The sequence below is a fragment of the Puma concolor genome, chromosome B3, assembly GCF_028749965.1.
Source record: "Puma concolor isolate L17-30 chromosome B3, mPumCon1.1.hap2, whole genome shotgun sequence".
NCBI lineage: Eukaryota > Metazoa > Chordata > Mammalia > Carnivora > Felidae > Puma > Puma concolor.
In genome coordinates this window covers 110738481-110845018 of record NC_141672.1, presented here as the reverse complement: position 1 = coordinate 110845018, position 106538 = coordinate 110738481, and the positions used below count along the sequence as shown (strand labels likewise).

At 49.3% G+C, this 106538-nt stretch overlaps 3 long non-coding RNA genes across 3 annotated transcripts; 1 reads left to right on the top strand and 2 right to left on the bottom strand.

Annotated features, from left to right (window-relative positions):
• Window positions 1-2137: 2137 nt before the first annotated feature.
• Window positions 2138-48430, bottom strand: LOC147580284 (uncharacterized). Its single transcript, XR_015252734.1, has 3 exons — window positions 48192-48430; window positions 44662-44755; window positions 2138-2860 (listed from the first exon to the last, which is right to left on the bottom strand). It is a non-coding gene; the product is annotated as an uncharacterized LOC147580284 (long non-coding RNA).
• On the top strand, window positions 37729-38437 carry LOC147580285 (uncharacterized). The gene is made up of 2 exons (XR_015252733.1): window positions 37729-38038; window positions 38255-38437. It is a non-coding gene; the product is annotated as an uncharacterized LOC147580285 (long non-coding RNA).
• Window positions 48431-52262: 3832 nt separating the features above from the next.
• On the bottom strand, window positions 52263-94126 carry LOC147580283 (uncharacterized). The gene is made up of 4 exons (XR_015251914.1): window positions 93960-94126; window positions 54615-54719; window positions 54377-54457; window positions 52263-52546 (listed from the first exon to the last, which is right to left on the bottom strand). It is a non-coding gene; the product is annotated as an uncharacterized LOC147580283 (long non-coding RNA).
• Between the last annotated feature and the right edge of the window lie 12412 nt (window positions 94127-106538).

The window sequence follows — 106538 nt, the reverse complement described above, 5'->3', positions numbered from 1 at the left end:
TGTCCTCCAGGTGGGTCGGGGTATCATGCTAGTGGGAACTATCACCCTCACGAAGAGCCAGAACTGGCTGCGGGGACACGTGGCCCGCACCACCCATGTCACCAGTATTACCTCTGCCTCTGGGCACTCGATCTTAGTGCAACTGCCCCAGCCCTGTGGCCACAGAGAATATCCTTGTCCCCTCTCTCTTCATGTCACCAGCTTGAGTATAACCTGGGACGGGTATATCTAACGGGTCAAACCTTGTTCACATATCTCAAGGGCGGCTGGGATTACGGGTTACCGGCCTCTGTGGTGGGCAGCGGGTTCCCCTGCAAGCAACATTCCCCATGGCAGGAGTTCGCTGAGCAGAGGGAGGGGTCCACTGCTGGGGCCCACACGTTCCCTCGCGGCCTTACTACACTGGGCTGGGACAGCCGGGTGCTTCTCTGTCTGGTCCATCCTCGCATCCTCTGAGCTTAACACCAAGCCTGGTTCCTGAGAGGCATCCGTTCAAAAGTGAGTGAATGAGAAGACGTGGTTGTAGGAACGTTCTTGCCTCTTAGGGAGAAGGGGATAAGATCCCAGGGTCGTGAAGCCAGCATTCTAGCCCACCCTGCATCCTACTGGCCGTGTGCTTTGCAGGGAATCATTCCTCCTCTCCCATCCTCCTTGCCTTCCCTCTGCAATGAGGGAGGTGGACCAGATGGCCCTGTTGCTCGTCCATTTCTTCAGCCTACGTCAAGGACACTGTCTGGACAAAGAGTCCAGTCCAGCAGGTCCTACTGGCGGGAAGGCTGGCTCACAGCTGACCTGGTGACTCCCTGTGAGGACCAGCCCTCTTTACTGCTGAGAGGGGAGGCAGGCGTCTGCCACAGACTGGCCATGTGACCTTCAGAAGGGTCTTGAAGACACCGAGGACTCTTTCCACCTCTCAGTTTCCCCATCTGTAAGATGCGGGTGTGCTGGTAACCAATCCCCAAGGACTTTCGTTGCTCTGGGATTCTGTCGTGGCTAAGCCCACCTCCGAAGGCCTCAGTCACAGGTGTCCCGGCTCAGGGACACACATCTGGAAGAAAGCCCTGGAGGAAGAGCCAGGTCACGGGATTGTTTGCTCAGGACCTAGGGTCTGAGGCCGGCCCTTCCTGACGCAGAGACTGGCTCTGTGGGAACGCAGGAGAGCCAGAGCGGATGACACATGCTGTCTCTCCAGAGGGAGGGAGTCTCTGAGAGAGGAGCGAATCCGGGAACATAAATCAAATGAGGTGTAAAATTGTTCCGAGCCACGCTTCGTAAAGCTGCTGCAACATGTCGTTAATAGCAGCCCCAGAGCTGGGGACACACGGGCGGGCACCTGGCGGGCGGGTGGGGTGGCAATTAGTCCAGGAGTGATGATGGGGGCTCACCGCTCATGCGGGGGTGCTGTTGACCCACCTGGCCCTCATTCCTTCTCTGGCGGGACCTGAAGCACGGGGCTGAGGGCCAGACACCCACAGCCTGCCGGTCCTTACTGGCCCCTCCTTCTGGAATTCTCCTCTGAGGATCTCACTGTGGGCATCTTAAAGGCAGGAAGGGACCTGAGGTCACCCCACCTGCAGTTCAATTTTTGGAGGGGGCTGAGGCCCCAAGAAGGATGATCGGCAAGCCATTGGCCGTCCTGGACACAACCACGGCCAAGGTGCCCACCTTGTCTGCTAGGCCAAGGTCAGCAGGCTGCTGGTCCTTGCCTGCGGTCAGACCTCTCAGCCAGCAGGACAGGAAGCCCGCTCAGGTGATTTGGGACCCGTCAGTGGCCCTCAGACCTAGATTTCCGGGTGGAGCCGCTTTGGCCAAGTGAAGCGATCAAAAGAGATAACAAGCTACCCTCTATTCTCAGCATGGTGTAGTCATACTAACCGCAGACAATTATGACCAGCATAATCTCTCCCCTAAGATCCAGCACTCTGTCCAACTTTCCCCACTTCGCTGCGAGCTGTGAAGACTCTACTGGCAGCAGCAGAGGTGGGGGTTTGCCCAGGGACCGAGGACTGGCCATCGCCGTGGGACACACTCACTGCCCAGGCTCCCTGGGTAGGGCCTTCTGGAAAGAGGTGCGTATTAGGTTTGTAGCTCCACACACCTTCTATCCCGCATTGTAGCTTCACCTGCAACTCTAACAAAACTCAACTTGGACAGCCTCCCTCCCAGCTGAACTGTATTTCCGGATTTCTGGGAATCTGAGCCGCCGTTAAAGGGCCTGTTTTTCAGGGGTGGGTGGTTTGGGCCCCAGGGGCTGCCTTCTCTGTGTAATGAGGATAGTGGTGTTAGCAAGACAACCTTCTTACATAGTTTTTGCAGGCGGGGTTCCCCGAAAGCAGTTGGGGGTGAAGTTTGGGGTGCAAGGTGTTACGAGGGTTCAACACGTGTGAGAGGAAAGAGGGGGGGAGGAGGTAGGGGGCAGAGACAGACCTCGATGCAGGTCTGATGGTACAGGCCCAGCCAGTGCCCAATAGTGTCCCTCGTGGACCCAAATGGCTGGGTCTTTGTGCCCCCTGCTGTCTCATCCCCTGGCTGCAGGCTGCCCTGGGGAGGGCACGACCTCGGGCGAGGTGGCTATCTGCAGCCGAGCCCGGCTACAGGGGCTGAGAGCTGGAGGCCATGTGACCACTGACCACACTTCCGGCAGCATCCCGGACAGAGAAGTGGGCTGTCATCTCCGTGTTCCCCAGAATTGGCAATTTGCACAACACTTTCACATTCTGGATTCTTACAACCACCTTGGGGCGCAGGCAGAGCAGAGGTACTTACCCCACTTTATATCTGGGCAAACTGAAGCCACACATCAAGTAAGATGGTGCTGAACAGGTACTCTACCAGCGTCCTCAGTCATCTTCTAGGGCCTCTATGACAAAAAGCAAGGGCTCAGTGATAACAATAATCACTATTATAAATGTTAACAGTATTGTTGATTCACCAGTAAGTGAACAGCTAGACCCTGTAGCGTGAACTTTGCACATCAGTTCATTTAAACTCCCAACAATCCTACGAGCTGACTTCAAGTATTATCCCCATTTTGTGGACGAGTAAACTGAGGCTCAGAGAGGTGAAGACTCTTAGCCAAGGTTGCTCAGCTAGTAAGGCAGGGTCACAGACTCAGATCCAAGTCTGCCTGGCTCCACGGCCCGCAGGACCCCATGCTCTTAAACACCATGGCTGATGGGAGCCCCCAGACCCTCAGGGGGGCTTCGAGAGGGCTCAGGCTGGTGCTCCGGCTGTGGGCAGGATGGATGGAAAAGCCCTAAAGACAGGCCCCACTTCCTGAGGGAGGTAGCGCTCTGGTCTGGGGGCCGGAGGCTCTTTTTGTCCTGGCTGTGTGGCCCAGAGCCAGCCCCTTCCGCTCAAGGCCTCTGGGAAGAGGAGGGTCTGGCCTATGTGCATTCTGAAGGATCTTCCCAAGAACTTTTTTGTTTAATTTTTTTAATGTTTATTTATGTTTGAGAGAGAGAGAGAAAGTAGGGGAGGGTCAGAGAGAAAGGGAGACAAAGAACTCAAAACAGGCTCCAGGCTCCATGCTGTCGGCACAGAGCCCGATGCGGGGCTCGAGCTCACAAACTGTGAGATCATGACTTGAGCTGAAGTCGGACGCTCAACCGCCTGAGCCACCCCGGTGCCACTGCAGAGAATTTCTGACCAGCTGGGTTTCTACTTTGGACTCATATCTGGAGTCACCTGTGGCTTCGTCGACCTGCTTCTGTGGGAACCCCCCAGGGTACCCCAGCCCCTCTCTCCTCCCAGCTCCCTGTCTGTAGATGGGCCTGGACTGTGTAGATCACCTCTGGCCCCAAACAGTGGCAGGTCGTTCTCTGTCCTGTGCCGTCACACTTGTCCACAAGGCACAACTGGCCCTGGGTTTGGCCAACACCACCTCCTCCTGGGCCCTGGGTGAGCCCTTTGGCCTGGGAAGATACCACGGAGACTCCTGGAGAGACAAAGCTGGGGAGAGAGGGGGAAAGAGGAGACAGCAAGGGGGACGCAGGGAGCAGGATGTACGTTGCAGGGGGATGGGGGCACGGAGGGCCGCAGGGGCTCCACATTGCACAGGGAACCCTCTCCAAGAAACTTCACGCTCCAGCAAGAACTCATACAATCAAAGATGTGCTTCCATATGCAATCATTTACCCAGAACAAGCGATGAAAACTTCCCTCCCATTAATCATTGAGCAAGAGGCTAATTGATTTACAGCCCTGTGGCCTACGCAACACTCCGGAGGGTTATACGTGGTGTGAGCACGGCTATGACATCATAGGCTCCAGCGTGGCATGCAAGGCCCTCCCCAGGCAGGGCCAGGCCTGGCTCTCGCTACCCCCACCGGCCTACTCCACACTTCCTCATTGTATGCCGCTGCTCCCCGATCTCCGAGATGTTCTCGGAGCTGCTCCTGTGAAACCAGGGCCGGGGTTCATCGCCATTCCGGATAGGTTTCGGCTGTTTCACACCAGTCACAGCAGGCTCAGACCACTTCTAACCAGTCCAAGCTAGTTCTGGCTCATTCTGATTCTTTTCGACGTTTATTTATTTTTGGGACAGAGAGAGACAGAGCATGAACGGGCGAGGGGCAGAGAGAGAGGGAGACACAGAATCGGAAACAGGCTCCAGGCTCCGAGCCATCAGCCCAGAGCCCGACGCGGGGCTCGAACTCACGGACCGCGAGATCGTGACCTGGCTGAAGTCGGACGCTTAACCGACTGCGCCACCCAGGCGCCCCAAGGCTCATTCTGATTCTAACCAGGTCAGGATAAAACCTGGTTCTAACATGATCTGATTGGATCACACTCCTTCAGGACTCGTCAAACAGATTCCGACTAAATCTAACTGGATCAAACGAGTTCTACCCGGATCAAAGCAATGCTCACTGGTTTCAGGGAGTCCAGTCTGGTTCCAACGTGGCCTGTGTCTTCCACTCTGAGACAGTGGTCAGTGAACCCTTCCTTGGCCTCCTCTGGGCCCTAGTGATCGTTCTTGAAGAAAAAGAGGGATGGTTATGTTTGGTTCTGAGGAAATCTAAAGGAGTTTGTTATTTTAGTAATAACTCCATTTACAGTTTCCTGAGTGACTTTGCACGCGCTGGTTTGACCCCCACAAGAAGTGTCTGAGCCAGGGGCTCCTAGCCCGTGTCCAGCAGATTTTTAGAGGGGGTAAGAGGTGGGGCCCGCAATCCCAACCCTTCACTTGCCATCTTCGTGCCTTGGTTTCCCTGCTCTGAGCTCCATTTCCTCCCTTGGAAAATGGGGAGAGTAAAAGTGTCTACTTCACCTGCTGTGATGAAGATCGAGAAAAGAGAATCAATCTATGTGGAAGCACCCGGGGCAGTGTTATAACCCAGAGCAAGCACAAGAAATATTAGCTCTTTTTAAAAATTATGATTTGGGGACACCTGGATAGCTCAGTCGGTTGAGCACCTGACTTTGGCTCAGGTCATGATCTCGTGGTTTGTGAGTTCGAGTGCCATGTCCGGCTCTGTGCTGACAGCTGGGAGGCTGGAGCCTGCTTCAAATTCTGTGTCTCCCTCTCTCTCTCTGCCCCTCCCCTGCTCATGCTGTCTCTCTCTTTCTCTCTCAAAAATAAATAAACGTTAACATTTTTTTAAGTAAAGAAATAAAAATAATGATTTTGTTGTGACTATACATTCATCGCTGGCTGCCATCATGCAAATACGGGAAACGAGTGGGACTGGTCCAGGTTCTGTCTCACTTGAACCCTGACCATGCTGGGCCCTGACCTCCTGGCTTCCTCCCATAGAAGGTTCATAGGAAGTTAGAGACCTGATTACCACGGGTGCTCCCCACTCTCGCCTGCCAGGTGAGACCCAGGCTGTCCTGTGATGGGTTTTCCAACACTGTTCCTGGGAGCTGTCACTTCTAAATTGCTTTCTGACACCTGTCAGGGGGTTCTTTTTTACTGAGACTTCCAATGGTTGAGTGAACTCCCCTGGGACAGAGGAAATGGAGACAGCTTTCAAGCCACATTGGGCCAGAGCCCCCAAACCCTGTGTGGACAGTGGGCTCAGAGGGGGCTCTCCTTGGGCCGAGGACAGAGCCCTGAGCTGAAGATTTAGCTCCTGGGGTGTCCCTGCCCGCCCTCCAAGCCTCTGTCCACTGAGGGAGGACTAGATGAGGGGATGGGGTCTTTGGGGGACTCCCCAGGGGTATTTGGGCCTCTTGACCTGTTCTGACAGGGGTCTTGGTTGGCGTGTGGAAGGTCCCTCACCCCAGGAAGGATCCAGCTCCTGTGGTTGGGCCTGGAACCCCTCCTCCCCCCGGCCCCATCCTTCTCTCTCAGAAACAAATTATACACACACCACTAAACACTCAAAAACTAACAATTTATATAAATTACAGTTTGTCGAGAGTTCACTGGGTTCCAAGCACTTTCCTGCAATTCTGTCATTTACTACCACGAGGACCCCATGAAAGGGGTGTTGTTATCCAGCCCGCACGCAGAGAAGGGAGGGCAGGCTTGAGTCCACCTCTCTCTGACGCCCCCCCCCACGCTTTGCCCTTGACCCCGCTCTCCCCCACCAACTGCCCCTCTTGAGGCTCGCGGGGGCCTGAGTCGAGATGGAAACAGCCCACTGTGGCCCCTTGTGCCTTTGCTGGCTCCACCCCTGCAGGACAGGCTGTTGTCAGGGAGGCAGGTGCTGGGGACCTGGTATGGATGGGCGGTGGGTGCAGGGGCAGGACAGAGGCACAAGCAGATGGAGGTGGGGCAGGACAAGATGGGTGCAGCTCAGAACCACCCCCCCCCCCCGAAATCCAGGGCTGGAAGAGAATCCAAGGCCACCCCCACAGCAGCGCTCAGCCACCTGGCCTCCACTTGCACACCTCTTCTGCCGAGAAACTCACCACCCCCCCGTGGTAGCCCTTCCATGCAGCGACCTCCCTTCTTAGGAAAAGAGCCTGAAGGGACAGGATTCATCATGTGACCTTTCCACACCACACACATGCAGAGTGATGGGGGGGGGGTTCATCTCATTTAAGTCCTACAACCACCCCACGATATAAATGTTCTTTCTCACTCCATTTTTTAGATTAAAAAATAATTACTTGTGGTAAAATACGCATGAAGTATAAGTCACCGTCCTAGCCATTTTTAAGTGCACCGCTCAGCAGTGTTGATATAGTCACATGGTTGTGTGCCCAGAACCCTTTCATCTTGCAAAGCAAACCGCCAAAACCATCCTCCCCGCCTACTTTCTGTCCCCCTGGGTCCGACCACCCTAGGCACTCAGGTAAGTGGAATCCTACAGTTCTTGTCTTTTTGTGATTACTAGCTCCGTTTTAAGGCAAGGAAACAGGCTCAGAGAGACTAAGCCACTCACCTGCTGTCACCAGCTAGTCAGAGACCCAGCCAGGCTTTGAACTCACAGTCTCTTTCCCCATGGGCCCATGCAGTCCCTCTAACACAAGCCGTCCCTCCTCCAGCCATCCCAGCAGTCCCTACTCTGTTCCAGGTGGAACAGCTCAAGGCCTTTCAGTGTGAGGGCAGCCGTGGGGAAGCCCAGCCACCTGCCACTCCCTAGAATTCAGCATGAACCTAATCAGCCAGGATCGGGGGCGGGGAGAGGGGAGGGTGCCAAAATCTTTCTCAGCTGCTCCCTCAGGGGAGGCCACACACAGGGCCAAACATTCCCTTCGGCTGAGTAAAGGGGAGTCTGGGAGTTGCACTGGGTGATGAGCTGAAGGTCCTGGGCACTCTGCAGCCGGGGTCTCTTGGGAACGCTGTGAAGAGTCTTTGAGAGCATTTGAGCAGAGAACTCCAGGAAGGGTGTGCTGATGAGCTCCCCCAACTCACTGGAGGTGGAGAGGAGACCATCACGGGGTCCCTCAGCAGTCACAAGACAGAGCTACGGTGGGGTGGAAGGCAGCAGAGAAGCATGAGACAGGACTTGTCAACAGAGCATTCCACAGAGACACAGGACTTCTGGTCCATCTTCCTGTCTCAGATGGGAAACTGACAAGCCTTGGGCCACGTCAGCCAGCTGCTTAGGTAACTGACCTCCGTCCCCTGCCCCAGGGATGCCAGTCCTCAATCAACTGCTGCCCAAAGGGCTGTGTGGAGAAAGATTCTGGACCGGAAAGGGAGAGCGATGTGATCGATTAGTGATGTCTGCCACAGGCAAGGGACTGGCGAGGAGTGGCCTAGCGCAGCCCTTGGCGGTCCCTGCACTGGCACCCCAGAGTGGATAGCTCTGCCCACCCTAGCTTACCACATACAGCTGCAGAGCCCAACGAGATCAGTGTGGGAAAATGTTTTGGAGACTATTAAGACGGTGCAAGGAGGGGGGGTTGTTTTTATGGTTACGTGTGCCTCCCTTAGTCACCCTGAGCCTGGTGCCAGAAAAAACACACAGCCCCCCAATATCCTCGACAGCTTTCACCCACCAACTGTCCCCAGCATGTTGCCTTGCTTGTTGACCGAGGCGGGCTTAGTCACAGGTGGCTGCACAGGGGCTGTGTTTGAGGCACATATGGACGGATGGCATACTTCACAACCACAGACCAAGGGCGCCATGAGTCACCAGCTCCTGGGCACATGGAATTGAGGGCAAGGCCCCTTTCATGATCAGTAGGGCCTGAGTCTGCTAGAATGTGCAGCCACGTTAACCACATCGGCCACATCTTGTCAGATTCCAGCTCCACCTCTGTCCCCAAACTCCAGTGTGTCAGGATGCGTAGAGGCACAGCCTCCTGGTTATACCTCTGGGTGATGTCCCCTGACCTGCTCATTTGCTGCCAGGACGGTGGACCCCGAGGGCTGGAGAAGTATTTCCAGCTGCGTAGAATTCACAGAGATTCTTTCCGTGGGGATTTTGTGCGGAAGCGATCGGCAAAGCGGAGACTAGACCGGAGTCCCAGCATTGTGATCCTGCCTCTGTCGCTCACTCCCTGTGGGGCCTCGGGCAAGCCACTTAATATCTTTGTGCATCAGAGTCCTCATCTGTAAGATGGGGATAGTATTCTCTGTCCTGCCTAACCCTCTGGGAAGGGTGGAAATTATCCCTGAAATGAACTTTCATTCTTGTAGGACTTTGCAGGTTCGGAAAGGCCTTTAAATCCCCACTTCCATATTTGAGCCTCACAAGGCTCCCGTGGGGCAGTCAGGGCAAGTGTCTGAGTTATCCCCATTTCAGAGAGGAGCAAACAGAGGCCCAGAGTCACGTGGCAAGTTAGGGGCAGAGCCTGGGCCTAATTCCTGCTCACAACAATGCCAGGATGCCGTCGCAGGTGGGTAAAGGCCTTATCAGCCCACAGAAATGCAGAATGGGATCAAATGAGGGCACCTGGTCCAGGCCTTCGGGTGAGGGGGTGGTGGGGACGCCCTGCCAGAGAGCTCCAGGCCAGGTGCTGAGAAACACACGGTTCCTGAAAGGAGAATGTCACACAGCCAGGCCTCTCCGGCCGCTGCCCTCCTGCTGTGGGGACCCTGCCCAGCCTCCACCACCCCACAGCCCCCACAGCACACCCTGTGCCCTCACATGCCCTCTGTTGCCCACACTTGGCCCACTGGTCCTCCTGCCAGAAACACTTCCCTCCAGGGGCGCCTGGGGGGCTCAGCTGGCTAAGCATCTGACTTCAACTCAGGTCATGATCTCACAGTTTGTGAGTTCGAGCCCCATGTCAGGCTCTGTGCTGACAGCTCAGAGCCTGGAGCCTGCTTTGCATTCTGTGTCTCCCTCTCTCTCTCTCTCTCTCTCTCTCCCTCTCTCCTGCTCATGCTGTCTCTCTCTGTCTCAAAGATAAATAAAACATTAAAAAAAGAGAGAAAGAAACACTTCCCTTTGTCCATCTGTCTACTCTGTGATAGACTCCCTTCCTCCCAGAGGGACTAAACTGGTGAATATGGGGCCAAAACATGTCAACATTCCCCTCCCCCGCAAGAACACCATCACCCTCAGCTCCACAACTGTCCCTGTTGTTGATTTATCACTTACACGACTGGTCTCCAGTGGTGGACAGACACCCAGCACCTGCCACACCCAGCACCTGCCACGCACAGGAGCCACCAGGAAAGGTTTGTGCAATTGAGCTAAACTGAGGAAATCGCTCCCCTCTCTGAGCCTCAGTTTCTCCCCCTGTGGGATGGGGTTGATGGCAGCTGCTGTGCCCTCCCACCCAGCCTCACAGTGAGTACATGGAGGCTCAGGAGGCTTCTCAGACTGACAGGAGGGAGTGACTGTGAAGTTCAAGGTGATTTGTGCCCGTGCATACCCCTGCCCCCCCCCCCCCCCGCTTGGCTATCATCTCTGAATCCCCCCCAAACCCAAGCCAGGACCCCATTCCCAGAGGCCACTGCTCTTTACCTGGCTGGTGATTTTCTTCCCCATGCCTAGACTATATGCTCCTGGGAATAGAAACCCAGCCTTGGTGGCTCCTCCCACATTCCCCAGGGCCACATGTGGCCAGGTGCCTGTCAGCTACCCAGGCCTCTGGGCATCCCCGGCTCAGGCATTTTAACCTGGGACTGAACCCCCTGAAAGTGTATGCAGAAATGTGTGGGTGTGTGCACAGTTGCTTGTATGTGACTTCTCAGAAAGGAGGCCTGCTGCTCTCAACGAAGTCTCCAGGGGGACCCAGCACCCCACTGCTCCGTGCTCCTGTCACTTGTCGCATTACACGAGATGGTCCCTTGTGTCTGCGACCCCAAACAGACGGTGGCTCCCTATATCATGAACACCAGCCTGTCACACAGTAGGGGCTCGATGCACATCAATGAGCCCAGCACCGAGTTGGGAGCTGAAAAAATGTGGGTTTATTTGCCCCTAAGAGTGGCCAGGTCAGTCCCCTTGTTGATCTTTCACTCTTGTGTCTGATATAGAACGGGCTGCCTGAGTCACACCCTCTCTCTCCGGTCTCCTTGAACCCCCAAAGAGATCACATTTGGGGAGTACCTGCTGAAAGCCTAGTGCACACACTCACATGTTACCACTGAATCCTCACAACTCTGTGGGGTGCATCAGTCAGGAAAGCTAGGTTATGCTGCGGTGACAAAGAACCCTCACATTTCCATAGCCTACCCTGTGTTTGTCTCTCGTTTATGACCTTGCATGATGGCTGGGGTAAGACTCAGGATGAAAGAACAGGCACCACGTGAAACACTGCTGACCAAGAAGGCTCTGGGGTGGGGGGGTCCTGCATCAGTGATTACCTGATCAAACTCAAAAATACACATGTCACTTTCGCTCATAAGTCATCAGTCAGAACTAGCCACATGGCCCCAACCACACAGGTGCGGAGAAACACCTGAAAACAGAAGAGCATAAGCATCTCCATCTTACATTTGGGGACATAGCGGTTGGAAGCCTACCCAAGGGCACGCAAGGGAGCAGCTGGACTGTGCTGATACATTCATGACTGCTGCAAAGCCCAGCCCATTCTCTGGTACCATCTGGCCCCTGCAAGGGGCTGCCCAGGGCCCAGGAGCAGACTGGAGCTGATCGAAGTATGTCCAGGGCACAGGATGAGGTCAGTAGGCCCTCAGGGTCAAATTCCTGGTGGGGCCACTTTAATTTGTGCAGTGTTGAAGGAATGATGGATGGCAACATGTCACAGACCCACTCTTGGCCATGTTCTTTGCAGAGAAGACGTATCTGTCTGTCAAAGATGTGCTGAGTTTGTCCCAGATGCCCAGCTAGAGTCTCACAGTCCGGCTGGGGAGCTGGGATGACATAGATGATAACCAAAAAGTCCATCTGTCATGTGAGATAGACAAGAGGAATGAGTCAAGATGGCAGATTAGATACCCATATCCACTTTGGCTGCCTCCTCAGTCCTCACCACAAAAACCCAGAGAGAGCGACTTTTTAAAAAGTATAAAGATTGGGAGAACAAGAGAAGAAACAATGGCAACAAAATACGGGAAGACAGAACCCAAGGCAATGGAATACCAACACAAGTGGGGAAAGCCAAGAGCCAACCAGGCTTACATTGCAGAGTTTTTAGAAGGTTCAGGAACTGGAGGCTCCAGAACCTCAGGGGAGGCCACCCAGAGAGCGGGGTCGGAGCCTGTATGGTGCGAGGAGGGCAGCCCACGGGGGGCAGCCTGGTGAGCAGGGGAAGACAGCAACCCTGGGGAGGAAGGTGGTTGTAGTGACCCATGGAGGGGTGTCAGAGCCGGAGGCAGGGTTGGGGGTGGGGGGAATCTTGAGAGAGTGTTGTCAGATGTGAGAGCATGGCTACCTGTGGGGGATTGATTAGATATGTAAATTTGTTAAAGATAATGGGAGATAATTATTAAAGACAGTGGGTTCCGCACTGTCAGAAAGGTGAGTTACAAACATGGAAGAGAGAGAACCAAATGGTAGTGGTGGAGGCTGGAACTAAAAGTCTAGGTAAGACTCATGGTTTTCCAGATGGATAGATAGATGATGGATGGGTGGATAGAGAGAGAGATAGATACGAACATGTATGTATTAATAGGAACATGTAAACACGTGTATAAATAACAGAGATAGATAGATAGATAGATAGATAGATAGATAGATAGATAGATACAAACATGTATATATTGATAGGAACATGTAAACAGGTGTATAAATATACACGTATTCCCTAGCTCTAACCACTGTGAGCACCTGGGAGCAGCAACATCCCAACAGCAACAAGCACACCTAGCACCCAGATCTTGGCTTCTAAAACCCATTCCCTATTTGGAGAACCAGTGCTCCCTGGAGAGGTGACTAATTCCAAAATTGAAGTACAAGATGAGCCCAAGACATCTTGTGGTTCCAGAAAGCAAGGAAATGCTCAAAGAATGATGGGGATGTGTCCAAAGGACACAGGTGTCACCCTGAAAGGGCTCCCACTAGGCAAATCTGGGATAATTTGAGCACCAAATTATATAATGTTGGTAACAGATTATAATCTACCGAATAAAATAAGAAACCATGACTCCATACTCACGTAACTAACTAAATAGATTGAACAAGATAGTTACACACTATCAAAGTACTTCCCACAAAATGTTTATCAATTCCAGAGGACAAAATAATAATGTTTCAGTGAAGAAGTCTGGCAGATAGCACCCAAATCAAGTGATCAAAGTGAACATCACCAGGAATAAGACAAACTGAAATGAAGCCCCACCTGGTAGAAGTAACAAGAAGAGAGCATCATAGAATAGCACTGTGGAATCCCCGCTGACGGTGTAGGACCTGAATATAATCATGAACAACATCAGAAAACTCCAAATTACGGGACTTCCTCCAACAGCGTGGGGGTCATACAAGTCAAAGAAATACCAAGGAACTGTTCTAGAACAGTTCTAGCCAAAGGAGGCTAAAGGGACTTGACAAGTGCAGGAATGTTTCTTATCTGGACATTCTGCTACAAAGAACATCCTTGGGGAAACTGACACAACATGAATGGGGGCTAAACATTAGGTGGCAATGATGTTTTGACATTACTCTGCTGTTGCCTGGTTAGAGTACATCCTTGAGAGTAAGTTGCTGGAATGATACCCCAAGTTCACCAAATTCTTTAGCGTATATTTCCCACAAAAGTGCGTCCTTGTTTGTAGGAAACACACACTAAAGAATTAGGTGGATCTGGGAAGTCGTTTCAGCAACTTACTCCTAATGGTTCGGGGCAAAAATGACCTGTATTGCACTTGCAACTTTCATTTATGTATGACATTGTTTCAAAATGAAAAAAAAAATGAAAAAGAAGACTGATCAGACAAGTAACAAAAAGTGAAAAGGGCTTTTTTTTTTTTTTTTTTTGGCTCGGTGGCTTTGGGAGAACTTTTGAAGGCAGATAGCTGTCTTTTTTGGTGCAAGGGCGCCCTCTTGTGGTGTTCACAGCACAATGCAGCACTCGGCATCCAGGTGGAGTCCAGGAGTTCGCTTCTCTTCCCAGTGATGTCCTCAGAGGTTATCTCATCCAGGCCCCCACTTCAGGCCGGGGTTTCTCCTCAGCCACACCATAAAGATCCCTGTGCCTGTAGCCTCTGCCTTAAAAGTTCTAGATGTGTCCCTTTCTGGCCTGATGCTAGGAACAGCTCTGAGGACTGGATCCCTTGGAGGTTCTCTGGACAGACAGGGGACCCATGAGCCAGCCTGATGAAGGGCTGGGCCAGAGACAAGGGCTGCGGAGGACAGAACCCAGATAGAAGCCCAGAGGCTGCTTCTAACTGTCTGCCTGGTCTTGGGCACATCACCTGTCTACTCTCAACATCACTTCCTTTTTTTCTGTACGTTTGCAGTTTAGAGACCATGAAACCTGCCCAGCCGTCCACAGGAGCTAATGAGATACAAATAATAGATACCCTTTCTCAACAAATGGGTAACCACACACCCAAGGCTGCCTGGGAAAGGCCTGATTTACACTCGCTTCCCAGCATAATTACTAATGACCCCTCTTTCTCTCTGATAGATCATGTGGTCACTACTAAGGATAAACCATCTATCAAGTGGGTGATCAATCACATGGCCACTTGCCACCGGGGGGCTTGCATCTTAATGGATTTCCGAAAGCCTTCAAGATTCGAAGCCTTTGTGGTTTCTTCCGACCCCTTCCACTTTAGAGGGGACACTTGCAGGAGCAATGGCTACAAACTCATTTTAGCATCCCTCTTAGCAAATCCCAAAAAGCAAATCCCATTCTGAGTTGGCAGCTAAGCCCATCTTAGATGGATGGGCACTTGGCCAGCCCCACACAGCAGGGGACACAGGAAAGAGACCAGGCCCCACATAATCGTCTGCAGAGGAAGAGGCAGTGACATTGTCAACAGCCACAGCCAGGACTCAGGCCAGGCCCTGCCCTATGTCCCGGGATGCTATGTGGTCAGACTTCCTGTAAGATCTGGGAAGGGAGTGGGAAAAAATAGGATGCTGTAGAAACACACGAAATTGGCCCTTACGACCAACTGTAAGGGCATGTGGATTCAGGCTGAGCTTGATTTCGGACAGTAAAGAACAGTGACATTTCTTAGACCCAGGTATAGAGGAGCTCTCAGACCGGTCACAGAAACCGAGTGAGTTCCTCAAAGGACAAGGCTCATAGGAGGCTGGGGCTGGGGCACGGCAGACACTTGGTGTTAAAGTTCCATTTTTCTTTCCTGGTTTGTTTTTCTTAAGTACACTCATTGTGAAAGGGACATATGTCCTAGAAGTAATATGAATGTTCATATAATAAGAGGTGATTGTACCATTGACCCTTTGGGGGAACCTTCTGCGGCCAGGGGCTTGCGACGTGATCTGAAACCCTCGCGACCACCCTGGGGAGAAGTACCGTTATTCAAATTTTCCGGATGGGGAAACTGAACCTCCGTGGTGGGGCGGGGGGCAGTGACTCTGAGCTCTCACAGGTGGCAAGCATTGAGGCCTGGATTTTTCTGGCCACTACACCCCACGGCCTCTCCCACAGGGAAGAGCCATGTTCCAGTGTTGCGGCTCACTCCCCACGCGTGCACGGAATCCAGGCTGTGGCGTGGTAGGCAGGCCGCAGCCTGTGGGGAAAGTGGAGAAGGGGGCCGTGGAGACAGGTCCCACAGTGGCCCTGCTGGCCTGTGGAGGTGCATGGTGGTGGCCTGGGGGCCACTGATGCCTACGAAAGCCCACAGGCAGGAAGCCAAGCTGGGACAGGAGGGGACCGATGACAAGCTGGGCCCACCGGGCACCTCTGTGTGTTTGGCCCGACCCCGGGCTCTGGACTCCCTTTTTGCAAATCTTGCCAGCTTAAACCCTGCAGGGAAGGGAATTCTGGGAAAGGCAGTTCTGAGCTTTATGGGGAGACAGAGGTACCACATAGAGAGCCCAACCCAGTGCAGCAACCCCAGGGCCTTGCCTCACCTCTTAGGGGCACTGAAGTTGGGAAGGTAGCTGGCAGCTACGAGTCTTTGGCCAGACAGCTCTCCGTGTGCCACTGCCTGTCCCCTTCACGCAATGAATGCGGACACAGGGCAGCCTGGCGTTCCCTCCTGCCCGGGGCCTGGAGCCAAAGCAGATGCCCTGGAGGGGAGGTGGCAGTGAGGATGTGGCTCACCACAGAGGCTTCCTCAGGGAGCCCCTGGCTCCAACGTTCAGAAGGGAAAGGGGGTAGGGAGGCGGGGAACCAGTAGACTTGCTCTAGGACACTGGACAAGCATCCTTCCCCCACTGGTTTCCTGTATTCTTTCTCCCCCACCTTCCACCTGTCCCCCCTCCATGCTACACAGAGGATCACAGAGCCTCTTCTCCCCACAGCCCCTACTCTAGTGTGAGTGAGTGGGGCCAGGGGGACAGAGCTGGGGGAGCCCACTGGAGCTGGCCCTGCCTTGGGGTGTCTGCTCTCTCAGAGCTGGGTCTGCTCCTGTGGCCTAAGCTTTCTCTTCCTGGGAAGAAAGATGCCCAAGACCATCAGCCTCTCTGACACCAGTCCCCTCCCTGCCCCAAACACCTTCCCAACTTTCCCTCATGGAATTAGCCAGTTGGGAGAAGGGCCTTTCCCACAGTGGCCCTGCCCAGCAAGAGGCCCTGAGCGGGGTGGAAAGCGGTAGAAGCAAGAGGTAAGGACCCGAGCGGCGGTGAGCTTTGGGCGCATTTCTTTCTAAGCTTTGGACATCAGTTCGTGTCTGGGATGAGCAAGATGGCACCTGACTCCTGCCCTCTCTCCACCACACCCCAGCCCGTGGGCAGGACTGGAGCAGAGCATTACTGGGGCGCAGTGGCCCCACAACCACGTTCTGAGCAGTGGCGGGTCCCATCGGGACCGGGACCGGGACCAGACCGAGGAAAGGCATGGAGGGAGCCCCTGGCATGCGATGAGTGTTACATACAAAGTGAAGTTCTCAGCTCTGATGGGAGAGGGTACCTGAGGACACGAAAGGCCTCAGAGGGAAGCGGGGCAGACAAAAGATGACCAGTGGTGACCAGTGAATGTCGTGTTGTTGCTTGCACATTTTTTCTCACTTAATCTTCCTCACGTCCCTGGGAAGCAAGTCTTATTGTGTCCTCATCTCTGCTTTCAAGACCATTCACTGCCAACCCCTCCTCCCACAGAGGAGGAAACTGAGGCACGGAGGGAAGGTGATTCCCCAAGGCCCCACATGGCCGCGCCAGGACTCCACCACTCGCTGGGCCTCGTGATCCGGGGAACACCCGGGGAGAGGCTGGGTGCCGCGCTAGCTTGGTGGGCACGGGTGGTGAGGCGACAGAGTGGGCTGGAGAAGAGGGGCTGCCCGGGGTGGGGTGGGGGGGGTCCCCAGACGGGCCCAGTGGTCATCCCCGAGGAAGGCGGGATGCAGGTTGGGAGGCAGAGCGGACAGCTGACAAAATGAAAACTCAAAAGCAATCACGCCTGAACTCCTAAGCTAAAAGCTGGCTGTGTAGCCTTCCGGGGCATGGAGGTGACCGAGCTGGCCCGCAGGGGCTGGAGGCAGGGCTGGGCTCAGACACCGCCTCCGACATTGAGTGAGGCTCTCCCTTGTGCCAGAACCTTCACACACGGCCTCTCCACCACATGGACATCATCACCTCTGCCACACGGCTCAGGACACACAGCCTCTGAGAAGTGAGTCCCTTCTCCAGGGTCACAGAAGCAAGTGGTGGGGCCATTTCTCCAGCCCAGGACTTCCGTCTCCAATGCCATATTTTTTCCAAACACGATGCATGGTTAATGAGAAGTGCTGATGACAGACTAGGAACCAGGTACAGGACCGGGTGCTTTATCTGGATTATCCTTTATCTACATGACCCTCTCTCACTTTATGGAGTAGGAATCTCACGATCAGAGAGGTTAAACATCAGGCGCAAAGCCACACAGCATTCGACCCCAATCTTCCTTGACTCCAAAGCCCATACTCTTTCCTCCACAGCTTGTTTCCCAGAGTGTGTTCCATGGGTGTCCTGGAAGTGATGGGGGGGGGGGGGCGGCAGGGGCGGCTGTTGGTGGACAAAGATCTTGGGAAACATTGAGTTCAACCGTTATATTTACATTAGGATTTCTCAGAACTTGACTAACCTATTTTGTGACCCTCTGATGGTGGAAACTGGTATGACCCGACAGAATTTTTCCACAGCCCCCATTTATCACAAAACACTGCATTAGTTAGGAATGTGTTGAGCTGCAGGAGAACTACCCCCGCCCCCCCCCCCCCCCCCCCCCCCGCCTTAACTGGCCAGGACCCAGTACAGAAAGAGGCAGTCCAGGGCCAATGTGGTGGCTCTGACTCGGCACTGGGATCCCAAGCTCCTTCTAGCTTCCCGCCCTGCCATCCTTTCATCCCCGTGGCTGCAAACTGGCACAGCCCTTTCAGGTTCCGCACCTGCTTTCCAGGCAGGAAGAAGGAGAAAGGCGAAGAGCAAAGTGAGTCTGAACCTTCATACCTGGGAAGCACCCCTCCACCCAGCAGACTTCCGCTTACATCCCATTGGTCAGAAGTGTGTCACGTGACCACCGTTCCCGCAAGGGAGCCCGGAAGAGTGAGTAATTTTAAGCGGCACATTGTCACCTGGATGGAATAGGAGGTCTAGGGCTAAGGAAGAATGGATACCGTACGACCCCTCCCGGGACTGGTGTTCTGTGAACCTGACTTGGAGAATGCCGCTTCCCCTAATGTTTTCAGTGAAAAGTCAACTCACTCTCCAAGGCCCCTCCTGGGCAGGGGACCCACTCCCCTGCCAAAGCCTTCGGATTCCCCCACTTCCTCCTCCCCACCCCTTACCAGCACAGGGCAGGCTGTGCTGGACTGAGGAACAGGGATGTTCATCTCCACTACGCATGTGTTACCCACCAGCTGCTGGAGGGCAAGGACGTAGCCCCCTAGTGCCTGCACCTGCCACAGGGCGAGCCCGGGCACGAATGTCCCATAGTCTCACGAAAGGCGTGCAGAGGCAGAAAGTGGTGCGGGATGCATTACTTGAAGCAGGTGCCAACTTGAACAAACATAAACAGAAAAGCAGACTTCTTAATAAGGACCCAGGGGCTTTGGGGGAACACAGGGCCAGGAGGTAGTCAGGGCTTAGGAAGGGACGGGGCAGAGTCTGAGAGGGCACTGGGATTCCGGGCAGCCTCTCTCCTCAGGCGCTGCCCCTCTGCTTCTCTGTCCAGAGGGCAGGAGGAGGATGGCACACGCAGCTGCGGGGAGATCAGCCTTCAGCCCAGTTCCCAGGCGGGGGAAGGACTCCGAGTGGCCCAGCACGGGTCAGGTGTCACCGCTCAGTGGCTGGGAGGAAGGCAGGTAGGGCTCAGTGCTACACTGGGTGGGAGGGACAGTTACAGCAGATATTCCAAGACGTGACCACCCAACTCAGGGTGCTGGAACAGAGGAGCGCTCAGCAAATTCCGACCTGAGGGCGAAATCCAGCCTGGCAAGCACTTGCAGAAATACGATGGTATCAGAACACAGCTATGCTCATTCACGCACGTATCGTCCGTGGCTGCTTTGGTGCCACAGCTACCGAGTTGGGCAGCTGTGACGGAGACCGTGCGGCCTGCAGAGCCCCCTCCCTATCATCTGGCCCTTCAGAGACAAGTGGGCGGACCCCCGTGTTGCAAGGAGGACGCGTGTCGGTTAGGACCTTGTGGGTCACTAGAGGGCAAGAATGTGTCACCCAGATCTGCATCCCCAAAGGCGGCAACACAGGTAGCTGGGGGAGGGAAGGAAAGAAGGAAGCAAAGGGGGGTGAGAGGGAGAGAAGGAAGGAAGGAAGGAAGGAAGGAAGGAAGGAAGGAAGGAAGGAAGGGGAGAGAGGGAGGGAAGGCAAGAGGGAAGGGTGGAAGGAAGAAAGGAAGGAGGCAGGCAGGAGGGAGGCAGAGCGGGAAGGAGGCAGGGAGGGGGCGGGGAAGGGGCGAGGAGGAAGGGCAAAGGCAGAGGCTGGTGCCCTTGCTGTTTTCAGACCACCTCTCCGGAGCCGGAGCAGAGCAGAGGGACGTTGGGGAAGGGGGTTCTCTCTCCCCGCGCTCAGCCCCGCATCTGCTCTTAATTGAGGCGTACTGGTACAAGCCTGATTGGGAATAACAGGTGCTGGGACGCGGTGAACATTAGGGAATAGTCACTTGGCGGGCTCCAGAGCTGCCAAAAACGAAAGTGTGCCGCCGGGCCAGATGTTCGCTCATTACCATCCGCTCCTCCTCAGAACCGTTTAAAGGGAACATTTGTTTGTTGAGGAAACACAGCTGTTCCCAGGGAAATGGGTTTCCCTCCTTTGGGCAGAGGAGTGGGGGAAGGGACCGCTGGGGGAGGGACACTGGGGACGCCTCGGGTGGGTGGCAGTTAAGGGTCTCCATCGGGTCGAGGGCCGTGAGGACGGGTCCTCAGAGACCGGAAAGGCCTAGTACATCCATAGTGACTTCCTCCCGCACTCGTGTGAAAGATCATTCACTCCATTTCCCAGAGAGGGAAGCACAGGGTGAGAGAGGCCATGTGACTCAGCCAAGGCCACACAGCTGATCAGCGGCCAATCCCAGCCGGGGATCTGGCCTCTGTTCTCTAAGACCCTGGCTCTTGTACACACCCATGTCCGGTCCTCTGCCTGGGACGCATCTCTTTGCAGCTCAGTCTTAGACGCTTCATTCCCAGGCCTGTGTTTCCATCCCTGCATTTTGTTTTAAAAAAATTTTTTTAATGTTTATTATTTGAGAAAGAGACAGAGAGAAGGAGCGCGTGAGCAGGGGAGGGGTAGACAGAGGGAGACACAGGATCCAAGGCAGGCTGCAGGCTCTGAACTGTAAGCACAGAGCCCCATGTGGGGCTTGAACTCACAAACCGTGAGATCATGACCTGAGCCAAAGTCAGACGCTTAAGCAGCTGAGCCACACAGGCGCCCCAACCTGCATCTTGTTTTAAATGCCCCGTCTCTGCATCTCTGACTCGCTGTCCTGGGCCTCTGTGTTTTCCATTTGCTGACACCTGTCTCCTTCTCTGCCTTCCCAGGAGGTCACGTCAGCATCTGTGGGTGAGTGGCTGGCTCTGTGTTTCATTCTTCCCATCCATCTCTCTCCCTGCTTTTCCCTCTCCATCTGTCTTTTGTGCCCGAGCTACCTCGGTGACGTCTGTAATATCTCAGGGTCTGAGGCAGGGTCTGTGGGATCTTACCTCATTTCATTCTCTCTCTCTGACATCTATTTCTGTATATTTAGGCTAGTGTTTTTCAAGTTGTGTGTCAGGACCATAGGGGGGTCATAGTATCAGCTTACTGGATTGTGACCAGCAATTAAATAAGCACAACAGAAAATTTCAGAATGTGTTACACATCCAATTTTGTGAATTATTTCAGTTCTCTACACGACTGTGTGTACTGGGTTCACATGAAAAATGTTTCCGCTATGAGATCTGATTTTTAAAACATCTTAAAAAACCACTAAATGGACCTTCTTTGGCTGCAAGTGCAGAGATTCTGACCCAACAAGTTCCAGAAGGAATTTGGCGGCTGCCAGGCAGCATGCTCAGGCCCTTTCCTTTCTTCTTTTGCTCTCAGCTGTCCTCAGCTAGCCAGCTCACTGTCCTCATGGTCACAAGGCAGCTGCTAGGGCTCCATCTACCCCTCACAGGTCCAGCAGAGAATGAGCAACCTGTTTGGTCCCCTACATCCCTTTTTAGAAGTGGCAACCATTTCTCTCATGTCTCATTGGCCAGGACAGGGTCACATGCCCGCCTTCTAACCAATCACTGGCAAAAGAGACAAGACTTACTGTGACTGGCTTAGACCACCCAGGAGGGAGGTCTCTTTCCTCACCCATTGGCTGCACAGATGAGGCTCAGAGGCCCTGAGCCTTCTCCCACCAGGAAGAAGAGCAGAAGTCTGTGGGCTGAACTGCCACCCACATCTGCCATAGTCTCTCACTGTCCCTTTCACCTGGTTCCTGCCTCAGTTTCCCTCCTAGTCCCTCTTTAGAACTATCCTGAGGAGAGGCCATGGGTACAGTTTAGGGTCTCTGTATTTGCTTCTTACGGCGGCTGTAACAAATTACCACAAACTTGGCGGCTTAAAACAACAGAAATGTCGTCTCTCACGGTTCTGGAAGCCAGAAGCCCAAAGTCAAGGTGTAAGCCAAACCACACTCCCTCTGAAAACTCTAGAGGAGAGTCCATCCATGCTCTTCCACCTTCCCGGGGCCCCAGGCGTTCTTTGGCCTGTGGCTGCAACCTCTTAGGTCTACTTCCATCTGCACATGCCCTTCCCCCCTTCTCCCTGTGTCTCCCCCTGTGTGTCTCTTATAAGAACACTTGTGACTGGGTTCCAAGCCCAAGCGAATGATGCAGGATGACCTTATCCTGTAAAGACCTGCGAAGACCTTGAATTACACCTGCAAAGACCCTTCATCTCAAATAAGGTCATGTTCACAGGCTCCTGGGCATAGACACATCTTTGGGGGCCGCTATTCAGCCCACTACAGAGACTCTGTCCACCCCAAGCCGACCCAGTCTCTTAGAGAGGCAGGGCCTGGAGTCACAGCCTCTCACTTGTTACCGTGAGACCTTGACCCCAAGCTCCAGTGTCCTCATCTGCCAAATAGAGGCCTGAATAGGAGCTGATGCGTAAAGACCTAGAAAAACATCAAGAGGCAACGTGTTCTCTTATTGCTTCTTGTCCTGTGAGAGAAAAAGCACGTTGACTTTTGCTGTCTGGGGAACCAGGTTATTTTGGGAAACTGGCCTGGTGAGGTATTAGAAAAATACTCTCGGATCTTCCGTGAGAGTCAAAGGACTTGGCCAGCCTTCCTCTCCCAGTTGCTCCCTTGAGCCAAAGCATAAAGTCTCTAGAAAGTTCCTCAGAGAAAGCTGCACCTGTTACCAGGGAGGGGATAACCTGGCCACAACCACAGCTATGGTACGAGAGAGTCATTGGCCCTCAGCTCTGCCTGGCGCCTGAGCTCTGCCTGGGCTCCCACACATCAGACTCTCACAGCAACCCTCATGGTACAGGTAAAGTGACCGAAGTAGATTCCTTCAACCATTCAACAAATATTTGAGCATCTATTATGTGCCTGTTAGGCACTGTTCCAGCCCCTGGGGGTTCATCAATGAACAAGACCAACATCCCTGCCCTTCTGGAGCGGACATGTAGCAGGGAGGTTAAGTGATTCACTGAAGGCCACATACCGCTAACTGACCAGACCAGGCTCAGTCCCGAGTCGCCATGATGTCCGCCAGCGGATGGCTCACTGGTCTTCTAGGAAGCGCTATGAGAGTGACGGGTTAAGGGCAACAAAGTTCGGAGGGTGTGTAATAAAGAATCTGGCTGGCCTTTGTCCCCTTTCCCTAGCAGGTAACTTCTAATCCCTTGGTATCTCTTCATTTCTCATGACGGCCCCCTCAGAGCTTGCCTGATTGTTTATGCTAATGCCATCATTCATGGTGGGCCTCTCCATAGTTTATGCTAGATGACTCAGATTAGGAAAGATGATACAATCTTCCTAACTATATCAGAAAGACCAACCATGTGATTGAGGATTGGGGCTCTGAGTCATGTAATATCAGCATGACCTTGGAGGGGGGTGCTCGAGATTGAGTTCGTTCACATGACCAATGATCCAATCAATCACATCTGCATAATGAAGCCTCAAGAAAACCTGTGGGGGCGCCTGGGTGGCTCAGTCAGTTGAGCATCCAACTTCGGCTCAAGTCATGATCTCACGGTTTGTGACTTTGAGCCGTGCATTGGGCTCTGTGCTGATGGTGCGGAGTCTGCTTGGGATTCTCTCCCCTCTCTCTTTGTCTCCCCACTCATGCACACTCTCTCTCAAAATAAATAAATAAGCTTTAAAAAAAAAAAAAAAAAGAAAAAAAACTCTGGACACCAAGCTTGGGTGACCTTCTCCAGTTGGCAACATGCTTTGAGTCTGTCACCCTTTGATGCGGAGGGTGATACATCCCTGAGGGTGACAGCAGCTTTGCATTTAGAACCCTCCCAGACCTTGCCCTAGGCGTCTTTCCCTTGGGCCAACCCGGCTTTGTAAACTTTTGCTAAAATAAAACCGTAATCATCAAAAAGACAAATACTGTATAATTCTACTTATATGAGGTACCTAAGAATAGTCAAATTCATAGGGACAGAAAGTAGAGGGTGGCTGCCAGGAGCCGGGGGAAGAGAAAAATGGGGAGTTGTTTAATGGATATTGAGTTTAGGTTTGCAACAGGGGATTTCTGGAGACTGGCTGCAGAACAGTGTGAAAGTACGTAACACTACTGGACTGTAACCCAAAAACGGTTAAGATGGTCAATTTTACGTTATGCATATTTTCTCACAATTAAAAAAAAACTATCATCAAAATTATCATGCTTTCCTGAGTTCTGCGAGTCTTTCTAGCAAACTGTCAACCTGAGGGTGGTCATAGGAACTCCTGAACTTGTAGCCAGCTGGTCAGCGTGAGAGTGACCCCAGGGACCCTTGACCTCGCAGCAGGTGTCTGGAGTGAGAGCCTTGTTAAGGACTGTGCCCTTGACCTCCGAAGTCTGGCCCAATTCCAGGTAGACGGTGCAAGGGGAGGCTGAAAGTGAGAGCTGGCTGGTGGACCAACTGGCTTTTGGAATCCCAACCAGCCTTGAGTTTCTGTGATTCTTCCATGAAGACCGCCAGCTCCCAAAGCAGAACCCCACTTTCTACTACTGAATTGCTTCCACCACCAAAGAGTTTCTTTGACCAGCCTTTCCTCCTTCCCAGTCCAAGGGTGCCCTTGGTGGGCGCTCCCTGCCTTGGCTTCTTCAAGCTTATGCTGGAATGTTCTTTGGAGGTGCCTCTAGCTGTAGACCACAGGCTGGAAGTAAGCTGTTCAGCTGTAAGACAGCAGGCACTATGACTAACAAAACCAAAAATTGCCATGCTGCCCCCCTACCCCTGGTCCTGAGGCCACCAGAAGGGATCAGACCCTCCTTCGCAGGGATGACCTCACCACCCCAGGGATGTGGACTGTTTAATTAGAACACCTTCAATTGGAAACACTCATCCATTTATGGCAAAAACAGCGACAGGCTTTTAAGGACATGCCATAAGTTTTACAGTTATTGGATTTTTCAACTTGTTTACAAAAGCAATATTGTTAAATGGCCAACGGCCAGGCCCAGTTGTTTTTCCTCCTGTGCCTTCTGACAACAGGAAAGCATATTATCTCCCCCAGCCAGCTCCCAGGAGGTGTGTGAAGCTACATTCCATTTTGCTATCTGTTTAATTATCCATTCAGCCGGGCTTACGCTAAAGCTCTTTCTCGTTTGTTCACAGCCAGATCTGTTCTGGAATGAAGCAAAGAGCTCCTTCCCCATTCCTCTACCCCCTGCAGCAGCTCCTGCAAACAGTTTCACTCCAGGAAAATGCCAACCCCTTAAGAACCTGGCCTTTTGGAACAATGGATGCAAAAGGGGATGCAGGGCAGCCTTAGTGACCTTGACCCTTGACTTAGCACCTTTGTGTCATGGCCTCCTCCTTGTTCAGAGAAGGAGGACTGCTTTCGAAGAGGGGTTTCCAAAATAGGCTGCTGAGCACCAGAAGTGCCTGGGGAGATTTTAAAAATATAGCTTGCCACGGCTTGCCCTCTCAGATTCTGATTTAGAGGCTCTGGGTCCTCAAATCGGATTTTTAAACCCTCCCCAGGTGATTCTGATAACCTAGCAGCAGCACCCTCTGGACTTGATATTCTCGGCCTGCCTTTGACCCGGAGGCTCTGTGATGTGCTCTCCCAGTGGAGGGAGGAGGGAGAGGACCAAGCCTTCCTTCTGCTTTGCACACCCACACCAAGCAGGACCTCCACATCTGCTCACACCTGCTGAAAAATCATCTTGGAGAAACATCCAGGTGGGACGGGGCTCCAGGATCAAGTGGGTACAAACAAGCGGGGAAGTGCCTATGAGCTGATACAAGGGTTGTGTGAATGACCTTCTCATGGAACACCAGCGCTGGCTCCACAGTGTGTCTAAAGGGACTGGGAAAATGTATGCCTCCCCAGCTTTCAATGGGAAAGGGCCTCCAGATGAAGGCAGACTTGACATCTGCTGCTGGCTGGGCTGAGGGATGCAGAGGAAGGCAAGGGCAGATAGCCAGAGGCAGGAACTAGCCTTCCCAGCAGCACCCGTTGGTCCCCAGAGAAGGAGGCCAGGAGTAGGGCCAGGAGCTCCTGCATTCAAACTTCATCTACCCCACGCCCTCTAGAGCAGCGGAGTGAGGACAGTAACAACAGCTGTCACAACCCCACTGAAGCTTAACCCCTCTCTGGCACCTAAGAGTCTAATACACTCACACATCTGTTACCTCCCCTCCATCCTTACGACAGCTCAGTGAGGAAGGCAGGGCAAGCCCATCTGACAGCTGCAGGGACTGTGGGTCCCAGATAGGACTTTGTGATTTGAAAAAGGTCACGGGGCTACCAAGCGGTAGAGCCGGAATGCTCCCTCAGATCCAAGTCCAAGTCCACAGACCCACGGACCACCTTCATCATAATCCACTTACTTATAGCTGGGCTTTCGTCTTTCCCAAAGGGCTTCCATATAAGTGACTCGATTTGACTAACTGATGTAAGCAGGGAAGGTTTGAGATCCTCAACCCACAACTGAGGACACTGAAGCTCCCAGAAGCGAAAGTGGCCACAAGGCTATACCCCTCACAAACCAGGAGCTAGAAGAAGGAGTGTCAAGTTGGGCAGGGGGTGTGTACCAGAAAGAACACGATGTTTGGAATATAATGTTCGGTAGCTCTTACACGCTGTGACCCTGGGCAAGGTATTTAAGTGCTAAGTTCTGTCATATTAAAAAACAAAATTCGGGGCACCTGGGTGGCGTCCGACTTTGGCTCAGGTCATGATCTCGCGGTCCGTGAGTTCGAGCCCCGCGTCGGGCTCTGGGCTGACAGCTCAGAGCCTGGAGCCTGTTTCGGATTCTGTGTCTCCCTCTCTCTCTGACCCTCCCCTGCTCATCCTCTGTCTCTCTCTGTCTCAAAAATAAATAAATGTTAAAAAAATTTTTTTTTTTTAAAAAAAACCAAAATTCAACTGAGTAAATTTTGAAGATCTTACGGTCTTTATGAAAAGATTCGTGAATCACGCAGCATCCAATCTAGCAGATAGAGAGGAGCTCTGGGGAGCCAGGCAGAACAAAGGACTTTTACAGGCAGAAGGGGGTAGGAACAAGGAAGTTATACTAGCAAAAAATGGATTGGTTGTGGCAAGGTCACTTTCCTTTAGGAAATGGCAGGGGTCTATCTATCAGGCAGATGACCTCACTAGTGCCCATCAGGTAATTCCTGATTGGTTTAAGATTCCATTTCTGGGAGAGCTGAAACTTTAAAGTAAATCTCAGTTTGGTGATGAGGCGCTTAGCATAAGTGACTCCATATTGGGCCTGTTGTCTTGTTTTTAGCAATTCTATGTTAAAGGACACTTGTTTAAATTTTTTTTTTAACGTTTATTCATTTTTGAAACAGAGTGCAAGCAGGGGAGGGGCAGAGAGAGAGGGAGACAGAGAATCCAAAGCAGGCTCCAGGCTCTGAGCTGTCAGCACAGAGCCCAACACAAGGGCTCGAACTCACTAACCGCAAGGTCATGACCTGAGCCAAAGTCGGTCGCCTGACTGAGCCACCCAGGCACCCCTAGGACACTTTTTAAAATATAAAAGAAGTACTTTATTACAAATATAAAGATGAACAAAGATTTTATTTAACTCACTAATTAATGAGGGGACCAGTAGGTATTAAAAACTGGCTCAAAGGAGAATCTAGAGAGCACACATATTAGACAATCTGAAATGGATTTACAAATAGTTGCAAAGATGGTCAATATCCTCAGGGTCATAGTCATTTGCATCCCAACAGACAAAATTTATTTGCATCTCTATGGACAAGATCATTTGCATTATTATCAGTTCTCTGGAACTTAGCTGTAAAATCGCTCAGACAATATAAAATGAACAGATTGCCCAAAAAGGCATACTATTCGAGCCTACCACTAATCTCTTTTTGCTTATTCCAAAGACTTGCACAGTTCTTTCTACTTTGGAAAATGGGATGACCAAAGGGCTGTTGCAAGCATTAAATGAGATGGCAAAAGTTTACTGTCTAATGTGCAGTGGATGGCCCGTAAAACTTCCTTCCTCTCCCTACCCAGATACGGCTCTGCCCTTCTAGAATGGCTTCCTGACCACCCCAGCCCTGACCACTCACTCCTCCTGAGTCTGGCACAGAGGAAAGGGACACGGCCTTGATGTCACCCATGGTATGTTCCCGGCTCTGCCACATCCTTGAGCAAGTCATTGCTCCTTCGGCCTCAATTTACCGCCAGTAAAAACGAGTAGCTAGACCAAGTGACCTCAAACTGATCTTCAGCTCTCTGAATCTTGCCTTCCCATTGGTTGCTACAGCACAACAAGAACTGTGGGTCTTCTGAGACCGATTCATGGCGTCGTGAACAAACGTGGACTTCGGAGCCAGCAGACAGATATCTGAATCCCAGCTTAGCAACTCACTGTCTCTGCGCTGTTGAATAAGTGACTTAACACCTCTGAACCTACATCGCTTATCTGCAGACAAGGCTCCAAAAGAGGCCCGAAAGGTTACTCCGAGGATGGAGCTGGATACCATGCCGTGTCTATCACATAGTTAACACTCTGCAAGTGTCCGTTTCCATTCTCTGCTTTCCTACGCCTCCCTTTGGGTCTGATACCCCCTGCCTCTGTCCACGGTCAGCCAATCAGTCAGTCAGTGAAGAGACCCTCACAGAGCTCTCCTCTGGCACTGCGCTGAGTGCATGATTGCACTTGGCTCCTGCCCTCAGGCAGATTCAGTCTTGTCGTGGATCTAGGCTAAAGATACGGGTAAGGGCAGGGGAGAGAGAAGGGCCAGCAGTGGGTGGGGAGGGGTCACAGGAGATAGAGCTCACTTTGGCAGTACAAGAAAGACTTCTAGGAGGAGGCGACCCTTGCGTGAGCACTGCAAGATTTAGACTCAGGAGAGTGCTTTACAGCCATGGGGCCACTTGGACAACGCTGTGGAGTCTGGAAGGCAGGGCGTGTGCTAAGAAACTGCTCGTTGTTTAGCTTGGCAAGGGCCCAGGGTACCTGGAGGGGAATTCTGGAGGACGGGTCTGGAAAGGGACGTGTGGTTTTGATTGCCAAGAGCTTTCGGCAATAGGCAAAGGAGATTAGACTTCATCCTTCAGATAATGGGGTACGAGGGGAGGAGGCTGTGGGGCTCTTGTCTCCTGGCCAGCAGGAAATACCATGGGGAGAGGCGCCTGCCCACTCTGTTTCCTTTCCAATGTCTAGCACAGGGAGGGACGCATAAATGACACACGAGTCCTCTAGGATCTTATCAACATGCAGATTCTGATTAAATAGGTCCAGCATTGGGGCCACAACTCTGCATTTCTAACCAGTTCTCAGACGACACTGATGCCTCTGGTCCACAGGCCACACTTTGAATGACAATTGCATCAAGTGTGCCCTCTAAGTCTGTGAGTACCCTCAGGATCAGCAAAAGACAACACTGTCGTGAAGATGGGGCTTAGGCTAGATACCTTTCTCTCCTCTTTCCTCTTCATCAGACTCCAGGCTCTGGATCCCCACAGCCAGACTTCCATTGCCCGGCTGCCTCGAACTCAGCCCCCAACATACTGCCCTACCTGCCCTGCCCCTTCCAAGCACTAGGGATGCTGAAGGTCTCACTTCCCACTCTCTACTTCTAACTTACAAGTCACATTCCCTCTGGGCTCTAGGAGGTGAGAAGGAAGGGACTGCTTTTAGCTAAACCCTCCAGGGAAATTCATGGATGAGGCAGCCATTCAGCTAGGCCTGGAAGGATGCCAGCAAGTGGCAGGGGTCATTCCACCCAGGCCAAGATGTTAATGGCTGACAAACACCTATTGCCCATACCTCCCAGAACACACTCTTGTCTTCTAAGTGGGGTTTCGAGGGCCTCAAACCAAAGGAGCTGATCTCATGCTGGGCATCATGGTAGGCTTTAGCATGGGAGCCCATCATGCAGGTATCTCTCTCCAGGGCTCAGTTCGGATCATCCTCCTCTAGGCCACTGTCCTCAGCTCCTGGAGCTCCCCACGCTCTCCCACTATCAATGCTCCGATGGCCTTGTCTCCCCTGAGACTCCGTGAACTCCACAAAGAGAGGCAGCATCACATCCCCAAGACCTGGCACAAGAGAGGGGCTTCACAATGTCTGAGAAATGAATGAGTGGCTCTACCCAGATCCCACAGCTATGCACAGATCAGATGTTCTCTAGGTGGTGACTTTGCCCCCAGGAACATTGGGCCAGGTCTGGAGACATTTTTGGTTGTCACGTCTGTGGTGTTGGGGGGGATGGGGTAAGAGAGGGCTGCTGGCATCTGGAGGCCAAGGACAGCATCCACACAAAGGATTTCCTAGCCCCAAATACCAATAGTGTCAAGGTAGAGAACTTTTGGTGTGGGGGGAACAGTGACACGCAGGGACACGGTACTTTTGGGGGATGCTCTTGGGGGCACTGAGAGAGTCCTCTATAGAAACCGAGACCCAAAGGAGGTAAAGGGACTCACTCTGGGTCACATTGCAAGGCAGCAACAGCCTGAAAAGAGAGGCCAGTCTTTGGACTCATCAACTCTGCCCCCATACCCCTCATGGCCTCTTTCTTCACCCATGTTGCCACATCTTGGAATCATCCTAGCCCTGCCTCCCTGACACAGTTTACTAAGAACACTTCAGTAGCAGAGGTGAAGGTGTCTTGGAAAACACCAGATGGCTTAAATCTATGAGGCTTTGAGCCCTCCACTGCCAGAAAGACTCTGAGTCCTTTTCCCCAGACCTGCATTTATGGAAACATTTCCCGCCCAAGAAATTTAAGGAAAATTTAAATGGTAACAAGGCAGGCAACAGTGAGCTAGTAATAAGACACCTTGGGATGTTCATTATGCTAGATTTCCAGACAGTTAAAGTGGTTAATGCATTTCCCTTTGGCTTCTGGATCAGTGACTGTCAGCAATGCAGTGGCCACCTTGTTATACATTACAGCTTAAACGCCTTGGTGACACCAGTCAAGTTCTTCTCTCCAGATAAGAACTTGATTCATGAACAGCAGAGAGGAGGAGACAGATGACTCTGTGCCCACCATACGGGCTGCTGGGGGCCTCACTCTAGCTCTCCCACACCCTCATATACAAGCAGTCCCCCCCCCAAACAAGCAGTTTCATACATGCAAGCGAAAGTAATTTACTCAATTATTTCCTGCTGTTAATTAATTAATTCCTGTAATTATTTCCTGTAAGGCTTGGGCATGGGGAAAATCATGATGTCCTTCATCTCTGCATGGGGAGTTTCTTTTGAGGAGCTGGCATGGCCCATGGATGGAGTGGCAAAGGGGGGCAGTGGGGTGGTTTGGGGCAGTGAGCATCGTGAAAACTCAGCCACGGCTGCAATTCTATGGGTCGAGATCTAGCCTGTCTTTCAGTTTTCCTTATCTGTGGGCTAACAACCACCCTTCCATCCACCCCCTCTTCCTTCCTTTGACAAACACTCATTAAGGTTCTGGTGCGTGCAGACTCTGGACCAGGCACTGGAAATACAACTGCAAGAGAGAGAGAAAGAGGTGGGGTGGGGAGGGGCCAAGGATGGCAAGACATGTGGAGAGGGTACAAGTTGGGGGAATATTATCCAGCTGGGACAGGCCCCGCCCATGAATTCATGGCGTTCCCCCACTGGCCCACGACCCCCAACACCTGCCCCTGCTCGCCCAGCCCCCAGCCTCCCTCCCCCCAGGCAGTAACCAAAGCCAACTCCCCCACCCCCAAGGTCCCTGCCTCGAGATGTCACCTTCTCCCGGAATGTCACATCCTCCTGGGTCTGAGGCATCCTTCACACCTCACACAATCCTCTTATCCACTATCTGCATGGTCCCCCCTCCCCACTTCCTCATGGTTGTTGATGTTTCTACTGTGTTATTATTCTACTGATTACTTTTCACATGCGTTTGCCTTGGCTCAAAAGCTAAACTGTACCACCTCACCTCATCAGGATGGCTATTATCAAAAACCCAGAAAACAAATGAGGAGGTGGAGAGACGGGGACCCCTGGCACACGGCTGGTGGGACTATAAAATGGTGAAGACACTGTAGAAAACAGTATGGCAGTCCTTCCAACAAATTAAACATAGAATTGCCATTTGATCCAACAATTTCCCCTCTGGTATATACACAAAAGAAGTGAAAGCTGGGTCTCAAATGGATATTTGAGAACACCATGTTCGTAGCAGCATTCACAATACCCATAAGGTGGAAACAACCCAAATATCCCTCACTGGATGATGGATAAACGAAATATGGTATATCCATACAATGGAATATTGTTCAGCCTTAAAAAGGAATGACATTGTGACACATGCTAAACATGGATAGACCCTGAAGATTTATGCTAAGCAGAATAAGCCAGACACAAAAGGACAAATATTCTAAGATTCCACTTCTATCAAGTACCTAGAATAATCAAATACGTAGACACAGAAGGTATAATGTTGGTTATCAGGGGCTGGGAGAGGGGAGAATGGAGGCCTAGTGTTTAATGAGGACAGAGGTCCAGTTTGGGAAGATCAAAAGTTCTGAAAATAGATGGTGGTAATGGGGAAGATGAAAAAGTTCTGAAGACAGATGACGGTAATGGTTGCACAATGTGACCATGCCATTGATCCGTACAATTGAAAGTGGTTACAAGGATACATTTTATGTGAGTTGATAAAAATATCAACTATATTTCAATTTCCAAAAGAGAAAACTAAATCTAAGCTGTGAGCTCCTTGGGGCTGGGCCTGTAATTTTTACTCCTTTGGTTTCTGTTCAGTGATATTAACAAAAGCAATGGCTGTGTGGTGAGAGGCGGGAAGGAGGAAGGGAGGGCGTCTCTGGATCAGCGGCCCATTAGGACCAGAGAAGGCAGCTGCAGCTCTCTGCCCCCATGGCAGACATCTCCTGCAGGCCGATCTTCCAGAAGCAGGCACTGTAGCCGCAAACCCCAGGCTACCATACACCCTACCAGGCCTTCCCTGCTCGATCCCTGCAGGCCTGGAAGGCCATGTCACTTGCCACTCCCCCGTGCCTCCTGTGCGCAAATAACACTCAACCACCTTGTCTCTAGTTGAGCCATATTCACCCTACCTCTCTGTACCTTTGCTCAGGCCATCTTTTGTCCGGGAAGTCCAGCCTTACCTGCTACCTAGTAAAGTCACCTCGTCCTTCACACTCAGTTCACACCCAATGGCCTCCCCTGATCTTCTCCAGAGCTCCTGCTTGCCTCTCGGGGCCCCACAGTGCCCTGCTGTGCCTTTCCAGAGTCAGCACCTAACACGGGGATCTGTAAAGCCCGGGCATCTCCAGCTGGAGGGCCGGATGGATGATGGGGCACTGACCTCAGTTCAGGACCTTTCCCCTTCTTCCCACCTTGCTTGCAGAGCCCGGCTTTTGTTCAGCTGGTCCACTTCTGCCTGGCCCTGGGAGTGAGGGCAGCCTCAGCCCCAGGGAGATGGGGCCTGTTCAGTCTACACTAATTACTACATCCCATTCCCCTTGCCAGGTGTTGCTTCTGGGAAGGGATCCTGTGACCTAATTCTGGCCAAAGGAATGTGAAGGAAAATTGGGGGCGGGGCTGCAGGAATGTTTCTTTTCCTAAAACGGCTCCGGTTGGGAACGAGAAGAGAGAAGTACTTCTCCACCTCTGGGCCTGCTCATTGACATTTGTCAACTGGCATTGCTGCAGCCACCCTGTGCCTAGAGGAGCGACATCACCAACACACTGGGCACATCAGGGCAGAAAGAAGGGGTATCAGGCAGGGTCCAGGCAAGAGTCGGACACCATACAGGCTGTGTTAACAGCAGACATTACTAATTGTTAACTAGGTATAAAGAATGTTAACTTGGGGCGCCTGGGGCTCAGTTGGCTGAGCGTCTGACTTCGGCTCAGGTCATGACCTCACAGTTTGTGAGTTGGAGCCCCGCGTTGGGCTCTGTGCTGCTGCTCAGAGCCTGGAGCCTGCTTTGGGTTCTGTGTCTCCCTCTCTCTCTGCCCCGTCCCCACTTATGCTCTGTCTCTGTCTTAAAAATAAATAAAACATTAAAGATTTTTTTTTTAAAGAATGTTAACTAGGTCACTTGAAAGGTAAAAAGGGAGGTAGCAACTGCAGGAAGCAGAAATCATTCGCGCTGATCTAGAGGAGAGCGCCGCGGAGCTGACCTGGGGGCCGAAAGCTGCGGAAGCTGCTGGCAGGTGCTGACGTCTCCGAGCTCGGAGGACGCGCGCTGGGGGCCTGGTCCAGGTTCTGAGGGAGTGTGCGGTGAGGCTGTATCTGCGCGTGTTGGAGAAACAGCAAGCTCACTGGGCCTGGCTGCTGGAGGCTTGGCCTCTGCCGGGAGGAAAGGCCCGAGGCAGGAGCTGGAAGCCTCCGGGAGGAAGTGGGAAGCCCCTGCTCCGCCGCGCGGTTGCCCTCCAGCGCCCCCTCTTGGCCGACTTTGACGGAGAGGCGGGCCACGCAGAAAGGTCTGGTTGCAGCGACCCAGGCCCAAGGCCCAGTGCAGGAGGGCGGCTTTGCCCCTGATCACTGGTACAGATGGAGGGCGCCTAAATTCTGGAAGACATGCTAAGCCACTGAAGTAAAAAACCATGGAGCTGCCCCCACTTCAGCTCTCCTGGAATCAGAGGAAGTAAATGTCCCCACCCATAACCCGTTCCTGTGGGCTTTCCTGTCACTGACCCAGCGTCGGTACTGCCACGCCTGGTCATATTCGGCTCTGTCCCCCACAGGTCTCGTGCAGGGCTGCGCGTCTGGAAACATAAATGAAGTCAAATGGAAGCCTCTCTTGCAGCTAGTGGGGGGGGGGGACTCCTGGGGTGAAGCCCTGTTCCTCACTCATTATGCCATTTCAGGCCAGTTTTCAGCTCTCCCAGCCTCCATTTTCTCATCTATGAAATGGGGTGTTAAGAACAGCTATCTCATTGGATCCCGCTGAAGGCAAGGTGAGAGGCTGATGTCTATCCGCCTTACACACCATAAACACCATTACCTGTCCTTCCTGGTCATCAGCTCTTAGGCTGCTGTTCTGACAAACAGGCTTTGGACTGGCTCCCCCAGCACCCAGCACCTCATAGGTAGAGCGCCAGGCTCCATGCCTTACCTCCCTGGACTTGGGTCACAGGCTCAACGACCTGCCTAGTAGCCACCACCAAGGCCCAGGACTCCTCCCTGTGTCTCTGGGCCAGTCCATCCTGCTGCCTTCCTGTTGCCGCTGCTCTGTCACATATGCTACATTGGCTACAGGGCTGTGTCCTAGCAGCCTGGACTTCCCTTCCTTCTGCTCCTGCTTCCACGTTCCACTCCCTTCTGGGCAGCTTGTGCCATTCCCCCCATTCCCGAACCTTCCGTGGCCTTCATGAGACAGGTCAGGGATGCTCATTTCCATGCTGTCACTCTCCAGCACGGCACTGGTATCCTAGGGCTGTTGTAACCAATAACCACACACTTGGTGGCTTAAAACAACAGACATTTATTCTAGAGGCCAGAGGTCTGAAATCCAGGTGTCAGCATGGCCACACTCCCTCTGAAGGCTACAGGAAAGAGTCCTTCCTTGTCTCTTCCAGCGTTGCTCACTCCAGTCATTTGTTGGTTTACGGCGACATCATTCCAGCCTCTACCTCTGACTCGTCCTGGCTTTCTCTCTGTGTCTCTGTCTTTTCTGTCTCTATAAGGACACTTCATTCAGTTTAGAGCCCACCCTGACCCAGTACAATCTCATCTCAATCCTTACCTTAATTACATCTACCAAGCAAGACTCTATTTCCAGTGAGTTCGGGGGACATGCTGTTCAACCCACCATAAGTGGCAAGGCCCAGACCCAGAGAGGAAAGCTAAAGCTAGAGCAATGGCTGAACCCACTGGACACAGGGGGTTCTTCTTTGGGAGCCAGCTGTCACGCGTGAGTCAAACCTCAGCCACTGTAACCACGCGTGAGTCAAACCCAATATTTCAGCCACTGTAACCACTCAGGCTTTGGCAGTCAGTGGTCACACTAGAATCTCTCCATAGGTTACATCACACCACCCCTTCCGTCTCACCTACAGGCTGTTGGTAAAGTCCTTCTGTCCAAGCACACACTGTAAATAAAGCCATTTCCGTTTGGGGACTGGCGGTACAGTAAAGGGAAAGCATTAAACAAAGAAAGGCAAAATCTTCATCATCCACAAAACAATACGCAAAAACCAGGGCATTCCTCCGGACCGTCGATAAATAATCCAGACCACAAAAATAATAGATTAGACAGCTTGTGTAATGGTAGCATGTGAAAGACTGTGGAACTTTCTAAAATTAATTTTCTTCATTTTGGTTTATTAAAATTGCACTCATCTATCTCCCCTGTTAAATATTTTATTTTTTCATATTAATGGCTGCAATTTCAGCTTGTGCCTGTTTCTGTCATTAACACTGTACAAACTTAATATCATTAGTAGTTTTTCCCTTAATTATGTGACTAGAGAAGAAAAACATCAAAGTTTCCGTGAAATTGGAATAGTATATCTAAATTGCCTCATGTTTATTTTAACATTAACAGTAAATGAAGCTAATGGGCTTTTATATTATTAAAAGCACTCATTTGTGTCCTGCCTGTTCTAATATATAACAAAGCTTTAAAAGATGTTAAATAATTAGTTATTTAATAGGGATGGGTGGAATAGATCAAACAAAAGGAAAAGTTGAGGGTAACCCATGCACATGGTTGAGGGGTCTGTCCCTTTTAGGGCTTTCAAAAGGGATTCCCTCTCCTCAGGATCTCTGCCCCACTGTTAAGGGAGAGCTCTAATTTACAACTACCCTGGAGAGTTAAAGCAACAAAATCTATTGCCGCAGCCCTGCAGAGGACACACATGTGGGGGGGGGGGCAATAATGTTTGCAATTATTTCTGTACAATCTCCATTCATAATTCAATACCTGCACAAGGCCCATGTGAGGCTGGGGCTCAGAGGTCCTCTGTGGGAGGGAGGCCGCGGGGCTGCTGCCGGCCTGCCTTCTCCCTTACAGTTTCCTCGCCTCATAGCAGGATATCCCTGGCTTCAGGGGATGCTGGTGCATGTAGGTATTCATCTGCCTTCTGAGCCTAGTGAGACCTAGGGAGGGGCTCTAGCCTGTGGGTCTGGAAGAGGTACCAGGCTGTCACCACTCTCCTGCTCAAAAACCTGCAATGGCTCCCTTGGCCTGCTCTGTCAAGGCCAACCTCCTTCTTGGCACTTGAGGCCCTTACCTCTCTGACCCTAGCTCCCACTGTTCTCAGCGTTTGCACTCTGTTCCATCAGCTGGTTCCCTCACCGGACCCAGTACACGCCAAGCTGTCCTGTCTCCTTGCCCCTGCTCATGCTGTTGCCCTTACCTGAAACCACATTCACCCTTTCTTTTGCCTATTCATATTCTAGTCCTTCTTCATAGTTCCAATTCCAGATCCTCCATCAGGCCTCTCCGGGTCCCCCTGGCTCCCGAATTCCCATAGAGCAATGGTCCTCAGACTTGAGTGTGCTCAGAATCCTGGAGACGGCTCGTTACAGCACAGATCACTGGGCGCCACCCTTAGCATGCTGGGTTTCCTCGGTGGTCCCCTAGGTCTCAGTGTCTAATGAGTTCCCAGGTGATGCTGACAGATGCTGCCGGTCCGGGGACCACACTTGGAAAAGTACTAGAGCATATACTGCCCATCCAGTCCATGAGGCTGTACTTGTACTAGCTTGAAAGGTTCTCTGATAGTGGCGCATGGCCACTGTCTCCTCACATAGGCAGCAAGTTCCCGGAGGGAAGAGACACCGGCATATTTCACTATATCCCCCGAAACGCCCCGAGCTCAAGGATGGGTTCATGGTGGATGGAGACAAGGACTCCTGATGAACCGACTGACCAGTTGCCACGGACTTTCATTCCATCCTTAGAGAAATCTCCATCTTACAGGTGAGGAAGCTGAGGCTTTGAGAAATGAAGTGGATGAAGGTCACACAGATATTAAGTGACGAATTTGAACCCGGGTTCCTCGCCAGAGCTCTGGCCAATACGTCTTAGTTGAACGATTTCAGACACGCGGTCTTGGAGGACAAGGAGACCAGATGCTTTTGTCACTGCTGTGGTAAGGAGCTTGGGCTTCCAAAACAATTATACCTGGTAAGGGGGGAGTGGGTGGGTGTGGAATTGAGATAACCACCCCCTCCGTGGATTTAGTGATCCTTTAGTCTGGGGAAGGTATGCATGGTAAATAAGCAGCCCTCCAGTCACTTGCTGCATTGTCACCCTGATGTTAGGGGCAGTCTCAGAATCCTTAACTGATTGGCATTTCTTTGGCTAGGTGATACGTATTTGCCATTCACAATGCAGCCCAGCTTCTCTGCTGCACAGTCGAGAAAACAGAGGAAGATGTTTCCAGAGAGGAAATGCAGCCATGGTCAACAGCAAATTAGTGATGTGTAATTCGTTATCTCTCGTGTGTAACAAATCATCCCCAAACTCAGCAACTTAAAAAAAACCCAAACATTTATTGACTCATAGTCTCTGTGTGACACAAGTTTGGGCACAGCCTATCTGGGTGGTTGTGGCCCAGGGTCTCTTGTGAGGTCACAGTCAGGATGTTGGTGGGAGCAGCTTGTCATCCAAGCATTGACTAGGGCTGGAGGATCTGCTGCCCAGGAAGCTCTTTTACTGAGCTGTTGGCTAACAGTCTAAGTTCCTCATCACATGATGCTCTCACAACATGGCTTCCCCCAGAGCAAGCAATCGAAGAGAAAACAATGAAGAATTTACAGCACCTTTTATGGCCTGGTCTCTGAAATCACCCATCATCACTTCCACATTATTCTATTAGTAGGAAACAAGCTACTAAGTCCAGTCCACATTCAAGGGGAGGAGAATTAGTTTCCATCTCTTGAAAGGAGGAATATCAAAGAATTTATGGACACCACATGTTGGAAAAGGATCTAGAACTCAAGAGTGTCCAATTTTTTTCCAGTTGTTAAATAAACTGTGCAAAAATACATTAACTTTATATATATAGTGTAAAGCATAATTATGAAATGAGCCCCTGAGCAGTCACCACCCTGACCACTAGACTTAGAACTTCACTGGCACCCCAGAACTCCTGTGTGGCCCCCCCCTTGGGATCACAACTGCTTTCCTCCCAAGATGTAATCACTATTCTGACTTTGGTGATTTTTATTTTCTTGCCTTTCTTTATAATTTTACTACCAATTGTGGGGTCACTCAACAATGCAGTTTAGTTGTTTCTCCTGCTTTTGTTTTTTTGAACTTAGTGTCAATGGAATCGTACTGTAATGATGCTTTGGTGTCTTGCTTCTTTCACTCATCACTACGTGTGAGTTTCACCCATGTTTTTGCATGTAACTGCATTTTATCCTTTTTGTTGTACAAAAGCCTTCTTATCTTTAATGATTCTTTTTGCCTTAGACACTATGCTGTTTGATATTGATACAGCTCTATCAGCTTTTTTTCAATATTTGCATGAGAGGTTTTCTTCCATCCATTTGGATGGATCTTTGTACTTCAGATGTTTTCCTACATTATTTTGTGCTTTCTATTTGTTCCACCTTACTGTGTTCCTTGTACTCTCCTTTCTTGTATTTTTGTATTAATGGAATATTTTTGGACCATTCAGAATTGCCCCTCCAATTAGTTCAACGGGTGTGTTCTCTGTTTTTATTCTTTTAAAAGTTCACCCGGAAATTACAAGAACCTGTACTCAAAAACTATCACTTACCAGTGCATTACATTACCAGTGCATTACATTACCAGTGCACTACATTAACCAGTGCATCCTCCAGGACTGTACAAGGATGTTAAAATACTTTAAAATCCATTCAATCCCTGACCTAGATGTTGGTGTTTTCATATTTTAAATTTTATCTTTTTTAAAATCTCAAATAACACTATTGTTACAGCTTAAAGCAGTTAGTATTTATTTTGTCTACCGATATACTTCCCAGCTTCTATGCTCTTCATCTGTCTATACGCTTTGTTCCTCATTCTGGAATAACTTTCCTTCTCCCTTTCGTACAACCTTTGGCATTGCCTTTGGTGAAGGCTCTGCGAATGGCAAATTTTTTTCTTCTTATTTTTTATATGAATAGCCTTAATTTTATTTTATTCTTGAAAGACATTTTTACTCACTACAGAATTCTAAATTGGTGGTTACTTTTAATCGACAATATGCTAAAATATTCTACTATCTTCTGGCTCCCACAGCTGCTGCTGAAAGTCAGCTGCTAATCTACATTTTTCTTTTGAGTAGATTATAACCTGTTTTCCTCCTTCTCCGGAAGCTTTAAAAATCTTCCCTTTGTTCTTGGTGTTCCCAAGCTCCACTCTGAGGAATCTACATGTGAATTTTATTTATTTAACCTTCATGGGTTTCATTAAGTGTCTCAAAATGATGGATTAAAATCTTTTTTCAGGTCTGGAAATTCTTAGCCATTATTTCCTAAATGATTGCCTCCGTCTCATTCTCTTAAGCTTCTCCTTCTGGAACTCTGATTTGACGTATATTAGATCTTATCATTTTATCTCCCATATTTCTTAACTTCTCTTTGATAGTCTCCATCTCCTTTTTCTCTTTGCTGCATTCATCCAGTTCATGGATTCTCTCTTCAACTATGTCTAATCTACTATTATACAGATTCATAGAGTGTTCAATTATGTTTTTCATTTCTAAATGTGATACTTCCTTCTTTTTACAATCTGTTGAGTCTCTATATCTGTTTATCTGTTGTTTTTTTTTGTTTTAACATTTTCCTGTTCCCTGCAGATACTATCATCCTTATCTTTTTACCCTTCTAAATAGTTGTTTTATATTTTGTATCTGATAATTCCAATATCTGAAATCTTGCAGATCTGCTTCTGCTGTTTCTTCGGGTTCTCATTCCCGGTGCCTTGCTTCCTTCGGTACGTGGTTATTTTTTTGTCTGAGTTGTTCATTTTCCTTGGGAAATTGTCTTTGGTAATTCTTTGGAAACTGGGATGAAAAGATCTGGGTTTACTTCTTCCAGGTACCTTAAAGTCTTGCCAGTCCAAGACTACATAGGTTCATGGCTAGTTATTTTGACTATTCAGGTGATATAGATTTGGGCTACAAATCCATTTTTCATGGGTGATTCGTTTTACTCTCTATTCTGCTCAGAACCAAGGCAATTTTTCTCACAGTCCCTGGGTGTGGGAGAGATTGGGCAATTTTTCTTTTGGTTCACACATACACTGAGGGTTTCCCTTTGGAGTTCCACCTTTATGAGGGAGAACATCCTATTAGACTCCCCATCTTTGCTGATGGGTTTTATATTCTCTCCCCTGAACCCTTGGCAATGTCAAAACTGAAGCTCAAGTTTGCTGGTTGGGCAAATGCCCTAAGGCACAAGTAGCTGCAGCATTCTCAGAGCCCCTGCTGTCAATGAGGTTTTGGCCTTGTAGCTTTTTACTCTCTTGTCAGCTCTTTAATGCTTGTAAGAAGATATCTTTCATTGTATTCAGCATTTATAGTTGTTTCTACCCTGAGGGTTAGTCTAAATGACCCAAACTGTCATATTGCTAGAAACAGAGGGTGTTCTATGCTTTCTCCACAACACTAGATTAGCATGTTTTCTCAATTTGAGAAACGAAAGCAGGAAGCAGGATGGCCCCATCCAGTGGGTAGTGGCAGTGATGGATGGTGGCCGTTGGGCAAAAAGTCCTGCTGAGGACGGTGGGGGTTCCTAGCCCACTAACTGTGAGCCCTGCTCATGCGCCTGAGTAATTGGTATGTGTTCTCCAGGAAGGATGGTCCTGATTCTCCTAACCTCCCACTGTTTTGTCAGTCCTTGGAGGCTTTTAAGCAGGGATGACACAGTCAGATGTCACACCAGGATAAAGGTCGTGGCTGCTGTGTGGAGTTGGAGACAGTGCAAATTTAGATGGAACAGTCCAAAGGCTGTTGAAGTGGACAGGGTGAGAGATGATGGCAGCTGGGACTGGGGTCAGGGAGGGGGAAAGGAGTGGAAAATTGATTGATATCAGGAGGTGCCATCAACAAGAAACATGCTGTTGGCACGGTTGTTCCAGATCCATGGCCTTGACACCGTGAAGATTATGGGTTTTAAGACCTGTGGTTCTTCGTAAGTCTCAATTGACACGAATGGCCAGAAGGTAACTTGATTCCAAAGAACCAGTCCTGTGACCACACTGAGTTAACTGAGGGATATAATGCCCCTTCCTTAAATGGACATGTTAGATTGCCAACCACAAAAACAGTGGGAAGCTGACGCATCCACCCACCCCCAGGTATGCACAGGTCCCTTCTTCATTATGATTCCCTTGCACCCATTCATCTTGCTGTCTGTCATAAATGGCCACTCCCAGGTAAAAAGGGTTACAAAGAGGACGAGAAAATAAAGAATGGAGAAATAATAAAAAGTAGGATAAGAGGGGCGCCTGGGTGGGTCAGTCAATTGTGCATCTGACTTCGGCTTGGGTCATGATCTCACAGTTCATGAGTTCGAGCCCTGCAACGGGCTCTGCACTATCAGCACAGATGGCTCTGTTCCTCTGTTCAGATCCTCTGTTCCCCTCTCTCTCTGCCCCTCCCCCATTCTCTCTCTCAAAAATGAATAAATGGTTTTTAAAAATAAAGGTAAGATAAGAGAATTATAAAAGGTCAAAATTAAAATGAGAGTAAGATGATAGAAATTTTTAAAAACAAATGTTAAAAGGAACTCAAGAGTTGAAAATAGGGAGTTTATGAATAACAAAACCAATGGGATTTAAAAAATAAGATACTAGAATCTGGGAGATACAAAGCTGTATAAGTGAGAGGGACTCGCTTGGAGCAACCAGAAGAGTGGCTCCAGTTCTAAACGTCAAAGTGACAGTAAATTAATTATTTAAGTGCAAAAAATGGGAGAATTGGTAAAGGGAGTCCAAATAGTAATGTGGGATTAGAAAAAATGAGGTAGATGGTAAGACCCTAAAATGAGAGGAAGAGAAAAGATGATTTAAAGGTAAAATGAAGTTCAGGGGCGCCTGGGTGGCGCAGTCGGTTAAGCGTCCGACTTCAGCCAGGTCACGATCTCGCCGTCCGTGAGTTCGAGCCCCGCGTCGGGTTCTGGGCTGATGGCTCGGAGCCTGGAGCCTGTTTCCGATTCTGTGTCTCCCTCTCTCTCTGCCCCTCCCCCGTTCATGCTCTGTCTCTCCCTGTCCCAAAAATAAATAAAAAACGTTGAAAAAAAAAAGTATTTAAAAAAAAAAAAGGTAAAATGAAGTTCAAAAGGCACATGCACACCGTCTTTGAAGCAGCATTATCCACAGTAGCCAGGATATGGAAGCAACCCAAGTGTCCACTGACTGATGAATGGATAAAGAAGATGTGGTGAATATACACACTGGAATACTACTCAGCCATCAAAAAAGAATGAAATGTTGCCATTTGCCACGACATGGATGGAGCTAGGGTGTATTATGCTAAGTGAAATAAGCCAGACAAAGATGAACAGCAGAGGATCTCAGTCAAATGTAGAACTTAAGAAACAAAACAAACAAAACAAGAGACCAAAAATACAACAGACCCAAATACGGAGAACAGACAGAAGGCTACCAGAGGGGAGGAGGGGGCAGTGGGTGAAGTAGGTGAAGGGGATTAAGAGGACACTTATCAGGATGAGCACTGGGTGATGTATGGAAGTGTTAAGTCACTATATTGTACACCTGAAACGAACATAACACTGTATGTTAATTACACTTTGTTTTTAAAAAAAGATGAAATGAGGGAACAAAAAGGAAAAATCCAGTGAATGCCAGGTCTAAGAGCTCCTGGTGAGAATGAGTGGGCCTCGTCCAGAAGGCTTCTATTCTCTCTGCCTCTCAACCCCTCCTGCGACAAAAAGAGGGGGCATGTAGTTGGGTTCCTATGAGAAGTAGGGGGAGCCCCAGTCTGAGAGCAGAGAGAGCTGGGTCCCAGTGGGGTCTGACTTCATCCCTGCAAGGCTTGAGCCAGCCCCTTCCCGGCCAGACCTCAGTTTCCCCAGCTATAAAGAGAGAAAAGCCCAGTTGACATGTGTGGGGTTCCTTCTGTTCCGGTGTTCTGGGAGGGGAATGGGTGCCAGCAGCAAGCAGGAGACAGGATCTTTGTTTTGTGGCTTCTTAGGGGAAGCACTAAATTTGGAGTCTGAAGTCATGGTCCCAGAGCAGCATTTCTTCAGCTTTTCCCCATCTGTCTCCCTGGGCACTCAGCTCCTTAAACGCAGGCCCTTGTCTTATGCAGCTCTTTATCCCAGGCTCCCACCCCCACCCCCAGTACAGACCTTGCTAAGACCCTGCTCAGTGCATGTACGAGGAAGAAGATAATAAAAATGATAATTCTACCTCCTGCCAGTGCTTACTAGATGCCCTCACTTCATCTGAATGGGTTCATTTAATCTTCATAACAGCCCTATAAGATAAGTAGAATTTGTATCCCATTTTACAGATGGGTAGACTAAGGCTGAGAGCACTGAAATAACTTGCCCAAGATCACCCAGCTAGGAAGAAGCCAACCTGGGGTTTAGATGCAGGGATGGTGGCTCCAAAGTGGTGAGATTCATCGTTCTGCTATGTGGTGAGTAGGAGGGAGCAACTGTGGGCCACACAGCCCAAATGGTACAGGTATGATTTAGAGAGGAGGTTTTCTTGTGTCCTGCAGAAGGAGGCAGCCATAGTTTGGCCAGGGCATGGATGAGGTGACCTTACCTTATTGTTGGCATCGGGACCCAGCTCTTCAAAGTGCTGGCTCATCCATCCGCTAGGGTCTCCTCTTTGTTGCTGCTGGAGCACATGGAATCTTCTACAACAGAACAGAGCAGCCACTTCAGTATAAAACCCAAGGAAGAAATAGCCAGGGGACTGGTGTCCCTGGCAAGGGGAGATGGACATTTCCCTATGGGGAAGGAGCTTTGGGCCTGGAGACTGGAGAGCCTCCTAAGGGGCCTTGCCCCCTTCCAGTCCATTCTTCTCACCTTCTTCCTTCCCAGGGTCTCCCCACAGCTCCTAGCCCTTCACTAGGTACTCAGGATGCCTAGGAGCTTGCGTCTGCACCCCTCTCCCACTCCAGCCTCTTCCTGGGCCTCCCACCAGACCCGAGCGCTATCAGGATCCTTAGGACCCCCTCATTGGGATGGTTAAGATCCCACAGCTCGGTCTCAAGTCCTGGGCCAGCAGAGTTGACAGGCAGACCAAGTTCCGTCTGTGTTTAAGGCAAACTTCCGGAGAAGGCTGCTGGTTCTGCCTTGTAAATGTCTCCTCATTAACCAATGAGGACACTTCGGCCTCCCTACCAGGATGTGGACCTGATTCCACCTCCGCACAGACTCCTACTGATGAGAATCAGTTCAGTTCCACGGCTCCCGTGAACTCTCCCCTCTGCCTCCTCTGAATGGTTCCAACTTCCTCCTTCTGGGCTCCCCTGGCGGTCACCTGCAGGGTGTCCCTACTGGAGTCCCCGAGAGAGCCCTTCCCCTCCCACTGAAAGTCTTTCTAGTCCTGTCAGCTATAACCTGTGACCTGGTAGAGGCCTGCCAGACCAAGCTGGCCCTGCCTTTGGGAGACACAAGGAGGGCCTGTCCCCAAGGAGGGAGGATGGGTACGGAGAGAAGCCAGAGAGAATTCTGGCATGGAGCCTGGTGGACTATGGAAGCCCAGCATGGGAACTGGTGCTTGGCCGCACCACTCATTCATTCACTCAACAGTGCCCAGGGTGGGGGGCTGCTCCATGCCAGGCACTGGACAGACACTGGGAAAGAACCAGGCAGATGTGGTAATTCCCCAAAGGAGCATATTGGTGTAGCAATGGTCGAGACATAACGATCACAAGGTGCAAGGTCAGAGCTGCGGCCAAGCCACTCCTCCCTCCTGAGCCTCAGCTCCTCGTTTCTAGAATGGACACACCACTACCCACCTCCTGGGCAGGTGGGCTGGTCGAATGAGTACACACAGAAAGCCTCCCACATAGTGACAAGTGCATGTGGCATTTTCCAAACCAAAGGTTGAGTCTCAAGTACAGGTTGCAAAAGCATTAAGCGAGTCATGAACAGTTTCTTTTACGAAAGAAATGGAATAATAAAAACATTATATGCATCATCCGTAATGTAAAAACATTACATTTGTGAAACTTCTACTTTAGTTATAAGGGTGTGTGTTTGTATACACTGGGTCATATGGGAAAATGCATTATTTTTCAAAGAAGTTTGAAGGCCACTGGTGGTTCAGAGCAGGGTGCTGGGGTGACTCGGGCCTAGTTCAAATCCCAGCTTCACCACTGATGACACTGTGTGATACAGACACCTCCCTTCACCTCTGAGCCTCACGGGGGACAGCACATGCGAACAAGTTGCTCAGAACAGCACCCAGGACATCACAGGGCCTCAAAACATCACTGCCTGGTCTTTGTGTGTCGTTTGTGTACAGCCGGACCTTGGGTAAGGGCTAACCATCTCGGATTTAAAACAAGTAAAAAGGAAACTAGCATTTATGTTGCTGGGGTTTCCTCGGTCAACAAGTTACCTTTTCAGGCATCGGTGCACCAGGCACCAGCCTCACAGCAGCTCTGTGAGGTGAATTCTAGCATTATTCCCATTTCACAGCTAACGGAACGGAGGAGTAGAAGTTGAGACTGAATGTGGCTCTGGCCGGCTGACCAACCAAACACACACTCCTGTCCAGCACCAGAGGCACTGCGGGCCCTGATTCCTGCCTCCTCCAACCCCGAGGCCCCTAGTGGCTCCAGTTTTGAGGCTCCTGGACCAGCCCTCTCTGCTGGTCCCCTGGAGCCCCGACTCAGGAGATGACCCCTCCCCCGGAAGTCATGAGCCAGCGCAGAGGCCCGAGGGCGGGCCCAAAGTGCCAGTGTCGCCGAAGCAGGGAACACAGGCAGCATCCCAGCATGATGTCAGCCGCTGGCTCTCACCACATCGATCATCCAGTCCTTAAGACATATTAAAATGGATTTAAAAAGACATTTTGCATTTTCTCTCCTTAACACCCACATTATTGCCACACATCGGCTTTTGTTTTAATTAAAATCGGTTTTGAAATCCTCCATGAAACTTCAGTGGGATTGTTAAAGGCGGCAATTTCCTTATCGGCAGTGCGTCCCCACAACATACTGTAATAGTTATTTTGCAACAAAGCACAAGTCTTATTAATTTAGCTCAATCAAATCAGCACCACGTTAATTTATGGGGCTGTAAAAATCTGGCAGTGCTGCTCTAGATCAAGGAACTTAGGGCAGGCAAGACACCAAGTGGGATGTTTATTTTGTACAATGGTCCCTAACTGCATTTCTGTGATTTAAAAGCTTTCCGAGGCGTGCGATGATAATATTACATGCATATAGAATTGTGTGTTTGCTATGCCTCATTACTCCCCACAGAGACCCAAAATCATTTGGTATTCAACTCCTACCTAAAATATTTCCTTTTACATACAAATATTTTTTCTGCTTTAAATGGCTTCTCTATGTTAAATTTTTTTTTTTTTTTTTTTTTTCCCAGGGCTGTGAAGCAAGATCATTTCCTACGTGGGATTCTATTTTGGTCCAGTATTGATCTTTAGTGGTGGTTACTAAGTGGGTATTAGGCTTTCCCCCCTTCTTTTCCTCCAGCCAATCCCTCCAAGGCGGTTTCGGAGGGGTTAACTTTGCATTTTCTGCCCTTTTCTCCCCCTTCCCTTCCATATTCCCGCTTTGGGGGTTACTTTTACTAATGTCTTCTTTGGTGACTAGGAATGCTTCTCTCTCTCACTCATGTCTTAACAACAAAGCTTCACAATGATAATTACAATGATTTACCGGGAGATGCAGCTTAGCAGCCAGCAGAGAATTTGAAAGGCATGGCGGGGAGGGAGACTGCAGCAGATGTGAGGTGGAAATCAGGAGATGGAGGTTCAGAGAGAGCAAGTGACTTGCCCGATGTTACACAGCAAGTTAGGAAGTGCACTGGGCTCTGGGACTCAACGTAATTTTTCCATCAGTTGAATGAGGACCACAAGAATTGGAGGGAGGGGGCGCCCGGGTGGCTCAGTCACTTAGGTCCGACTTGGGCTCAGGTCATGATCTCACGGTTCATGGGCTCGAGCTCTGAGTCAGGCTGTGTGCTGACAGCTCGGAGTCTGGAGCCTGCCTCAGATCTGCGTCTCCCTCCCTCTCTGCCCCTCCCCAACTCATTCTCTCTCTCTCAAAAATAAACTGGGAAAAAAAAAAAAAGAATCGGAGGGAGGTTACTCACGTGACACAGGGCTTGGCGCAGAGTGGGTGCTCTGGGCGTAAACACGCGGCCCGTCCTCAGCAAGGCCCGGCCCGGTTTTTCAAGCACCTGGCTCTGAATTGCAGCGATGGACTCTGCAGGTGTCAGGAAGAGCAACCGACAGCCTCAAACACTTGCACCTGCCGCACTCGGTGTACGAGATGCTTCCTTCTTGCATCTACTCCAGGACAGCACAGTCTTGCTCTGGGGATATGGACCGGGCACTGAAATATGATGCAAGCATTAACTAGTGTCTCAAGACGGGCATGCACGAAACCCCATTTAGGGGATGAGAAAACTGAGACTAGCAGAGAGTTTTGAGGGTTGCCCTGGGGTCAGACAATCAGTGGCAGAGGGAGATTCCAACCCACGGCTATGGCCAAGGTCAGGGCCCTTTCCAGCACACTGGCTGTGTCTGGCACGCTGGCCAGTCTGCAGGGGCCCAGGGAGATGGGGGCTAAGGTTTGGGCAGGCAGTTCCTGCTGGTGGTATAAGCATCCGCTGATGTGACAGCATTTGAGAGGCCCCAGAAGGCACTCCTTGCTCCCTTCCTGACTGTGGCCGAGCCTTAGAAAGAATGGTCCCTGGGTTAAAGCTTGCCTTTTCCCCCACACATGTGTGTATTTGCTTTAATTACATAACCTGCACCGTCCAGTCCCATTCCTTCTGTGTCCTATTAGCGAGAATGAGTTTCTAGTTAGCCTAGAAACAGGAGAGCTCCCAGTGCCTGGGAGGGGCCTCTGAGTTGGGGGTGGAGATTCTGATGTGTGACTCCCAGATGCCATCACACCTTTAGGGACAATGATGTGGGACTCACCACCTCCAAGGCCATTAACATCCACACCATTGTTGGACAAAGCCCTTGTTTGAAATTCACCCTTCCTGGGTGCACCTGCAACCAACATCTTCAGGAAAGCATTATGACTTCATTTTGAATGTTCAGGCATCCTCTCTGACCTACCAGTGCCAGGAGGCTCCAGAGCCACCTGGAGATGGAGGTGTCACAGCCACATAAGTTAGCGGAGGCGGAGACAGCGGTCTCTGGGGCTGGGAGTGTAGAGAGGCAGAGGTGAGGTTCCCGGCGATGAGAAGATGGAAGGGGTGTTCGGTCCTAGGCCAGATGTGGAGTTCATGGCCTCGATGCCTCTAGTGAGGAAGGGGGCCGGAAGAGTCACAGCCAGGAAGCTCAGTTCTAGGCAAGTGCGAACCCTTTGGCTAAATTCCAGAAAAGGACCACTGAGATGGGAAGGTGAGGTGTGAGTCTTAAGTCTGCTGGGTGAAGTCTCAGAAGAGGCTTCACCCCAGGGTAGTGACGTCAGAACCAAAAGCTTCACCCTGGACTTCATTCAACAAGTACTCTGGAAACGTGCTGTGTGCCCAGCACTGGGGCGCGCTCGGGAAAGGAGAGGAAAGCACTCCCCACGCAGTCCCTGTCCTCCCGGAGCAGGCTCTGGGCCGCCAGGTGTCCTGGTGAGAATCCGTCCTCATATCCCGAGGCATTTGCTTTCTCCCTGCTTAGGGAGCTGGGCCCAGGAGGAAATGAAAATGCTTGTGGAGGAGGCTGCTCTTTGGACATCCCAGCTCCGCCTCTGCAAACAAATGTCAAGCCTGTGCAAGGCCAGGCCCCATGGTTGAACCAATCTGAGGGTGGCAGTTGCCACAGAAAAGAGGCAGCGACTTGGTTGCTTTCAAAATGGCTTCTCTCAGACAAGGCCACAGCTAGGTCACAGAGCGCCTTTGTGTGAACTTGAAGAAGGAGCCGTCTTAGGGCAGACACAGCCCCACAGGACCTCAGATTGGTGCAGGGATCCCAGGACGGACCTCAGCTTTTATAGCGCCCTGGGCTGGGCACACTTGTGCAGTGAACAACCTGGACAACTGTAGTTGGTGGCTTTGCCCCAGAGCCCAACTGCATGGTCAAAGCCGCCAGGCCCTGACGATGCAGGCCAAGGCTTCCCCTACACCTATGGATCACCCCAGATCTAAACCAAGACTCTCCCCCAAAGATGAAGGAAGCTGTACCCTAACACCTCCTCCACTTCTGACACAACCCGCTCGCTCAGGCACCGGTATCACACCCATGACCTCCTCCATCACTGCGTCTTTCCTTTCACGGAGGGACAGGTGGACGTGGCAGGGGGAGGGGGGAAGACCGCTGGAACCACTTTCCACAGCCAGTGCCAAGCCTTCCCCTCTCTCCTCGGTTCTTTAAGAAGGCTTTCTAAAGAAGAGGAACCTTCCGTGGTAGCAGATGGCGGATAAGTAGGAATGGTAAATAGTTTTAATTACTGCATAATGTAAGTGAGACAATAAAGGGGAGACAGTGGAAGCAAGCTGCTGCCGCCGAGGCCCTGAAACTGTTGTGGGGCCCAATTTGTCTGGCATGTGCTGTTCTCAGTCTTGGGAGGGCTTTAAAGAGAACGCCGAAAATATTAATTGCCCGCCTCACTGGCCCATCCATCTTCACAACCGAGTAACACGCTTTTTTAATTTCAGGGGAATCGTTTTCAAATGGGAATCATGCAAATGAGTATTTTAGCTATTCATTTGTTTTACTGCGAGCGCTTTGTGAGCAAATGGCCTACAGCTTGCAATGAATTAAAAGACACGGGCACTGGAGACCGATTTTTAATACAAAGTCTTGACTCGGAGACGACCCCGACCAGCAGCACAGAAAATGTTGGCATAGCAACTTTGGGCATTTTCATGCAAATTGGCTTCTATATAGATGATACGAATGCAATGTTTTCCTTCAACTAATCATCATAAAATTAGTTTCACTATATTTAAATGCCTCCACTTAATGCATTATATCCATATGCATGAAATTGCCTCCGCTAATGCAGTACATAAAATGCCAAAGATACAATGAATAGCCAAATTGCAAGCAGTTATGTTATCTCCCATAAAACGGCTCCCCTCCCCCCTTCTTTTTTGTGAGTGTGGGTGTTATTGAATGTGTGGGCGCCAAAGGCATCTATCACAAATTGCTATTAACACACACACACACACACATGCAAACACGCGCACACACACACACACACACACATGCACACACACCCCAAAGTCCTCTTCAGTTAAGTAACGTTAAGCTTGTAACCCAATCTAACAAAAGCCAAATGAAACTGGGCCTGGGCAGGCTGTGTTCACCTGGGCCGGCCGCCCTCTCCTCGCACAATCTACAGCCGCAGGAGACGGCAGAGCAGAGAGCACCGCCTGGCTTTGGGGTTAGCTCCAGTGGGGGTGGTTTCACGCCCCGCCCCTGTCACCCAGTGGATGGGGAGGCCCCAGAGAGATGTGTCCGAGCTAATCGGGGACCAAGAGGCCATCCGGGAATAATAAAAAATGGAGCCACTGTTGGTGAGAAACGGCCTCTGAAGACTGGCCACGGAAGCCTGGAGAGAGGAGGACTCTGGCAGAACATGATCAAAGTCAACAACTGAGGAAGGACAGGAGAGGAAGGAAGGCAGGGATATCCATGGAATCCCTAGGTTCTGGGTGCTGGGCTTGGAACTGTACGCCTTCCATGTCATGTCATCTTTATAGCAGGGGAAAGGTCAACATGATCATCGTTGGTCTTAAGGACTCTGAGATGAGTCTCAAAGAAATTGAGGAACATGTCCAAAGTCACATGAACAGTAGGCAGTGGAGGAAGGATTTAAACCCAGGTCTCTGGGAGTCCAAAGCCTCACTTTCCCCTGTGCCAGGCTGCCCCCTGCAGATGGCATCACGTAACGGCAGGAATCGGTTAAACTACTCTTTGCTCCAAGAGGAGCTGTCCTCTCTCCAAGCAAAGTAGGGGCGGCGAGGGTGGAAGGAGATAATGGTTGAAGGGGACTTTTCTTCAATGTGTAAACCTGATTCTCCTTGGGTATCTGATGAGTCCTCAATACAGCTGCCAAATGCCCCCAGGGTCACACGATGTGTTTACTACGTGGACAGAGGGCTGTGCACCCCAACTTACTATCTGGGCCTCTGCCCTCCTCCAATCCCACCAAGGGAGTCCGGGCTCTTCTCTGCCCCAGCCTTGGTGGGTTTGAAATTTGGCTTCAATATACGGATGCCATTCATGTTCAGGGTGGGAGTTAGGAGACAGAGAAGCAAGAGGTGAAACTCGAAAAACACAAGCCCTTCTTTTCCACCCGGAGATGGTGTTCCATCTCCAGAAGGCTGCAGTTCTCATTCCCTGGGGGACTTTGTGTCTGGCTTAAGTAGGGGTGGCATTTCCTCACAAGAATGCGTGAGGTTGCTATGGAAACAGTATGGGTGGTCCCCCCCCCCCCAAGTTAAAGATACAATTACCATATGATCCAGCACTTTCACTTCTGGGCGCCTCCCTAAAAGAAGCGAAAGTGGGGACTCAGATGTTTGCTCAGCCGTGTTCACGGTAGCATCGCTCACAACAGACACAGTGTGGAAACAACCCAAAGGCCCACGAGGGGATGAAGGGGTAAGCAAAACGGCATATATACATACGAGGGAGTATTATTCAGTCTTACAAAGGGAGGACACAGGCGACAATAAGGATGAACCTTGAAGACATTATGCTACGTGAAGTCAATCGGTCACAAAAAGGCACACCCTGCACGATTCCACTTATGTGAGGTCCCTGACACAGCCACATTCATAGGGGAATCACACTGGTAGTTTCCAGGGGATGGAAGAAGGGAGGACAGGGGTGTTGGTATTTAACAGCTACTGAGTTTGAGTTTGGGACGATGAGGAGAGTTTTGGGGATGGATGGTGGTATATTTGCACCACAACGTGAATGTACCTCATGCTGCTGAGCTGTACATGTAAAAATGGTGAAGGTAGTAAACTTATGTGTATTTTACCACAACTAATAATTAAAAAAAAAAAAAAAAAAGAATGCATGAGGTAGGAAAACATCTCTTCAAGACCCCATGCAGGCCACCGAATTCAGGAGCCAAACCGTCCGGGCAGCTTCATGAAGAGGTGAGAACAGTTCCTCCCGATTGCTCGGGACTGCTCACCTCTAGCGAAGCACTTACGTCTGCGTTCAATACGAGCCAGTTGAGTTAAATTAAGGGGTAAAGTGAGGGAGACACCTATGAGTGATACAATTAGCCAGGGTCTAAGCCACAGATCAGGAATCCCTCCAATCTCATTGAGTTGGTCCATTTTCATTTCCTTCTTGTCCTTCTCCCTTTTGTCTTCTATCTTGTGTGGACGACCCCCTCCACCCATCCCCAGCATACAACTACTCCTCTTACATTTCTGTCCACTGACCTATTCTGTTGTTGTCCCCCCCCCCCCAAAGTGTTTTTCTCACCACCTGGAATTGTTAATAGCTACTGTGGCTTTACAAACGCTAAGTCAAATTGGCGTGCTTTCTTGCAAATTGAGTGATTTATGTGATGCACCCCCTTACCAATGCATATGCGGACCACCGGTCCTGTGATTCTCCTAATGACCACCAGGTGGCATGATTTGGAAAACCCAACCTATATCACTAATGGCAAATACCACCTCAGGTGGCTGTCCTCCTGTGAGATTTGGAGGCATGGTGTCTAGGTGGCGATTAACCAGGACTTGAAGGGGGGCACATCTGTATTAAAAAGCCAGACCTTTCAATGACTGCAAGTATAAGGGCTCTGATGATGCCCCATAGTTCCAGCTGCTTTTCATGTTCCCTCTCCTATCTTAGCTCCCAGAAGAACCATTATTGGGTTATATGTCTTGGGTATGACCTGCCTCTAGGACAGGACTGCATGCTTCAGCCCTCGTAGTACTGGATGGACCACTCTCTCCCGGGGCCTAGCTCCTAAGGTCAGATGAAATGTCCCATGTCATTCTGTTTTGGCTATGTTTTCCAGTTTCAGCTTTTAAAGAGTTTTCTCCTGGAAAACGTCCTGTGGTGAGAACAGCTCCTTCCGATTGCTCGGGAAGGAACCACCTTCCCGAATGCAGCTTCCTGTGCTAGTTCCTTCCTGCACCTCCTCCTGCTGCCCGTGGGGGAAGCTGGGGCTCCTGCTACAGTGGAATCCTGCCATCCCTGACCTGTGTAAACCTGTTGTCCCCCTTCCTAGAACTTTCTTTTGTGACTAATCGTATTCTCCTGGTTTATAAGCAGTCAGGGAACAAAGAAATGATGACTATTAAGAATTAGTGGGAATTCAGCAAGAAAAGGCATATGCTCAACTCACCTGGTTTCCCACTGATGGGACGCTTTTAGACATAATGCATTTTGATTGCTAGGAAGCATTTCTTAAGTCTCTGTTGTTAACCTTGTAGACAAAATGGAGGGAGGGGACAAGATGAGAGTTTAGATACGCAGATTCACGGCTGGTTAGTCAACCCCACACAAACAGTAGGGGCAACTGATTGGAAGGCAGTCACTGGTGAAGTGTCGTAAGGCCTACCCTTATCTCTGTTCATTCCTACCTGTTACTGCCTTAAAGGGAGACTCTCAAAGCACACGTTCCTTGTTTCCAGACATTGCAGAAACCGTTGCGTGGCAAAATTGGGGCTGGAAAAGTCCTTAATGGGCTACAAAAGAAAAAAATATATAATAGGCTGGATGCAAGCAGGTGAAGTTTAACAGACAAAGAAAAACGTGGTTTCCCATTTAAGTTCAAACCATCAATTGGCTGAGCATAGGATGGGGGACACTTAACAGCACGTTCTTGTTTAAAATCCCTGGAGTTTCAGCAATCCAAAAACTGATTCCTAACTAAAGATGGGGCCCAGCTGCTCAAAAGAACCAGTGCCAGCTGAGATGGTATGAACACAAGCGTGTGGCAAAAGGGGGTCGTGGTGCCCGAGCCGCTAAGCATGCCGGGCTGAGTGACCGAGTTGGTCAGGATAACGTAGTCATTTGATGATGCTTGAGCCGCAGAAACAGGGACAGATCTGGTCTCTGCTCAACGACTCTTGGAGGGGAGGGACCACATCCCGTTGCGTACATTCCCAGTATCTCTTATGGCACCTGACAGAAGAGAAGGTGATGGTCCTGTTGGTCAAAAGAATGGATACATGAATGATTGGAGGGGACGGGAGGCTTTCTTGGAAGACTGGAAAGGTTTTCCCAGTAGAGGGAACCAGGGCCCAACTGTGATATCTGCAGTACTCTGAGCCTACCCACAACCCTACGTGTGGCAGCCCCACTCCTGGGATTCCAATTATAAGTGATTTGCATATCCTGTAGTGGAAGGAGACATCCACTGCTGGGTTCAAATTCACATTGGGCTCCACACGGGGTGTGGAACCTACTTTAAAAAGGGGTGGGGGGAGGATGCTCCAACAAACCGTGTAGAATGGATTTTCCCTGAACACATCTCATCACCCACTGGTTTCCCACTGATAATAAACACCCGTCTGTCCCCTAAACCCTGCTCTTCAGGTGCAGAGTCTCTCCTAGGGGAAACCTCCCTGACATCCCCCAACCATGATTTTCCTTGTCTCTTCTGCTTCCAGCCCTGGCTGTTACAGAACTGGGCAATTCCAGGACTCAAGGAAGGTTCTCCAGACTGTCCCTCACGTGTGGCGATTCTCTGTAATATTTTGGCTCCGTGGCATTCTCCGTAACTACCAGATAAAGACAGCTCCTTGGCAGAAGCGGGTATTTATGGGGGCAGCCATGTTTACCTTCCAAAGAAGATTCAGGAGACAATGACACGCTGCCCCTTCCCATCACATTTGTCCAAGTATTTCCTTAAATGGTGAGGGGATTTGGTTCTTTAACTCTTTTAGGATGCATTAATGGCCATGTGAGAAAGATTCCTTTTGAGGCCACTGGAACCTCTTGCTGGTTTTCTCAGAAGTAGAAGTCCCTTAGCTGGGAGTCTCCAATCCCTGGGAGACCTTGGGGGAAGTTGCTTTCCCTCTCTGTGCCTCATTTTCTCTAACTATAAAATGAAAGGATGTGGGTAGAGAAGCTCTGAGGTCCCTACCAGCAACAATGGCACAATGATATATTTTAGTGTGGGCATACCCCCAATAACTGAGGCTGAAATATCAAAACAAGATCTGGGGTTAGTAAACAAAGCTTATTAAATGGAACCCTCTAACAATTATTCTTCCGATCTCAATCAAGAGACCCAAATAATCTGGCTTCTCAATTTGCAATTTCCTTGAATTCCTGCTGTTGATTAGTTCGGGTAGCCAGTTAATGGATTCTGGCACACCAAACCCATTCGTTTTGTTTTCTTAGAGGCAGGCTCCCATCTTGGAAATCAGAACCAGGAGGTAATGGCTTTTGATGTATTGTCAACAGGAGAGTCGAGAGTTCTCGCACAGCGTCGTCACCGCCTGGGATCCCACAAGAACAATGACATTGAGGCTGGGGATGAAGAAAGATGGGGAGGATGTCGCAGGCAGAGGGTGCCACAGGGCATCATGGGGCATGGGCAGGGTAGACGTCTGGTGAGACAAGGCTGGAAGAGGCAGAGCCCATAGGCAAGCTGGTTAAGATCTGGGGTGTCCAGTGGTATCCATCGCAGGAGAGCAGAGGGGTCAATAATAAGAATTCACAATTGGGTACTGAGGACCCGAACCAGAGAGGAAGTGGAAATTCTAATTTCAAGGACCATGTTAACTTGCTGTCTTGGAGAGCTGGCAGATGCCTGAGGCAGGAGCAAAGGCTCAGGACCCAGTTGGCCCAGAGTATGTCCATTCATTCAACAATATTTATTGAGGACCTACTATGTGCTAACTGCTGTTCTAGGCACTGTGGATACAGTCATAAAAGGCCAACAGAAGAGCCTTGCCCCTGTGGAACTAACTCCCATGGAGGAGGCAAATAACAAATAATCACATCACATATTGTCAGGTAGAGATGGACAAGAACCATTACAAAGTAACATAGAGAAAAGGCACGGAGAGTGATGGGAGCTGCTATTTAGTTAGGGTGGTCAGGGAAGGCTTCACGGAGGAGGTGACAGGGAGCAAAGACCTGCATGAAGCAGGGAGTGAGCCATGTGAATACCAAATACATTTCACCAAAAGCTGATCTTAGTACCAGGGGTGATGGAGCTGCTAAGATAGCATTCAAGCTGTGAGTGCTGTAGAAAATGCAGCTAATCATGGCTTGAGCAGAGAACATTAATTTAACTTACTGAATAAGAGATGCAGTAGGCAGCCCAGGGCTGGGACAGAGGGTTCAAGGGGCCTTGCGACCCAGGTTCCTCTCCTCTTTCTGGCCTGTGGCTTTTGTCCTCAAGGCCATGAAGCAGCTGCTCACTCCCAGGCACAGAGTATAAGTTAAGATGTGAAGGGGGAAGAGAATGGGCAAAAAGATCTAAAAGGATATCAGCTGATTCTGTCCCCATTAGCTCCAGCCAATGACTTCTGCTGTGTCCTCGTGGCCAGGACTGGGTCACATGGCCACCTCTGCACCAGTCACTGGGAGGGAGAGAGGGGCTGTGTGTGGGAGCCAGGCCCACCCATCAGCACCATCGACCCTGGGCCATCCTCTCAGGGCCTCCCTTCATGGAGGGCAACTCTCTGACAGGTTTTGCCTTGAGTCATCAGAAAATCCCAGCTCTCCTCTGATGAGTAACAGCCCTGTAGGGAATCAGGAAAACCCAGCTCCAGTTCAAGCTCTGCCACAAACTTGCTGTGTGACCTTGGGCCAGTTGCTTCTAGTCTCTGGGCCTTGCTGGAGCAATCACGAGACTGTTCTCTGCATTAACGGTCTAAGGTTCCAAGTGCCACCCTTGTCTCTGCCACCATAAATTCTACCACACAGAGCCCCTGAGAACTCAGCTGGGTCCTAGAGGGGCCCACAGAATGGCCATTTGACCAAAAGAGACACCAGCTCTTAGAGGCAACCCAGCTGGCAGGGCCAGGACAAGGATTAGGTAAGTGAGGCACTTGCCCATAGGAATACGAGTGGGTGCCAAAAAGGTAGTAATTAAGATACATAATATTGTAATGCAATATTTTAAAAAAAATTTAATGCTTATTAATTTTTGAGAGAGAGAGACAGAACGTGAGCAGGGGAGGGGAAGAGAGAGAGGGAGACGCAGAATCCGAAGCTGGCTCAGGCTCTGAGCTGTCAGCACAGAACCCGACACGAGGCTTGAACTCACAAACTGTGAGATCGTGACCTGAGCCGAAGTCGGACGCTCAACCGACAGCCACCTAGGCACCCCTGTAATGCAATATTTTTTAAATCAAAGCTAATATAAAAAAAAAATCCATGTTGAACAAAATATCAAAATTTTTAATAAAGAAAATCAATATTACTGATTTTTCCTTTTACTTCCGACTCCCAGATGGTTCAGCATGGCATGACCCTCTTTAATTTAAAATTTTGAAATTTTGCTTATCATCAACATTTTGCATTAAGTTTGGTTTTTAAAATATATTCTGTTAAAATACTACTATTTGACCGCTGAGTATTTGGGGCCTTTATTTTGCGCCCAGTGCAAATCCCTGACCGGCCTCACCCTGCCCTGCCAGCTTTAAGGAGCCTTTGAGAGCTTGTTGCTGGACAGTGGCCAATCTGTGCAGTCAGGCATTTGCCCTGTCTGGGGACTTCAGGGTCACACAGTGGACATGGGCAATTTTTAGCACTTTGCCACGAGGTGTTTGGATTAAAGGCCCTGGTATTTCTTTAATAAGAAAAACAGGCTGCAGCCATTAAAAATTTAGTCCTACAAATAGCTCCTAGTAGCTCCTCTCTGAGGTGCTGTATTTATTTAATCATAGTAAATTTGGGCCAAATCCTCTCCTGGGGTTTCCAGCACCTGCCTCTATACCCCTGAGGAGTCTGTCACTAGGACCATGCCATTCGCACAAAATCCCTCTGCCTTTGGCTCCCCTGGCCCGCTGGCTCACAGGGAGATAAAACACCTTAGCCTCATTACTCAGATGGCTAATTGCGAACTGATTTAATTAAAGTATACAGATATTTCCCCAAGTTAGTTACATTTCATATCACTCCATTAGGAGTAATTGGCTGCAATGAGAAGCGGCAAAAAGGGAGGCTGGCCAGGTAGGTGGGGAGCAGGGAGCCCCCTTGGTCTGTGGAACGTGTGCTGCCTGACTGTGGGGGCGGTCTGAAGGCGTTCCCGAGGGTACAAGTTCACTGAGAGACGCGCCTCCGCTCAGAAGCCCACTGGGGACGTCCCTGGGTCATTTTAACCCCAAGCACTAGATTGCACACAGCCTGGGTCAGGAGCCGGGGTTTCAAGCCCATTCCGTACTTAGGAGTTCTGTGACCTGGAGCAGTCACCTCACTCACTTGACTCTTGGCTTCTTCCCCTATAAAATGAGAATAATAGTACTGCCTGCCTCAGACGGTTGGTACCAGATTCACTGGAACAAGCTTGGAAAGCCTTTATTTTAGCATAGTACCTGGCACATGGTTAATGCCTAATAAATAATAATACTGTTGTTTGGGGCTGGGAGTGTGGTTACGGAGTGAAGCAGTATGGACAGGAGAAGCATCTGCCTTGGAGTCAGAAACCTTGCGGTCTGGTCTCAGGTACGCCCCTAACTGTGCAATATTGGGCAAGTTGCTTCCTTTCCAGGGCCTCAGTTTACTTTTCTGGCCAATTAAGGGAAGGAGGCAGAGACTGAGGTTTGCCCACGCTATATCCATTCTCCCCTTCTTCCTTACTAGCACAGCCCTGACTGGGGCAGCAATGCCCAGCTACGACATCCATAGTTCCCAACCTCCCTTACAGATAGGGCCGGCCCCATGAATTCTGGTCAATGAAGTGAAAGTCAAAGCTGTTCCCTTCTAGGGTGGGGTTCCCAAGAAGTCTCCTTTAAAAGGGGCTAACTCAGCTGTCAAGCACCCCTCCCACCCTCTCCTCCTTCCTTCTTTCTTCCACCTGGAATGTGATCCTGATGGTTGGAGCTCCAGTAGCTATCTTATGACCAAGAGGTAACCTTGAGGGTGGAAGCTACCTGCAGAGCCACTTGGCCAAGCAGAAAGATAGAAGATGCCAGAGACTCTGATGACATCTTGGAGTTGTTGCCCCAGCCATGACCACCCTGGATTTCACAGCACCTGAGAGAGAAAAACTGACCTGCCCTTTTGTGTTTTGTTTTTGTTTCTGTTAAGCCTGAGCCTTTTTGGGTCTCGATTACTTGCTGCTGAATGCTATCCCTTACGGATACAGGGTGTCCTGCTCTATCAGAAGAGTAAAGCTTGATCTCTGAGCTGGTCAGAACTTTCCGTCCTCTTTCTGCACCAGGGGGATCCCTCAGCCTGCAGCAATGTTACCTCACCCCCACCCCGGCTCCAGCCCCAATCTGCTCACCCACTTTAGGATCTTCACTACACAGCCGAGATCCCCATATTCCTAGGCTGTAAGTCTCAACACTTGAGGAGGTAAGAAGCAACCTCTTCCCACCGAGAGATCATGTACCCAATCTACCTATTTTCCAAGCACCTATACGGCCAGCCCATTTGCTCACTGCCATGGCAGGGGTAAACAGCTTGGGACAGCTTGCAGCTCTGGTGTCCTGGAAAATGCAAGGATTCACTGCTGAAGTAACTGATTTTCATCCCTGTTCTGTCCCTTACTGGTTGTGTGACCGCTAGAGACTGAATGTGCCCCCCAAAATTCATATCTTGAAACCTAATGCCCAGTCTGTTGGGATTAGGAGGTGGAGACTTTAGGAGATGAGAGGTCATGAGGGTGGGGCCCTCATGAATGGGATTAGTGCCCTCATCAAAGAGGCCCAAGGGAGCTCCCTGCAGACTCTGCCCCATGAGGTTATGGTGAAAGGACGGCCGTGTACAGAGAAGCAGGTCTCACTAGACACTGAATCTACCAGTGCCTTGAGCTTGAACTTCCCAGCCTCTAACACTGTAAGAAACGAATTTCTGTTGTTTCCAAGCTACACAGCCCAGGCTATTTTGCTATAGCAGCCCAAATGCACTAAGATAAGTGACCTGTGGAAAGTCTCTTAAATCTTGCTGGACCTTGGTTTTCTCATTTATAAAGTGGGCAGAATAGGGCCGTCTGGGCAGCTCAGTCAGTTAAGTGTCCAACTCTTGATTTCGGCTCAGGTCATGATCTCATGGTTCATGGGATCAAGCCCACACTGGGCCCTGTGCTGACAGAGCAGAACCTGTTTGGGATTCTCTCTCCTTCTCTGTGACCCTCCCCCTGCTCACGCTCTCTCTGTCTCTCAAAAACAAATACATAAACGTTTAAAAAAAAGAAAACCACCAAATAAAGCGGGCAGAATAATACCATACCATTCTGTAGGGGACAGGATGTAGAAACGAAATGTGGGAGAGATGCACTGTAAATCAAAAAAATGTAGTACTCATCAGAACCTGACATTATCATCAGAGACATTTTTTAAGCCACTCCACAAGATTTCCTGAGCTCCTTCTCTGAGCCCAACCCTGTAGGCATGGTGAGAGGAATACCAAAAAAGTACAAGCCGCTATCCTCCATTTTGCAGAGAGAAAAGGGGAGTTCAGAGAGGTTAAGTAACTTGTCTAAGGCCACACAGCTAAAGAGTGGACGTGCTGGGATTTAAGCCCAGCTGTCTGAGTCTAAAACATTCCACAGCCTCACCACATAGAGGTGAAAGGCTATGGCCAAATCCAGCCACACCTGATTTTAAAAATAAAGTCTTCTTGGACCACAGACACACTCATATGTTTACATCTTGTCTCTAGCTGCTTTTGCACTACGGTGGCAGAGTTGAGTAGTTGCAGTAGAGGTTGTGTGGCTCACAAAACTCAAAATATTTTCCACCTGGGCCTTTTCAAAGTTCTCCGAACGCTAATCTCTAGCGTCCTATTTGTCCACCGTCTGGCCACCAGTGAATACCCTTTTCCATGCCTGACACCGCGGCCACCGGTGATGAAGAGACACGTCCGACGTGAGTCTGGTTATTTCTCAGGTTACGAGTGAGGCTGGCCCCATTTCACAGATGAGATTTCCTCCATGAGAGGAGCCTGCAGATCCGCACCAGGACACGGAGTGGAGGAATGGAAGGAGAATGTGGTGGAGAGCCATGGGCTCTCCTCGTGTCTCTCTCCATCCCCTCTACCGACTCCCACTTGTCAGAAAGTCAGGGAAAGTTGATAGGCTGGGTGCTGGCCGCTTGCTCTGCACGGACACCTCATCCACCGCCCTCTGCCCTTCCTCTGCCTCCCAACCTGCTGCCCCTTCCAGACGGGCTCAGAGTACCAGGGCGTCCACCTCGCCTACCACGCAACCCCCCAGAGCCCTTCCCGGCCCCTCTGCCCCCACCCACCTCACTGGTGTATTTACTTAAGGCTGGATTCTATATCTGGAAGTTCATTAATTTTTCGTGGGTGCCAAAACGCGGATCATTTGTGCTTATCCTCAACTAAATAAGTCAGGTCATAAGAGGTAATGCCATGGGTAGTGGAATGTAAACAAACACATTCTACCTCAATAAACATGCTAATTTCCAGCTATAATATTCACAAGTAAAAGATCCATCACGCCGACCCTATTTGGCAAAGGCAGCGGGCCTCATCCGTCAACGGGGGAGGCTCCCGCCAGTTCTCCGCGGGAGGGAAATAGTACAACTTAACTTGCTTGATGACGCCCTCGGGGGGAAACATGAGCCTCATAAATGAGTCTGGAAATGTGATAAAAGGATAATCTTGCATAAATGAGCCTATATCATCATTACCTGCACCGACCAAGGCCAGGCACAGGCTTTGAGTGATGGAGTCACATTTCATATAAATTAAGGCCGAGGAGCTAGTGCACCAGGCCAGCGGGGGCTCTCTGTCCTTGCTGTGTCCCGCTGCCCACCCTCGCCCGAGGCTGCCACACAGGATGCGCGGAGGGCCGAGCAGGAGGTTCAGGGCTGGCTGGGGCTGGGGCGCCGGGATGGGAAGACTGCCCAGGCCCAACCTGAACACGAGTACACCCTTGGCAATTGGTGACATCACAGCGGGTATTGGTCCTTCCTCCCACCTCTCAGAAAAAATTAAGGAATCCATTATTTTATTTGCTCAATTTAGTGGACACCTATTAAAGGGCAAGGCACTGAGAGGCACTTGGAAAATCAAAATAAGATGAAGCCCTTGTTTATAAGAACTCGCCGTGGGCTCAGCGAGGCAAAGCAAGTCCTCCCAGCCCGCTTGGTCTGTCTGTGGTCAAGTGTGGAGGGTGCTCAGAGGACAGAAGGGCTCCCCGGCCTGGCTAAGGCAGAGAAGGTCAGGCCTTCCGGGCATAAAGGAAGGCAGGCTACTACTCAGTGAGTGGTGAGGAGCTGGGTCTCCCTCTCCTTGCTGCCCCTCCCCAAGGCCCTCAGGGACACTGCCCCGCGTGCAGCTTCTGCTGAACTCCTCTGTTCGGCCTGTGAGGACTTTTAGCAAAAGAAAGAGAGATGAAGGGCACCTGGATGGCTCACTCGATTGAACATCTGACTTTGGCTCAGGTCATGATCTCACAGTTTGTGGGTTCAAGCCCCACACGGGGCTCTGTGCTGACAGCTCAGAGCCTTGGGCCTGCTTCAGATTCTGTGTCCCCCACTGTCTCTGCCCCACCCCTGCTTGTGCTTTGTCTCTGCCTTTCAAAAATGAATAAACATTAAAAAAAATTTTTTTTGAAAGAAAAAAAAACAGGAGGCACAAATACACAGAACCCGTACGCTGTCTTGGAAAAGATCTGGCACAGATCTTGACGCTCTTTCCTGATCCTCCCTTGCCCCTCCCCACCCCCCCCCCCCCGTGATGTTGTGGGTGTCCTACCCAGCTCCTTTATTCACACGGCTGAGGCACCCGTCCTGGCAGTGTTGACAGCCACCGCTCACAGCTACCCTCTTCCTCAGAGAACTGTCTTTGGCCAAAGAGGAGCCACCTCACCTGGGAGGTTATCCCTGCCTGCTCCTCTGATGTCAGACTAGGTGACTCTGGGGGTACAGAGGCCGGCCCCCTTGACTGACCCCTTTGTCAGGGCTCACGCTCTGAGGTGCGGCTCCCACCAGGACGGGTCAGGCTGAGGCCAGACTCCAGCCGAGACCACATCCTTACTGCCCCATCCTGCTTCCCTTACCCACTTCTCCCGAGAACATGCCCCTTGCCCCTGATAAACTGCATGCATCAAAATCTCCACCTCAGGCTCTGCTTTTAGGTAGCCTGACCTAGGCTCTCCATTTTCCTCAAAGACAGACTTGGAAACAACCCACCACAAGGCAGCACAGCAGGGGCAGACTGGGTAATGACGAACGTGCTGGGGGGCTCAGAGAAGGAGAATCTAGCTATGCCTCAGGGGGTCAGGGAGGGCACCTTGGAGAAGGGGTGCCCACCTTCCCCGGGCTGGGTCCTGCATTCTCCAGGTGGGTGAGGTGGGAAGGGGGTTCCAGGCAGAAGGAACAGCATGCCCTTTCGTTTCCCAGGCACTTTCCAGCATCACTTCATGGCAAATAGCAGCATCCATGTGACATGGAAAGGGCTCGCTCTAGAAGCCTCCAGAACCACCAGGGCTGAGGGGTGGCCAGCCCGTAAATGCTTATTATGGGAATGAGGGAATGCGTACAAGCAAGTGAGTAAAATCATTCTGAACATTCCCCCAGCGGACAGTATTTCATCCATCCTGTCACTTACCCTGTGCCACCTGCTCCCCCACTAGACCAGAAAATCCTTTCCAATAGGGGCTGGGGCCAGGCATCAAGAGTGTCTCCCTGAGGCCTAGCTCTGCTTTTTGCAGCGGATGCTCAGGAAATAACTTATCCCATGGCTTTGAACCGCTGACCCGAGAGGAGAAGGGATCACCAAGACCAAATGTTTAGATGTATCAAGGCCTTCATTCATTCATTCACCAAACAACTTTGTGATGTGATACAAAATCGGTGAATCAGAAATAGAGACGAGGGTGCCTGGGTGGCTCAGTGGGTTAAGCGTCTGACTTTAGCTCAGGATCTCACGGTTTGCAAATTCCAGCCCCGCATCCAGCTCTCTTCTGTCAGCACAGAGCCTGCTTTGGATCCTCTGTCTCTCTCTCTCTCTGCCCCTCCTCTGCTCTTTCTCTCTCTCTCTCAAAAATAAACATTAAAAAATTTAAAAAAAGAAGAAGAAATAAGGAAGAGAGGAAATTATTATGTGCTAACAGTGCACAGAAATTGTCCTAGGTGCTTTCACATGCTGCACTCAAACTTCACGATAACCTGGAAGGGGGCATTGTTACTGCCAGGAGCAGATGTGCAACTGACATCTACGTGTACCTAGGTCCAGAGTCCAGGGTCTTTCCATCCTCTCTCCCTCCCTTCCTCTCCACGGGAAGATGTTGTAAAATCAAAGTTGTCAAGGTCTGGAATCAGTTAACCAGATCTTCCTGGAGGCAGAAGATCAGGAAGACCTCTGAGTCTCTCTCTCAGCAGAGAATCCTCTGATTTAGGCCACCCGGGCCCAAGGAGCTCTGATGGGCAGATCCCCTCCCTCCACCTCCCAGACCCAGGCCAGCTCTCCTCAGGAGCATCCAAACCTGTAACAGACAGAAAGCCATGCTTCCAGGGATTGTATGATTCAGAACCGACTTGAGGGGTTAATTTTTTGAAGGAAAAAAGAAAGGTATAAACACCGCTGAAAAACTGAGCCGACAAGCTCAGGGGAAACCCGAGCCACAGAAGTCTTAGTCAAAAGTGCTGGCTGAGAAATCGCTGGCCCCTGCCAAGCCCAGGGAAGGGAAGCTTGCACATTCCCGGGCTGCGTGTTTCAAATACTTTCCGCGGTTTCGCCAGTGGAGGGCCAGGAGAGAGGAATCTGTCATTACCAACTTGGGTCTGCAAAACAGCTTGGCTGGCAGGGAGCAGTGAACTCGCAGGAGGCAGGAAGCGGAAAACCTGAGTCATGAGCTTCAGGGGACGGGGGAATGTGCAGGAGGGAGGAGGTGAGAGGCAACCGACCACAGACCAAAGAGTCTGCGCGGATCCTTTGACTCCCAACGCATTCTTGCCGGCTAACCACCGTGACTGCCCCTGCCCTGTGGGGTAGAGACTCGTGCAGTTTCCCAAACGTTTTTCATCAGTGTAAACATTTGTGGAGGACCTACTAGGTGCCAGGAATCCTGCTGAACATCCAACACAACGACCCAAGGAAGCAGAGCGGGTACCGTATGCCTGCTTTTCAAACAAGGAAACTGAGAGCCAGAGAGGCAGTGGAATTGCCCCACGCCACACAGCACATGGCCAAAACATCAGTTCGTCCTTTGTGTATTGAGGACCTACTAAGTGCTGGGCACTGGGCCAAGGACTGGGCTGCAAAGATGGAGATGACAAGGCCTCTTCAGTGAAGGGCTCAAAATCTTATAGATTAGGACCATTTTGTGTGTGTGTGTGTGTGTGTGTGTGTGTGTGTGTGTGTTTTCAAGATACATTTATATCTGCTACCCAAGTTTTCTTATTACACCATGTGTGGGAGGAGGGGTGAGGATGCTTCGGAGATGTGACAACATGGAGGTGAGGGACAGGAGGGATGTGATGGCGGAGTGCTGGGTGACAAGCCATGAGGCCCGGCCTCACAGTTCAGGCTGTTGCTAACGTGCTGTGTGACGCAGGGAGCCACTTCAGTCCCTTTGGCTCTTGATTTCTGAAGAGGACACCACCCGTGCGTGTCCAGCCTCCCTTTGGAGCTACTGTTTGCGACACACCGTTGCCTTCATGCCGGTGGCTTCTTACTGCAAGCCGCCATCCTCTGCCTGAAGACCTTCTCTGGCTGCAGGACGATGCTGCGTCCAAGGTGGGGCAGGCTAAAAATGGGGGGGGGTTCATGTCCCCAGGAGCAGCCGTCAACAAAAGACTGATGGGAGTTGGGGGATGAAGACAGGCCTTCCTGTCTCCTTGAACAGGACAACTCTGAAGGGTATGTTCACAGCAGCCTCCCTCCCGGGGCTTCCTAGCGGCAGGGGCCCCAGCTGCCCGCAGGGGTACTCCGCCCATCAAGCACCCTGTGTTCTCTCCTGTCCTTCCACCTCCCACATCCCTTCTGGCTCTGTCGGTTAAGTGTCTGACTCTTGGTTTCGGCTCGGGTCATGATCTCACCGTTTGTGGGTTCCAGCCCTGCATCAGGCTCTGTGCTGAGCCCCCACCTTGGAGCCTGGAGCCTGCTGTGGATTCTATGTCTCCATTTCTCTCTCTGCTCCTCCCCCGCTTGCGCTCTCTCTCTCTCTCTGTCTCCTAAAAATAAATAAATGTTAAAAAAAAAAAAAAAAAAAAAAGAAGCAAGCAGCCTCCAGCCAGGAGTAAGGCCTGAAAGGTAAGGCCCAGGGTCGGGGAGAGCACAGGGGTGAGGGCACCAATGCAGGGCTTCTCCCAGGCCATAAATCCCCTGTTGACCCCTACCCACAGCTTAAGCAGCCCCTCAGGGTGCCCTGAGGGGAGGGGTCCTGTGGAGAGAACTGCAGAAGAGGGGGCAGCAGCAGGGCCTGAGGGCCACGGCCCCCTCCCTGGGCTCCTCATCTTAGCTGCCCTCGCCTCCCCAGCCCCGCCTCCCCCCTGCCTCCACTTTGTACCCCACACCTAGATGAAATCACACACAATGCCCTCTGCTCTCCTGCCTTCAGCCCTCGCACCTGCCATTCCCTTCAGCCAGAACGCGCTTCCCTCCCTCCGCACCAGCCAACCCCTCCTTCAAAGCAGTTCGGGCATCTCCAAGTCTATGCAGCCTTCTCCAACATCTGCCCTGTTCTGGTCATCAGGCGTCCCCTGCTCCTCCTGCCCTGCCATGGGGTCTGGGACACCCTCCGGCACCGTACCCAGTGTCCTCTCTGGGGAACCAATGTTGTGAGTCTGTGTTACGTCTTCCCAAAGGTCTCTGAGGGCAGGACTCATGCTCGTTTTCTTTTTATCCTCAGGTGCTGGCTCTTACAGCTCTATAAATGTTAGCTGAGTGAATAAGAGTAGGAAAATTACTCAGAGCTTGTTGAGACCCTATTTCCTCACTACAGGGAGCCCGATGGGGAGACCAAAGGCCAGGGATTTCGCACCGCAGACTGGAGCCTCAGAGGATCAATTCTGCCTCCACTGCATAGATCCAGAGGCTTCCCTTCATAGCTAGAGACCTGCAAAGAGGTGGCCCTGTGACAGGTCCCCTCTAGGGACAGTTTTGTAGAAGTGCAGTGGTTTTAAAAGCTTTTCTAGCTATGGAGTTCACACAAAATCCTCCCCAGAAGTCCAGTAACTGCTCTGGTTAAAAGGGAAGGGCAGGTGGGGGTAGAGTCCTCTTGACAACCCCTTATCCTGGAGACAAACCACTCGAGAATCCCCTGGGACTCCACAGAGCTGTTTCAAAGCCACTGGCCAAGTAAGAAGAGCTGGGTTGTGTCCAAGGACCTAGGTTCTAGTCCCACTCTGCAACTTGCAGGCTGTGTGACCCTGGGCCAGTCACTTCACCTCTCTAGGCCTCAATTTCCTCATCCCCATGATGGAGAAGTTAATGTCTCCCTCACAGGGATGCTGAGAGGCTCAACGCTGATAACCAGGGTAGCTTTGTACCTTACGGTCAGCATAAAATTTGTTGTCAGGGGGCCCAGAAGGACATGAGAAATCTTGTGTCATTTTGAAACAGGCACTCTTGGAGGCACTAGGCCCTGGGCTACAGAACAGACACATGGCTGCAAGACTCACGGTTGCCTTTTTTTCTTGGGGCTTCAGGCCCCTGCATGCTCGCCAGGCGCCTCTTTGCCCCAGACCTCATTACCCAGCCAGCTGGGGCCCTCACGCAGGCATTGTTTCTCGTCCCTGGGTGTGGAGCTGGAACACGTGGGCACGGAAAATTCCTCCCCTCGCTGCTCCACCAGCCAAGCCCCAGTCCCAGCCCGGGATGCGGACCCCTAAAGGGAAATGGAGGCAGAGTGTTCTGGCCCCAGGAATCAGCTAATGGAACCTTGTTAATTACTATGTAAATTACTTTAATAGCCTGATCCCCGCCAGACAGTTGTTCAGGGGCTTAAGACTCTAGGCTGGGGAGATGGGATCTCAGGTGAGGGGAAGGAGCAGCCTTTCCTTGGCCCAAAGAGCTCCCATGTATGGTTTCCCGTGGGGTGGGAGGAGAGGCACAGATCGGTAACCAGAGGGGAGGATGACCTTGCATCTGAGCATGGCCCATGAGGATCCTGAAAATGACACTGACATGTAGGAATCAAGTCCATCTTGAAGACTGGCACTAAAAAGCACCTCAGATGTCTCTGGTCCTCACGCCTTCTCTGCGTCCAGGGAGAACAGAAGCCCAGAGCAGGTGAGTGACCTGTCCAAAGTCACACGGCAAGATGATGGCCAGGCAGGGGCCGGTCTCCCATCTCCGGCCCAGGGCTTCTCAAACTGGCTCCTGGGGACGCGCTAGATCTGGGCGCCCTGCCTGAAACATCCAGTAGTAAGACTTTGCCAACTTTCAGAGGAAAAAAGAAATGCAACCAGAGGCATTTTCTTGATTTTAAGGTCTACCTACAGTTTTTATAAAAAGATACACTACCCTACGGGCACGATCCGTAGCTATATTTTCTTCCAGAAACATGCTCTTGTACTGTGGAATTAAGCATGCCACATTAAGCTATACAATGTCATAGCATTCTATAAGGAGGCCGTGACTTTAAGATTCTCTGACCTGAAGGGAACCCTCAGTCCTGAAGCACTTCTTTTCATCTCAGTTTTCCAGATAAGGGAAGAGACACAGAGATGCTAATGACCTTCTGAAGGACCAGTGCTCTTCCCTCCCTGCCATTTGTCAGAAGTATGTGTAAACCAAGAGTGACTAAGTGCTGAGAGGGCTAGGAAGGAAGGCAGGCGAGAGCGAGGACACCCCTACTATGGGGCTGTTGCCAGGAGGTTGAGCTGTATTTGACAGGCTCCCCGACCTCTCCGCGGGCTGCCTGCAGGCACACGGCTCCCTGCTGCAGCACAGGCTGAGTTTCAGACAGTAGGTCTGCTGGCAAGACGAAGGCTGGGCTGGAGTGGTTCTATCATGACATGGTGGCTCTGTGGCCACTTGCTACCTGTGTGACCTTGGGCATGTGGCGTCGTCTATCTGAGTTTTGACTCCTTCATCTGAGAAATGAGAATAAGAACACTTGCCTCACAGGATGGTTGAAAGAATGAAATGAGATGGGCCTGTGCACCTGGTACGGTGCCCGGCACTCACTTTCTCCCTCCTGGTCTCCCCTCTCTCTGTAAGATGTAGAAGTGAATATGTTTTTTCATGTTTATTTAATTTTTTTTAGAGAGAGAGAGAGAGAGAGAGAGAGAGAGAGAGACAGAATCTGAAGCAGGCTCCAGGCTCTGAGCTGTCAGTACAGAGCCTTGACACGGGGCCTGAACCCACAAACCATGAGATTGTGACCTGAGCTGGAGTCAGACGCTCACCCAGGCGCCCCAAGATGTAAATATTTTTAAATTCGGGTCAGGTGCAGGGGCCTGGAGTGTGTCACTAGGTAAATGCAGTGGGCTATCAAAGCCCCCACCCCCTCTGCCCCCCTCCCTGGGTACCCAGTTGCCTTCCTTGCACCTCCAGGGAGTGTAGTGGATCAGAGGCTCTCAGCGCCCCCATGAGGCTCTGCCCAAGCCTCTCCCTCACGTGCCCTGCAGTCCCAGCTCTGCCCTATGCCCGGCACTGGCTGGCGGTTCCCTTCTGCCAACCCCCAACCCTCCTGTCAGCACCCCCAAGTCAAGAAGCCTTCCCACTGCCTCCAGAACCTGGTTTCCTTGGTCCTCAATGCCGCACACAGGGGCTTCCTCCTTCTCTTCCCTCGAGGGCTATTCTACCACCACCCCATCTTGGGCTCTAGGTTCTGAGTATTTCCTGGGTCTGCTGGCCACAAAAGGTAGGGCCATCTGAGACTTGGTCTCTGTCCTTGGGAACGGGGAAGCAATACAGTAGTCCCCACCACAACCACGAGAGGGGAAATGCTGTGAAGCTCCGCCAGCAGCAGGGATTGCTAACATTTGTGATAGGTATAAAGGTACAAACACGGATGCCGACAGATCAAATAGGCCAGGCTCTCTTTGAGGTGTCTGATGATCCCCCGCTGGGGCTGTCAGCTTCTCCTCCACGCCTCACCTCGGAGGTCATTTCCTTGGAGAAACACCTTTCCCTCCACCCGAGCTTGGCTCTGTGTCCCTCTCCCACCTGGGCACTTCCCAGAGGGGACCATCATGGCCTGTTTGCCTGCCTGTCCCTGCACTGGGCTGAGCTCTAGGAAGGGAGGGGCCGCAGCTCATTCACCTGGCTCTGGACTAGTTTTGACTGCAAGTAACAGAGTCCAGCCAAATTTATTTAATCAAAAAGGGGAAATTTCTGGAAGGCCATGAATGTGCTTTAGGAGGGGCCCAAGGAGATACAGCTGGCCTCAGGAAGGGCTGAAACCAGAAACAGGTCACCCTCCACACTTCCCCTTCCTCTCTCATCCCTGCTTCTTTCTCCTCTCCATTAGAATCGTCTCATGAAAGTTTCTGCTTAGCCCCTAAAATGTTAACTATAACATTACCGAGTGTGAGAAACAAACGGTCCGCTGTGCGCGATTTTAAAGTAAGTGGTCAGGGCGCCTGAATGGCTCAGCCCGTTCAGTGTCTGACTCTTGGTTTAGGCTCAGGTCATGCTCTCGTAGTTCATGGAATCGAGCCCCATGCCAGGCTCTGCGCTGGCAGCATGGAACCCGCTTGGGATTCTCTCTCTTCCGTCTCTGCCCCTCCCCTACTCATGCTGTCTTTGTCTGTCTCAAAATAAATAAATAAACTTTAAAAGATAAAGCGATCAAAAGCTGCTTGGATAAGCTTGAGGCTCTCACCTTAAGCCTTTCCCCACACAGAGGTTATGAAAGGGGAGGAGTCAGAAGTTAAGGAGTTTGAGAAGGAGGATGCCTTTGGAGCTGGTCTATATGGTGTGTGTCCTTTCCACCACTAACAAGACATGATAATGGCCTTTAGCCTTAAAAAATCAAACTGCCAGGGGCGCCTGGGTGGCGCAGTCGGTTAAGCGTCCGACTTCAGCCAGGTCACGATCTCGCGGTCCGTGAGTTCGAGCCCCGCGTCAGGCTCTGGGCTGATGGCTCAGAGCCTGGAGCCTGTTTCCCATTCTGTGTCTCCCTCTCTCTCTGCCCCTCCCCTGTTCATGCTCTGTCTCTCTCTATCCCAAAAATAAATAAAAGTTGAAAAAAAAAAATCAAACTGCCAGTTATTTTACCAGAAAAAGATGGGTTTGTTTGGGAACAGCAGAGAACTGCAATCTGGACAAGCTGGCTGCAGCAAAATCATAGGCAAGTCCACAGAACAAAGAGAAGGAGTGCTCTTATAGAGGAAAGGGGGGACATTGGAAATGCTGTTACAAACAAAATGTCCCTTGGAGTAAACTGGGAGTTGGAAGTATTGTGGCTTTTCATTGGCTGAGTTGTCACTGTGTCTCACTGGCTGGGCTATGGGGTGGGAGGAAAGCCTTTTTTTTTTTTTTTAATGTTTATTTATTTTTGAGAGACAGAGCATGAGCAGGGGAGAGGCAGAAAGAGAGGGGAGACACAGAAACAGGCTCCAGGCTCTGAGCTGTCAGCACAGAGCCCGACGTGGGGCTCGAACTCACGAATTGTGAGATCATGACCTGAGAGCTGAAGTCAGAGGCTTAACTGACCGCACCAGCCAGGCTCCCCAAGTGACCATTTTTCTTGATGAAAAATTTCGTTAGTGGAGGAATGGTTGGTGGGCACTGGGGAGCCCTGCATGCCTGACAGCTTTGGCAGATGGAGGCCCAGAGGGAGGAGCAGCGCCCATAGCGCTCACTGCTCCCGTGTCAGGGGTCTTGGGGTAAACCGAAGCCACCGCACAGGAAGGAGTAGGGGCCTCCAAAAGACCCGGGACATGGCGGCAGCTACCTCCCCTTGGCCTTTGCCACCCAGCCGGCAGGCTCCCCTCAGCCTTGTTGCTAGACGCCCCAACGCCAGAGCTGCCTTCTGAACACCCGCTCCATCCTGAACATGGCCCTGCTCCACAAACCTCTAGAGCTCCCTCCTACCCTAAACATGAAATCCCATGCTTGTGCCCAGCTTTCCTCCAGCACCAGGGCCCAAACGGCCTCTCCGGAGAATCCTTTGAGGTAGGTGCCAAGGCTGGCACAGGGTGAGGGGAGAGATGTCCTCACTCTCAGGGTCCAGCCTGCCCCACTTTCCCTGCATATACTCCACCACCCTCGGCACAGGAGCGGGGATATCCGCGGGCTCCTCAGAACTGAACTAAAGGTGCTACAGGAAATTCAACTCAGATTCAACAAAGGCTCTGAGCGCCAGCTTGGTGCTCTGCCCCTCCGCATATACCCTGTCACTCAGCCTCACAGCACCCCATTTTGAAAGTACCTCACTGTCCCAGAGTCTGTCACAGAGCCGGCACGTAGCCGAACGGCAGCAATGATGACCGCCACGGACTGAGGACCTACTATGGGGCAAGCCTCATAGTGGGGCTTCCCTCCCTTACTTTGTAAACCCCTGCGACAACCCAGAGCTTCGGTCCCCCCTTCAGGAGGTCGGTCCCAATTGTTCACTGACGCCACACTTATGAATTTGCCAACTCAATAAAATGTATTTAACTCCCATTCAACACTTCTTCTGCTTCCAGGGTCGTTTGCAAACATGTGCAGAGTGGCAAAATACTCGAGTGGCCCTATTCACACGTTCCCACACGACGTCCCACAAAGTGACGCTCTGCCTTTCTTGTCTCAGCTCGAGCTGCAAACAACTGGCCTGTGGTCTACTTAGTGCCCTGCTTTTCACATTTCTGCGCTTTTATTCTTTGGTGATTTCACTGTTTCGGGGGCCCCACAGGTAATACTACGGTTCTGTCTAGTGGTCCTACGTGCAAAAAGGCTGTGGTGTGCCTCACAGAGAAAACTGGTGTGTTAGACAAGCTCCCTTTTGTCAGTGAATCAATAATTTCTATTAAATAAGGCGTTTACACAGAAACATAAAACAAGGTTATGTATTGATCGGTTGACGAAAATGCAACCTGAAAACTGACCGGGTGGCAGGAAACCCTGTATTTTCCCTAGGAGAATGGCTCAGTCTTTGTTAATTCCATGCTCCCAGGTGCTTTACAGAACATGGCTATGGCAAATAACAAGTATTTTTGTCCTTTGCTGGTGAAGAAGTTGTCACCCACCTGGGCTTCCACAGCTAGCGAGTTGCAGGCCATTCCGAGAGGAGTCAGAAACAAGTGACCTCCCCACCTGGTTCTTTCACGAGGTGTGGGGTACATGCTGGTGGCCTGGGACATCAGTGGGGTGTCAGTGGGGGGCAAAGTGAGGCCAACTTGCTATTAAATAGCATTATCTAAAGTTCTTTTTCATTTATCTTTCAATCCTTACGATTGGATACAAGTGAAAGCCTGGGTCTGGTGCAAGTCAGTCCTTAATGAATCCCAAATCCTCCTGCTGATCCCCCTTTTTAATAAAGAAAAACCCTCAGGTGCACAGCCTCTAGGAGGTAGGAGGGTATAGCTGGAATTTAGTAACACTTATCTTTATACTTGCCTTCAAACAGAATACTTGCCATAAATAATGGCTCATGAAAATAGTTTTTAACTTTCAACAAAGGGACAGAAACTTTCTTTCCAAATAGATACAATTAAGTACAGGTATAAATATTTAAAGAAAAATGTTAAATAAATAAGTGTAAGGAAAATCCAAGGTGGCCTCTACTGGTTTCTGAAGGAAGCAAAAACCAAGAAAGTAATATGTGAATGACTGATGTTTTAGGGGTGCTGGCTGGCAACATTCTGTCTCTTGATCTCGATGCCGGATACACAAAGGTATATTAAAACTTTTAATGGTTTGGGGCTCCTGGGTGGCTGAGTCAGATACTCTTGATTTTGGCTCAGGTCATGATCTCACAGTTTTCTGAGATCGAGTCCCATGTTGGGCTCTGCACAGTGTGGAGCCTGCTTGGGATTCTCTCTCTCCTTCTCTCTCTGCCCCTCCCATCCCTCAAAATAAATAAAGAAACATTAAAAAAAAAACTGTTAATAGTTTAAGCCACTATGGCTTAAACCAACAACAAATTTATTATTTTATCATCCTGGAGGTCAGAAGTCCATAACAGGTCCATAGGACTGTGTCCTTCTGGACGTCAGAAGGAAAGAGGATTCTCTGTCTTTTCCAGCTCCTGCAGGCTGCCTGCACTCCTTAGCTTGTGGCTTCATCTCCTATCTCCGAAGCCAACATTGAATCTCTCTGTCCTGCCTCCCTCTTTCCTTTATAAGGACACTTATGGTTACACAGGCCCACCTGGATAAGGCAGGCTACTCTCCCTATGTCAGAATCCTTAATCATATCTGCAAAGTCCCTTTTGTCATGTAAGGTAACATATTCACAGATTCTGCAATTAGGATGTGGATATCTGTTCGGGCCTTTATTTTGCCTACCACATGTGTGAGTGTGAGTGTGTGGAAACATATACAGGGAGAATAAGGGTGTGTGAATGCATGTGCCCAGAAGCACATGTGTATGGGTGGCGGGGGGAGGGTGTACAGAACCTGCAGGGCTGGGCACTTGGGAACTAAGACTCCTCCGTGCTCACAGCCTTCCAGCACAGCCAAGCGTGCAGCTGAAATCTGCCACTGTCCCCTCAAAGCCTCTCTTTGCAGTGAGGTCACCTCTTCCCTCCCAGCTGGGACCAGGGTAGAGGGGAGGGCTGGGGATCCCATGATGGGGTGGGTGGTGCTGGCATGCCTAGGGCCCCTGCTGAAGACACGGAGGCCCGGGTGGGGAAGACGGCCCTGGTCCACTCTCAGCAATCACTCTGTTCAACTGCTCTTTGACGAGCTCCCCCAGCAAACGTAGGGCAGGTTCATCATCTGTATTCAGAGAGAGCCAGTTGATCACATTTCTGGGCACCACCCTGACCCCATCCTGGTTTGGCTGGGCTTGGAGGTTTTACAAACTGCAAATCCATCTGCCTTCATAACTGTGCCGTTTATTTTCAAAACTGAGGTGCCTCTTGGCACCTTATTAGTGATTACAAAACACAGTAACAGCAAGCTCTCATTTATGTGCTGCCTACCTTCCACGTCAGCATGCTAAACCCTTCACACACATTATACCCCTTAACCCTGTGCCGACCCCACAAGGGAAGCATTTCTGAGCGAAGGAATCCAAAGCTCAGAAAGGTTAAGTGACTTGCCCAAGGTCCTGAAGCAAGTGACCATGGGAGCTAGGGTCTGAGTGCAGCCCTAAAGGTAATCCACATTGCCTTGTTTCTGGGAAGAGCATGCCTGGGGCCCCATTCCTTCGCTTAGGCCTGCCTCTCCTGGAAATTCTCCTCCAAATGTCCCCATGTCCTGGGGACGGGGGCGGGAAAGTGGCCCAGGTCTGGGGCTGTGCCTCTTGTCAGGTTAGCCCCAGATCTCTTGCTGACAGGCTTCATCCCCTTCAGGCCATGGGCCCAAAGCCTTGGAGAGGGAACTAGCCTGAGAGAGTGGTCTCCAGCCATCTTTCAAGGATATGGACTAAATCTCAGGCTAGAGATTTTTATACCTACTTTCCCTTCCTTAAACACAAAGAAATGGGGTGCCTGGGTGGCTCAGTCAGTTAAGTGTCCAACTTTGGCTCAGGTCATGACCTCACAGCTCATGGGTTCGAGCCCCGCATCGGGCTCTATGCTGACAGCTCCGAGCCTGGAGCCTGCTACTTCAGATTCGTGTCTCCCTTTCTCTCTGTCCCTCCCCCGCTTACGTCCTGTCTCTCTCTCTCAAAAATAAATCAAACTTAAAAAAAAAACAAAGAAATCAATATATAAAATATAATTGCCAAACTGCCTAAAATGCACAGTCCAAATACTCCCACAAAAACCTCACAGTGAGGGTTATGTCAAAAAGACACAGGAGCCAACTGCAAGAGCTCCAAATTAGGCGGAGCTAGGACAATTTAAGCAACAAAATTAAAAGGTATTGGATTATAACCCAAAGTATAAAATACATATCCATGAGTCCATAGTGCTATAAATTTATGACCGAATAAATAAATGAGACAAGACAAAACCCTGGTGCAAAACAATCCGAAATAATATTATATATATAATATATAATATAATACACACACACACACACACACACACACTCCCCATTCAAGGAACAAGAACATAAGACCCCAAGCCTTAAGTGTGGGTTGTGCACAGTGACTTCCTTCCAGAGCACAGTATAGGAAGTGGAGAGAATAGCTTATTATGGAGACAGACACTACCTCCGCTATGCGATCAAGGCCAACCTCAAGAGTGTAAGTTATGTTGGTAAGTATGAGGAGAAGAGCACTTTATCTCTGTGTTCTTCCTCCCCAAAACTCATACCCCTGCTCTAGGCATGAGGAAAACAGCAGACAAAGTCCAGGAGAGCGGTGTACCTGACCAGTGCTACTCAAAACTGTCAAGGTCATCCAGAACAAGAAGAGTCTGAAGATGGTCACCCCCAAGAGGAGCCTAAGGAGACTTGACAACCAAATGCAGTGTGACATCCCGGATGAGATCCTGGACAAGAAAAAGGAGGTAGGTAAAAACAAAGGAAAACCGAATGAAGTAGAGACTTCAGTTAATAAGAGGCACCAGCATTGGTTCATTAATAATAACAAATGTACCATACTAAGGTAAGATGTCAGTAAGAGGGGAAGCTGGGTGGGGAGGTACATGGAAGTTCCCTGTACTATCTTTGCAATTTTTCTGTAAATAAAAAGCTATTCTAAAATTAACAGTTTATTTGAAAATAACACATTAAGGGTCACCTGGGTGGCTCAGTCAGTTAAGTGTCCAAATCTCGGTTTTGGCTCAGATCATGATCTCACAGTTCTTGAGATCAAGCCCTGCATGGGCTCTGTGCTGGCAGTGTGGAGCCTGCTTGGGATTCTCTCTTTCCCCCTCTCTCTCTCTCTGCCCCTCCCCTGCTCATACTCTTGCTCTCTCTCAAAATAAATAAATAAACACTAAAAAAATAAAAAATAAAATAGCATATTTAAAATTTTAATATATACAGTAAATTTTTTAAAACATAGTATTTATTATTTGAGCTTTAAAAGTAACATAAAAATAATAATTTTGGTATACTTTAATTCGTGTACTTTAATCAATTTCTTAGCCATATCTGTTTCTAATATCATGTCACTGGTACTTTTCTAAAGAATGTGTGTTTTTTTTCTTTAAATGTGGTCTCTTCCCCCCCCCCCAAAAAACTGCCTATAATCATCTTCAAAGTTATATGTTATTATTAATAAAATGGAAATTGTTGATACCCTTTGTTGACTCTCCTCTGTAGAGCACAATATTTTTAACATGAGTATCATTTCTCTGCAGATACCTGAGAAGCTCTGAGCAAATCCTAACAGATGGAAGATATTCTCAGTTCTAATTTCTTTAGATAGGAATGGTTAACTATTTCAGCCCAAGTATTTTCATGGGTAGTGTCTTTTTAAATTCCATTTAGAATATCTTTCTTTAACAAGCCATTATGAGAAGATAAAACTCACCACATAACTTGGCTTTGTAATTCTTTTCAATATTTTGCCAATTGTAGATGCCGTAAACCATCAGCCTTCTGTCTCTTCAATCCAATTTAAAATATAAATCTGCCCAATTAAACATAGGAACTCCACCAAAACATTCTTCCCACAAGTCAAAAAAAACAAAACAAACTATAGCATTTCTACATTACATCTTGACCATCATTTGACCTCCCCTAAGCTAATTTATTCAGCGACTTCCTTGCTTTTGAGGGACAATGTAAATGTTTTCCAGTGTAAAATCGCTGAAATTTGCTTACTGCATTGTCTATAATACCTAAAATTTGATACAGGGTTTTATTTTTTAATTTTTGTTTAAAATTTATTTATTTTTGAGAGACAGAGAGAGACAGAGCATGAGCAGGGGAGGGGGAGAGAGAGAGAGGGAGATACAGAATCTGAAGCAGCCTCCAGGCTCTGAGCTGTTTGTTAGCACAGAGCCCAAGGCAGGGCTCCAACTCACAAACTGCAAGACCATGACCCGAGCTGAAGTTGGACACCCAACCGAGCCACCCAGGCGCCCTGAAACAGGTTTTCGAAGTTAGTTTATCTTGGCACACTCGTGGAACACTGTGATTAAAGATTTTCAGTTTCTTTTGAACAAAATTGAGAGGACTCATTTACAAAATGTTCAATTCCGTTATAAACACTTAAAGTGATTTATAAAGTATTTCTCCAAAGGCTCAAACATTTAAAAAATTCGACTGATGGCAGACAGCAAAAATAAAAACAAAAGCAAAAACAAAATACATCTTGCTATGCAGTGCTGTGCCCAAATCATATTGGAAGACGGAGGCAAAAGGAAAAATCAGTAATACTGATCCTGTCTATTCAAAATTTTGATATTTTGTCCATGTGGATTTTCGAATTAATTTGTATTTTTAAAATATTATAGGGGCACCTGGGTGGCTCAGTTGGTTGAGTGTCCAACTTCAGCTCAGGTCATGATCTCACACTCTGTGAGTTCAAGCCCCACGTCGGGGTCTGTGCTGACAGCTTAGAGCCTGGAGCCTGCTTCAGATTCTTTGTCTCTCTTTCTCTCTGCCACTCCCCTGCTCATGCTCTGTCTCTCTCTGTCTCAAAAATAAATAATAAGAACACTAAAAAAATTTTTTTAAAGAATAAAAATAAATAAAATAAAATATTATATTAAAATACTATTTATATTGACTACTGTATTTTTTGGTCCTTGAATTTTTCATGAGAGGTGGATGCCTTCTCTCCACCCCTACTCCTGGCCCTGCTGCCATATTGAACTGTGTTTTAAATTAAATATCATCTTTGCCACAAAAATATTGTAGTGTAATTACCCTTCATGTGTGCATGTTCATACAAATAAGTGAAATTTCTATTTCAATTGATATACCATGGCAGCCTATTCTAACCCTATTTTCAAATATGCGCACCACCACGGATTCCAAGTTCATTTCTGCTCCATGAATTTCCTAATTGGATATGAATATTGTTTTTGCCATGCTGCTGTGTTCTGCTGAAATATACGCTCACATTTGCAAGCACAAGTAACTGTATCTTCAGTGCTGAACCCTGTAAATAAATGTGCGAGAGTATTTACAATAACGTCAGATGCTTCCCCCTCGCCAGAATGAACTTACCAAAACTTGCTTTGATTCCATTATTGAAATAAACTGAATTTCTATATGAAGCACTTGGTGACCTTGATTTAAAACTGCTGAAGGAGTATGTCTGGTTGCAAGGAGGAGAGACCCTCTCAAACTAGCTCAACTTGGGGACGCTGCGATGGGGATGGTCCCACCGGGAAAGATTCTGGGCCCCTGACGGCATCAAGGAGTGGCTGTACCAGCACTGGGTTGCCTGCCTCCATATTTCTTTGATTTAAAGGAAGGAAATGAAACTAATTTGTTTAAGTTGCTGTTTGGGGAATCTGCCAGAACATCACTCTCACTGAGCCAGCATCCAAATCTCTCCTTTCCCACTGAATCCAGTGCAGGCTAATTTGATGGAGCCACCAGGAAGCACATATACAGCTCAGAGTGAAGACCCCTCTCCTGCCCCCAGACATGTGTTCTCTCAGCCAATAGCAAGAAGAAACAGCCCTTAGATACAGGACACAGTTCTAGGAATTACAAGGCAGGAGGATTCACATCCCAACCCTGCTCTGAGAGGACAGGGAGGGAAGGGACATTATTAAGCATTTATCATGGGTAAGAGGCATCAGCTGTTATGCCTTATTTAATACCGTGTAAAGAACGTGTTTGTTCCTTTTTATCCATTAGGAAACAGGTTTCCTAATCCATTTAGAAACTAAATGAATTGCTGCCTTGGGCATTTGGGCAACTACAACAAAATATCACAGACTAAGTGGCTTATAAACAACAGAAATTTATTTCTCACAGTTCTGGAGGCTGGAAAGTCCCAGATCAAAGAACCGGCTGATTTGGGTTCTGGGGAGAGCCTGCTTCCTGGTTCAGATGGCCTTCTTGCCATGTCCTCCCATGGTGGAAGGGGTGAGGAAGTTCTCTGGGTCTCTTTTATAAGGCACCATCCCCATTCATGAAGATTCTGCCCTTATGACATCATCACCTCTCCAAAGCCCCACCTCCAAATACGATCACATTGGGGATTAGGCTTCAGCATACCTGGGGGGACATTAACATTCAGTCTGCAGCAATTGCCCAGGGTCACATGGCTAGGAGGAGATGCTGCAGAGCTGGGAATGGAATCCAGCACCTGACCCGCTGTCCCTGCACCACATGGCTCCCTTGCAGTCTGGGGACACCATGCCTATCTTTAGGGAGAACTGCTCTTCCCCTCCTCCACCCCTGTGGATCCAACGGGGGCTGCCAATTACAGGCCCCCAGGGGTTGATACAGAATCCAGCTCGGGCCAATCAGTGGGGCTGTGAAGTGTAAGGCCAGGGTGATACATGGAGGAAGTCAGTCTTGAGTCAGAGAGAAAGGTGTTGACAGGCCCAGAGACAGAGAGAGAGCCTGGCAGGGTCTCCTCTACCCTGAAGTAGTGGCACCCTCCCTCGACCCATGGTTTGGTTGTGGGAACCTGTACGCTTTTTGACTGAGCTAGCTTGAGGTGGATTTGTACCACTTGGCTCCCGGTGGGAATGCAGCATAGTTCAACCACTTAGGAAAACTGTTCAGTCGTGTCCACGAAAGCTGAATACATGCGTACTCTGTGACCCAGGGATTCTATTCTTGGGCATATGCCCAACAGAAATGAGTGCCTGTGGACACCTAAACACTTGTGCTAGGGGTGTGTCTGGGTGGCTCAGTCGATTAAGTATCTGACTTCAGCTCAGGTCATGATCTCACAGTTTGTGAGTTCGGGCCCCACGTCAGGCTCTGTGTTGACAGCTCAGAGCCTGGAGCCTGCTTTGGATTCTGTGTCTCCCTCTCTCTCTGCCCCTCCCCGGCTCATACTCTGCCTCTCTCTGTCTCTCAAAAATAAATAAATGTCAAAAAAAAAAATTTAAACACTTGTGCTAGGGAGTGTTCGTAGCAGGACTATTTGCAACAGCCCCAAACTGGAAAAACACAAATATCAACAGGATGTTAGACAAATTGTAGTATATCCATATTATGGATGCTATACAGCAATGAGAATACACAGTCTATACAGATGCATACAACAGTATGATTCAATATTGCAGACACTAGACTGAGTGAAAGACTAGATCCCCTTTCTGTGATATTTAAGAACAGGCAAAACTAACCAATGGTGATAGAAGTCAAAAGAATCGTGACCTCTGGGGGCAGGGGTGGTACTATCTGGGAAGAGGACACAGGAGACTTCCCAGGGTGTTGGAAATGTTCTAGGTATTGGATAGGGTAGTAGTTAAATTTGTAAAAATGTCACTGAGCTGTACATGTAAGATTGGAACGCATGGCACACTTCTTCATATGTATATTAACCCTCACTAAAAAAAAAAAAAACAACAACAAAAAAGAAAGAAGAAAGAAAAGAAAAAAGAAAACAAAAGAAAAGAAAAGAAAAGAAAAGAAAAGAAAAGAAAAAAGAGGTCAGCATGTAAAATTCTGAGGCCAGCCTTCACAGGGCCACATGTATGCAATGAATGGTTGCTCCAATGCCATTCTCCACAGTGTGAGCAGATGGGGGAGCTTTTGCAAAGCTTTTGCAAAGCTGGATGCTAAGTGTCTCGGGGCTCAATGAGTTGGAGATGCAAAGTAGTTTACATTTCTAAAGCAAACAGAGGGGCACCTGGGTGGCTCAGTCATTTAAGCACCCGGACTTCAGCTCAGGTCATCATCTCACAGTCCATAAGTTTGAGGTCATGATCTCAAGGTCCGTGAGTTCAGGCCTCGCGTCGGGCTCTGTACTGACAGCTCAGAGCCCGGAGTCTGCTTCAGATTCTGTGTCTCCCTCTCTCGCTGCCCCTCCCCACTCACACTCTGTCTCTCTGTCTCTCAAAAATGAATAAATGTTAAAAAAAAATTGTTAATAAAAAATAAAAATAAATAAAGCAAATAGAAAGTAGTAGTAGAGAGAGAGACAGAGACAGAGACAGAGACAGAGAGATAAAGCAGGAAGAGAAAGAAGATCCCTCTCAGTTTTGGTGCTTCCTTTGGAAATGACTGTCCTCCAAGGAAGGACCGTATTCTTGTTCTAAGAGATCTGGACAGTGCTGAGCTTCAAGAACATTGGCAGGGGGTGAGAGGGGGAAAACAGATCCCGAGGACCCTGCTCCTATCTGGTCAAGGGTCCTCACCCTCCCCATATGTATTTCTGATCCAGGGCGTGATTTGCCTACTAAAACTGAAGTTACATTCAATTCTTGTCCTAGACATTCCTAAAGTAGCGGGGGGAACAGAAGGTCCAGACAGGGATGCAGAGGACAGGAAAGGAGGACACCATAAAATGTTTTTAGAGATTGCACCTTTGTCTAAAGTTAATTAAACAGTAACACGGAGCCAGAGTTGTTGAACTTTCTCTTTCTTCTGTGTCAGACATTCAGCGCCCTCGATTTCATCTTATTCTCATAGCAGTCCTGTAGGTTACCATTATTATTCCACTTTTACAAGCGAGCAGATTAAGGCTCAGAGAAGTTCAGTGATGTGCCCAGAGCCACACAGCGAAGACGTGACTTGCCCACATCCCTCCTTCCCTGCTCCTCCCACCACAGAGTCATTCTCCCCAGTGCAGTCAGAACGATCTTTTAAATACATGATTCCAATCCTGCCTCCCCATTTCAAATGTTTCACTGTGTTCCCCAAGCTATCACAGACAGACCTCATCCTCATGCTGGGACCTGGCCCCTAGCTCGCTCCCATCACTTGGCCACTTGCTTCTGCCACCTGATCCCCAAAGGTTTGAGCTTCCTCTTACCACAGTACTCTCGACCTGTGCTGCCCCCTCTGCCCAGAATGTCCTACCTGACCCCCTTCCCCTGGGAGGACTCCCTCCATCATTCCAGGCTCAGTCCAAGCGTCATCTTCTCAGTGAAGCCTTCCTGGACTCCCACATTACCATCCTCTATCCACGCTCAGAGAATGCTGCCTACTTTCAACATCGCTTACCACAGTCTGTGAGTATATGTTTGTGTGACTATCAGTTAAATGTCTACCTCCCCCGCCTAGAACGTAAGCTGCCTGGATCTGCTTGGCTCACCTGTATCCACAGAGCCTACCGGGGTGCCTAGCACCTTGAGGGTTCTCCAAAATTTGGTGAGTGGCTGGCTGGCTGATGGATGGGTGATGGATGGGGCAGAGAAAGTGTTCCAGCCCAAGTCCATCTGACCACAGGACCCTGCTCTTTCTACTCCGGTTCACCAAGTCTGTGGTCCTAGGACCTCTATGAACACCAAGTAAAATCAACATGGCTAAAGCTACAGCACATCTCAAAAACCTCTAATCACCAGTCCAGAGAAAGGAAATAACCTTTCAACGCCTTGCAACAGAGTGGCCCAGGAACCCCGGCCTCCTCATTATTGAAAAGAATAAAAGTGGTGCTCCGATTTCTCAGGAATGATTTGTGAATGTAGTATTTTGAGTCTGCATGTTTAAAACTATTCTGTGGTCTCTTCATGTTTGTCTGGATCTAAAAATCCTTGGTTCATACTTTTTCTCCTGGGGTTTCTTGAAAACGTCCCATTGTCGTCCTTCTTCATGTATTCCTATTAAGAAGTCTGATGCCAAACTGATTTCCTTTCCATTGTAAGGAATTGGTCTTTGTAAATTTAAGGCCCAGAGGATTTGTTTCTTTGCCCCTAAGTCTAATATCTTGGAGCAGACTGTTTCAGGTCTATTTCCCCATGTACAGAGTAAGCTCTTTGAACACACGAACTCAGATCTTATTTCATTTCCAGAAAGTGTTATTGTTAGGAGCACCTGGGTGGCTCAATCAATTAAGCATCTGACTTCAGCTCAGGTCACGATCTCCCAGTTCGTGGGTTCGAGCCCCACAGTGGGTTTGAGCCCTGCGTTGGGCTCTTTGCTGACAGCTCGGAGCCTGGAGTCTGTTTCAGATTCTGTGTCTCCCTCTCTCTCTGCCCCTCCCCTACTTGCTCCCTGTGTCTCTGTCTTTCTCAAAAATAAATAAACATTAAAAAAAAATTTTTTAATATATTAAAAAAAGAAAGTGTTATTGTATTATAGTTTTAAATTTTTGTTCTGTTTGTCTTTTTTTCTTTCTTTCTTCAGGGACTCTAATTATATAAATGTTGACACTTCTCTGCCTGCCTTCTCTAGCCAATGGTTTTTCTTTGGTATTATTAAATCTCATTATTTCATGTTGGCATTCTTAGCTATTTTCATTCCTCTCATATTATATATTCAATCAAATCTATTCTCCCTTGGGCACCTTGTAATTTTTGTCAGTTCTGAGATTCTTTTCCTTTCTATTTCTTTCCTGAATTTAGTAAACACTCATGTTGCATCTATCATTTCTGCTTTGTCCATTTCCTTTCTGAGCTTTCAAATTTGTGATGTGAGGTGGGTTTTCCCCTCATATCTGCAAATATTTGTTTAAGGATATTTAATTCAAGTCAGGGTGTTCTGTAACAGTTTTGCTCTCCATTATTGGTTTTGGAAAGAGAATTTTATCAGCTGAAAATATTTTGATTCTCATTTTTTTGTTCTGTAGTAGGTTTGTGTAGATGTTGGCTTCTACTTTCTATTTTTTTTTAAATTTTTTAAATGTTTATTTACTTTTGAGAGAGAGAAAGAGAGAGAGGCAGAGAGAGGCAGAGACACAGAATCCAAAGCAGGCTCCAGGCTCTAAGCTGTCAGCAGAGAGCCCGACACAGGGCCTGAACTCATGAGCCATGAGCTGAAGCCTAATGCTCAACCAACCGAGCCACCCAGGAGCCCCTATTTTCTGTCTATTTTTAATATGATGTTTTTCTCCACCAGGACTTACAGGTGGTCCTATGTAGACAAGGGTAAACACTTGAGAGGCTCTCTAAGTTTCTTAGTTCCAGAGTGTTGTCTTATGTTAGTACATTAAAGTGAAGTGGTTTTGGTAGGTTTCCTTTGTTTCTTTGGACCCTAATTTCTACCACTTGCTCCTTATTTTCCTTCACCATCAACCATTTGGAAGATTCCTCTCCCTTCAAGCCATCTCTTTCCCACAAAAATGGCTCTTCATAAGACTTCCACCTTTGGTCTCATACTCTGAAGCCCCTTTATTCAATTCCTCAATAAACAGCACTCTGATTCTTCAGTACTTCCCCACTCAGGGTGAGACTCTTACTTTTGGGGAGTGGTTTTATCTAAGCTCTACCACCATTAGAACTTGATGCAATCTCTTCTTTTTCTTGGGGGTCTCCACTCAACTCTGCCCTAGCAAAGCCTCTGGAGCTGGCTCTGTTGGTTTCAAATGTTTCTTCTGCACTGATCGATATGATATGTCTTTCTTCTTTGGACTATTAATAGAGTGGATGACATTGACTTATCTTCAATATCTTGCATTCCTAAGACCCAGTTACTTTTTATATATTGCTGGATTCAATTTGTTAATATTTTGTCATGGACTTTTGTATTTATGTTCATGAGAGATACTGATCTTTTCCTAAATCTGTCTGGTTTGGGCATCAGGATAAAATTAGACTCATTACAATGAACTAGGAAGTATTCCCTTCTATTTCCTGGAAGAGATTTATATGTCAAAAGATTGGTTTCATTTCTTCTTTAGACATTTGGTAGAATTTGCCAGTGAAATCTTTTGAGTCTGGAGTTTTATTTTTCAAATGGCTTTTAACTATAAATTCAATTTCTTTAATAAATATATGACTGTTTGAGTTATTTATTTCTTCTTGGATGAGTGTTTAGTGGTTTGTGGCCTTCAAGGATTTAGTTCATTTTATCTAAATTGTCCATTTATTTTGTAAAGTTGTTTATATTATTATTCCCTTATTAGTCTTTTAATGTGTATGAAGTCTGTTGCGATAATTCAGTTCTCATTCCTGTTATTGGTAATATGTATCTTCTTTTTTTCTTAGTCAACCTAGAAATTTACCACTTCATTTTTTCAAGGAAACAGCTTTTTGTTTCACTGATTTTTCTCTATTGTTTTCTTATTTTAATTTCATTGAATTTTGCTTTTGTCTTTATTATTTCCATCCGTCTGCTTGCTTTTGGTTTATATTTCTCTTCTTTTTCTAGTTTCTTGAGGTGAAAGCTTAGATTGTTGATTTGAGACCTTTCCTCTTTTCTAATATAACCATTTAACACTATCAACTTCCTTGTAAGCATTGTTGAAGCTGCATCTCACAATTTTGGTCTTTTTTTTTTATTCAGTTCAGAATATTTTCTAATTTCCATAACACTTTCTTTTTGACCCATGAATTACTTAAAAGTGTATTTTTTTTTAATTTAAAGTGTTTAGAGATTTCCCAGTTTTTTCTCTGCTATAAATTTCTAGTTTGATCTCATTGTGATCAAATAACACACTTTGTATGATTTCAATTATTTTTAAATTGCTAAGACTTTTTTTATGACTCAAAATGAGGTCTTCATTGTAGGTTCAATGTAGGTTCTTTGCACACTTGGAAAGAATTTATTTTCTACTGGTTTTTGATTGAATGTTCTATAACCATCAGTTAGTTCCAGTTGGCTTATGGCTCGGGTCTCGTATATGCTATTTACCTGTTCTATGAATTACTGAGCAAGGAATAGTGTACTCCTCAACTATAATTGTGGAGTTTTCCATTCCTTTGAGTTTAATCAGATTTTGCTTCATGCATTTTGAAGTCCTGTTATTAGGTGCATACACACTTAGGATTATTATGTCTTCTTGGTGAACTGGCCCTTTTATTGTTATGTAATGTATCCCTTTATCCCTAGTAATTTTCTTTGCTCTGAAGTCTACTTTGTCTGATATTAATATAGCTACTCCAGCTTTCTTTTGATTGGTGTTTGCAAGATGTATCTTAATCTTCTTTGAATTGCCTTACTGAGATATAATTCATATGTCATAAATTCACGTATTTGAAGAGTACTGTTCAATGGTTTTTTGGATATATGTCTTAGTCTTTTAACCTATCTATATCATTTTATCAACAGAATTATAGGAAGCATATGGTTGTACCTTGTTTTTATTAATCCATTTTGGCCATTTCTGTCTTTTAATTGGTATGTTTAGTCCATTTAGATTTAATGTGATTATTGATATGTTTGAATTTAGGGCTGTCATTTTATTATTTATTTTCTGTTTGCTCTGTTTTTTGTTCCTCTGTTTCCCCTTTTCTTCTTTCTTTGCGTCATTTAAACATTTTCAATTTTTTTAATGTTTATTTTTGAGAACAATAGAGAGACAGAGTGTGAGAGGGGGAGGGGCAGAGAGAGAGGGAGACACAGAATCTGAAGAAGGCTCCCGGCTCTGAGCTATCAACACAGAACCTGATATGGAGCTTGAACTCACAAACCGTTAGATCGTGACCTGAGCTGAATTCGGACACTTAACTGACTGAGCGACCAAGGTGCCCCTGAACATTTTTTAATATTCCATTTTAATTTATCATATTGTATGTTTTACTATATCTCCTTGGTAATTTTCTTGTGATTGCAACTTACATACTTAATTTTTCTCTGTCTACTGTGAACAGATACTTTACTATCCTAAATAGAATGTAGAAATTTTACCATAAGTCACCTTAGCCTCCTTTCTTTATACAATAGCTGTCTTAAATATTAGACCTACATTGAAAATGTCATCCTAGAAGAGTCCTAATTCTTGCTTTCAACGGTCAATCATATTTTAGAGAACTCAAGAGAAGGTTAACAGTCATTTACCCAGATAGTTACCATTTCTGTTGGTTGTCCCTCATTCCTGATGTCCTAAGTTTCCCTATGGTATCATCTTTCTTTCATCTGAAGAATTTCTTTTAGTATTTATTTTACAACACGTGTGCTGACAACAAAGTCTCTTAGGTTTTTTTCATCTGAGGATATTTTTATTTCACCTTGATTCCTAAGGATAATTTCACTGGATACAGAACTCTGCATTGGTGGTTCTTTTCTTTCAGCACTTCCAAAATGTTTCATTTCCTTTTAGCCTCTATGGTTCCTGGTGAGATATCAACAGTCATTCAAATATATGTTCTCCTATAGATGATGCAGTTTTTCCTCCGACTACTTTCCAGATTTTCTTCTTTATCTTTAATTTAAAAACCATTTGATTATCACATACCTGGGAGGTGATGTTTTTGAGTTGATCCTGTGTGAGGTTTGCTGAGTTTCTTGAATTTACAAATTTGGGAAGTTTGCAACCATTATTTTTGTATTATTATTTCCTCAACTGCACTCTTTCTCCACTCCTTCAAGGACTCTGATGACACGAATGTTTGACATTTTAGTATTGTTCCACAGGTTCCTGATAGTCTGTTCAATTTCTTTCAATTTTTTTCTCTCCATTGTTAAGTCTGAACAATTTCTATTGATCTATCTTCAGGTTCATGGACTCTTTCCTCTGTCCTCTCCATTCTGCTACTGAGTCCATCCAGTTATTGTTAAATGTTGGTTATTATATTTTCCAGTTCTATATTTTCCATTCAGTTCTTCTTCATATCTTCTTTTTTTGTTGTTGAAACTTCCTATTTTTTCATTCATTTCAAAAGTGTTCACACTTCTTACAGTTACAGTAGTAGCTTTAAAGTCTTGTTCTGATAATTTCAATATTTATGTTTTCTCAGGGGTTGACAACTACTGATCGTCTTTTTGCTGTAAGTTGAGATTTTTCCAATTCTTCATATCCCAAGGTATTTTTGATCGTATCCTGGACATTTTGAACATCATGTTATGCGACTCTTGGTCTTGTTTAAATACTAAGAAGAATGTTGATTTTAAAAACAAATTAGCAGACAGTTGACTGAGGCGAGGTTCAACCACAAGCTTCAACCCACTATTTATAGGCTCTGGTTCTAAGATCAGTTCAATTTTCAAAGCCTTTTGTAGTTCTGTTCAAATGTGTCCTACATATGCAACACCAGTCTGAGAACTGGGTGGTGGTCTGCCCCCTAGTTCAGTTCTCAAAACCTCTCAGACTCTCTTTAGGATGAGATTGATGCATGCACAGTTTGGAAGTGATCCCAGAAGTTCACATACAAAGTTATACAATCACTCTCTGGTGCTCTCTCCTCCCCACACGCACCCCAACACTTTTTGGCTGTCTGCGGCCTCCCTAGCCCGTCCCCCGGCCAGATATCTGCCATTTTGTGGCTCTGCTATGCCCTTCTTCTGACCGCATCTGTGTCTGACACTAGGCAGGGGAAAGACACAAAGAGAAAAACAGCAAGAATTTGCTCAAGCTCTTCTGTTCACAGGTCTTCTAACAGAGAGAAGGTTGTCTTTCCCTAGGGATTTTAGGTTCCTACATACAGATGCTGTCCTCCCCACTGCCACTGCCACCACTGCAAGACTGCCCGGGGGGCTGGCATGAGTGAGGATGGAAAAAAGAAAAAATAAACAGAAAAGCTTCCTTCTCCCTGATCCTTAGGAGGACTTTTTCTACTCTTCAGGCCAGAAAGAAAACTCTGTTTGCTCTCTTGAAGCTCCTTCTGCCTGTACGTGGTGCACCCTTCCAGGTTTCAGGCTGCCTTTGAGTCCAGGTCAGCCAATACTGGAGGGAAAAAATGAGAAACTCAACCCAATTCGGTTGTACTTCAAATTCTTGTTTCCCTCTCTAATCTATTGGCTACAATTTACTTTCCAATGGTCCACACACTCTGTCCAGGAAGAATAACTGCATTCAGTAGGAGACAAAGTAGATGGTGTTCACTCCATCTTTCCTGGAACCAATCTTTCATCCACTCGGCTTCTATTTCAATTATATTTGTCACTTCTAGAAATTCTCTGTGGTTCTTCTTCAGATTCATCTGGTCAGTTTTGATTCTCTCTCTCTCTCTAATTCTTTTGTCATACATGCAAACACTTCTTTATTTTAGGCAAGCCACACATAATTATTTCATATTCTATAACAGATAATTTCAATATCTTCAGTCAGCGTTGCCGTCGGTCTGATTCAGCAATGTTGTTTTCTGCTGACTCTCATTTCATGTAGCTTATTTCCTCTTCTGTTTAATGATTTTTTTTTCCAGTATGACCTCCTGTTCCTTGGAAGTTTATCTGTGAGAAGTCCTTGAAGCCTAGATTTAAACTGTGCTTCTCCAGGGAGTATTTGCAATTGCTTCATCAGGCATCTGGGGAATACTTCAAATTGCATATTTACTTAGTTTTGTTATTTGCTTTTTTTGTTTTGGGGGGTTTTGTTTTTGTTTTTGTTTTGTGTGTGTTTTGTTTTGTTTTGTTTTGTTTGGAGAAGGGGAGTGCAGGAAGCACTAGGCAGTATAAATTCTGGTGCCACACCCATTCGAAACTGGGCTTATCCTAGAGATTCTCAGGAAAGAACCTTCTTTCTTCCACTCCAACTCCAGTGAGGACAGAAGCAGACAAGTCTCTGTGGATACTCTTCCCCCCTAGTTTAATAGCCCTCTGGGATCCTAGCTTTATGTAGAGGACTTCTGACCTATTCTCACCTAATTCCCAGGAATTATCCTCTGTGCCATGAGCTATTAAACTCAGACTCTGGGTCACCAGGGATAGGCAGATATCCTGTAGGCAAACACTAGCTCCAAAATGTACTTACCCCCATCAGAATCAAGATTTCTTAATGCTCCTAAACACTGACATTTCCCTTATTTTATGTTATCTAAGCTATGTTTTTAAAACTATATTTTAAAAAATGTATCCAGGGGCACCTGGGCAGCTCAGTCAGTTAAGCGTCCAACTCTTGATTGCAGCTCAGGTCATGATCTCATGGTTCACGGGGTTGAGCTCTGTGTCAGGCTCTATGCTGACAACAGGTGCCTGCTTGGGAGTCTCTCTCTCCCTCTCTTTCTGTCCCTGCCCCGTACTCTCTCACTCTCTCTCAAAAAAACAAAAAAACAAAAAACCTTTAAAAAATAAAAATAAATAAAAATTAAAAATGTATCCAGCATAAAATTTGTCCCAGGGGATATTTCTCTACATATATACTGGAAATGGCAACTTTGGCTTCTGATAGAAGTCCAGATCATAGTTATTCTGATAGCTCATGAACTTAGTTTTATTTCTTCCACCTAATTTCACATTCATTACTGATTATAATTTCCTCCCTCTTTCTTCTTCCCTTTTTCTGGATTGGTCAAATTTCTCTTTATTCCTTATTTCACCACCACCACTAAGCCACATGCCTGTTTGGAAATTCCACCCTGCTTTTCAAGTTTGCTGTTGGTTTTGCCTGTTCACTTCTCGTATCCTTTTAGAAGATTTTTAGACTACCTTTCTTCTCTGTGCTCCAAAATATCCTTTCCCCTCCGTGGATTTTCTGATAATTTAGATCACCACTATCCCAAAGAACTTTCTGCGGTGGTGGAAATGTTCCGTATCTGCCCTGTCTGATTCAGTAGCCACTAGACATGTGTGGCCATTGAGTGCTTGAAAAATGGCGAGTGCAACTGAGGAACTGATTATTTGGTTTTATATAATTTTAATTAATTCAAATGTAAGGAGCCACATGTAACTCATGACTACCATACTGGACAGTGCAAACTTCAAAACTTCATTTTTGACTCTTAACAGGTTTTCCTTTACCGCATGGCCTTTGTTTCGAGAATCCCTACTTAAAAACGTCATTATTCATTTTGATTTAACTAACATACCCATTCCTTCCTACTGTTTCCTATACACTCTTTCATCCCCTGTCTTTTTTCTTTTTCATCCCCTATTTTAAGATCTCTCTTTTAACCCACATTCCATTGGTTTGAGTATCTCCTTGAGTATTTTGTTCAGTCCTTATGTGCCCCTGACAGAATTAATGGTATCTTAACGAGAATGAAGACTCTTGGGTCATAAACCTTTTTCCCTAACAGAGTGTGGATATTTTGTTGTCCAGTATTGTAGATCTAAAGATTAACGTTAGCTTAATTCTCTTTGAAAGCCACCTCATCTCACCTCTATGAACCTGTACAATGTCCCCTTTCTCTTTCAGTGGCAGGTAGTAATCTCGGAGCTGAAGCCTACGAGAAATAGAACTTTCCTTATCTAACTGAATTGTATTTATATTTCGAGCCATCATTTCACTTGGATGGAGGACACCTAATCTTAGTGAAGGCTCCATCTCAGTTCTTGGGTAGGGATGGGAATTATGTAGTATTGAGGTGGGGGAGGAAGAACCCCAGGAGGCCCCAGCTCTTGGTCATCTGCCTTGCTCTTCTCCCCCAGGATGTCTAAACATCAGACACTGGTGCCCACTGACTATGCACGGCCTTCTTCTGGGCTCCCTTGCAGCCTCTCTAGATCCTCCTGTCCTCTGTGCCTTGTCTGTGCCACACTCTCGGGCACATCAGAAACACACTCCTGAGTCCACCCCGCTGCAGGCTATGGGAATCCCTCTTGGGCACCCAGGAGCCTTCTGCTGCTCCTGGCACTTCTGAGAGGCCACATCAGGCCCATGTGCCTGGATGTGCCCACCGGGCGACTTCCATTTCCACTGCAATGTTGTGGTGCAAGGAAGTCCAGGCTCCTCCCACCTCCTTAGCTGCACCAGGGGCCCAAGGCCTCGCCATACTTAGATCCTCATACCCAACTAGGGGGTCCATCCTCTTCTTTCACCTCCCCTATGAGTCTTCTCCCTCCCCAGCTCATGGAATCTTTCTTTAGTTTGGAGGGGCGGGGGGTAGAGGCACATAGGGAGTGAGTAGCAAAGACTGAATTGAAATCCAGGTGTCCAGACATCGAAGACAGGCTCCTCCCAAGCCTGCAGTGAGTGTCCACACAGTAGAATGCATCCTGCCCTGTACAGAAATGCCCTGGGAGCCCCTCAGAGCAGAGACCTACCTGCTAGGTGGGGAATACTCGATAAAAGCTGGATGAGGTTGAGACCACCCAGGCAGAAGGTCTGCAGCGCATTCCCACTCTTTGTACACGGTTGAGTCCCCGCTGTGCTCCAGACACCGATCACTCCTTGGCCCATTAGCCAGGGTGCTCTGAGAGATGGGGCTGGGGAAGAGGTGAAGGACAGGAGATGAATGAGTGTGCCCCCAGCATACCACATAGCAAGGCCACCTCACAATGATGTGATGTCAGACGTCATGCTCCGTGCTTTTTTCCATGCATTCTCTTATTGAATCCTCACATCACCTTTTAGAGAACAGAAGAGAAATTCTTCTTCCTTCCCATTTTATAGATGGGGAGATTGGGGCTTCAAGAGATTGAGTAACTTGCCCAAGGTCATACAGCAAGGAACGAAAAGCTGGATTCAAAATCAGCTCAAAAGCTGAGCCCCAAACCTGCACAATACACGGCCCCTTCCGCACCAGTTCTGTGGTGATGAGACCCAGTTGGCAGATACGGGAAAAGCCCCAAGGAGGAAAGGAACTCGCTCGAGTTAGTGTAAGAGCCACACCCAAACCCAGCACTAGAGCCTGGGCTGTGTAACTGCAATACCGCCACTTACCAGAGGCTTCTAGGCTAATGGAAAGACATCCCTCCGTTGCTGTCCTGGGGTGGTGGCCACCGGGTAGGTGTAGTGCCTGTCCTGGCCAGCAGAGGTCAGCCTTTCAGGGTCGGCAACAGCAGGGCACGCCCGCCAAGACACTCCTTGGGTGCAGGCCGTGTGCACGCCCCAGCACTGGGGTAAAACCATAGTCCAGCTCCTGACGTTGTGGAGCTACCGGGTGTGCCACGCTGAGAGGACACGGCCAGCCAGAGTGCCACCTACACCTTGCACTTCCTCACTCCACCCGGGAGTAACCCTGCCCAAAGGTCAGCACCTTTACTTCAGAGAGCATGCGCAAAGCCCTGCTCAGGGAACAGCCGCAAGTGGCTCCACCCTCTGGTCTTAGTTGATTGGACCAGAGCTGGACACGTGACACACGCCGGGCCAATCAGCCTTTCTCCTGAGTTTCCAGAGGCACAAAGTCTAGCTCCCAGGAGCCGTAGGCGCTGGTGGCGGTCGCCTGGGCCAGGCTGGTGAAAGGGGGCTGGCTGGCCTGTAGGGACCGTGAGGACACACCTCTCAGCTCTCTGGGGAGCAGAGCTATCCGACGGCTTCAGCAGCTGCGCTCTAGGCCTTAAAGACCAGCAAGTCCACCTGCCTCACATTACATGTGGGGAAACCAAGGCTCAGAGCGGGTCAAGGTGAAGGAGGAGGGGGAAGTGGCCACCTCCACAGTTGGATATGAACCGGGAAGCCAACAGAATTACGACTAGGAAAGAGGCGTACGCGCACACGTGCGCGCGCGCACACACACACCTTCCTCCGCACACACGGCATGCACACCAACACTAGAGAAGGTTCCCGTCACCCTCGCCCGCGATGCCCGCCTCTGCACTGCAGGCTCGCAGCCCACTCGTGCGTCTGCGGAGGCGGCGCTCCCCACAAGGCGGTGACTGAGCAGGCAGGGCCACAAAGGAGACCCTGTCCTGGGAGGGACAGAGCCCCGCTGCCAGGCACGCTGGCTGGAGGATTCCCCGTTGGCCTTGCCAACTTTCTTACAAGTGCCCTACAGTCAAAAACACTTCCTTTCAGCCTGCCTCGCTCCTTCCCTACCTCCTCCCCCCATCCCCCTACCCTGGATGATCAGCATTGAGCTCTCTCGTTCAGCCTCCCCAGCACCCTGCCCTTCCCCTCACTGATATGTCCTCTAATAAACCTTTTGCACATCTAATCCTGCCTTGGCATCCGCTTCTCAGAGAATTTGGATTAATTCCAGGTCCTTTACCCTGCAGCCACGCTGTGGCTCCTGAAGTTATGAGACATTCATGAGCCACACACCGACTGAGACCGTGGCCCAGCAGGTGCCTGCCTGTCCTCACCATGCCCGGGACCCGTTACCCCCTAACACCCAGACTCGGAGCATTCACCCCTCCTGGGATGCAGGCATCACCTCCCCCCTTTAGTGCCTGAAGCCTGTCCTCTCTCAGATAATCCCAGTTCTGAGACTCTTTCCTCACGCAGAGGTGAATGTGTAAGCCCGAGGCAGACTGGAAGGCTAGCAGAAAGAGATAGTTATGTATTAGTTTATGGCTATGTTTTATTATCCAGAAGTTTATCAAGTACCTACTATGTGCAAGGCACAGTGACCACAGAATGGTCCGGAAACTGCACAGGATTTGGAGACACTTGGAAAGCAGGGTCTGAATTTGAGCATTCCCACTCAAAGCTGTGTGACCTTGAATGAGTTACTTAGCATCTCTGGTTCCTTGTTTCTACATCTATAAGTGGGTTGTGCGAGAGTTTCGTGTTACAGAGCACAAAAAACTAACAATAGCAGACGTCTACACATAGCCTACTACTTCTGTCTTTGAAGGAAAGAGCCAGGCCAGTGGGATCTAACCCTCAATATGGGGCATGCAGAAACCAGCCTCCCATACACAGCTCAGCAGCTGGAGCCTGTGTGCTGGGTAGACATGTGCCTTCTGAAGGTCAGGACCCAACAAGAGCCTGACTTAAGGCTCACGTCTTTCTCTCCTACCGCCAGACCTCCTTCCACAAGAGCAGACCCGTTGGCTAAGGCCGAGGGCACAAGGGAGGTGGACTCCTCGTGGGAGTCGGGGCACTGCAGAGGACAGCCTGGCTGCCAGTGGGGAGGGCTCAGTGTTGGAAGCAGACATGGAGCCAGTCGTCAGGGAAGGGCTAGAGAGCTGGACATCTTTGACCTGAGTTACCTGGGTAAACTCTCTACATCCCAGGAGACAGGTGTAGACAAAGCTACCAGGATGTTCAGAGGAAGGAGAGCTCAGACCCAAGTGGAAAAATCCAGGAATTCTTCCTGGAGGAGGTAGCATGTGGCAACTTTGGAAAGATGCACTGGGGACTAAAGGAGAGGGTAGGACACTCTGGGGAAAAGAACCGACATAAGGAGAGGATAGGACATGGGAAAGGATGACATAGTTCACCTGGAGTGGGACAGGAAAGAAAGAAAAGAGTAAAAACTGAGGCCATATGAGCAACCAAGCAGGGACCTTATGCCCTGCCCTGGCCAGGAGTTTGATATTTACTCTGTTTAACAGAGGGGCCACAGGATGAGATTTTGAGCAGAGGAGTAGTGCTCTCCACATGTATTAGCAAGAAGGGTGGCCCAGGAAATTCTGCAGGCCCAGGTGTCCCAGGCAGGCCCCAGGAAGGTTTGGGCCAACTTTGCCTTTGTTTTAAATGGCCCCACCTCCCTGTCTGCGATTTTATCAGGGGCTGAGAGTCAGGGAAGGTCTGCATTCTCTGTATCACAAGCCTGTCACACATGCTCTGTGATCCACTCCCAACACACAGGCACACTCACACAGACATCCACACAAACTCACTCTTCAGACAGCCAGGCAGGGAGCCAAGCCTGTTCCCCGCGTGCATGGACCACGATGGCCACCAGAGGGCGCCTCTGGCATCCCAGCAAAGAGCCTGAGACTGGGCTTCACCAGCCCCAGGCTGAAGGGGCCTTATAGACCAACAAGTCCTCCTGTCTCATTTTACATGTGGGGAAACCGAGGCTCAGACAGCGCGGCGGGGACATAGTCAAGGTGAACGGAGGAGAGAGTAGCCACCTCAACAATTGGATGTGAACAGATGGCCTTTAAACTGCAATTTGCAAGCCGACAGAATTAAGACAGAGAGAAGCACCCCCTGCCCCCACCAGCGCACACAGATTCTCACGGCCACTAATCTGGAAAGGGTTTCCCTCAGCACCTGTCTCAACGCCTGCCTGGCCACCGTTAGACGGTCCCTCTTTTAGATTAAAATACTCATGTCCTGCCAATCTCTGTATAAATGTATACGCCCCTCTAAGGGTGACAGATGGCATCCTTGGGCCCTGAAGTGGGAGGTCTGCCCTGGATCCTGGGGTCCTGGCTGCAGCCCCGGGGACCCACTGCAACCTAGGAGTGGGAAGGTCCACCTCCCCCTCTCAGGATGTTGCCTTGCTTCTCCCCATTTCTGGACTACCCCGTCTCTACCTCTCCTGGTAATGAGATCCCATTCACCCTTCAACTTTTTCTGTAGCTCCCACTGGAAACCTTCTTATGTCTCTCCACCCTCTTCTCCATTGCTCTCGGGACCCACCTCTGCCAGGCCTCTACCCACCCCGATTCAGACGTGTCCCTGTTCTCGTGTTTCAGCCTCTAGCAGCCCCTCAAGGGCCGGACTGTGAGTCCCTCATCGGCATACCCGGTGCCCGCTCAGATCCTCCCCGGATCCCCCACCGCCAGCTGCTTCTCCCCACGGCTCTTTGATGGAGGGGGACAGCATGGTCCCCCTGAAATCAGGAGACCTGTTTTAGTCACCACTCCGCCACCAGCTGGTATGGTTAAATCCCACCCCCACCCCCATCTCTGAGGTCCTCCTACACTCATTCTGCCCATGAGAGGAATTGGCCTAGACACGTCTGGGATCCGTTCACACTCACATGTTCTGAGTGAATCTAAGGTTTAACTTACAGTGGCCCTTCAGAGAAATTTCGGGTCCTCCTGGCAGAAAATTTCCAAGGCCTAGAGTGTGGACCTCCCACCATTGTGGGACTGCCAACTCCCATTCCTTGGACTATCTTCTATAAACAGCAGGGGACAGGAGCTCCTCAGTATGTGGGAGAGAGAATTACACACATGTGTTTGGACTAGTGCAGCAATCAGGCTGCCGGTGCAGACAATGCTCTCAAATTCAGACCACAAAGGGTAGAGGTGTTCCTTTCCAAGGATTCCTAATTTTTCTATGCTTGGAAAGCCTTTGAGATGCTATAGAATCTGCTTTAATGCTGGACCTTGAATGGTAACAGGCAAGAGTCCTCAAATTTCACTTGTCAGCATCTGTGCCTCAGACCGGCTTGGCCTTTAAAGCCCCGAACATTCATGTTACCCAAGCCCCCAACTCTCTCTGGACCTTCCTGGGCTCCTCCCTCTTGGCAGAAGCACTGAGTGTCGTGGTCACCGTCTTTTAATAAATAAACACAGGGCAGGCTGCTGCTGAATTCTGTGCTCTGGCTGGAAACTTGAATGGGCCTGGAACTTTCCAGTCTGTGTCTGCAAGGGGCTGGGTTAAGGAGTGTGTGTGTGTGGGGGGGGGGGGGGGTGCTCAGGAGACCTGCCTGTCACCAGCCTGAGGGTCAGCATCTGGGAGGCCTCGAGGAGAAGATTTGGAGGCAAACAGAGGTGGGTCTGGTCTCAACTTCCTGGGGCTTCTTTAGGCTGCCTTGCAGGACAGCTAGGCAGGAATGCCCAGGCGTGCTGGCTGCCCAAACCCCAAATTCCTCCTCCTCCTGCTCATCTTCACCTCCCCACCCTTTAAGCAACAGATGTTCTTAGGTAGGGCAGGTCGGCCCAGGGCATGCATGGAGTGCCGGCCTGGGAGTCAGGAGGTACAAAGCTGGTTCCCACTCCTGTCATCAGACCAGTCGCTTTCCTCTCCTGGGCCACAATTACCCCATTGATAAAATTGAGACAAGGATTGCTGCCCCACCCAGCACATAGGAACTCGCATGCTCTTTCAGGCCTCTGAGCCTTTGCAGGTGCTGTTCCCCCTGCGTGGACTCCCCTTTCCCCAGGCTTCCGGTGGCCAACACCTGCTGTGCTGACTTTTGGGTCCTCAGTACACTTTGCTCACTCTGTCACCCTTGTGCTCAGTTTGAGCGCGGGCGTGCAGCAACCTCTCGGAGCCCCCCCCTCCACAAAACTACACTGGGCGGAGAGGTTTACTGTAGAGTTATTTGCAATAGAATAAGATTAGGTTTTAAATGTCCACAACTAGGAAATGGTAATAACGATAATGACGATGTCTAACACTCACTGAGTGCTTGCCGCGCATAGAACGACAATGAACCCTCGCAGGGAACTTACGAAGTAGGCAGGGGGCACTTCACCACTCCTCCGCTTTACGGATGAGGGCACAAAGGAAGAGGCTTAGCGAAGCTAGGACATGATACATTCATTTCACGGCATATTGTGTGATCATTTAAAATTACGACGATGTGTTGGTTCAATGCCATGAGGAAATATGTATGCTATAATGTTAAGGGGGGGTACATGTATATGTATGTAAAAATACACATATAGATATGTAGACAATAGATATATAAAAATAAAATGTAAATTAAAGAAGAAAGGTGAATGGAAAGACACCAAAGCGTTCACAGTGGTTTCCTCTGGGTCACAGGTTATTTCTGTTTTCTTCTTCGTATCTCCCTGTAATTTCCACATTTTCTACAATAAGCAGACGTTCTTTTAAATCGTGAAACGAGGGGCGCCCGGGTGGCTCAACGGTGAGCGTCCGACTGTTGATTTCGGCTCAGGTCATGGTCTCCTGGTTGGTGAGATCGAGCCCCGCATGGGGCTCTGCGCTAACAGCGTTGAGGAGCCTACGTGGGGTTCTCTCTCTCCCTCCGTCTCTCTCTCTCTGCCCCCCCTCCACCACTCATGCGTGTGCATTCTCTCTTCCTCTCTAAGTAAATAAATAAACATTTAAAAAGTAAAATAAAATAAATCATGAAATGAAACAGGCATCATATATTTTCTGGGAGCACTTTAAAGACTAGCACTTCTGACCTGAATTGGATCTGAAGAGAAGGCAAAGGACAAAGAAACTTTGATCCTAGAGGTGCTTTTCCAAGCCCCTCTCTGACTTGGTTTCCCAGGCCGAAGGCACTTTTATCCTCACAAGATTCATTGATTCATTCATTCATTCATTCCCTCACTCTTCACTTCCTCATCCATCTGGGGCTCGGCTCGTAGGGAGAGATACAAAGATAATCAGGCTCATTTCTGGGCCTTGCTGAGCTGGGACTGGGAGATGTGAATGGCCTGAGAGGGGCAAGACAGGGGAAGGGTGGTCACTGGGCAGCAGAACAGGGGGCAGGGGGGCAGGAAAGACAGCACAGGGAGGGGTTGGGGTAGAGAGCGTCCAAGATCGGAACCAGGTTCTAGCTTGGGCAGCGCGTGATGGTGGGGCCCCCTTCAGGGACACTCTAGTCACAGCTGGATCTCCAGCTGGATCTCATTCAGATGAATGAGCCACTGGGCTTGAGATGAATAAATGAATGAATGGATGGATGAACAAAAAAGGCGAATGACCAACTGAGGAAATACCTGAACCTTTATCACAGACAAGGGATTAATGTCTCCAATTTATAAAGAACTTCTGAAAGCGGAAAGGAGAGAACCGACGACCTCTTAGAAAAACGGGCTAAAAATACTACCGAACAATCCACGGGAACAGAAAGCGCAAATGGCCCTGAACCGTATGAAGGATGATTAACATGCTCACATAAAAGAAATGCAAATTGAAACTACTCCGAGATACCACGTCCCACCTATCAGATTGGCAAAAATCCAGAAGTTTGGCAGCGCGTTCCGCAGGGGAGGCTGCGGGGAAACCACTCCTCTCCTACGCAGCTGGTGGGAGCCTGCCGTGGGGGGTAATCCCTCTGCAGGGGCATTTGGCAAAAGCGAGCGACACTGCGTGCATTGAGCCTGTGACTCAGGAATCCCAAGGCTGTAAATCAACTCTGGCAGGTGTCCTGAAAGACGCAAGCAGAAGGCTGTTTACCTCGATTCTATTCGTAACGGCAAAAGACAGGAAGCGAGGAAGATGTCCGTCGGCGGAGGACTGTGGTCATCAGCCCAGTGGAGGAGTCTGGCTGTGAAGAAGCACAGGGGCGATGCAGACGGACACCCGCGGGCGAGATCGCGGGCGAGATGCACCGTGAACGAAGCAAGGTGGATGGAAGTGTGACTGTGTGTTAATGTGGTAACATTCATCTGAGAAAAGGAGGGAGGGATGTGAATATATATGCATAGACACACGTACGATATACAATATGCATGTAGACATCAATGTAAGGAAGAAAGCATAATTAAAATATATATGACATTCTTTTTTTTTTTTTCAACGTTTATTTTATTTTTGGGACAGAGAGAGATAGAGCATGAACAGGGGAGGGGCAGAGAGAGAGGCAGACACAGAATCGGAAACAGGCTCCAGGCTCTGAGCCATCAGCCCAGAGCCTGACGCGGGGCTCGAACTCCCGGACCGCGAGATGGTGACCTGGCTGAAGTCGGACGCTCAACCGACTGCGCCACCCAGGCGCCCCGACATTCTTTAAAAAAAATTTTTTTTGATGTTTATTTATTTTTGAGAGAGAGAGAGAGAGAGACAGAGCATGAACAGGGGAGGGGCAGAGAGAGAGGGAGACACAGAATCCGAGGCAGGCTCCAGGCTCTGAGCTGTCAGCACAGAGCCCTACGCGGGGCTGGAACTCACCAACCGTGAGATCATGACCTGAGCCGAAGTCGGACGCTCAACTGACTGAGCCACCCAGGCGCCCCTAAAAATTATGACATTCTTAAGGCAAAATCGGGGCAACGTGTGCGCTGGCTAGATATTTGAGGATATTAAGTATGATGATGTTAGGTGTGATAGGGTATCTCGGCTTTAAAGAAAAAGAATCCTTATCTTTTAGAGACAATATTGAACATTGTGAATAAAACAATAAGACCATCTGGAACTTGCTTCATATATCATTTGGTCAGTGTTGGGCAGAACCGAGAGCCGCCTCCCCCTCCCCATTGACTGAGGCGCTGCTCTGAGGGTCCTGATCCCAGTGTGTGAGGGGACATGGCGGGGGGGGGGGGGGGGACATAGAACCTTCCCTGGAGAACCTTTAACCTAATCGCACTCCAAAGAGTTCCCTGGTGGTGGAAACCCAGACTCATTCTTGTGGGTCTTAAGCTTGACCACCTCTGTAATGTTCTAGCTGAGCCTCTCTAAAGTCCTCGTTTCTTGAAGATAAAGTCACAAAAAGCAAATGTGTTTAAACTATGGCTATGTGGAGGAAGGAGAGACAAGGTGGGTCCAAACTTGTGAGGGGAAGGCCCAGATGGGGAAACGGCCGGAGGTTTGGGGTTACAAAGGGGGAAAACACTTTTCAAGAAAAACTTTCTCAATGACCCAGCAGGGCGATTCAATGGCATTGACAGACTGTAGGGGGCGCTAGAAGAACATAAGCATCCATGGGTGGCAGCAACAGAGCAACTCAAACCTCGGGGAAGATTTTGGAAGTTCTGAAAGTCTCCCAAAGACATGTATGGCACTTCATCTGTAAAACCAAACGGTGGCCATACCTGCCTCCTGTGGTTATTAGCGTGATCACATAGACGAAGCAATACAAAGGAGTTACGTGCCAAAAAGAAGCCAGGACAACCAAATATCAGTGGGTCGTTAGACATGTCTCTGTGCTAAGCCCGCTCTTACAATGTAGAAGAAAGCACACTCGGGTTCAGAGAACTCTCATTTCAATTCTGTCTGCACTACTGCAGGGCTGTGTGGCCTTGGGTAGGTCACGAGTACCAGTTTCCACATCTGCAAAATGGGCACAGCACCTCACACTGTTGCTGAGGATTCAAGGAGAGAAATTTGTTGATGTGTCTGATACCCCCCAAGCACAGGCCTTGGGAGGGCTCGGTGAGAGAAAGAGAACTGGACAGGAAGGTGAGCTGGCCTCTGGGTCCCATGGTGGGGAAGCTGCCAGGAGCTCCAGGCTTTGGGGGGACTCTGAGAGAGCAGACTGACTACAGTCTGGATTACATTGGCAGAGTTGGGCCTCAACCCCGGGTTGGGGCAGTGCTCAAAAACCATGGGCACCAGTGCTTGGCATTGGCCCGGTTATGCTTCCTACAAACTAGGGGACCCTAGTCAAGTGGTTTTCTCTATACCTCGCTTTCCTCTTCCATAAAGTGGGGGATACTATGCCTGTCTCACAGGGTTCAATGTGTGTCTGCAGCTGGGTCAGTAGTTAGCATGTCCCCAGCAGCCTCTCCCCAAGTCCAGCTTTGCCCCCCCCCAGTGCCTCCCACTGCAGGGAGACTTTGGGGGTACAGAATCTGAGAGTGGGGAGAAGGTAGAAGCCTTACATAATGAATTAGTTCCTTTCTCCAGGCCAGGGAGGGGAAGGGACCTAACCAAAGTCTCCCAGGAAACTGGAGGCAGAGCCAGGCTGCTTCCTGGAGGGGGTGGCATTCTGGAAAGCAAAGAGCGTCCTTGCACTTATTAGGGATTTGGTGTCTGCGTCGTGTCCTTGAACCTCATTCTAGGACTTCCAGTATGTTTCCCTTACCTTCGCCTACAGCGCCTGCATTTCCTGAGTTCCCAGGGAGTAGTGTCTTTGAGGACCTGGGGAGCCTTTATGCCAGACACCGGACAGTCCTGTCATCAAGGGAACAAAAAAGGGGAAGCATCAGGCTGTGGTAAGGTCTGGGAGAAAGCAGGAGCTTCTAATGGAAAGTCAAGGCCAGTGTCCCAAGAGCCCAACCTGAGGAGCATCCTGCTAGGAGAGTGCACAGACCCTCAGAAGACTCATCCCAGGGGAGGAAAAGCTAGAAAGCTTTAGGAGAAATCATCCTAAGATCAGGGAACCGACCGCACAGCAATGGGCCCAATAGGGTCAGGGGCCCTCCTCTCTTAAAAGAGCTGCTTGGGGCGCCTGGGTGGCTCAGTTGAATTAAGCAGCCGACTTCGGCTCAGGTCATGATCTCACAGTTGGTGAGTTCGAGCCCCGCATTGGGCTCTGTGCTGACAGCTCAGAGCCTGGAGCCTGCTTCAGATTCTGTGTCTCTCTCTCTCTCTCGCCCTCCCCCACTTGCGCTCTGTCTCTCTCTGAAATAAACATTAAAACAACAAAAAAAGAGCTACTTGAAGTCTTTGGGTAAATTCCTGGTGGCTGCAGCCACCTTCAAAATACCTTTCAGTGACACTGACATATTTATGGGTGAGATAATATGATATCTGGAATTTGGTTGGAAATAATCCATTTGCCAGGAGGGCTGAAAGGTTTTTCATGAAACAAAATGGGCCATGAGCTAATGATGCTTGAAGAGGGTGATGGGGACATGGGAGTTCCTTGTACTACTCTCTTTACTTTTGCACACTGTTGACGTTTTCCATAACAAAAAGTTCAGATGTCCAGAATCAGCCATTTCTCTCCAACTTGACGCTCACTGCCCTGGTACCCTGGCCTGGATGGCTGTGATAACCTCACAGGTCAGCCCGCTTTTTCGCGGTACCCCTCCAGCCTATTCTCAACACGGCCACCAGAGGGAGCCTGCCACACCGTGAGAGTCCCCAGCAAAAACCCTCCAGTGTGGCCCCATCTCACTCAAAGTACCAGCCCTCAACTGGGCACTCCATCTGCCCCGTGTTACTTCTCAGGCTCTTCTCCAGCCGTGGTGGACTGTCTTCAAGTCTCCCACAGTCTTCTCCATGACCCTTAGGGCCCTATGTGCTGGGAGTGTCGGGGGGAGGTCTGACTTGACCAGACCTCATCCACCCCTCGCCATACTGAAACTTTATAATATTGCATGGCACATAATTGTACTTAAAACAATTTATTTGTTGTTTATCTGAAACTGAAGCTTAACTGGACATCCTGTTTTAGATCAGGCAACCCATCCTTAACAGTCAATGAGCTCCTACAAAAGAACTATATCATCATCTTAACATCCCCAATGCCCAGCACGCAAAAGGAGGTGACCCTCCTAGCAGTCACTAAAAAAGCGCCCTCTGGACTGATGCAGTCCCTTGGCCAGTTGCGAGGAGTTCAGGTCTGCTTTCTTCAGTGGCAAAGTGTCCTTTTGTAGTGCACAACCTGCCCAACCGTTCATGGCAGTCTTACCAGAGGCCAGAGAGGCAGGTGCTTCTGGAACGACAGAGGCTGAACCCCATCTCCCAGCTTCTCTCCCCAGCAGTGGGCAGGGACTGGGAGGGAGTGACCATGCCAAGGTCTAGACTGGCAGCCCCTCTGGGTGTTTTTGGATTTGGGCCCATCTGGGATGGTCTGAATCCTCACAGCACCCCGTGCGGGTGGGTAAAGGGGGCCCATGCCAGGCGCCAGCTGCCCCCATGGCCTGAGGGTGCCCACTTGAACCATTCCAAGTAAACATTTGACCAGCCCGGCCCCGGCCATCATCCCACGCCAACACTTGGCCCTTGTTCCCAGACAGGCCCCTCTGTGTCCCGTCCTTTGTGGCTGACATTTCAGCTGGGCCCTGGAGGGGCTGGGGTGACCCCGTGCCCCATCCGCATTCTGCAGAAAGGCCCTAGGGAGGTGGTCCCTGTGAGGCAGGCACTCGGCGGGGGAGTCCCAGCAGACGAGCCGTCGCCAGGCTGGGCCAGCCACCCCCTTGAATGCCCCACGTGGGTCGCAGGCCTGTGGAGCCCATGGGGCCGCCAGGCCTGTGGAGCCATGGGGCCGCCAGCTGACTCGGCTGCTTTGTTCCAGGCCTGGAGTGGTCTGAGCACAGCTGAGGACTGTGGCTCCTTCTTTGCTGAGAAGCCGCAGATAACGCAGGCGACAGGGCCTGATAAAGCGTCTGTCAGAGGCTTCCTCCCAGACAGGCCCCGCTGTTCCCGCCGGCCCCAAGGGCCCCTGTAGCCCAAGCCTGTCT